Source organism: Pleurodeles waltl, chromosome 2_2 (genome assembly GCF_031143425.1).
Source record: "Pleurodeles waltl isolate 20211129_DDA chromosome 2_2, aPleWal1.hap1.20221129, whole genome shotgun sequence".
NCBI classification, from domain to species: domain Eukaryota; kingdom Metazoa; phylum Chordata; class Amphibia; order Caudata; family Salamandridae; genus Pleurodeles; species Pleurodeles waltl.
Genome location: NC_090439.1, coordinates 697,126,418 through 697,270,596, shown reverse-complemented (window position 1 = coordinate 697,270,596; position 144,179 = coordinate 697,126,418).

Genomic DNA, 144,179 nt, shown 5'->3' with positions numbered 1-144,179 from the left:
GCGGCGCTGCATGCAGCGCCGCCATGGAGGATTCCCTGGGGCAGGGGAAAACCGGCGGGAAACCGCCGGTTCCCCTTTTCTGACCGCGGCTTTACCGCCGCGGTCAGAATTGCCCCGGAAGCACCGCCAGCCTGTTGGCGGTGCTTCCTCTGCCCTCTGCCCTGGCGGTTACAAACCGCCAGGGTCAGAATGAGGGCCTTAGTGTTTTCTTACACTCCCAGCGACTCTCTATACACTACACTAGGCCTGGGGTCCATTCGTGGTTCACATTTCACTTTTGGAGTGTATGGTTTGTGTTGCCCCTAGGCCTATTTTCTCCTATTACATTCTATTGTGTTCTACAGTGTTTGCACTACTTTTTTAAGTGTTTTACTTACCTGATTTTGGTTCGTGTGTATATTTTGTGTATTTTACTTACCTCCTAAGGGAGTATATCCTCTGAGATACTTTTGCCATATTGTCACTAAAATAAAGTACCTTTATTTTTAGTAACTCTGAATATTGTGTTTCTTATGATATAGTGCTATATGATATAAGTGGTATAGTAGGAGCTTTGCATGTCTCCTAGTTCAGCCTAAGCTGCTCTGCTATAGCTACCTCTATCAGCCTAAACTGCTAGAACACTACTAATCTACTAATAAGGGATAACTGGACCTGGCACAAGGTGTAAGTACCATCAGGTACCCACTATAAGCCAGGTGAGCCTCCTACATTGGCAGCAGTGATGGGATAAGTACTTGTAACTGCTTAATCACTTTGCCATTGGTGCTTTTCATAAGAAAAACATATACCAAATACTAAAAATTATACACAGTTAACCTAAACAGTTTAACTTTCTTTCTACAAACTAATCTACTAATAAGGGATAACTGGAAATGGCACAAGTTGTAAGTACCACAAGGTACCCAGTATAAGCCAGGCCAGCCTCCTACATTGGTGGTGCAGCAGTGGGATAAGTACTTGTAACTGCTTTACCACTTTGTCATTGGTGCTTTTCATAAGAAAAATATATACCAAATACTTCAGAATATACACAGTAACCTAAACAGTTTATTTTTCCTTCTCTGAAAACTTTCTAAAAAGTTTCTGAAAGGTTTCTGAAAACTTTTTAAAGTTTTCAAAACGTTTGAAAAAAGTTTTTCTCTGTTCTTTAAAAAGACCCCAAAACATTTTTCTCTCTCTGTCCTAAACCATTTCTATCATGTCTGCAGTAGAGCTTACTCCCATAGTTGTCCAGGCAACATATGGGAATCTAAACTTTAAAAGTTTGAGGGGTCTCTGCATTGAAAGAGGTTGAGCAATTGGTAAGAATCCTACAAAAGATCTTCTCCTTAGCCTTCTCCTGGAAAGTGACCAGAACCAGTCTGGCCCATCCCAGGATCAGGAGGTAAAGGAGGGGAGGTACCCAGCCAGACTCAGAGGAGTCCCCTGAGGATGCTGGGGAGGGTTCTTCCAAGGACCTGCCAACTAACAGGCCATATAGTGACACTGGTAGTGGGAGGGGATCACACACTAGTAGGGCACCTTTCACTCCTAAAGCCCAGGTTACCAGGGTCCGGCCAGTTAGGGACAGGTCCAAGTCTGCCAATTCCCACATTTCTTCTGTGTTTCACAATTCCCAAGCCTCTCACCCTGAGGATAACTTAATGGAAAGGGAAATCAGAATGTTGAGGTTGGAAGAGGCCAGGCTGAAGCTTAAACAGCAGCAGCTGGCCTTAGACAGGGAATCTGTGGATGTGGAAAGGGAAAGGCAGAGGTTGGGGTTAGTTTTTCATGGTGGCAGCAGCAGTGTTTTTGATAGCAATCCTGTTAGAGAGGAAGATTCGAGAAACCTGCATAAGATAGTCTCCCCTTACAAGGAGGGGGATGACATTAACAAGTGGTTTGCTGCACTTGAGAGTGCCTGTATGGTACAGTTGGTCCCTCAGAGGCAGTGGGCTGCTATCTTGTGGCTATCTTTCACTGGTAAGGGTAGCGATAGGCTCCTTACTGTCAGAGAAAGTGATGCTAACAATTACAAAGTTTTGAAGGATGCACTCTTGGATGGATTTGGCTTAACCACTGAACAATACAGGATTAAGTTCAGAGACACCAGAAAAGAGTCCTCTCAAGACTGGAAAGACTTTGTAGACTGTTCAATGAAGTCCTTGGAGGGTTGCTTACATGGCAGTAAGGTGACTAACTATGAAAGCCTGTATAATCTAATCCTCAGAGAACATATGTTGAACAATTGTGTGTCTGAATTGTTGCACCAGTACTTGGTAGACTCAGATCTGACCTCTCCTCAAGAATTGGGAAAAAAGGCAGACAAATGGGTCAGAACAAGAGTGAACAGAAACGTTCATACATGGTGTGACAAGGATGGCAAGAAGAAGGATGGTAAGTCTTCTGACAAGGGTGGGGACAAAGATAAAAAACATTCTGAGTCTTCATCAGGCCCACAAAAATCCTCTGGGGGTGGTGGGTCCAAATCCTCTTCTCACAATCAGAAAAAGCCATGATGTTATTTATGTAAAGTAAAAGGCCATTGGGCAAGTGATGCCACTTGTCCAAAGAAAAACACCAAGGCTCCCACTACCACAACCCCAACTGCAACCTAGTGCCCCTAGTAATAGCAGTGGTGGAGGGAAGTCTCCTACAAACAGCCAATCCAAGGGTGTAGCTAGGCTTACTATTGGCAGTGTAGTTGGGGTTGGTCTTGTTAGGGAGACCACAAAGGTTGTGTTAGTCTATGATGGTGGCATTGATTTTGCCACCTTGGTTGCTTGTCCCCTTAATGTGGGTAAGTACAAGCAACTACCCCTAATTAATGTTGTTGATGTTGAGGCCTACAGCGACACAGGAGCCAGTGTAACTATGGTTATAGAGAAACTGGTTCACCCTGATCAACACCTACTTGGTCAGAAGTACCAAGTGACTGATGCTTACAATAACACACATGGCTGTTGTGAATCTCAACTGGGGGGTGTTACTGGTACAAAGAAACTTGTGGTAGCCACTGAATTACCTGCAGATTGCTAACTAGGCAATGATTTGGAGACATCAGCTTGGGCTGAAGTGGAGTTGGAGGCTCATGCAGCAATGCTTGGCATTCCTGGGCATATTTTTGCTTTAACAAGGGTCAGGCCAAGAAGCAAAAAGGACAGGGAAACTTGGATCCTGAAACAATGGATCAAGTGCCTCCAAAAGCTAGGGGTAGGAAGGGTAAATCCTTGCACACTATCTCTCCCTCACCAGAAGATTTCTCCTTTGAGGAAGAGGAATCCTCTCCCTGTGCAGAACCTACACCAGATGAGCTGGCAGCAGACACTGCTGAGCTTTTGGGTGCAGGGGGGCCTGCTAGGGAAGAGCTGAGTGTGGCACAGCAGACCTGTCCCACATTAGAGGGTTTGAGACATCAAGATGTCAAACAGCAGAATGGGGATGTCAGTGATAGCCATAAGGTGTATTGTGAAGACAACCTCCTGTATACTGAATCGAGGGACCCTAAACCTGGAGCTACCAGGAGATTGGTCATCCCTTTGCAATACAGAGAGTTTCGCCTTACCTTGGCACATGACATTTCTTTGGCTGGGCATTTGGGCCAAAGTGAAACTTGGCACAGATTTGTCCCCCTGTTTCACTGGCCTCATAAATCAGAGGACACTAAAGAGTTTTGTCACTCTTGTGTGACCTGCCAAGCCAGTGGCAAGACTGGTGGAACACCAACGGGCCCCTTAATTCCACTTCCTGTGGTTGGGGTGCCTTTTGAAAGGGTAGGGGTTGACATAGTTGGCCCCCTTGACCCTCCAACTGCTTCAGGCAATAGGTTTTTCCTGGTGGTAGTGGACCATGCCACTAGGTACCCTGAAGCAATCCCCTTAAGGATCACTACAGCTCCTGCAGTGGCAAACGCCATCCTGGGAATCTTTTCCAGAGTTGGCTTCCCTAAGGAAGTGGTGTCAGACAGAGGTGGTAACTTTATGTCTGCCTACCTCAAAGCAATGTGGGAGGAGTGTGGTGTAACCTACAAGTTCACTACTCCTTATCATCCACAAACAAATGGTCTGTTTGAGAGGTTTAATAAAACTCTCAAACGTATGATAATGGGACTCCCTGAAAAACTCAGAAGGAGATGGGATGTCCTGTCACCTTGCCTCCTTTTTATTTACAGGGAGGTACCCTAAAAAGGAGTGGGCTTTAGCCCCTTTGAACTTCTCTTCGGTTACCTTGTGAGAGGTCCCCTCGCACTTGTTAAAGAAGGTTGGGAAAAACCTTTAAAAGCTCCTAAACAGAACATTGCGGACTATGTACTTGGCCTAAGATCGAGAATGGCTGAGTACATGAAAAAGGCCAGTAAAAACCTTCAGGCCAGCCAGGAGCTGCAAAAGCAATGACATGACCAGAAGGCTGTCCTGACCCAGTATCACCCAGGACAGAAGGTGTGGGTATTGGAGTCTGTGGCCCCAAGAGCACTCCAGGACAAATGGAGTGGACCCCATCTAATTGTTGAGAAAAAGGATGAGGTTACCTACTTGGTAGACCTGGGCACTGCCAGGAGTCCCCTTAGGGTGCTCCATGTCAACCGCCCAAAACCCTACTATGACAGGGCTGATCTCACCCTGCTCATGGTAACTGATGAGGGACAGGAAGAAGAGAGTGACCCTCTCCCTTATCTCTTCTCCACCACTGAAGCTGATGGCTTAGTGGAGGGAGTAGTACTTGCAGATTTCCTTACTGCAGAGCAGAAGGACAACTGTGTAAATCTCTTAAGTCAGTGTTCTGAACTCTTCTCACTGATACCAGGTACCACTACTTGGTCTGAGCATACAATCAATACTGGAGACAGTTTACCTGTCAAAAGTAAACTCTATAGGCAGTCTGACCATGTCAGAGACTGCACAAAACAAGACTAAGCACTTTTGATTTAACTGCAGGGTATTGGCAGATTAAATTATCAGAAGATGCTAAACCCAAGACTGCATTTTAAACCATTGGAGGGCACTATCAATTCACTGTAATGCCCTTTGGTCTGAAGAATGCACCTGTCACTTTTCAAAGGTTAGAAAACACAGTCCTACAAGGGTTGGAAGCTTTTAGTGCAGCATATCTGGATGATATAGCTGTCTTTAGCTACACCTGGGATGATCACCTGGTTCACCTGTGGAAAGTTTTCCACAGAAAGTTTTGGAGGCCCTGCGAAAGGCAGGCCTCACTATCAAGGCCTCAAATTGCCAGATAGGGCAGGGGAAAGTGGTTTATCTGGGCCACCTGGTAGGTGGGGAACAGATTGCACCACTGCAGGGGAAGATCCAGACAATTATGGAATGGACTCCCCCTAAAACTCAAACCCAGGTGAGAGCCTTTCTAGGCCTCACAGGGTACTATAGGAGGTTTATTAAGAATGATGGCTCCATTGCAGCTCCACTTAATGACCTCACTAGTAAAAAGATGCCTCTAAAGGTATTGTGGACAGCTAGCTGTCAAAAAGCTTTTGATGAGCTCAAACAGGCCATGTACTCTGCACCTGTCCTAAAAAGCCCTTGCTACTCCAAAAAGTTCATAGTCCAGACTGATGGTTTTGAAATGGGGGTTGGGGCAGTGCTATCATAGCTTACTACTGAGGGCCAGGCTCAACCTGTTGCTTTTATCAGCAGGAGGTTGACCCCTAGAGAAAAGCGTTGGTCTGCCATAGAGAGGGAGGCCTTTGCTGTGGTCTGGGCACTGAAACAGTTGAGACCATACCTGTTGGTACTCACTTTATTGTTCAGACAGACCACAAACCTCCACTTTGCCTAGAACACATGAAAGGTGAAAACCCTAAATTGTTGAGGTGGTCCATATCCCCACAGGGAATGGACTATACAGTGGAACATAGACCTGGGAGTCCCCAATTCAATGCAGATGGACTCTCCAGATATTTCCACTTAACAATGAAGACTCATCTGGGCAAGGTTAGCCTTATTGTCCCTCGTTTGGGGCGGGGGGGCTTGTGTAAGAAAGTACCATCTTGCCTGGCATGTTACCCCCATTTTTTACTTGTGAATATGTTTGTTTTTGCCCGTGTCACTGGGTTCCTGCAATCCAGGACCCCAGTGCTCATACGTTTGTGGCCTATATGTGTTCCCTGTGTGGTGCCTAACTGTATCACTGAGGCTCTGCTAATCAGAACCTCAGTGTTTATGTTCTCTCTGCTTTTAAAATTGTCACTGCAGGATAGTGACTAATTTTACCAATTCTGATTGGCACACTGGAATACCCTTATAATTCCCTAGTATGCGGTACCTAGGTACCCAGGGTATTGGGGTTTCAGGAGATCCCTATGGGCTGCAGCATTTCTTTTGCCACCCATAGGGAGCTCAGACAATTCTTACACAGGACTGCCACTGCAGCCTGAGTGAAATAACGTCTATGTTATTTCACAGCCATTTTGCACTGCACTTAAGTAATTTACCAGGTGTGACAGAAACTGTCTTGGGACTGACTACCCCAGTTTCTATGATGGACCCATAAGTGAACCCAACTACACCCTTATTTTGTCTGTTGCCAGCAGTCCCCCCACTATTACCACTACTGCTAGGGGCACTAGGGTTTGATGTATTAGTGGTGGTAGGCTCCGGGGGCTTACCTGGGCAGGACTTATCCCCTGGCCTATGGCCTTTATTTTTACACACATATCACCAAGGCTTTTTAATGTGTGTGGGTTGTGAAGAAGAGGAAGATTATTTATCCCCACCCCCTGAAGAGTGTTTAGAATTTGAAGAAGGATCTTTAGTTTCACTTTTATCCCCATGCTTATCCTGAGATTTCTCAACATCTTTTTTCTTGCAATCCTTGTCACCTCCTGTATGAACTTTTCTGTTCACTCTTGTTCAGACCCATTTGTCTGCCTTGTTTCCCAATTCTTGGGGAGGGGTCAGATCTGAGTCTACCAAGTACTGGTGCAACAAATCAGACACACAATTGTTCAAAATATGCTCTCTTAGGATTAGATTATACAGGCTTTCATAGTCAGTCACCTTACTGCCATGCAACCAACTATCCAAGGCCTTCACTGAACAGTCTACAAAGTCTGTCCCGTCTTGAGAGGACTCTTTTCTGGTGTCTCTGAACTTAATCCTGTATTGCTCAGTGGTTAAGCCAAATCCATCCAAGAAGGCATCCTTCAAAACTTTTTAGTTATTAGCATCACTTTCTCTGACAGTAAGGAGCCTATCCCTACCCTTACCAGTGAAAGATAGCCACAAGATAGCAGCCCACTGCCTTTGAGGGACCAACTGTACCATACAGGCCAGCTCAAGTGCAGCAAACCACTTGTTAATGTCATCCCCCTCCTTGTAAGGGGAGGACTATCTTATGCAGGTTTCTGGAATCCTGCTCTCTAACAGGATTATTATCTAAAACACTGCTGCTGCCACCATGGGGAACTAACCCCAACCTCTGCCTTTCCCTTTCCACATCCAGAGATTCCCTGTCTAAGGCCAGCTGCTGCTGTTTAAGATTCGGCCTGGCCTCTTCCAACCTCAGCTGTCTGAGTTCCCTTTCCATTAAGTTATCCTCAGGGTGGGAGGCTTGGGAATTGTGAGACACAGAAGTAATGTGGGAAGTGGCAGAGTTGGACTTGTCCCTAACTGACTGGACTCTAGTAAGCTGGCCCTTAGGAATGAAGGGTGCCCACTAATGTGTGACCCCCTCCAACTACCCGTGTCACTAGGTGGCCTGTTAGCTGACAGGTCCTTGGAAGAACCCTCCCCAGTAACCTCGGGGGACTCCTCTGAGTCTGACTGGGTACCCCTCTCCTCTACCTCCTGATCCTGAGATGGGCCAAACTGGTTCTGGTCACTTTCTAGGAGAAGGCTAAGGAGAATATCTTTTGTAGGATTCTTACCAATTGCTCAACCTCTTTCAATGCAGAGACCCCTCAAACTTTTAAAGTTTAGATTTGCATATGTTGCCTGGACAATTGTGGGAGTAAGGTCTACTGCAGACATGATAGAAAAGGTTTAGGACACAGAGAGAAAAAAGTGTTTGGAACTTTTAAAAGAACAGAGAAAAACTTTTTCAAACTTTTTCAAACTTTTCAGAAACTTTTTGGAAAGTTTTAGAGAAGGAAAGTAAAACTGTTAATGTTACTGTGTATATTCTGAATTATTTGGTATATGTTCTTCTTATGAAATGCACCAATGACAAAGTGGTAAAGCAGTTACAAATATTTATCCCATCGCTGCTGCCAATGTAGGAGGCTGGCCTGGCTTATGGTGGGTACCTGATGGTACTTACACCTTGTGCCAGGTCCAGTTATCCCTTATTAGTAGATGAATAGTGTTCTAGCAGCTTAGGCTGATAGAGGTAGCTGTAGCAGAGCAGCTTAGGCTGAACTAGGAGAAATGCAAAGCTCCTACTATACCACTTATATCATATAGCACTATATCATAAGAATCAAAATACTCAGAGTTACTAAAAATAAAGGTACTTTATTTTAGTGACAATGTGCCAAAAATATCTCAGAGGATATACTCCCTTAGGAGGTAAGTAAAATACACAAAATATACACACAAACCAAAATCAGGTAAGTAAACAGTTAGAAAAGTGGTGCAAACACTGTAGAATACAATAGGATGCAATAGGCCTAGTGGCAACAGAAACCATATACTAGGGGTACCAGCAAAAATCAGGGGAGGGCCCTGAGGACTCTGGGGAGGGTTCATCCAAAGCCCTGCCAGCTAACAGGCCACCTAGTGAAACTGGTAGGGGGAGGGGGGTCACACACTAGTAGGGCACCTTTCACTTCAAAAGGCCAGGTAAATAGAGTCCATCCAGTTAGAGACAGGTCCACTTCTGCCAATTCCCACATTTCTTCTGTGTCTCAGAATTCCCAAGCCTCCCACCGTGAGGATAACACCCTAGAGAGAGAACTCAGAAAGCTGAGTTTGGAAGAGGCCAGTTTGAAGCTGTAACAGCAACAGTTGGCCTTAGACAGGGAATCTCTAGATGTAGAGAGGCAAAGACAGAGGTTGGTGTCAGTTCCCTATGGCGGCAGCAGCAGTGTTCTTGATAGTAATCCTGTAAGAGAACAAGATTCTAGGAACCTGCATAAGATAGTCCCCCCTTACAAGGAGGGGGATGACATTAACAAGTTCGCTGCACTTGAGAGGGCTTGTATGGTACAGTTGGTCCCTCAAAGGCAGTGGGCTGCTATCTTGTGGCTATCTTTCACTGGTAAGGGTAGGGATAGGCTCCTTACTGTCAGAGAAAGTGATGCAAATAACTACAAAGTTTTGAAGGATGCACTCTTAGATGGATTTGGCTTAACCACTGAACAATACAGGATAAAGTTCAGAGACACCAAAAAAGAGTCCTCTCAAGACTGGACAGACTTCATAGACTGTTCATTGAAGGCCTTGGAGGGATGGTTATATATAAGGTGACTGACTGTGAAAGCCTGTATAATCTAATCCAGAGAGAGCATATTTTGAATAATTGTGTGTCTGATTTGTTGCACTAGTACTTGGTAGACTCAGACCTGACCTCTCCCCAAGAATTGGGAAAGAAGGCAGACAAATGCGTCAGAACAAGAGTGAGCAGATAAGCTCATACAGGGAGTGACAAGGATGGCAAGAAGAAAGATGGTGAGAAATCTCAGGATAAGCATGTTGATAAAGGTAAAAACAAAGATCCTTCTTTACATCCTAAACACTCTTCAGGGGGTGGGGATAAATCATCTTCTTCCTCTTCTTCACAACCCACACACACTAAAAAGCCTTGGTGCTATGTGTGTAAAAATAAAGGCCATTGGCCAGGGGATATGTCCTGCCCATGTAAAGCCCCTGAGCCTACCACCACTAATACATCAAACTCTAGTGCCCCCTAGTAGTAGTGGTAATAGTGGTGGGACTGCTGGCAGTCAAATTAGGGTGTAATTGGGTTCACCTTTGGGTCCATCATAGAAACTGGGGTAGTCAGTCCCAAGACAGTTTCTGTCACACCTGGTGGCATTGGCCTTGCCACACTGGCTGCTTGTCCCCTTTCAATGGATAAGTACAGGCAGTCAGTTTTAATAAATGGTGTTGAGGCCCAGGCCTACAGGGACACAGGGGCCAGTATCACTTTGGTGACTTAGAACCTAGTGTCTCCTGCACAAAACCTCATTGGACAACAGTACAAGATTATTGATGTTCATAACTCCACTCAATTCCTCCCCTTAGCTATAGTTCAGTTTAGTTGGGGTAGAGTTACTGGCCCTAAGCAGGTAGTAGTATCACCTAGCTTACCTGTAGACTGTCTCTTAGGTAATGACCTAGAGACCTCAGGTTGGGCTGAGGTAGAGTTTAATACCCATGCATCCATGCTGGGCATCCCTGAGGAATTGTTTCCTCTAATTTCAGCTGAAATGAAAAAGCAAAGGAGAGAAAAAGGCCTGAAATCTCAGGATCCTTCTCCTACAACAGGTAAAAAGGGCATCAAAGTATCCCATACCCACCCTGCCATTACGGATAGAATTCCTGTGGTCGGAGAAATCTCTTCCTGGGATGGAACCTGAACCATCAGCTAGCACAGCTGTACTGTAGGAAAGTACCATCTTGCCTGGCATGTTACCCCCATTTTTTACTTGTATGTATGTTTGTTTCTGCCTGTGTCACTGGGATCCTGCTAGCCAGGACCACAGTGCTCATAAAGTGTGCCCTGTATGTGTTCCCTGTGCGGTTCCTAATTGTATCACTGAGGCTCTGCTAACCAAACCTCAGTGTTTATGCTCTCTCTGCTTTTAAAATTATCACTGCAGGCTAGTGACTAAATGTACCAATTCTGATTGGCCCACTGGAACACCCTTATAATTCCTTAGTATATGGTACCTACGTACCCAGGGTATTGGGGTTCCAGGAGATCACTATGGGCTGCAGCATTTCTTTTGTCACCCATAGGAAGGAAGCTCAGACAATTCTTACACAGGCCTGCCACTGCATCCACGTTATTTCACAGCCATTTTACACTGTATTTTAAGTAACTTATAAGTCACCTCTATGTCTAACCTCACTAAGGTGCAAAGTTAATAAGTGTGAGGGCACCCTGGCACTAGCCAAGGTGCCCCCACATTGTTCAGGGCAATTTCCACGGACTTTGTGAGAGTGGGGACACCATTACACGCGTGCACTACATATAGGTCAATACCTATGTGTAGCTTCACAATGGTAACTCCGAACATGGCCATGTAACATGTTTAAGATCATTCTGGTATTGGGGTACCAATCCCATGCATCCCCGGGGCTCCAGCATGGATCCCTGGTACTGCCAAACTAGCTCTTTCGGGTTTTCTCTGCAGCCACCACTGCTGCCAACCCTCAGACAGGTTTGTGCCCTCCTGCGGTCTGGGCAACCCAGTCCCAGGAAGGCAGAACACAGCATTTCCTTAGGGAGCAGGATGTTACACCCTCTCCCTTTGGAAATAGGTGTTACAGGCTGGGGAGCCGTAGCCTCCCCCCACCTCTGGAAATGCTTTGAAGGGCGCAGTTTGTGTCCTCCTTGCATAATCCAATCTACTCTGGTTCAGGGATCCCCAGTCCCTGCTCTGGTGTGAAACTGGACAACGGAAAGGGGAGTGCCCACTACCCTATTCCATCACCACCCTAGGTGTGGTGCCCAGAGCTCCTCCAGTGTGTCCCAGACTTCAGCCATCTTGCTTTGCAAGGTGTGGGGACACTCTGGAGGCCTCTGAGTGACCAGTGCCAGCAGGTGACATCAGAGACCCCTCCTGATAGGTCCATACCTGATAAGGTAGCCGATACCCCTCTGAGGGCTATTTAGGGTCTCTCCTGTGGGTTCTCTTCAGGTTCTACTTGCAAGTTTCCAGCAGGAATCCTCTGGAACTACTACTTCATCCTCTGACCTCGGATCAACCGCAGACTGCTCCAGGAACCGCTGTAACAGCAACAAAGTATCCAGAAGGGCTACTTTTCCTCTGTAACTTCAGCTGCAGCCAGCAACTGCAACAGGTTCCACAGTGTGCATGCTGTGGGGACTCCATGTCTTCACCCTGCACTAGAAGGACCGAAGAAATCTCCGGTCCCTGCTCAAGCATGCACCTTCTAAGTCAACGACTGGTTCTCTTGGACTCCTCTCCTGGTGACAAGGCTGCTCCTTGGAACACAGAGGGTAGATCCCTTCGACACAGACTGTCCTGAGATCCTACTGTCCCAATTTGGCAATTTGGAGCTCATTGTAGGAGTCTGGCCTGGTCTGTAGTGGGTACCTTGGGTACTTACACCTTACCCCAGGTCCAGTTATCCCTTATTAGTGAAATGTAGTAGTGTCAGTCAGTCAGTCAGAATAACTTTATTCGGCGTATTGCCATAAAAGTACACATACATACATATAAATCATCATAAAATACAGTACTTATTGCATTATCCAAAGGCAAGACTCTTCGATCTACAAGTCTATAAAATCTAAGCATACCACTTAAGCCTACTGAATCAATATAGAATAATAAATACTTATAAAATCGTATACAACAGTAAAACAATATCTGAATTCCCTTAATAAATAGTCACATTGCTAATTCATATCAATTCCTAATGGTCATAGCGGATTTGATAAAACTTAAAATAGAGCTGCACATTTGTTTGGATGAAAGGTTTTGAATGCCAAGCAATCCTTCTTTATAAGAAAGGGTGTGCAAATTACGCATTATAGGTAATAAAAAAGTTTCCCTAGGAACTGAGTAGAGTGCACAAAATAAAATAAAGTGACAAGTACTTTGATTTGAAAAATTGTCGTAAGGGCATGGCGGTAATGTTTTTTCCCACACACATTTTGTCAGAAACGCCACTCTAAAATGTATCATGTTAAATCTAAAAAGTACAAGTAAAGAGTATAGAGAAGGGATCGGAAACCAAACAAAATAAGGTTCTATCGAATTTGATGATGAAATTTGTACATATAAATTAAAAGAACCCAATTTCTCTGCCACTTTATATCTAAGATTTGTAATGTACTCTTTATATCGGAATTTAACGATTTCTTTCGCATTGGCGGGCAAGAGCTCTGGTTTGAAATACATAAACTCCAAGTCCAAATTTCGAAAACAGTTGTGAACAAAATTTAACCATGGAATTTTGTTGTGGTTTGCTAACGAAATACAGTCTTTTACACAATCATGTGTTAAAGTAGCCGCCGGATTTGACCATACTTTTATCCATAACAGAAGGGGGGCAATATCTATCAAATCTGTAATGTAGCGGATTCCCAACTCCTCATGGCATATAATATTCGCTATGTTCTTGGGTACCATAAGTAGCCGATGGATACATTTATTCTCTGCCAGTTGTAATATGCTTGAACTGGTATATCCCCAAAGGCCACCCCCATAAATCGCCGCCGAGACACATTTGGATTTATAAAGCGTGATGATCTGGTGAACCGGTCTATGCCCTAATCTACGGGCAAAGCGAAAGATTGCTTCAACATTTCTTTCCATTTGTTGGAGCTTAAAATTCAAATGAAATTTCCATGACAGAGTGGAACTTAGGTACAGACCTAAAAAGCAAAAGTCTTTTACCTTTGTTAAGGTGTTCCCCCCATTATAAAACATTTGGTGTGTGTGTTTTTAGGACCGCAAGTCAGGACATGTGACTTTTTAAAATTGACTTTCAAATCAAGCTCTTGTGTGTGCGTTAAAAAAAGATCCAAAAGGGTCTGTAGACCATTGGCCATGCGGGCAATTAAAACGGCGGCGGCGGCATACAATAAAATCGGCAAATGTCTAAAACTCATCCTTGGGAAATCCTTACCATTTTGAACTAAATAGCTATACAAGCCATTTCTATACAACAGAAATAAAAAAGGTGCCAAAGTACAGCCCTGTCTAACACCCCGACTGGATGCAAGGGGATGGGATCTTTCGCTGTGTTGTCCAAACTGAATTATAATAGTAAGGTCAGAGTATAAACGTTTAATCAGATCCAACAAATCTTGCTCAATCCCCATTGTGTCCATTATTTCCCACAATTTTACTCTATTCACCATATCAAATGCACTGGACAGATCTATAAAGGCTAAGTGGATAGATTCCCTTTTTGCAATAACATACTTGCTAAGGATAAGATGTAAGTTTAGGGCCTGATCCACTGTGCCTAATCCAGGCCTAAACCCATATTGAATTGGCGATAAAATGTAGTAGTGTTCTAGCAGCTTAGGCTGATAGAGGTAGCTGTAGCAGAGCAGCTTAGGCTCAACTAGGAGACATGCAAAGCTCCTACAATAGCACTTATAGTTACACAGCACTTATACACAAGTAAAAACAATACTCAGTGTTACCAAAAATAAAGGTTGTTTGTTTGGGTGACACAAGGCTAAAAATATCTTAGATGCAATACTCCTTCTGGAGGTAAGTATTATACACAATGTATACACTAAACACCAAAACAAGGTAAGTAATTAGACATAGGATAGTGCAAACAATAGGAAATGCTATAGAATGCAATGGGAGAAAATAAGTCTAGGGGCAACACAAACCATATAATAAGAAAGTGGAACGTGAACCAAGAATTCCGCCTACACAAGTGTAGTGTGTAGAGAATCACTGAGAGAGTAAGAATACAGCATAGGTAAGTAAAATACCCCACCCCAGCGCCCAGAAAAGCAGGAGTAAAGTCCTGCAAGTTTCCTTAGCACACACTACAAATCATGATTAGAGTTATTGCAAAAACCAAGCAAGACTGCAAACAACAAATGGTGGATTCCTGGACCTGAAGACCTGCAAAGGAAGGTGACCAAGTCCAGAAGTCTAAAGAAGTTTCAGGAAGGACAGGAGCCCCTGCCAACCCAGGAAAGGGTGCGAAAGAAGAGTCCCTGATTGGACGAAGACTGCAGAAATGCTCCCAAGGAAGATGTCAGCGGGTTCCTGCATGATGCACTGGATGTTCCACGGAGAGAAGTTGGATGCAGGTGAGTTTTAGTGCTGGATTCCTCCAACAAGCCTTGGTTCTGGCAAAGTTGCGTTTTGCATCAAGTTGGCGCTATCTGGACCCAAGAGGGACCTGGGGGCCTCAACTCTGTGTGAGGAGGAAGAGGGGACTCTCAGTACTTTAAGGAGTCCTCAGAACACCGGATAGCACCCACTGGAGTCCCAGGACATGGGGACAAGGGAGGTGCAAAATGCAGTTGGAGTAGCACTACAAAGGAGGGTCCCACGCCACCGGAGATCAACTCAGCGAGTTAAGCATTACAGGATAGAGTTCTGGGGATGTTGGCCAGGCTGTGCATGAATGAATTTTGCAAATAGTGCACAGAGGCCTCAGGAGGTGAAGAAGACATGGTGCACAGGGGTACTGTTGCTCTCTGGGAAGGTAAGGTCTTACCTCCTCCAAATTGGGACAGCAGGACCTCAGGATAGTCTGTGTCGACGGGGTCCACCCTCTTTGTTTCAAGGAGCACGCTCATCATCAGGAGAGGAGTCCAAGAGACCCAGTCATCGACTTAGAAGGTGTGTGCTTGAGCAGGGGAGTGACTCCGTCACTCCACGGGAGATTTCTTCGGTCCTTGTGGTGCAGGGTGAAGACAGGGAGTCCTCAGAGCATGCACACTGTGGAAACTGTTGCGGTTGCTGGCTAGAGCTGAAGTTGCAGAAGAAAAGTAGCCCTTCTGTATACTTTGTTACTGTTACAGCAGTTCATGGAGCAGTCTGCGGTTGATCAGAGGACGAAGTAGTAGTTGCAGAGGATTCCTGCTAGAAACTTGAAAGTAGAATCTGAAGACAACCCACAGGAGAGACCCTAAATAGCCCTCAGAGGGGTATTGGCTACCTTACCAGGTATGGACCTATCAGGATGGGTCTCTGATGTCACCTGCTGGCACTGGTCACTCAGAGGCCTCCAGAGTGTCCCCACACCTTGCAAAGCAAGATGGCTGAAGTCTGGGACACACTGGAGGAGCTCTGGGCACCACACCTAGGGTGGTGATGGACAGGGTAGTGGGCACTACCTTTTCCTTTGTCCAGTTTCGCGCTAGAGCAGGGACAAGGGGTCCCTGAACCGGTGTAGACCGGCCTGGCTTATGCAAGGAGGGCCCCATCTGTGCCCTGCAAAGCATTTCCAGAGGCTAGGGGAGGCTACCCCTCCCCCGCCTGCAACTCCTGTTTCCAAAGGGAGAAGGTGTAAAACCCTGCTCCCAAAGGAAATGCTTTGTTCTGCCTTCCTGGGACTGAGCAGCTCAGACCCCAGGAGGGCAGAATCCTGTCTGTGATGTGGCAGCAGCTGTAGCTGCATTGCAAGCCTCAGAGAGCTGGTTTGGCAGTACTGGGGGTCCCTGGTGGAGCCCTTAGGATGCATGGAATTGGCACCCCAATACCAGATTTGGAATTGGGGGACAATTCCATGATCTTAAACACCTTACATGGCCATATTTGGGTTACCATTGTGAAGCAACATATAGGTAATGACCTATATGTAGTGTACGCATGTAATAGCGTCCTCACACTCACAAAGTTCCGGGAATTGGCCCTGAACTGTGTGGAGGGACCTTTGCTAGTGCAAGGGTGCCCTCACACTTAGTGATTTTGCACCTAGCCTTCATTAAATGAAGGTTAGACATATAAGTGACTTATAAGTTACGTAAGTGCAGTGAAAATGGCTGTGAAATAATGTGTGCACTTTTTCACGCAGGCTGCAGTGGCAGTCCTGTGAAAGGGTTTGTCTAAACTCCTTATGGGTGGCAAAATAAATGCTGCAGCTCATAAGGATCTCCTGGGACCCCAATGCCCTGGGTACCTAGGTACCATATGCTAAGAGCTTATAACGGGGGGGTCCAGTGTGCCAATTGAAATTGGTAAATGAAGTCACTAGCCAATTTAAAAGCAGAGAGAGCATAAGCACTGGGGTTCTGATTAGCAGAGCCTCAGTGACACAGTTAAGCACTACTGACAACAAAATGAGCACTGGGGTCCTGGCTAGCAGGATCCCAGTGAGACAGGCAAAACACCCTGACATATAGGTTTTTAACTATGAGCAATGGGGTCCTGGCTAGCAGGATCTCAGTGACACAGTAAAAACCATGCTAGAAAGATGCTACTTTCTCACAACTCAGTTTTACAAAAATAAAGGTTCTTCATTTTGGTGATACAAATGCCAAAAATACCTTACAGACTATACGGCCTTAGGAGGTAAGCAATATACACATTATATACACAAGAATGCAGAAATAGCTGTAAAAACAGTTCTAAAACAGTGCAAATTGTGAAAATCACAATAGTTAGAAATGTGCCTAGGGGAAACACAAACCATATCCTAAAATAGTGGAATGCGAAAGTCGGTTTCTCACCTAGGCAAGTTTACTGTTTAGAGGGGTGCTTGGAGTATTAGGAAACACCAAAGGTAAGTAATAAAACCGACCCCAGTGCCCAGTAAAACAGGAGAAAATCACAATTACTTTCCTAGAACAAACAAGAACATGTGATCGAAGATTTTGCAAGAACCAGAAGAGACTGCAACACATCAACGATGGACTTCTGGACCTGAAGACCTGTGGAAGAATGGGACCAAGTCCAAGAAGCACTGAAGAGTCCAGGGAGAACAGGAGCCCCTGCTAAGCCGGATTAAGGTGCAAAAAAAGGACCACCTGTGAAGAACAACAGTCAGTACTGCACCCAAGTAGACGGATGTGGGTTCCTGGTTGGTACAGATGATGTCCCTTGCCAGAAGGATGATTTCAGTCTGGTTTGCATCGCTGGATTCTACCAACAAGATCATGGTTAGCAGAAAATGGCGCTGTCTGGTACCAGGAGAGACCTGGTGGCCTCTACCCAGGAGAGAGAGAGACAGTGGGGGCTCTCAGCAACTCAGAGATCCCTCAGAAGACCAGGCAATGCACAGGAGTCCCACAGCACGGGGACAAACAAGATGCAAATGGAGGTCCACTCCACAGTACACAAAGGACTCACACACCGCCAGAGAACCACGCATGAGGCTGTGCGTCGCAGGAAGGAGTGCTGGGGGCCAAAGGTGCACGAAGAACTTTGTGGAAGGATGCCAAAAGCCTTGGCAACTGCAAAACACGTAATGCACAGGGGTAATGTCTTGCGTGGGGAGGCAAGCGCTTACTTCCACCATAGGTGGGCAGTTGGACGTCTGGACCGTCGGGACCACTGCAGGCCACCACCTGTGTTGCTGAATCCACGCACTTCTTCAGGCGAGGGGACCCAAGCAACCAGTCATCGCTGCAGAGGGGGACTCCTTCACTTCAAGGGAGATTTCTTAATTCTTCTGGTGCAGGCTGCAGACAGGAAGTCCTCAGAGGATGCACAACCTGGAAACAGTTGCAGTTGCCAGCAGGAACTGAAGATACAATGTTGCAGAAGTCATTGTTGCTTCTTTGTTGCTGTTTGTAGAGTTTCTGGAGGGTCCAGATGCAGTTCCGCCGGTAAGAAGGTGAAGTAAAGTATGCAGATGATTCCTGCTGGAGGATTGCAATTTGAATCTGAAGAAACACCCAGGAGAGAGACCCTAAATATCCTTGAAAGGGGGATTAGTACGCTACACAGGTAAGCACCTATCAGGGGAGGGCTCTGACGTTACCTGCAGGCACTGGCCACTCAGATGCTCCCAGACTGCCCTACCAACTTGGAATCCAAGATGGCAAAACCCAGGGACACTCTGGAGGGGCTCTGAGAACCATCCCTTGGGTGGTGATGGACAGGGGAGTGGTCACTCCACTTTCCTTTGTCCAGTTTCACGCCAGAGCAGGGACTGGGGGTCTCTGAACCGGTGTAGACTGGATTATGCAAGGAGGGCAGCATCTGTACCCTTCAAAGCATTTCCAGAGTCTCTGAGAGGCTACCCCTCCCATGCCTGTAACACCTATTTCGAAAGGGAGAGGGTGTAACATCCCCCTCCCAAAGGAAATCATTTGTTCTGCCTTCCTGGGCTTGAGCTGCTCAAGCAACAGGAGGGCAGAAACCTGTCTGTGAGGTGGCAGCAGCTGGGGCTGCCTGGAAAACCTCAGAAGATTGTAATGGCAGTACTGGGGGTCCTCTAAGGAGCCACCAGAGTGCATGGAATCATATAACCAATGCTTGCAAAAGGCTTGGGGTATGATTCCAACATGTTTGATACCAAACATGTCTATATTTGGAGTTACCCTCATGAAGCTGCACATAGGTAGTGACCTATATATATTGCATGCGTAAAATGGCATCCCCGCACTCACGGAGTCTGGCAAAATGGTCCAGGACGCAAAGTGTCTGATTACCAGGGTCTCTATAATCTGATTTTGAGAGAGCATATATTGAATAGTTGTGTGTCTGAGTTGTTACACCAGTATCTTGTGGAATCAGATCTGACCTCTCCCCAAGAATCGGGAAAGAAGGCAGACAAATGGGTCAGAACAAGGGTGAGCAGATAAGCTCCTACGGGGGTGACACAGAAAAGAAGAAAGATGGTAAAAAATCTCAGGATAAGCATGGGGGCAAAATTAAAAAAAAAAAGATCCTTCTTCGGGTCCACAAAACTCCTGTGGGGATGGGGATAAATCATCTTCCTCTTCTTCACACTCTCCACACAATAAAAAACCCTGGTGCTATGTGTGCCGAGGTAAAGGCCACAGCCAGGGGATAAGTCCTGCCCAGGTAAATCCCCTGAGCCTACCATCACTAATACATCCACTTCAAACTCTAGTACCCCTAGCAGTAGCAGTAATAGTGGTGGGACTACTGGCAATAATCAAACAAAAGTTGTAGTTGGGTTCAATTTTGGGTCATCATAGAAACTACGGTAGGTAAAGAAACCCCCAAGACTGTTCCTGTCACACCTGGTGGCATTGGCCTTGCCACCTTCACTGCTTGTCCTCTTAATATGGACAAATACAAGCAGAGAGTTTTAATAAATGGTGTTGAGACCCAGGCCTACAGGGATACAGGTGCAGGTATCACTTTGGTGACTGAAAACCCATTGTCACCTGCACAACACCTCCTTGGACAGAAGCACCAGGTTACTGATGTCAACAACTCCACTCAGTCTCTCCCCTTAGCTGTAGTGCTACTTAGTTGGGGTGGTGTTACTGGCCTAAAGCAGGTGGTGATATCACTTACCTTACCTGTAGACTGTCTCTTAGGTAATGACCTAGAGGCCTCAGGTTTGGCTGAAGTAGAGTTTAGGGCCCATGCATCCATGCTGGGTGTCCCTGAGGAATTGCTTCCTCTCATTTCAGGTGAAATGAAAAACCAAAGAAGAGAAAGAGCCCTGAAGCCTCAGGATCCTTCTCACTCAACAGGTAAAAAGGGTATAAAAGTAGTCCTTCCCTACCCTACCACTAAGGATACAATTCCTGTGGTGGGAGACCCTTCTCCTGGGGTGGTACCTGTACCAAGGGTGCCCACAGCTGCCACAGCTGAACTCCCAGAGGTAAATGTCCCTCTCTGCGGAACCACTAAAACAGATAAGCAAAACTGCACTGTTTTAGTAAATTTGGAGCAACCCTCCAGCCCTCCCTGAGAAACTTTAGTGCAGCAGCCCTGCACTACCTCTGAACACATAGGACAGCAGCCCTGTCCTTGTGTGGAGCTTATAGGACAGCAGCCCTGCTCCAACCCAAGAGAAACAGCACCCCTGTTCTCTCCTTCAGCCATATGGACAAATCTTTTGTCCAGCTATGGCCTTGCTGAGACAGCATCCCTGTCTAGCATTCCTATCCTTAGGACAGCAGCCCTGAATTGACATAGGATCAGTGGAACAGGTACACTGCCCTACTTTAAACTTTACAAATACAGAATCTGTGAGTAAGCACTTGCACTGTTTTCTAGGCCAAAATCTCTTAACAGGGTGGTTTACCTCCCCACAGGGAAGAAACCAGACAGTGGAAGATAAAGAGAGTAACCACCTTATTGCAGAGCCACCCTCCACTTATCACCACTTAGACAATATTTTCTCAACCGGCCAAGATTAGCTTTATTGTCCTTCGTTGGGGGGAGGGGGTTGTGTAGGAAGATAGCTTTCTTCTAGCATGGTTACCCTCCTTTTTGGCTGATTCTCAGTGTGTTTTTACTGTCCCACTGGGATCGTGATAGTCATGACCAGTGCTCATTGTTTGTGGCCTATATGTCTGTGTGTTTTACTGTGTTGTCAGTATGCTTGACTGTGTCACTGGAGTTCTGTTAACCAGAACTGCAGTGCTCATGCTCTCTCTGTTTCCAAATTTGTCTCTATAGTCTAGTGACTCCATATTCCAATCCAGATTGGTACACTGGACCCCCCTTAAAAGTCCCTAGTATATGGTACCTAGGTACCCAGAGCATTGGGGTTCCAGGAGATCCATATGGGCTGAAGCATTTCTTTTGCCACCCATAAGGAGCTCATACAAACACTCATTCAGGACCGCCACTGTAGCCTGAGTGAAATAGTGAACACACTATTTCACAGCCATTTTCACTGCACCAGGTAACTTATAAGTCACCTATATGTCTAACCTTCAGTTACTGAAGGATAGATGCAAAGTTACTGTGTGTGAGGGCACCCTTGCACTAGCAAAGGTGCCCCACATTGTCAATACATATATGTAGCTTCACAGTGGTAACCCCGAATATGGCCATGTGAGGTGTCTAAGACTGAGAAATTGTACCCCTAATGCAATTCTGTTGGGGGGGGCAATTCCATGCACCCTGGGTGCTCCACCATAAACCTCCAGTACTGCCAAGCCAGCTTTCTGAGGTTTCCACTGCAGCCCCAGCTGCTGCCACCTCACAGACAGGTTTCTGCCCTCCTGGAGATTGAGCAGCTCAATCCCAGGCAGGCAGAACAATGCACTTCCTTTAGGAGAGGGGTGTTACACCCTCTCCCATTGGAAATAGGTGTTACAGGCATGGGAGAGGTATCCTCCCAGAGCCTCTGGAAATGCTTTGAAGGGCACAAATGGTGCCCTCCTTGCATAATCCAGTCTACACTGGTTTAGGGACCCCCAGTCCCTGCTCTGACATGGAACTGGACAAAGGAAAGGGGAGTGGCCACTCCCCTATCCATCACCACCCCATGGGTGATGCCCAGAGCTCCTCCAGAGTGTCCCTGGCATTAGTCATCTTGGATTCTAAGGTGTGGGGACCATCTGGGAGCATCTGAGTGGCCAGTGCCAGCAGGTGACGTCAGAGACCCCTCCTGAATAGTGCATACCTGGTTAGGTAGCCAATCCCCCTCTCAGGGCAATTTAGGGTCCTTGGTTTTTCCTCAGATTCGGTTTGCACGACTACACCAGGACTCCTCTGCATCCTCTGCTTCAGCTTCTGACCGTCGGATCAATCCCAGACTGCTGCAGGAACACTGTAACTGCAACAAAGTATCCAAGAAGGCTACTGTGACCCTGCAACTTCAGCTCCTGCCATCAACTGCAACAGTTTCCAGGTTGTGCATGCTCTGAGGACTGCCTGTCTTTATTCTGCACCAGAAGGACAGAAGGAATATCCAGTGGAGTGACGGAGTCACTTCCATGCTTCATCAGGCCCTCTCTGCAACAACAACCGGTACTCTGGGACTCCTCTCCTGTCAACGAGCATGATCCCTGGAACACAGGTGGTGGACCGAAGTGATCCTGACTGTCCAAAAGTCCAGCTTTCAAAATTTGGTGGTGGTAAGGGCTTGCCTCCCCGTGCCAGACCTTACCCCTATGCAGCATGTGTTCTGGAGCTCCTTGGGCGTCTGTGCACTTCTTCCAGAAATCCTTTGTGCACAGCTTACCCCAGGTCCCCAGCACTCTTTCCTGCAACGCTCAGCTCCCTGAATTGTTCTCAGGCGGCGTGGGGTCGCTTTGTGTAGTGCTGCGATGACCGTATTTTGCAACTCCTTTGTCCCCATATTCTGGGACTGCTGTGGGTGCTGGCAGGTCTTCTGAGGACTCTCTAAAGTGCTGAGACCCCCTCTGTCTCCTCAGTCTGAGTTGAGACACCCAGGACCCTCCTGGGCCCAGATAGCACATTTTGCTGTAAACCACGACATTTGTGTGAGCCAAGGCTTGTTGGTGGAATCCAATGATGAAAACCAGCCAGCATCCAACAACTCGACGTGGGACATCTCCTGCACCAAGCAGGAGCCCGCAGATGTCTTCTTTGGTGCATTTCTGACTTCTTCTTCCAACTGGAGAATCCACTCTTGCACCTTCATCCAGGTTAGCAGGGGCTCCTGTTCTTCCTAGACTCTTCATCAATTTCTGGACTTGGTCTCCTCTCTCCACAGGTCTTCAGGTTCGTGAATCCATTGTTGGTTTCTTGTTGTCTTGCTTGGTTTTTTAATAATCCTTTACCACGACTTCTAAGTGTTCTGAGGAAACGTACTGTACTTTACTCCTGCTTTCCTGGGCTCTGGGGTGGGGTAATTTACTTACCTTTGGTGTTTTCCTACACTCTCAGTGCCCCTCTCCACATTAGACTTGCCTAGGGGGGAACCAACATTCGCATTCCACTATTTTAGTATATGGTTTGTGTTGCCCCTAGGCCCATTACAAACTGTTATGTTTTTCACTCTTTGCACTTTTTTATGACTGTTTACTTACCTGATTTTGGTTACTAGTGTATATATTGTGTATAATACTTACCTCCAGAAGGAGTATTGCCTCTAAGATATTTTTTGCCTTGTGTCACTAAAATAAAGTGCCTTTATTTTTGGTAACACTGAGTATTGTCTTTCCTGTGTATAAGTACTGTGTGACTATAGTGGTATTGCAAGAGCTTTGCATGCCTCCTAGTTCAGCTTTGGCTGCTCTGCTACAGCTACCCCTAGACAGCCTACACTGCTAGACACTGCCTACATTTCACTAAGGTGGACCAATGGACCTGGCATAAGGTACCCACTACAAACCAGGCCAGCTACTCACAGTTAGGCAATGGAAAAATCATTCAAGTCAACAACATGAGATGATTCAATATGTGTTTCTGCCACTAATGCTATATCTCCCTCTTCACCAGTAGGGGTAGGTGGAACATATCCTGAGCTTTCAGCAGTTCCAGCATTCTCAACACATCAACTGTAGCATCACGTCTAAGCTCAGGTTCACAGCCATCATCATCATTATTTTACATTGCCATTAGTCAATGTATTAGCCAAACGTTTCTTGCTCCAACAGTTTTCATCTTAAGTGACTACATTCCCTTTCTTTACTGTAGTAAGCACTGTCACAGAAAAGGTGCTTAAGGTTTGAAGTTGTGCGATGCCTCTTAGTTTGAAACTAACCATGTCTTTTGAAATGACTCTGGCACCTTGCAGTTGCTGAATGCAGCAACAGAATAGCTGGCACCTTATAGTCTTTTGAATCCTTTAGGTGTACCTTTGAAATATCTCATGCAGGCACACTACACTCTTTTTAACCATTCTAGAGTTCCTTTGAAATATCTCATGCGGCTGTGCAGTGTGTTTGAATAATAATGTTTATAAAAACAGGACGGCGACACACATTTGAGCCTAGCATTTATCCCGAATGGAATCATTTAGTTGTGCATATGAGTTTTGGGAGAGTAGCAGCATACAGCCAATCTAATCAGCTTCTCATCTGTAATGTAACAATGTCATGTCCATCTTTACTTTCAATAAATTCTAGTTAAATAAACCTGAAAAGAAATTCCATATGTGTATTTCACAAAATAAGACCAGTGCCAATATCAATATGTTTGGAACTTAAATCAGTTCTTGACAAGCTGGTGGAAGAAAAGATTATCACACACACAGACTCATCTAAATGGGAAAGTCCCATTGTGGTTGTTCACAAGAAGAATGGAGACATTAGGCTATGCGCAGACATGCATACCATAAATAAAAACATAATGATAGATTGTCATCCTTTACCAAAGATAGGTGAATTATTGTCTAATATTAATGGTGCCAAAGGTTTTTCTTTGTTGGACTGATATTCTGCGTAACACCAGATACAGCTCGCTGAAGATTCGTAAAACGTGACCTCCGTCCTCACTCCCTTTGGAGCGCTCAAATGTCTAAGTTTGCCATTCGGTCTTGGGTCTGCAGCAAGTGCATTTAAAAAATGGCTTCATTCCATTTAAAGCAACATACCAGGTACCAAAGCACACCAAGATGAGTTCTAATGTTTGCCAGTACCATTATAGAACATAATGTAATTCTCATCAATGTTTTAGATGCAGTCAAGGAGATAGGCATTACTCTTAAAGAATTAAAATGTTGCTCCTTGAAACTTGATTATCTTGGGCATCACATTTCAGTCAAGGGCATCACTATAGAGTTGTTTTTAATTCAAGCCATAAAAGATGTTCTACCACCAAAAGATAAGGACACCATGAGATCTTTTCTTGGCATGAGTGAATATTACTCAAGATTTATTCAAGAATATGCCATGGTTGTTCTACCTCTTTGCAAACTACTTCAGAAAGGGATACAGTTTGTGAGGAAAGATGCCGCTAATCAAGTTTTCCAAAAAATCAAGGAGCTGATTACTCAGGCACCAGCATTGTCACTTTTCAAGCCTGGAGGCAAATGTATTATGTTGATGCAATCCAGATTGGCCTGGGAGCTGTTTTATCTTAAATTTACAGTGGTAAAGAGCACATGGCTTCTTTTGCTGCTCGATCACTTAAGCTACCAGAATCTCAATACAGTGCTATTGAAAAAGAAGCACTCACGTGTTTCTGGATGATTGAGAAATGTAAAACGTTCCTGTGAGGTACATACTTTGAACTGTACACAGACTATAAACCTCTGATTCATTTGATGAATGGTAATGGGACTCGGACAGCATCGGCTACACTAGTCAGACTTCTTTCTCAATTGCAGGAGTATAATTTTAAAATACATTATTTTCCTTGCGGAAATAATTTGAGAGCTGTTTTCCTCTCTAGAATTTCTTTACAAGATGTTGAACAACCTCAGGATTTTGATTATGTTGAATCTGTAGTGGCAACATTAGACAATATTTAAAATTAATCAGATGTTGTATCTAGAGAAGAGTTGATGTGGATGAAAACAGACACTGTAGTATGTGCAGTTAGGGAATTTATCAAAAAAGGCTGGCTCAAGGAAAGATCACTACCTAATTATGGGTTTACCATCTAACCCAACACAATACTACTGGTGTTTCACCTTTTTTGTCTACTAACCCCTTACTTGCTAAACATCCCCCCCCCCAGTGCTGAGCCCTTTTTTGGCAATGTGGGACAGTTTGCACTTAGGCCCCCACAACTGTTGGTCCACATAAGCTATCCATGCCAAATTTCTGTCCTTTTTGCCAACATCCTGGGGATTTTAAAAGTACCCAGAGTTTGTGGATTTCCCAGGAGGAGACTGAGAAATTAGCCAAAATACAGCTAAATTTAGTTTTTTTAGGGAAAATGGGAAAAAAGTATCTGTTTTTTTTCCCTTGCAACAAAGGCTTTGTGGTGCTAATATCACCATCTTTCCAGCTTTCAGAAACATTTCTGAAAAGAAGACAACATTCTGAATTGAACAAGAGGTTATTTATGTAGATCCTTCAAGGTTTTCCTACAGAAAGTAACAGTTTAAATAAAAAATATTAAAATTGAGTTGTAAAAGCAGACATTTCGGTCTATGTTTGCTTCTGTAATTTTTTCCAGCTATGGCAGTTTTTGAAAGCAATATACCGTTACGTCTGCTGGACCCTTCTGGTTGTGGGGCTATATAGGCCTCATAGGTTCATCAAAAACCCAAGGTACCCGGTGCCAATAAATGAGCTGCATCTTGCAATGGGGTTTCATTGTACACCTGGTATGCAGCAATTCATTGGGCAAAATATAAAGAGTGAAAAAGAGGTATCAAGGAAACCTATGTGTTTCTGAAATAGGCACATTATATGGAGTTTAGCAGCAGTGGGGATGTTCACATCTCTGAATTTGAGAGTACCCATACTAGCATATGAATTACAGGGCATTTTTTAAAGTGACTTATTTCTTATACATTGTCTTACATTTGGAAGGCAAAAATGTGGAGAAAGACAATTGGAAATAACACTTGTTCTTCTATTCTGTGTTCTGCCAAGTCTCCAGATACAAATGGTACATTACTTGTGTGGGTAGGCCTAGACCCAGTGACAGGAAATGCCCCAAAACTCAACGGGGATGAATTTCATTTTTCCAATGAAAACTGATGCGTTTTTGCAAAGTGCCTACCTATGGATTTTGGGTTCTAGCTCACCCGCCACTTAGGGAAACCTATGAAACCCACACATTTCTTAATACTAGATACCAAGGGAAATCCAGAATGGAGTGAATTGTGGGGCTCTCAGCAAGTTCTGTCACCCAGAAACCTTTGGAAACCTTAAAATGTGGCTAAAAAACATATTTTCCTCAAATTTCAGCAATGCAAAGTTCTGGAACCTAAGGGGAACCACAAACTTTCTTCCACCCAGCATTCACCCAAGTCTCCCAAAAAAATGGTTCCTCACTTTTGTGGGTAGGCCTAGTGCTTGCATCAGGAAACACCCCAAAACACAACGTGGACACATCACATTTTTCCAATGAAAACTGATGCGTTTTTGCAAAGTGCCTAGCTATGGATTTTAGGATCTAGCTCACCCGCCACTTAGGGAATCCTATGAAACCCACACATTTGTGAAAACTAGACACCTAGGGGAATCCAGAATGGGGTGACTTGTGGGGCTTTCACTAGATTCTGACACCCAGAATCCTTCGCAAACCTCAAAATTTGGCACAAAAACCCACGCTTTCCTCAAATTTCTGTGAAGGAAACTTCTGGAATCTGAGGGGATGTTAGACCTGGAATCCTTGGCATTGTCTCCTCTTTCTTTTTTGCCTCTGCTTCCTATGTTCTGACTGTGTGTTGGACTCTGTTTTTGCTGTTGTTGGTCCTCTGGGCACTTTACCACAGCTGACCAGTGCTAAAGTACAAGTGCTCCCTGTGTAAAATGTATGTGTAATTGGCTTTTCCATGATTGGCATATTTGATTTGCTAGTACTTAGTATGTCTCTAGTAAAGTGCACTAGAGGTGCCTTGGGCCTGTAACTCAAATGCTACTAGTGGGCCTGAAGCACTGATTGTGCCGCCCACATGAGTAGCCCTGTATACATGGCTCAGACCTGCCACTACAGTGTCTTTGTGTGCAGTTGAAACCTGACAATTTGGCCTGGCAAGTGGACTCACTTGCCAGGCCCAAACCTTCCCTTTTTAAACATGTAAGGCACCCCTAAGGTAGGTCCTAGGTAGCCCCATGGGCGGGGTGCAGTGTATGTTAAAGGCGGGGCATGGACTGATGTTTTTTACATGTCCTAACAGTGAAATATTGCCAAATTCGGTTTTCATTACTGCAAGGCCTATCCCTCTCATAGGTTAACATGGGGCTGCCTTTAAATATCCTTAAAGTGCAGTTTCCCTTTGAGAGCAGATATAGAAGTGGAGTTTGGAGTCTCTGAACTCACAATTTAAAAATACATCTTTTGGTAAAGTTATTTTTTAAATTATTCATTTGAAAATGCCACTTTTAGAAATCGGGAATTTTCTTGCTTAAACCATTCTGTGACTCTGCCTGCCTGTGTATTCCCTGTCTGGGTCAGACTGACAGTTGAGCTGTTTGTGAATCCCTTCTAGACAATGACACAAAGGGAGCTGGGGTGTAGCCTGCTTATCCTGATAAAGCATCCGGGCTAGAGTGGAGGGTGAAGTGGTCACTTACACCTGAATGGGCTGTGTTTGCCCTTACACATTGCAGTCTCCTACCCACTGGTGTGTGTCTGTGGCCAGGTCTGGGCAAGGCAGGATCTTGTGAACAACAGAGACTTTCCTCTGAAGTTTGCCTATTTCAAAAGCAGAAAAGGATATAAGTAGTGGACCCCACACCCCAGTTTTTCAGATTACTTCAAGATTTGTTTCTGGAACTAAGAGGAACCTCTGTCACAGAGAAGAGCTGAAGAGCTGAGAAGAAGTGCTGCCCTGTCTATGACTGTGCTTTGTTGGGCTATCCTGCAGTTGCTGCTTCTGCCTGAGGAAGGGGACAAAGACTGGACTTAGTGGTATACTCCAAGGGCCTGGACTGAGCTTGGCTCCTGTTTTGAAGTCTCAGGGCCATCAAAGACTTCCTCTGCCAGCATCTGGACTCCCTGTTGAGATACCTGCCCTGCCAAGTGGTGCCCTATCCAGTCCATGGGCCCTTGAAAGGTGAATCTGGTAGAACAGGTGTAGGAGGCTGGCTTGCCTTATAGTAGGGACCAATGGTACTTACAGCTTGTGCCAGGTCCAGTTATCCCTTATTAGTAGATTTGTAGTTTTCTGGCAGCTTAGGCTGATAGAGGTAGCTATAGCAGAGCTGCTTAGACTGAACTAGGAGACATGCAAAGCTCCTACTATACCACTTATATCGTATAGGTACTATATCATAGGAAAGACAATACTCAGAGTTACTAAAAATAAAGGTACTTTATTTTAGTGACAATGTGCCAAAAATATCTCAGAGGATATACTCCCTTAGGAGGTAAGTAAAATGCACAAATTATACACACAAACCAAAACTCTTACAGCTAGCAAGGCTTGTTTGCAGTCTTTCTGCGTGAAAATAAATTTGCATCCTCCAGCACGCCATGGGACATCATCTGACCAAAGGAGAAGTTCCTGGCACCTTCCGTTGTTGCAGAATCTTTGGCTTCTTCCACCCGGAGGCATCCCTTTTGCACCTTCATCTGGGATTTAGTGGGCTCCTGCCCCCACTGGACACTTGCGTGACTCTTGGACTTGGTCCCCTTCCTTTGCAGGTCTTCAGGTCCAGGAATCCGTCTTCATTGCTTTGCAGTCAGTTGTTGTCTTTGCAGAATCCCCTATCTTGACTTTACTGTCTTTCTGGGGAAGTAGGGTAACTTTACTCCTACTTTTCAGGGTCTTGGGGTGGGGTATCTTGGACACCCTTAGGGGGTCATTCCAACCCCGGCGGGCGGCGGGCGGCGCCCGCCAGGCGTAAACCGCCCAAACACCGCCCGCGGTCAAATGACCGCTGGGAGCATTCTAACTTTCCCACTGGGCCAGCGGGAAAGCCCCAGCAAAGATGAAGCCGGCTCCGAATGGAGCCAGCGGATTTGCTGGGGTGCGACGGGTGCAGTTGCACCCGTCGCGATTTTCAGTGTCTGCTTTGCAGACACTGAAAATCTTGATGGGGCCCTGTTAGGGGGCCCCTGCAGTGCCCATGCCAGTGGCATGGGCACTACAGGGGCCCCCAGGGGCCTCACGACACCGGTTGCCGCCAGCCTATTCCTGGCGGTGTAAACCACCAGGAACAGGCTGGCGGAAGGGGGTCGGAATCCCCATGGTGGCGCTGCATGCAGCGCCGCCATGGAGGATTCCCTGGGGCAGGGGAAAACCGGCGGGAAACCACAGGTTCCCCTTTTCTGACCGCGGCTTTACCGCCGCGGTCAGAATTGCCCCGGAAGCACCGCCAGCCTGTTGGCGGTGCTTCCTCTGCCCTCTGCCCTGGCGGTTACAAACCGCCAGGGTCAGAATGAGGGCCTTAGTGTTTTCTTACACTCCCAGCGACTCTCTATGCACTACACTAGGCCTGGGGTCCATTCGTGGTTCACATTTCACTTTTGGAGTATATGGTTTGTGTTGCCCCTAGGCCTATTTTCTCCTATTACATTCTATTGTGTTCTACAGTGTTTGCACTACTTTTTTAAGTGTTTTACTTACCTGATTTTGGTTCGTGTGTATATTTTGTGTATTTTACTTACCTCCTAAGGGAGTATATCCTCTGAGATACTTTTGCCATATTGTCACTAAAATAAAGTACCTTTATTTTTAATAACTCTGAATATTGTGTTTCTTATGATATAGTGCTATATGATATAAGTGGTATAGTAGGAGCTTTGCATGTCTCCTAATTCAGCCTAAGCTGCTCTGCTATAGCTACCTCTGTCAGCCTAAACTGCTAGAACACTACTAATCTACTAATTAGGGATAACTGGACCTGGCACAAGGTGTAAGTGCCATCAGGTACCCACTATAAGCCAGGTGAGCCTCCTACATTGGCAGCAGTGATGGGATAAGTACTTGTAACTGCTTAATCACTTTGCCATTGGTGCTTTTCATAAGAAAAACATATACCAAATACTAAAAATGATACACAGTTAACCTAAACAGTTTAACTTTATTTCTACAAACTAATCTACTAATAAGGGATAACTGGAAATGGCACAAGTTGTAAGTACCACAAGGTGCCCAGTATAAGCCAGGCCAGCCTCCTACATTGATGGTGCAGCAGTGGGATAAGTACTTGTAACTGCTTTACCACTTTGTCATTGGTGCTTTTCATAAGAAAAATATATACCAAATACTTCAGAATATACACAGTAACCTAAACAGTTTATTTTTCCTTCTCTGAAAACTTTCTAAAAAGTTTCTGAAACTTTTTTAAGTTTTCAAAACGTTTGAAAAAAGTTTTTCTCTGTTCTTTAAAAAGACCCCAAAACATTTTTCTCTCTCTGTCCTAAACCATTTCTATCATGTCTGCAGTAGAGCTTACTCCCACAGTTGTCCAGGCAACATATGGGAATCTAAACTTTAAAAGTTTGAGGGGTCTCTGCATTGAAAGAGGTTGAGCAATTGGTAAGAATCCTACAAAAGATCTTCTCCTTAGCCTTCTCCTGGAAAGTGACCAGAACCAGTCTGGCCCATCCCAGGATCAGGAGGTAAAGGAGGGGAGGTACCCAGCCAGACTCAGAGGAGTCCCCTGAGGATGCTGGGGAGGGTTCTTCCAAGGACCTGCCAACTAACAGGCCATATAGTGACACTGGTAGTGGGAGGGCACCTTTCACTCCTAAAGGCCAGGTTACCAGGGTCCAGCCAGTTAGGGACAGGTCCAAGTCTGCCAATTCCCACATTTCTTCTGTGTTTCACAATTCCCAAGCCTCTCACCCTGAGGATAACTTAATGGAAAGGGAAATCAGAATGTTGAGGTTGGAAGAGGCCAGGCTGAAGCTTAAACAGCAGCAGCTGGCCTTAGACAGGGAATCTCTGGATGTGGAAAGGGAAAGGCAGAGGTTGGGGTTAGTTTCTCATGGTGGCAGCAGCAGTGTTTTTGATAGCAATCCTGTTAGAGAGGAAGATTCGAGAAAGCTGCATAAGATAGTCTCCCCTTACAAGGAGGGGGATGACATTAACAAGTGGGTTGCTGCACTTGAGAGTGCCTGTATGGTACAGTTGGTCCCTCAGAGGCAGTGGGCTGCTATCTTGTGGCTATCTTTCACTGGTAAGGGTAGCGATAGGCTCCTTACTGTCAGAGAAAGTGATGCTAACAATTACAAAGTTTTGAAGGATGCACTCTTGGATGGATTTGGCTTAACCATTGAACAATACAGGATTAAGTTCAGAGACACCAGAAAAGAGTCCTCTCAAGACTGGAAAGACTTTGTAGACTGTTCAATGAAGTCCTTGGAGGGTTGCTTACATGGCAGTAAGGTGACTAACTATGAAAGCCTGTATAATCTAATCCTGAGAGAGCATATGTTGAACACTTGTGTGTCTGATTTGTTGCACCAGTACTTGGTAGACTCAGATCTGACCTCTCCTCAAGAATTGGGAAAAAAGGCAGACAAATGGGTCAGAACAAGAGTGAACAGAAACGTTCATACATGGTGTGACAAGGATGGCAAGAAGAAGGATGGTAAGTCTTCTGACAAGGGTGGGGACAAAGATAAAAAACATTCTGAGACTTCATCAGGCCCACAAAAATCCTCTGGGGGTGGTGGGTCCAAATCCTCTTCTCACAATCAGAAAAAGCCATGGTGTTATTTATGTAAAGTAAAAGGCCATTGGGCAAGTGATGCCACTTGTCCAAAGAAAAACACCAAGGCTCCCACTACCACAACCCCAACTGCAACCTAGTGCCCCTAGTAATAGCAGTGGTGGAGGGAAGTCTCCTACAAATAGCCAATCCAAGGGTGTAGCTAGGCTTACTATTGGCAGTGTAGTTGGGGTTGGTCTTGTTAGGGAGACTACAAAGGTTGTTTTAGTCTATGATGGTGGCATTGATTTTGCCACCTTGGTTGCTTGTCCTCTTAATGTGGGTAAGTACAAGCAACTACCCCTAATTAATGTTGTTGATGTTGAGGCCTACAGCGACACAGGAGCCAGTGTAACTATGGTTATAGAGAAACTGGTTCACCCTGATCAACACCTACTTGGTCAGAAGTACCCAGTGACTGATGCTTACAATAACACACATGGCTGTTGTGAATCTCAAGTGGGGGGTGTTACTGGTACAAAGAAACTTGTGGTAGCCACTGAATTACCTGTAGATTGCTAACTATGAAATGATTTGGAGACATCAGCTTGGGCTGAAGTGGAGTTGGAGGCTCATGCAGCAATGCTGGGCATTCCTGGGCATATTTTTGCTTTAACAAGGGTCAGGCCAAGAAGCAAAAAGTACAGGGAAACTTGGATCCTGAAACAATGGATCAAGTGCCTCCAAAAGCTAGGGGTAGGAAGGGTAAATCCTTGCACACTATCTCTCCCTCACCAGAAGATTTCTCCTTTGAGGAAGAGGAATCCTCTCCCTGTGCAGAACCTACACCAGATGAGCTGGCAGCAGACACTGCTGAGCTTTTGGGTGCAGGGGGGCCTGCTAGGGAAGAGCTGAGTGTGGCACAGCAGACCTGTCACACATTAGAGGGTTTGAGACATCAAGATGTCAAACAGCAGAATGGGGATGTCAGTGATAGCCATAAGGTGTATTGTGAAGACAACCTCCTGTATACTGAATCGAGGGACCCTAAACCTGGAGCTACCAGGAGATTGGTCATCCCTTTGCAATACAGAGAGTTTCGCCTTACCTTGGCACATGACATTTCTTTGGCTGGGCATTTGGGGCCAAAGTGAAACTTGGCACAGATTTGTCCCCCTGTTTCACTGGCCTCATAAATCAGAGGACACTGAAGAGTTTTGTCACTCTTGTGTGACCTGCCAAGCCAGTGGCAAGACTGGTGGAACACCAACGGCCCCCTTAATTCCACTTCCTGTGGTTGGGGTGCCTTTTGAAAGGGTAGGGGTTGACATAGTTGGCCCCATTGACCCTCCAACTGCTTCAGGCAATAGGTTTTTCCTGGTGGTAGTGGACCATGCCACTAGGTACCCTGAAGCAATCCCCTTAAGGATCACTACAGCTCCTGCAGTGGCAAACGCCATCCTGGGAATCTTTTCCAGAGTTGGCTTCCCTAAGGAAGTGGTGGCAGACAGAGGTGGTAACTTTATGTCTGCCTACCTCAAAGCAATGTGGGAGGAGTGTGGTGTAACCTACAAGTTCACTACTCCTTATCATCCACAAACAAATGGTCTGTTTGAGAGGTTTAATAAAACTCTCAAACGTATGATAATGGGACTCCCTGAAAAACTCAGAAGGAGATGGGATGTCCTGTCACCTTGCCTCCTTTTTATTTACAGGGAGGTACCCTAAAAAGGAGTGGGCTTTAGCCCCTTTGAACTTCTCTTCGGTTACCTTGTGAGAGGTCCCCTTGCACTTGTTAAAGAAGGTTGGGAAAAACCTTTAAAAGCTCCTAAACAGAACATTGTGGACTATGTACTTGGCCTAAGATCGAGAATGGCTGAGTACATGAAAAAGGCCAGTAAAAACCTTCAGGCCAGCCAGGAGCTGCAAAAGCAATGACATGACCAGAAGGCTGTCCTGACCCAGTATCACCCAGGACAGAAGGTGTGGGTATTGGAGCTTGTGGCCCCAAGAGCACTCCAGGACAAATGGAGTGGACCCCATCTAATTGTTGAGAAAAAGGATGAGGTTACCTACTTGGTAGACCTGGGCACTGCCAGGAGTCCCCTTAGGGTGCTCCATGTCAACCGCCCAAAACCCTACTATGACAGGGCTGATCTCACCCTGCTCATGGTAACTGATGAGGGACAGGAAGAAGAGAGTGACCCTCTCCCTTATCTCTTCTCCACCACTGAAGCTGATGGCTTAGTGGAGGGAGTAGTACTTGCAGATTTCCTTACTGCAGAGCAGAAGGACAACTGTGTAAATCTCTTAAGTCAGTGTTCTGAACTCTTCTCACTGATACCAGGTACCACTACTTGGTCTGAGCATACAATCAATACTGGAGACAGTTTACCTGTCAAAAGTAAAATCTATAGGCAGTCTGACCATGTCAGAGACTGCACAAAACAAGACTAAGCACTTTTGATTTAACTGCAGGGTATTGGCAGATTAAATTATCAGAAGATGCTAAACCCAAGACTGCATTTTAAACCATTGGAGGGCACTATCAATTCACTGTAATGCCCTTTGGTCTGAAGAATGCACCTGTCACTTTTCAAAGGTTAGAAAACACAGTCCTACAAGGGTTGGAAGCTTTTAGTGCAGCATATCTGGATGATATAGCTGTCTTTAGCTACACCTGGGATGATCACCTGGTCCACCTGTGGAAAGTTTTGGAGGCCCTGCGAAAGGCAGGCCTCACTATCAAGGCCTCAAATTGCCAGATAGGGCAGGGGAAAGTGGTTTATCTGGGCCACCTGGTAGGTGGGGAACAGATTGCACCACTGCAGGGGAAGATCCAGACAATTATGGAATGGACTCCCCCTAAAACTCAAACCCAGGTGAGAGCCTTTCTAGGCCTCACAGGGTACTATAGGAGGTTTATTAAGAATGATGGCTCCATTGCAGCTCCACTTAATGACCTCACTAGTAAAAAGATGCCTCTAAAGGTATTGTGGACAGCTAGCTGTCAAAAAGCTTTTGATGAGCTCAAACAGGCCATGTACTCTGCACCTGTCCTAAAAAGCCCTTGCTACTCCAAAAAGTTCATAGTCCAGACTGATGGTTTTGAAATGGGGGTTGGGGCAGTGCTATCATAGCTTAATACTGAGGGCCAGGCTCAACCTGTTGCTTTTATCAGCAGGAGGTTGACCCCTAGAGAAAAGCGTTGGTCTGCCATAGAGAGGGAGGCCTTTGCTGTGGTCTGGGCACTGAAACAGTTGAGACCATACCTGTTTGGTACTCACTTTATTGTTCAGACAGACCACAAACCTCCACTTTGCCTAGAACAAATGAAAGGTGAAAACCCTAAATTGTTGAGGTGGTCCATATCCCTACAGGGAATGGACTATACAGTGGAACATAGACCTGGGAGTCCCCAATTCAATGCAGATGGACTCTCCAGATATTTCCACTTAACAATGAAGACTCATCTGGGCAAGGTTAGCCTTATTGTCCCTCGTTTGGGGCGGGGGGGCTTGTGTAAGAAAGTACCATCTTGCCTGGCATGTTACCCCCATTTTTTACTTGTGTATATGTTTGTTTTTGCCCGTGTCACTGGGTTCCTGCAAGCCAGGACCCCAGTGCTCATACGTTTGTGGCCTATATGTGTTTCCTGTGTGGTGCCTAACTGTATCACTGAGGCTCTGCTAATCAGAACCTCAGTGTTTATGCTCTCTCTGCTTTTAAAATTGTCACTGCAGGATAGTGACTAATTTTACCAATTCTGATTGGCACACTGGAACACCCTTATAATTCCCTAGTATGCGGTACCTAGGTACCCAGGGTATTGGGGTTTCAGGAGATCCCTATGGGCTGCAGCATTTCTTTTGCCACCCATAGGGAGCTCAGACAATTCTTACACAGGACTGCCACTGCAGCCTGAGTGAAATAACGTCTATGTTATTTCACAGCCATTTTGCACTGCACTTAAGTAATTTACCAGGTGTGACAGAAACTGTCTTGGGACTGACTACCCCAGTTTCTATGATGGACCCATAAGTGAACCCAACTACACCCTTATTTCGTCTGTTGCCAGCAGTCCCCCCACTATTACCACTACTGCTAGGGGCACTAGGGTTTGATGTATTAGTGGTGGTAGGCTCAGGGGGCTTACCTGGGCAGGACTTATCCCCTGGCCTATGGCCTTTATTTTTACACACATATCACCAAGGCTTTTTAATGTGTGTGGGTTGTGAAGAAGAGGAAGATGATTTATCCCCACCCCCTGAAGAGTGTTTAGGATTTGAAGAAGGATCTTTAGTTTCACTTTTATCCCCATGCTTATCCTGAGATTTCTCAACATCTTTTTTCTTGCAATCCTTGTCACCTCCTGTATGAACTTTTCTGTTCACTCTTGTTCTGACCCATTTGTCTGCCTTGTTTCCCAATTCTTGGGGAGAGGTCAGATCTGAGTCTACCAAGTACTGGTGCAACAAATCAGACACACAATTGTTCAAAATATGCTCTCTTCGGATTAGATTATACAGGCTTTCATAGTCAGTCACCTTACTGCCATGCAACCAACTATCCAAGGCCTTCACTGAACAGTCTACAAAGTCTGTCCCGTCTTGAGAGGACTCTTTTCTGGTGTCTCTAAACTTAATCCTGTATTGCTCAGTGGTTAAGCCAAATCCTTCCAAGAGGGCATCCTTCAAAACTTTTTAGTTATTAGCATCACTTTCTCTGACAGTAAGGAGCCTATCCCTACCCTTACCAGTGAAAGATAGCCACAAGATAGCAGCCCACTGCCTTTGAGGGACCAACTGTACCATACAGGCCAGCTCAAGTGCAGCAAACCACTTGTTAATGTCATCCCCCTCCTTGTAAGGGAGGACTATCTTATGCAGGTTTCTGGAATCCTGCTCTCTAACAGGATTATTATCTAAAACACTGCTGCTGCCACCATGGGGAACTAACCCCAACCTCTGCCTTTCCCTTTCCACATCCAGAGATTCCCTGTCTAAGGCCAGCTGCTGCTGTTTAAGATTCGGCCTGGCCTCTTCCAACCTCAGCTGTCTGAGTTCCCTTTCCATTAAGTTATCCTCAGGGTGGGAGGCTTGGGAATTGTGAGACACAGAAGTAATGTGGGAAGTGGCAGAGTTGGACTTGTCCCTAACTGACTGGACTCTAGTAAGCTGGCCCTTAGGAATGAAGGGTGCCCACTAATGTGTGACCCCCTCCCACTACCGGTGTCACTAGGTGGCCTGTTAGCTGACAGGTCCTTGGAAGAACCCTCCCCAGTAACCTCGGGGGACTCCTCTGAGTCTGACTGGGTACCCCTATCCTCCACCTCCTGATCCTGGGATGGGCCAAACTGGTTCTGGTCACTTTCTAGGAGAAGGCTAAGGAGAAGATCTTTTGTAGGATTCTCACCAATTGCTCAACCTCTTTCAATGCAGAGACCCCTCAAACTTTTAAAGTTTAGATTTGCATATGTTGCCTGGACAATTGTGGGAGTAAGGTCTACTGCAGACATGATAGAAAAGGTTTAGGACACAGAGAGAAAAAAGTTTTTGGAACTTTTAAAAGAACAGAGAAAAACTTTTTCAAACTTTTTCAAACTTTTCAGAAACTTTTTGGAAAGTTTTAGAGAAGGAAAGTAAAACTGTTAATGTTACTGTGTATATTCTGAATTATTTGGTATATGTTCTTCTTATGAAATGCACCAATGACCAAGTGGTAAAGCAGTTACAAATATTTATCCCATCGCTGCTGCCAATGTAGGAGGCTGGCCTGGCTTATGGTGGGTACCTGATGGTACTTACACCTTGTGCCAGGTCCAGTTATCCCTTATTAGTAGATTAGTAGTGTTCTAGCAGCTTAGGCTGATAGAGGTAGCTGTAGCAGAGCAGCTTAGGCTGAACTAGGAGAAATGCAAAGCTCCTACTATACCACTTATATCATATAGCACTATATCATAAGAATCAAAATACTCAGAGTTACTAAAAATAAAGGTACTTTATTTTAGTGACAATGTGCCAAAAATATCTCAGAGGATATACTCCCTTAGGAGGTAAGTAAAATACACAAAATATACACACAAACCAAAATCAGGTAAGTAAACAGTTAGAAAAGTGGTGCAAACACTGTAGAATACAATAGGATGCAATAGGCCTAGTGCAACAGAAACCATATACTAGGGGTACCAGCAAGAATCAGGGGAGGGCCCTGAGGACTCTGGGGAGGGTTCATCCAAAGCCCTGCCAGCTAACAGGCCACCTAGTGACACTGGTAGTGGGAGGGGGGTCACACACTAGTAGGGCACCTTTCACTTCAAAAGGCCAGGTAAATAGAGTCCATCCAGTTAGAGACAGGTCCACTTCTGCCAATTCCCACATTTCTTCTGTGTCTCAGAATTCCCAAGCCTCCCACCGTGAGGATAACACCCTAGAGAGAAAACTCAGAAAGCTGAGTTTGGAAGAGGCCAGCTTGAAGCTGTAACAGCAACAGTTGGCCTTAGACAGGGAATCTCTAGATGTAGAGAGGCAAAGACAGAGGTTGGTGTCAGTTCCCCATGGCGGCAGCAGCAGTGTTCTTGATAGTAATCCTGTAAGAGAACAAGATTCTAGGAACCTGCATAAGATAGTCCCCCCTTACAAGGAGGGGGATGACATTAACAAGTGGTTCGCTGCACTTGAGAGAGCTTGTATGGTACAGTTGGTCCCTCAAAGGCAGTGGGCTGCTATCTTGTGGCTATCTTTCACTGGTAAGGTTAGGGATAGGCTCCTTACTATCAGAGAAAGTGATGCAAATAACTACAAAGTTTTGAACGATGCACTCTTCGATGGATTTGGCTTAACCACTGCACAATACAGGATAAAGTTCAGAGACACCAAAAAAGAGTCCTCTCAAGACTGGACAGACTTCATAGACTGTTCATTGAAGGCCTTGGAGGGATGGTTATATATAAGGTGACTGACTGTGAAAGCCTGTATAATCTAATCCTGAGAGAGCATATTTTGAATAATTGTGTGTCTGATTTGTTGCACTAGTACTTGGTAGACTCAGACCTGACCTCTCCCCAAGAATTGGGAAAGAAGGCAGACAAATGCGTCAGAACAAGAGTGAGCAGATAAGCTCATACAGGGAGTGACAAGGATGGCAAGAAGAAAGATGGTGAGCAATCTCAGGATAAGCATGTTGATAAAGGTAAAAACAAAGATCCTTCTTTACATCCTAAACACTCTTCAGGGGGTGGGGATAAATCATCTTCTTCCTCTTCTTCACAACCCACACACACTAAAAAGCCTTGGTGCTATGTGTGTAAAAATAAAGGCCATTGGCCAGGGGATATGTCCTGCCCATGTAAAGCCCCTGAGCCTACCACCACTAATACATCAAACTCTAGTGCCCCCTAGTAGTAGTGGTAATAGTGGTGGGACTGCTGGCAGTCAAATTAGGGTGTAGTTGGGTTCACCTTTGGGTCCATCATAGAAACTGGGGTAGTCAGTCCCAAGACAGTTTCTGTCACACCTGGTGGCATTGGCCTTGCCACACTGGCTGCTTGTCCCCTTTCAATGGATAAGTACAGGCAGTCAGTTTTAATAAATGGTGTTGAGGCCCAGGCCTACAGGGACACAGGGGCCAGTATCACTTTGGTGACTTAGAACCTAGTGTCTCCTGCACAAAACCTCATTGGACAACAGTACAAGATTATTGATGTCCATAACTCCACTCAATTCCTCCCCTTAGCTATAGTTCAGTTTAGTTGGGGTAGAGTTACTGGCCCTAAGCAGGTAGTAGTATCACCTAGCTTACCTGTAGACTGTCTCTTAAGTAATGACCTAGAGACCTCAGGTTGGGCTGAGGTAGAGTTTAATACCCATGCATCCATGCTGAGCATCCCTGAGGAATTGTTTCCTCTCATTTCAGCTGAAATGAAAAAGCAAAGGAGAGAAAAAGGCCTGAAATCTCAGGATCCTTCTCCTACAACAGGTAAAAAGGGCATCAAAGTATCCCCTACCCACCCTGCCATTACGGATAGCATTCCTGTGGTCGGAGAAACCTCTCCTGGGATGGAACCTGAACCATCAGCTAGCACAGCTGTACTGTAGGAAAGTACCATCTTGCCTGGCATGTTACCCCCATTTTTTACTTGTATGTATGTTTGTTTCTGCCTGTGTCACTGGGATCCTGCTAGCCAGGACCCCAGTGCTCATAAAGTGTGCCCTGTATGTGTTCCCTGTGCGGTTCCTAATTGTATCACTGAGGCTCTGCTAACCAAACCTCAGTGTTTATGCTCTCTCTGCTTTTAAAATTATCACTGCAGGCTAGTGACTAAATGTACCAATTCTGATTGGCCCACTGGAACACCCTTATAATTCCTTAATATATGGTACCTACGTACCCAGGGTATTGGGGTTCCAGGAGATCACTATGGGCTACAGCATTTCTTTTGTCACCCATAGGAAGCTCAGACAATTCTTACACAGGCCTGCCACTGCATCCACTTTATTTCACAGCCATTTTACACTGCATTTTAAGTAACTTATAAGTCACCTCTATGTCTAACCCTCACTTAGTGAAGGTAAGGTGCAAAGTTAATAAGTGTGAGGGCACCCTGGCACTAGCCAAGGTGCCCCCACATTGTTCAGGGCAATTTCCACGGACTTTGTGAGTGCGGGGACACCATTACACGCGTGCACTACATATAGGTCAATACCTATGTGTAGCTTCACAATGGTAACTCCGAACATGGCCATGTAACATGTCTAAGATCATGGAATTGTCCCCCCAATACCATTCTGGTATTGGGGTGCCAATCCCATGCATCCCCGGGGCTCCATCATGGATCCCTGGTACTGCCAAACTAGCTCTCTCGGGTTTTCTCTGCAGCCACCACTGCTGCCAACCCTCAGACAGGTTTGTGCCCTCCTGCGGTCTGGGCAACCCAGTCCCAGGAAGGCAGAACACAGCATTTCCTTAGGGAGCAGGATGTTACACCCTCTCCCTTTGGAAATAGGTGTTACAGGCTGGGGAGCAGTAGCCTCCCCCCACCTCTGGAAATGCTTTGAAGGGCGCAGTTTGTGTCCTCCTTGCATAATCCAATCTACTCTGGTTCAGGGATCCCCAGTCCCTGCTCTGGTGTGAAACTGGACAAAGGAAAGGGGAGTGCCCACTACCCTATTCCATCACCACCCTAGGTGTGGTGCCCAGAGCTCCTCCAGTGTGTCCCAGACTTCAGCCATCTTGCTTTGCAAGGTGTGGGGACACTCTGGAGGCCTCTGAGTGACCAGTGCCAGCAGGTGACATCAGAGACCCCTCCTGATAGGTCCATACCTGATAAGGTAGCCGATACCCCGCTGAGGGCTATTTAGGGTCTCTCCTGTGGGTTCTCTTCAGGTTCTACTTGCAACTTTCCAGCAGGAATCCTCTGGAACTACTACTTCATCCTCTGACCTCAGATCAACCGCAGACTGCTCCAGGAACCGCTGTAACAGCAACAAAGTATCCAGAAGGGCTACTTTTCCTCTGTAACTTCAGCTGCAGCCAGCAACCTCAACAGGTTCCACAGTGTGCATGCTGTGGGGACTCCATGTCTTCACCCTGCACTAGAAGGACCGAAGAAATCTCCGGTCCCTGCTCAAGCATGCACCTTCTAAGTCAACGACTGGTTCTCTTGGACTCCTCTCCTGGTGATGAGGCTGCTCCTTGGAACACAGAGGGTAGATCCCTTCGACACAGACTGTCCTGAGATCCTACTGTCCCAATTTGGCAATTTGGAGCTCATTGTAGGAGTCTGGCCTGGTCTGTAGTGGGTACCTTGGGTACTTACACCTTACCCCAGGTCCAGTTATCCCTTATTAGTGAAATGTAGTAGTGTCAGTCAGTCAGTCAGAATAACTTTATTCGGCGTATTGCCATAAAAGTACACATACATACATATAAATCATCATAAAATACAGTACTTATTGCATTATCCAAAGGCAAGACTCTTCGATCTACAAGTCTATAAAATCTAAGCATACCACTTAAGCCTACTGAATCAATATAGAATAATAAATACTTATAAAATCGTATACAACAGTAAAACAATATCTGAATTCCCTTAATAAATAGTCACATTGCTAATTCATATCAATTCCTAATGGTCATAGCGGATTTGATAAAACTTAAAATAGAGCTGCAAATTTGTTTGGATGAAAGGCTTTGAATGCCAATCAATCCTTCTTTATAAGAAAGGGTGTGCAAATTACGCATTATAGGTAATAAAAAAGTTTCCCTAGGAACTGAGTAGAGTGCACAAAATAAAATAAAGTGACAAGTACTTTGATTTGAAAAATTGTCGTAAGGGCATGGCGGTAATGTTTTTTCCCACACACATTTTGTCGGAAACGCCACTCTAAAATGTATCATGTTAAATCTAAAAAGTACAAGTAAAGAGTATAGAGAAGGGATCGGAAACCAAACAAAATAAGGTTCTATTGAATTTGATGATGAAATTTGTACATATAAATTAAAAGAACCCAATTTCTCTGCCACTTTATATCTAAGATTTGTAACGTACTCTTTATATCGGAATTTAATGATTTATTTCGCATTGGCGGGCAAGAGCTCTGGTTTGAAATACATAAACTCCAAGTCCAAATTTCGAAAACAGTTGTGAACAAAATTTAACCATGGAATTTTGTTGTGGTTTGCTAACGAAATACAGTCTTTTACACAATCATGTGTTAAAGTAGCCGCCGGATTTGACCATACTTTTATCCATAACAGAAGGGGGGCAATATCTATCAAATCTGTAATGTAGCGGATTCCCAACTCCTCATGGCATATAATATTCGCTATGTTCTTGGGTACCATAAGTAGCCGATGGATACATTTATTCTCTGCCAGTTGTAATATGCTTGAACTGGTATATCCCCAAAGGCCACCCCCATAAATCGCCGCCGAGACACATTTGGATTTATAAAGCGTGATGATCTGGTGAACCGGTCTATGCCCTAATCTATGGGCAAAGCGAAAGATTGCTTCAACATTTCTTTCCATTTGTTGGAGCTTAAAATTCAAATGAAATTTCCATGACAGAGTGGAACTTAGGTACAGACCTAAAAAGCAAAAGTCTTTTACCTTTGTTAAGGTGTTCCCCCCATTATAAAACATTTGGTGTGTGTGTTTTTAGGACCGCAAGTCATGACATGTGACTTTTTAAAATTGACTTTCAAATCAAGCTCTTGTGTGTGCGTTAAAAAAAGATCCAAAAGGGTCTGTAGACCATTGGCCGTGCGGGTAATTAAAACGGCGTCGTCGGCATACAATAAAATCGGCAAATGTCTAAAACTCATCCTTGGGAAATCCTTACCATTTTGAACTAAATAGCTATACAAGCCATTTCTATACAACAGAAATAAAAAAGGTGCCAAAGTACAGCCCTGTCTAACACCCCGACTGGATGCAAGAGGATGGGATCTTTCGCTGTGTTGTCCAAACTGAATTATAATAGTAAGGTCAGAGTATAAACGTTTAATCGGATCCAACAAATCTTGCTCAATCCCCATTGTGTCCATTATTTCCCACAATTTTACTCTATTCACCATATCAAATGCACTGGACAGATCTATAAAGGCTAAGTGGATAGATTCCCTTTTTGCAATAACATACTTGCTAAGGATAAGATGTAAGTTTAGGGCCTGATCCACTGTGCCTAATCCAGGCCTATACCCATATTGAATTGGCGATAAAATGTAGTAGTGTTCTAGCAGCTTAGGCTGATAGAGGTAGCTGTAGCAGAGCAGCTTAGGCTCAACTAGGAGACATGCAAAGCTCCTACAATAGCACTTATAGTTACACAGCACTTATACACAAGTAAAAACAATACTCAGTGTTACCAAAAATAAAGGTTGTTTGTTTGGGTGACACAAGGCTAAAAATATCTTAGATGCAATACTCCTTCTGGAGGTAAGTATTATACACAATGTATACACTAAACACCAAAACAAGGTAAGTAATTAGACATAGGATAGTGCAAACAATAGGAAATGCTATAGAATGCAATGGGAGAAAATAAGTCTAGGGGCAACACAAACCATATAATAAGAAAGTGGAATGTGAACCAAGAATTCCGCCTACACAAGTGTAGTGTGTAGAGAATCACTGAGAGAGTAAGAATACAGCATAGGTAAGTAAAATACCCCACCCCAGCGCCCAGAAAAGCAGGAGTAAAGTACTGCAAGTTTCCTTAGCACACACTACAAATCATGATTAGAGTTATTGCAAAAACCAAGCAAGACTGCAAACAACAAATGGTGGATTCCTGGACCTGAAGACCTGCAAAGGAAGGTGACCAAGTCCAGAAGTCTAAAGAAGTTTCAGGAAGGACAGGAGCCCCTGCCAACCCAGGAAAGGGTGCGAAAGAAGAGTCCCTGATTGGACGAAGACTGCAGAAATGCTCCCAAGGAAGATGTCAGCGGGTTCCTGCATGATGCACTGGATGTTCCACCGAGAGAAGTTGGATGCAGGTGAGTTTTAGTGCTGGATTCCTCCAACAAGCCTTGGTTCTGGCAAAGTTGCGTTTTGCATCAAGTTGGCGCTATCTGGACCCAAGAGGGACCTGGGGGCCTCAACTCTGTGTGAGGAGGAAGAGGGGACTCTCAGTACTTTAAGGAGTCCTCAGAACACCGGATAGCACCCACTGGAGTCCCAGGACATGGGGACAAGGGAGGTGCAAAATGCAGTTGGAGTAGCACTACAAAGGAGGGTCCCACGCCACCGGAGATCAACTCAGCGAGTTAAGCATCACAGGATAGAGTTCTGGGGATGTTGGCCAGGCTGTGCATGAATGAATTTTTGCAAATAGTGCACAGAGGCCTCAGGAGGTGAAGAAGACATGGTGCACAGGGGTACTGTTGTTCTCTGGGAAGGTAAGGTCTTACCTCCTCCAAATTGGGACAGCACGACCTCAGGATAGTCTGTGTCGATGGGGTCCACCCTCTTTGTTTCAAGGAGCACGCTCATCATCAGGAGAGGAGTCCAAGAGACCCAGTCATCGACTTAGAAGGTGTGTGCTTGAGCAGGGGAGTGACTCCGTCACTCCACGGGAGATTTCTTCGGTCCTTGTGGTGCAGGGTGAAGACAGGGAGTCCTCAGAGCATGCACACTGTGGAAACTGTTGCGGTTGCTGGCTAGAGCTGAAGTTGCAGAAGAAAAGTAGCCCTTCTGTATACTTTGTTACTGTTACAGCAGTTCATGGAGCAGTCTGCGGTTGATCAGAGGTCAGAGGACGAAGTAGTAGTTGCAGAGGATTCCTGCTAGAAACTTGAAAGTAGAATCTGAAGACAACCCACAGGAGAGACCCTAAATAGCCCTCAGAGGGGTATCGGCTACCTTACCAGGTATGGACCTATCAGGAGGGGTATCTGATGTCACCTGCTGGCACTGGTCACTCAGAGGCCTCCAGAGTGTCCCCACACCTTGCAAAGCAAGATGGCTGAAGTCTGGGACACACTGGAGGAGCTCTGGGCACCACACCTAGGGTGGTGATGGACAGGGTAGTGGGCACTACCTTTTCCTTTGTTCAGTTTCGCGCTAGAGCAGGGACAAGGGGTCCCTGAACCGGTGTAGACCGGCCTGGCTTATGCAAGGAGGGCCCCATCTGTGCCCTGCAAAGCATTTCCAGAGGCTAGGGGAGGCTACCCCTCCCCCGCCTGCAACTCCTGTTTCCAAAGGGAGAAGGTGTAAAACCCTGCTCCCAAAGGAAATGCTTTGTTCTGCCTTCCTGGGACTGAGCAGCTCAGACCCCAGGAGGGCAGAATCCTGTCTGTGAGGTGGCAGCAGCTGTAGCTGCATTGCAAGCCTCAGAGAGCTGGTTTGGCAGTACTGGCGGTCCCTGGTGGAGCCCTCAGGATGCATGGAATTGGCACCCCAATACCAGATTTGGAATTGGGGGACAATTCCATGATCTTAAACACCTTACATGGCCATATTTGGGTTACCATTGTGAAGCAACATATAGGTAATGACCTATATGTAGTGTACGCGTGTAATAGCGTCCTCACACTCACAAAGTTCCGGGAATTGGCCCTGAACTGTGTGGAGGGTCTTTTGCTAGTGCAAGGGTGCCCTCACACTTAGTGATTTTGCAGCTAGCCTTCATTAAATGAAGGTTAGACATATAAGTGACTTATAAGTTACGTAAGTGCAGTGAAAATGGCTGTGAAATAATGTGTGCACTTTTTCACGCAGGCTGCAGTGGCAGTCCTGTGAAAGGGTTTGTCTAAACTCCTTATGGGTGGCAAAATAAATGCTGCAGCTCATAAGGATCTCCTGGGACCCCAATGCCCTGGGTACCTAGGTACCATATGCTAGGAGCTTATAACGGGGGGGTCCAGTGTGCCAATTGAAATTGGTAAATGAAGTCACTAGCCAATTTAAAAGCAGAGAGAGCATAAGCACTGGGGTTCTGATTAGCAGAGCCTCAGTGACACAGTTAAGCACTACTGACAACAAAATGAGCACTGGGGTCCTGGCTAGCAGGATCCCAGTGAGACAGGCAAAACACCCTGACATATAGGTTTTTAACTATGAGCAATGGGGTCCTGGCTAGCAGGATCTCAGTGACACAGTAAAAACCATGCTAGAAAGATGCTACTTTCTCACAACTCAGTTTTACAAAAATAAAGGTTCTTCATTTTGGTGATACAAATGCCAAAAATACCTTACAGACTATACGCCCTTAGGAGGTAAGCAATATACACATTATATACACAAGAATGCAGAAATAGCTGTAAAAACAGTTCTAAAACAGTGCAAATTGTGAAAATCACAATAGTTAGAAATGTGCCTAGGGGAAACACAAACCATATACTAAAATAGTGGAATGCGAAAGTCGGTTTCTCACCTAGGCAAGTTTACTGTTTAGAGGGGCGCTTGGAGTATTAGGAAACACCAAAGGTAAGTAATAAAACCGACCCCAGTGCCCAGTAAAACAGGAGAAAATCACAATTACTTTCCTAGAACAAACAAGAACATGTGATCGAAGATTTTGCAAGAACCAGAAGAGACTGCAACACATCAACGATGGACTTCTGGACCTGAAGACCTGTGGAAGAATGGGACCAAGTCCAAGAAGCACTGAAGAGTCCAGGGAGAACAGGAGCCCCTGCTAAGCCGGATTAAGGTGCAAAAAAAGGACCACCTGTGAAGAACAACAGTCAGTACTGCACCCAAGTAGACGGATGTGGGTTCCTGGTTGGTACAGATGATGTCCCTTGCCAGAAGGATGATTTCAGTCTGGTTTGCATCGCTGGATTCTACCAACAAGATCATGGTTAGCAGAAAATGGCGCTGTCTGGTACCAGGAGAGACCTGGTGGCCTCTACCCAGGAGAGAGAGAGACAGTGGGGGCTCTCAGCAATTCAGAGATCCCTCAGAAGACCAGGCAATGCACAGGAGTCCCACAGCACGGGGACAAACAAGATGCAAATGGAGGTCCACTCCACAGTACACAAAGGACTCACACACCGCCAGAGAACCACGCATGAGGCTGTGCGTCGCAGGAAGGAGTGCTGGGGGCCAAAGCTGCAAGGTGCACGAAGAACTATGTGGAAGGATGCCAAAAGCCTTGGCAACTGCAAACCACGTAATGCACAGGGGTAATGTCTTGCGTGTGGAGGCAAGCGCTTACTTCCACCATAGGTGGGTAGTTGGACGTCTGGACCGTCGGGACCACTGCAGGCCACCACCTGTGTTGCTGAATCCACGCACTTCTTCAGGCGAGGGGACCCAAGCAACCAGTCATCGCTGCAGAGGGGGACTCCTTCACTTCAAGGGAGATTTCTTAATTCTTCTGGTGCAGGCTGCAGACAGGCAGTCCTCAGAGGATGTACAACCTGGAAACAGTTGCAGTTGCCAGCAGGAACTGAAGATACAATGTTGCAGAAGTCATCGTTGCTTCTTTGTTGCGGTTTGTAGAGTTTCTGGAGGGTCCAGATGCAGTTCCGCCGGTAAGAAGGTGAAGTAAAGTATGCAGATGATTCCTGCTGGAGGATTGCAATTTGAATCTGAAGAAACACCCAGGAGAGAGACCCTAAATATCCTTGAAAGGCGGATTAGTCCGCTACACAGGTAAGCACCTATCAGGGGAGGGCTCTGACGTTACCTGCAGGCACTGGCCACTCAGATGCTCCCAGACTGCCCTACCAACTTGGAATCCAAGATGGCAAAACCCAGGGACACTCTGGAGGGGCTCTGAGAACCATCCCTTGGGTGGTGATGGACAGGGGAGTGGTCACTCCACTTTCCTTTGTCCAGTTTCACGCCAGAGCAGGGACTGGGGGTCTCTGAACCGGTGTAGACTGGATTATGCAAGGAGGGCAGCATCTGTACCCTTCAAAGCATTTCCAGAGTCTCTGAGAGGCTACCCCTCCCATGCCTGTAACACCTATTTCGAAAGGGAGAGGGTGTAACATCCCCCTCCCAAAGGAAATCGTTTGTTCTGCCTTCCTGGGCTTGAGCTGCTCAAGCAACAGGAGGGCAGAAACCTGTCTGTTAGGTGGCAGCAGCTGGGGCTGCCTGGAAAACCTCAGAAGATTGTAATGGCAGTACTGGGGGTCCTCTAAGGAGCCACCAGAGTGCATGGAATCATATAACCAATGCTTGCAAAAGGCTTGGAGTATGATTCCAACATGTTTGATACCAAACATGTCTATATTTGGAGTTACCCTCATGAAGCTGCACATAGGTAGTGACCTATATATACTGCATGCGTAAAATGGCATCCCCGCACTCACGGAGTCTGGCAAAATGGTCCTGGACGACGTGAGGGCACCTCTGCTAGTGCAGGGATGCCCTCACACACGGGTACTCTGTACCTAGCCTTCAGTGTTGGAAGGCCTGGTATATGGGTGACTTATAAATGACCTGGTGCAGTGTAAATGGCTGTGAAAGGGTGCATGCACCATTTCACACAGGCTGCAATGGCAGTCCTGTAGAAGCCTTTGCATGGGCTCCCCATGAGTGACAAAAGTAATGCTGCAACCCATAGTGATCCCCTGGAGCCCCAACGCCCTGGGTACCTAAGTACCATATACTAAGGACTTATAGGGGGTGACCAGTATGTCGATATGGGAGGAAATACTGGGGTACCAGTATGCAGTGACAATATTTAGAGTCGAGAGAGCATAAGCACTGGGGTCCTGGTTAGCAGGACCCCAGTGACACAGCCAAACACATATCAGGCAGAAATTGGGGATAGCATGCCAAAAAGAGGGTACTTTCCTATTTAACCCCCCCCCCCCCAAAGGAGGGTCAATAAGGCTAGCCTTGCCCAGATGAGTCTTCATTGTCTAGGTGAAATATCTGGAGAGCCTATTTGCATTGGAATTGTTACTCCCAGGTCTATGTTCCACTGTAAAGTCCATCCCCTGTAGAGAAATTGATGACCCCAACAACTTAGGGCTTTCACCTTTCATTTGTTTAAACCATAAGAGAGGTTTGTGGTCTGTCTGAACTATGAAGTGAGTACCAAAGAGGTATGGTCTCAATTTCTTCAGGGTCCAGACCACAGCAAAGGCTCTCTACGGCTGACCAACACTTTTCTCTAGGGGTCAACCTTCTACTAATAAAAGCAACAGGTTGATCCTTGCACTCTGAATTAGATTGTGATAGCACAGCTCCAACTCCTACCTCTGAAGCATTTGTCTGGACAATAAACTTATTTGAGTAGTTTGGGCTTTTCAGGACAGGTGCAGTACACATAGCCTGCTTAAGCTCCTCAAAGGCTTTCTGACAGCTAGCTGTCCACAATAACGTTTTAGGCATCTTCTTAGATACGAGGTCATTAAGAGGGGCAACAATGGACCCATAAATCTTAATAAACCTCCTGTAATACCCTGTGAGACCAGTAGTGCAGAAGTGAGACCAAGAAAGGCTTTGACCTGGGTCTGTGTTATAGGTGGAAACCAGACTAAGATAGTCTGCATCTTCCCCTGTAGTAGTTCAATCAGTTTCCCACCAACTAGGTGTCCCAGATGAACCACCTTCCCCTGCCCTATCTGGCACTTTGAAGCCTTGATAGTGAGGATTGCCTTTTGCAGGGCCTCCAAAACTTTCTAGAGGTAGTCATCCAAGATGGGGCTGAATATAGCAATATCATCAAGATATGCTGCACTGAAAGCTCCCAGTCTTGGAGGACTGTGTTCACCAGCCTCTGAAAAATTTCAGGTGCATTCATCAAACCAAAGGGCATAACAGTGAACTGACAATGCCCTCCAAAGGTAGAGAAAGCAGTTGTAGGTTTACCCTCTTCTGATCTGCCAATACCCTGCAGTCAAGTCAAAAGTGCTGAGATTCTTGGCAGATGCCAGTGTATCTATAAGCTCATCTGCTCTGGTTATAGGGTGAGTATCAGTCTTTGTGACTGTATTGAGCCCTCTATAACCTACACAGAACTTCATCTCCTTTTTCCCATTTTGAGAATGAGGCTTGGTTACTAGCGCCACTGGCTGGCCCAGGGGCTATCCGAGTGCTCAATCACTCCTAAGTCCAGCATCTTCTGAACTTCAGATTTAATGCAGTCCCTGACATGGTCAGTCTGTCTATAAATCTTACTTTTGACCATTAAACTGTCTCCAGTATCCAAGATGTTCTCACACTAAGAGGTCTGGCAAGATGTCAGAAAGAAAAGTTCAGCGAATTGGCCTAGGAGGTTCCTGCAATCCTCCTTCTGCTCTTTAACAATCTACAAGAACAGCTCCTTCCACTGAGCCATCAGCTGCAGTTTTTGAGAAGAGATCAGGGAGAGGGTCGCTCTCATCTTCCTGTCCCTCATCAGTGGCCATGAGTAAGATTAAGTCAGCCCTATCATAGTAGGGTTTCAGGCGGTTCACATGAAGTACTCTAAGAGAACTTCTGGGAGTGCCTAGGTCCACTAAATAAGTGACCTCACCCTACTTTACCACTATCAGTAGTGGGCCACTCCATTTGCCATGGAGTGCTCTGGGAGCCACAGGATCCAATACCCACACCTTCTGTCCTGGTTGGTACACCTGCAGGACAGCCTTCTGGTCATGCAATTGTTTTTGCAACTCCTGGCTTGCCTGAAGGTTTTTAGTGGCCTTTTTCATATACTCTGCCATTCTAGATCTTAGGCCAAGTACATAATCCACTATATCTTGTTTAGGGGGCTTCAAGGGTTGCTCCCACTTCTCTTTCACAAGAGCTAATGGACCCCTCAAAGGGTGACCAAATAGGAGTTTAAATGGGCTGTAGCCCACTCCGTTCTGGGGTACCTCCCTGTAGAGGGAGTGACCACTTCCCTGTCCATCACCACCCCAGGGGTGGTGCCCAGTGCTCCTCCAGAGTGTCCCTGGGTTTTGCCATTTTGGATTCCAATGGGTTTTGCTATCTTGGATACTCTGGGAGCATCTGAGTGGCTAGGGCTAGCAGGTGACATCAGAGCCCTCCCTTGATAGGTGCTTACCTGGTTAGATGACCAATCCCCCATTTAGAGCTATTTAGGGTCTCTCCTGCGGGTGTTTCTTCAGATTTGGATTGCAAGACTCCAGCAGGAACCCTCTGCATCCTTTACTTCATCTTCTATCGATGAAACCACTGCTGAATCCTCCAGGAACTCTGCAAACTGCAACAGAAAAGCAAAGATGACCTCTGCAACACTGAAACTTCAGCTCCTGCCAGCAACTGCAACAGTTTCCAGGTTGTGCATCCTTCAAGGACTGCCTGTCTTCAGCCTGCACCAGAATACCCAAAGGAATCTCCCATGGAGTGACCGAGTCACTTTCCTGCTTCAGCAGGCACCTCTCTGCAGTGACAACTGGTGGCGTGTGTTCCCTGTCCAGACGACAAGAGTGGATCCAACAACACTGGTGGTAGACTAAAGTGACCCTAACAGTCCCAACATCCAGCTGTGCAACTTTGGTAGAGATAAGAGCTTGCCTCCCATGCAAGACAGTACCCCGTACACCGCATGACTTGCAGTTGCCAAGGCTTGCAATTGACCTTCCACAAAGTTCACAACTTAGGCCTCCAGCATTCCATCCTGTGATGCACAGCTTCCTGAGTGGTTCTTTGGTGGCATGGGATCCCTTTGTGTCCTGCTGTGTAGGCCTCTATTTGCACCTTCTTTGTCCTGATGCTGTAGGACTCCTGTGTGCGGTGCCTGATCTTTGGAGGGCTCTTTGAGTTGCAGAGAGCCCCCTCTGTCTCTCCCTCTTGCCCTCCTGTGTAGAGGCCACCAGGTCCCTCCTGGTCCCAGGCATTGCCATCTTCCTCCAACCGCAAGCTTTGCATGTGCCAAGGCTTGTTGGTGGAATCCAGTGATGCAAACCAGACAGAAATCATCTATCTGGATTGGGACATCTTCTGCACCAACCAGGAACTTACATCTGTCTTCTTGGGTGCATAACTGACTTTGTCTTCTCACCTGTGGTTCTTCTTTTGCACCTTCATCTGAATTAGCAGGGGCTCCTGTTCTTCCTTGACTCTTCAGTGCTTCTTGGACTTGATCCCCTTTTTCCACAGGTCGTCAGGTCGAGGAAACCATTGTTGGTGTTTTGCAGTCTCTTCTGGTTCTTGCATAATCTTCTATCATGACTTCTTGTATGTTTCAGGAAACTTACTTTGATTTTGTACTGTTTTCCTGGGCTCTGGGGTGGGTTCTATTACGTACCTTTGGTGTTTTCTTATACTCCCAGTGCCACGCTACACACTACACTTGTCTAGGTGGGAAACCGACTTTCACATTCCATTATTTTAGTATATGGTTTGTGTTCCCCTTAGGCTCATTGCAACCTATTGTGATTTACACTGTTTTCTTAGTGTGTACTTACCTGTTTTTGGATACTAGTGTATATATTGTGTGTACCCCTGCTAGTGCATGGGTGCCCTCACACACAGGTACTCTGCACATAGCCTTCAGGGTTGGGAGGCCTGGTATATGGGTGACTTATAAATGACCTGGTGCAGTGTAAATGGCTGTGAAAGGGTGCATGCACCATTTCACAGAGGCTGCAATGGCAGTCCTGTAGAAGCTTTTTTCATGGACTCCCTATGAGTGGCAAAAGTAATGCTGCAGCCCATAAGGATCCCCTGTAACCCCAATGCTCTGGGTACCTAAGTACCATATTCTAGGTACTTATAAGGGGTGACCTGTATGCCAATTTGGGATGAAATTCTGGGTTACCAGTATGCAGTGACAACATTTAGGAGAGAGATCATAAGCACTGGGGTCCTGGTTAGAAGGATCCCAGTGACACAGTCAAACACACTGACTTCAGGCAGAAATTGGGTTTAACATGCCAAAAAGAGGGTACTTTCCTACAACCAGTATCTGTCAAAAAAGCTTGGAGGTGACCAGGACAAAAAGGAGGATTTTCTTACATCACTGAAATGCAGCATGCGCTGCAATAGCAAAATCCATGCAAAACATCCAGTAGGACTGCAAGGTGCACTTCTGCACTAACCCCATTATGAGCGTAAGCCGCAAAAATATCATCAGCTCTGCCAGCAAAGTGGGAGTTCACTGACGTGCCCTAGAAGAGGGCCTAGAGTGCCTCCATGCTCCCTCAGAAAGTGTTCTGCATGCAAATTTGTTTGCTGCACAATTTGCTGAAGGAAGTCAGCATCCAAAAAGAGATGGACGCAGTCGACTGGCAAAAAGTTGCTTGTATCGACTTTACATTCAGCGTCACCAATAAAAGGTGGAATTTAGGCTGAACCAAATTCTATGGCTGCCAAGATAGCACTCTGTCTGTCCTTGCTGCTGCATGCACCTGCTCTCTGGGTTGGGCTAACCCGCTGTTGTCCCTCTGCACAGACTGTGCTTGTGAAGGGACAGCATGACTGTACCTCATCGTTTTCCTCAGAATCACTGGAAGAGGTGACATTGGATGGGACTCGGCCGACTGAAAAATCACTCCCAGATTCTGCTCCATTTTACTCTCCCTCAGGTGCTGTCTCAGTATCTCCTGTCTCAGTCTCTGATCCTGCCTCCGAGCTACCCGCCATAACCCAAGTAATGGCTTCAGCAGCAGTCAACAAATGAGATGCCAGCTCTGCTACTCTTTAAACTGTCCCTCTAAAATACTAGCCTATGCAGAAGACAGATATGTTGTCAGCAAAATTTCTGATGGGTGTGTGTGATGTGTGCAACAATAAATGTCACCTTACCTTCTCTTCTTCCTTCAATCAGCAGGTTCTCTGTATATATAGTGAAAAAACAAACAGCCTTTAGTTCTAGCAGTGCCCAGTGCGACAATAGTTTATGGCGCTCCTGTCTCATGTTCTTTCCTTGTATTCCCTCACTACCACCCAGCAAAAGTGCCATTCATCTCTCCATAGCCCCTCCGCACATACATTTAATTTGTTTTAACGCGCAAGTAATGGCTGGCTTTACAAATCCACTCAGCCTTTCAGAGCTCTGTTCTTAGCAGCAGGCATATAAATCTTCTGCCTTACTTAATGGCGTCAAAACTGCCACTAGACAAAAGTCTGATCCCTTTCTCTAGAAGGAACATAGGGGGTCATTACCGCCAGGGCGGGGGTTGGCGGTAGCACCGCCAACAGGCTGGCGGTGCTCCGACGGGCATTCTGACCGCGGCGGTACAGCCGCGGCCAGAAGCGGAAAGGCGGCGGTGTACCGCCGACTTTCCGCTGCCCATGGGAATCCGCCATGGCGGCGCAGCTTGCTGCGCCGCCATGGGGATTCTGACACCCCATACCGCCATCCTGTTCCTGGCAGGTTGCCCACCAGGAACAGGATGGCAGTATGGGGTGTCGTGGGGCCCCTGGGGGCCCCACAAAGAATTTCAGTGTCTGCTTTGCAGACACTGAAATTCGCGACGGGTGCAACTGCACCCGTCGCACCTTCCCAGTCCGCCGGCTCCATTCAGAGCCGGCTTCCTCGTGGGAAGGGTGTTTCCCACTGGGCTGGCGGGCGGACTTTTAGCGGTCGCCCGCCAGCCCGGTGGGAAACCCAGAATGACCGCCGTGGTCTTTTGACCGCGGAACGGTCTTCTGGCGGTTCCAAGCTTAGAATCAGGCCCATAATCACAAGAATAATCCTGACATTTTTATTGCTGCCTGACAGCTGTCTATGCCTGAAAGATATCTATCTATCTATCTATCTATCTATCTATCTATCTATCTATCTATCTATCTATCTATCTATCTATCTATCTATCTATCGATATATATCTTATAAAAAATCCCCTTGCTATATATACATATATATATAGAAAGAGAATGAGACGCCCTCTCTCTAATCACTTTTTTAAATATATGTATGGCTTTCCTGTGGGCTTACCACTGCCCCCAGGAAAACCACACATTTAAAAAAAAACTAAAAACGAAGTGATATATATATATATATATATATATAAATATATATATATATATATATATACATATATAGAGAGAGACATATGCATATGTATATATGGCCCTTATTACAACCCTGGCGGTTGGTGTAAAAGTGGTGGTAATACCGCCAACAGGCCGGCGGTAATTACCGCCAAATTATGACCATGGCGGTGTTATCTGCGATAGACAGACAATGTACCACATCGACTGCCAGGGCAGAACCAACAGCCATCACGGCGATAGCCGCCTACAGCCAGGTTTCCGCCCACCATATTGTGACGTAGAAAACTGCCACCTTTTCCGGGGCGGTAACAATGACATCAAAAGCTTGACGGAAACAGAGCTCAGAAGGGAAAGGACTGACCATTGGAGACACAGGGAACAACCACGCTGCCACACAGCCCGAGCTTCATGTCTTCCCCATGGTCTTCTATGTGCTGCTCCACCACGAACACCAACGACGGCAAAGACTACGATGGTGAGTACAGCCGCCTAGCACACAAGGGAGGAAAACAAAAGTGACACACACACGCCCAACACCCCCTCTCAACACCATACACCCAATCAGCTGCATTACTAAAACATTTTTACCCCGTATCGCAGATGAATAATGCAAGGACAAAACGTTTTAGAAAAAGTGAATGTAATCAGAGCAACACATCAAGATAAATAAGTGAGGTAAGAGAATAGATATATACATATGCACATAAAAAGGGACACAGCCCAGTCCAAAATGTACGTTGTTTGCATGGCAACAGGCCAAATTCCAAGGCCACACATGGCACCTGCCTCAACACGGAGAGAACACTGCAGGGGCATCAGTTTGGAAATAGGCAGGCACCTCAGAGGGACGGGAGATGGGGGGGCACCTCAGCCGGCAGATAGAACAAGACCACTGGCACTGGTGGGGGCAACATGCCTTGTGTGTGGTCCAGGGTAGTGCAAGGCCACAGTCTCTCAAGTGGGTGACTTCCCCACATGCTTTGGAGGGGGGCAACATGCCCTGTGCTTTGTCCTGGGGAGTGCAAGGCCACAGTCTCTCAAGTGGGTGACTTGCCTACATGCTCTGGAGGGGGCAACATGCCCGGTTCTTGATCCTGGGGAGTGCAAGGCCACAGTCTTTTAAGTGGGTGACTTGCCCACATGCTCTGGAGGGGGCAACATGCCCTGTGCTTAGTCCTGGGGAGTGCAAGGCCACAGTCTCACAAGTGGGTGACTTGCCCACTGGTTCTTGAGGGGGCATCATGCCCTGTGCTCTTGATCATGGGGAGGCTGGGGTAGGTGGGTTTCTTACCCACTGGTTCTGGAGGGGGCATTGTGTCCTGTGTCCTTGATCCTGCGGAGGCTGGGGTAGGTGGGTGTCTTACAAACTGGTTCTGGAAGGGGCATCGTTCCCTGTGCTCTTGATCCTGGGGAGGCTGGGGTAGGTGGATGTCCTACCCACTGGTTCTGAAGGAGGCATTGTGCCTTGTGCTCTTGATCCTGGGGAGTGCAACGTCACAGTCTCTCAGGTGGGTGTCATACCCACTGGACTTGCAAAGGGCAGCACGCACAGCAGCCCATGGAGGCAGGATTACATACCGTCCGCCGGCAGTGACGGCTGCTCAATGGTGGTGGTGGAGCTGCTGCTGGTGTGGGGAGGCTCCTGCCCATCTCCTGCACCCTTGGACAGCTGCTCAATGGTGGTGGTGCTGCTGCTGGTGGGGGGAGGCTCCTGCCCATCCTCTGCAGCCTTGGACGGCTGCTCAATGGTGGTTGGTGGTGGGGACTCCGTCACAGTTCCAGCCCCAGGCCCCTTGCTCTTCCTGCCTTCTGGTACAGGCTCCTTGCTCTTCCTAGCAGCAGCTGGGGCAGGCTCCTTAGTCTTCCTGGCAGCAGCTGGGACAGGCTGCTTAGTCTTCCTGTCACCAACTGGGGCAGGCTCCTTTAGCTTCCTACCAGCAGCAGGGGCAGGCTCCTTAGTCTTCCTGGCAGCAGCTTGGGCAGGCTCATTTCCCTTGAGGCTGCCTGGTGCAGGCTCCTTCACACTCAGGACATGTGTCCTGGATCCTTTCCTATCACGATTGGGTATGTTGACGACTGGGCCCATGGGCTGAGTGGCTGAGGTGCTTGGCTGGGTTTTTGCCACCCTGGCCAGACTTGCAGGACGGGGGGAGGGTTAGGTAAGAGGTCAATGGTGGATAGGAAAAGTTTTTAGGGACACGGGGCGGGAATAGGCAGAAGGTTTGGGAGTGGAGGAAGAGGGAGTGGTTGTAGGAGGTGTCTGTCTGCTGATTTTGGGTGCAGGTGCATGGCCTAGATGCTGTTGTGAGGTAGATGGCTGTTGGGTGTCTAAGTGCTTGCGTTTGTGGACTTTGGGGGGGCAGACACAGTGGGAGAGGACACAGGGGACATGTGCATGGCTGTTGTGGAGGTATCTGCCAGTGAGGTGTGTGTTATGCCAGGTGTGGTGATGATGCTGGTAGTAGATGATGGTGTAGTGCATGCAGGTGTGAGTGTAGACGGACCTGGGAGGGGGATGGAGGAGGAGGAGGGGGACACTTCTGGATGTTGGTATATCTGCATCTGGATGGTGTTTGTGTGAGTGCCTTTGGGATGAAGTGTGGTGCTTGTGTTTGCCTTAACCACTCTTGTGTGCATGCTCGTCTGCCTGTGTGCTTGGAATAGGTTGGGGTTGAGGAGAAGGGGATTGGGAAGAGGAAGTTGGAGGGGGGATGGTGGAAACAGGGACAATGGCTGCCATCAGAGAGGAGGCCTGGGCCTGGATTGATATCTGTTGGGCTGCTAAGCCAGTGTTAATGTTAATGCCCTCCAGGAATGCATTAGTCTGTTGCATCTGGGCTGCCAGCCCCTGGATGGCATTCACAATGGTTGACTGCCCTACAGAGATGGATCTCAGGAGGTCAATAGCCTCCTCACTCAGGGCAGCAGGGCTCACTGTGGCAGGGCCTGAGGTGCCTGGGGCGAAGGAGATGCCTACCCTCCTGGGTGAACTGGGACGGGCAACTCGATGAGGGGCTACTGGGAGGGCGGTGCTGGTACAGGGTTGGCAGCTGGACCTGTAGCTGGGGTGGTCACAGAGGTGTCCGCCACCACCAGGGAGCTTCCAACTGAAGAGGTATCTGTGTCAGAACTGTCCCCTCCAGTCTCTGCCGTAGTGCTCCCCTCTCCCTCCGTCCCACTAGTGCCCTCAGCATAGGCACACACCGGCAAAAACAACACACCTGGACCCATGCTGCCCTGATCAGTAGTGGATGTCTACAAGCTAGGTAGCAGGACTAGCCCTTCAAAACCCCAGCCACCAGGGGGCCTATGCTACAATGTCAGGCCTGGCCTAGGGGCACACACTGACACATATCCCCCACCGGGATACCACCCCACCAGGCGTTAGTAGTAATGATGGGCACTGTACTCACTGCCTTGTGGTTGCTGTGATGCCCTCAAGCACCCATCCAGCTCAGGATAGGCCACCGCCAGCATGCGGGCCATCGGGGGGGTCAGGGTTCGACGGGCACCCCTTCCTCATTGGGATGCCATCCCCAGCTGGACCTCCGCTGTCTTCCGTGCCCAGCATCTCAGGTCCTTCCACTGTTTCCGACAGTGGGTGCTCCGCCTGCCGTAGACCACCAGGGTCCGCACATCCCTGGCGATGGCACGCCATAATCCCTTCTTTTAATGTGCACTGACCTGCAGAGGAAATACACACAGGAAAATAGTATTAGTCAGACAGTCCTGCCTGTTCTACTTATGGCCCACCATACCCCTTCACATCACCATTTGCACACACATGGCCGAGCATACAACTAATATGCCGCCCGGAGGACATCCACCTACCCCCCTTACACGAGGACTTCACACACACCACTCCATGCATTCATGCCACATGCATCGTGCCCACAGTGTACTCACCTGTTGGTCTGGAGGCCCATACAGCAGTCTGTACTGGGTAGGACCCCATCCACAAGTCTCTCCGACTCCGCCGAAGTGAAGGCAGGGGCCCTTTCCCAGCCACATGGGCCATGGTAGGTTCCAGACAAAGGTCACAGCAGCACATGCAGTGTAGGTCCTCTCCTGTTGAAGATCAGGTAGCAAGCGAGGAATCTGATATAAAATGGCAGTCATGACCATGGCGGTGCATACCATCACCGCCGGCGTAGGTCATGATTGGCCACTGTAACCCCTAGGGCCCAATGTTACCCAATGAGGAGTTGCACAGCGGTTCTCGACTGCCTTCTGCAATGGCGCACAACGTCAGCAGAATTACCTCACTTCCACCTGTCCCTCCACACAGGACAGGCGGACGCCATTTCAGGGGGGGGGCAAGCCCTGGATAATTGCTGCATCACTGTTTAAATCTGGACATACTGGACAATTCACACTGGCCCATTGCAAATTAACAGCATGCAGTGTTCTGTTGTAGCCCGATTGTTCAGTTTGTGACCGGCTCCTCACTCTTTTGCCCCATAGATTGCTACAGCTGCGGATGAATAGGAGATGGAGACCCCTGTGTACAGACCCCTGGTGGACTTGGCAACAATGGAGGACAGGCATATAATACTCACCTATAGACTTGACAGGGCCACAATCACAGAGCTGTGTGCTCAATTGGAGCCTGACCTGACGTATGATATCCATCACCCCACTGGGATCCCCCCTCTTGAGCAAGTTCTATCTGTGCTCCATTTCCTGGCAACTGGTTCTTTCCAAGTGACAGTGGGCTTGGCAGCAGGAATGTCACAGCCCATGTTCTCAATAGGGTTGACAAGAGTGTTGTCTGCCCTGATTAAACACATGTGCAGTGTACATTGTATTTTCCCAGGTAGAAGATTTGGCCACAGTGAAGGCCAAGTTCTATACAATGGGACATATCCCCAACATAATAGGGGCGTTTGATGAATACATATTACATTTGTCCCCCTGACAAAATGAACAGGTATACAGCAATCGTAAGAGTTTCCACTATGAATGTACATACGGTGTGCTTGGCGAACCAGTACATCTCCCACGTCAATGCTAAGTATCCTGGGTCGGTGCATGATGCCTTTGTCCTGAGAAATAGCAGCATCCCAAATGTGAAGGTCCAACTACAGAGGCACAGGGTGTGGCTAATAGGCAGTTCAGATGTCTGGCTAGTGGTAGGGCTCCGGTTTGTGAGACTGCCTGGCTCATAATATTGGCCATGTCTGCCAGGACCCCTGCTGTGGAGACCAGGGTGCTTTTGATGGCCTGCAAGTCCTCCCTGATCCCCTGGTACTATCCCTCTTGCAGCCGCCTGTTCTCCTGCACATTGTCCAGGATATGTCCCATCATGTCCTGGGAATGTTGATAGGCTCCCAGGATCTCGGTGAGTGCCTCCTAAAGAGTTGGTTCTCTCGGCCTGTTCGACCCCTGGCACAGAGCACTCTTCCCAGTTTCCCTGTTGTCCTGTGCCTCTGTCCCCTGAACCGTGTCCCCACTGCCACTAGCCCCAGGTCCCTGATTGTCTTGGGTAGGAGGTGTGCCCTGGGGTCCCCGTAGAAGTGGAAACACTGCTGATGGACGTGTCCTGGGGACAGAGGTATGGGTACACTGGGTGGATGCTGTGGTGGTGTTTCCTGATGGGGGAGGCTCTTTGGTGGTGTTTGACTGGGCCTGGGTAACCAGCTGTCCAGAGGTCCCTGATGGGCCAGGTTGGTCATCCAGATCCTGTAGTCCAGAGTTGCTGTCATCACTGTGGGCCTCTTCTGTGGGGGGACTGGATATTGCAGGCACCTCCTCTCTGCTGACATTAGCTGGGGTACCTGTGGGGATGTAAATGCGATGTTATTGTTTCTGTGTCTGACATATTGTGCATCCATTGCTTGCCCTGTTTGGTTGTATTTGCCCTGGCAGCTTTCACTTATGTAATTTGGTATATGGTGGGATAGCTGATTCTCTCTAGTGTGCATGCTTTAGTGATAGGTATCCTTGCAGGGCTGTGAGTGGTGTCCATGCCTTGGTATGGCATACAGGGCTTTCATTGGGATGAGTGAGATGTGATGGTGGGGGGTATGGGTCGTGGTGATGTGATGTGATGGGATTGAGGGTGAGTGTGAGGTTGAGGGTATGTCATGGCATGCAGGTAGGGGGGTGATAATAGTAGAAAGTTGACTTACCAAAGTCCAGTCCTCCTCCTACTCCGGCAAGGCCCTCAGGATGAATGATTGCCCAGACTTGCTCCTCCCATGTTGTTAGTTGTGGGAGTTGGTATCTTGCTGCAATGGAACGTACCTGCCCCCGTAGGTCGTTCCACCTCTTCTTGATGTCATCCCTAGTTCCTGGGTACTGTCCCACGACGTTGACCCTGTCCACGATTCTCCGCCATAGCTCCATCTTCCCAGCTATAGATATCTGCTGCACTTGTGCTCCAAATAGCTGTGGCTCTACCCTGATGATTTCCTCCACCAAGGGTGAGGGTGTGTAGGGTGATATGTTGGGGTGTGTGATGTGGGGTGCCTGGGTGGTGTATAAGTGTAGGTAGTGTGTGGCTCTGGTTTTGTCTGTGGTCGTGGTGTCTGTCTCGTGCCAATGGTTTGTATTCATAAAGGGTTGTGGGTAATCTGTGTGTGTGTTTTATAGTGGTGTGGGTGTGGTGTGTGTATGGGTGTCAGGTGTGTGTTGTTTCAGTTGTCCAATGTGGTGTTGTTTTGTTTGAGTGTGTGTATTTTGAGCACAGTGTTATGTACCGCAAATGGTTTACCGCCATTGAATGTCCACTGTGGCGATTCGTGGGTCATAATGTGATGGGCGTTTTTCTGTTGGCGTAACGGTGTGGGTTTTGATACTGCCACTTTATCACTGACCTTTGGACTGGTGGAAATGTGTCTGTGGCTGAATAGTGACAGATTGGTGTGTGTGTGTGTGTGTGATAATATAGTGGATGGATATCCGCTGCGGTAAGTTGGCGGCAGTCAGTGTGGGGGTAAGTGGTAGTTACCGCCAATGTCATAATGAGGGGCAATATCTCTCTCTATATCTATCTATCTATCTATCTATCTATATCTATATATATCTATATATATCTATATATATCTATATATATATATATATATATATATATATATATATAAATGCATATATATATGTTTACAGAGAGAGAGATCTGTCTCTCTATATATACGTATATGCATATATATATATATATATATATATATATATATATATATATATATATATATATATATATAGAGAGAGAGAGAGAGAGAGAGAGAGTTAATCTCTCTCTATCACTTTTTTTATGCATGTGGTTTCCTTGGGGGCCAATCGCAATCCCAAGTGAAACCATGCAAAGCACTGGAGGATTTTTTAAAGCCCTCCCTGGTGTCGGACAGTGGTCATGGCCCGCACCAGGGAGGGTGGGCATGTGCTGGCCATTGTCCAACACATGCACTAATGTGGTTAAGGAGAGGAAAACTAAGAGGTGAAGTGTGCCCTGATTGTGTTAAAGATGTAATTCCCAATAACAGTGATTGTCCTTGCAAGGTCAACAAAATGGTTAAAGAAAGAGTTACCAACATTCAGTCAAAAAGTAATGACAATTACGATAGTACACATGGTGTCAAAAGTATAGACCTTAAAATAGCAGATTGGGTACCAAGCAAGAAATCTACAAGGTTAAGAAAGGGAATCCTGCTGTCACCTCACGAGTACAGATTTGTAAAGTGTCTAATGGTTCTGTTGTCTTAAAAGAGAAAGGTTAGTGTAGAAAGAGATCACCTGTGAAGTTGACACCTGATCATGCCATGAACATTTTATCACACATAGGGGCTGATTACGAGTTTGGCACTCCTGTGACCGCCATGTTGGTGGTGTCAGTCTGACTACCAACTGTCTGGCGGAGCGGACCGCTGTATTACGAATTCGGTGGTCGTACCCACAGAAGACCGCCAGTGGTCCACTGTCATCGCCAGCCAGCACAGACCGCTGTGGTCACAAGTGAGCACAAACAGGCCAGCGGAGCCTGTGTTTCTGCTGGACCCATTACAAGGTTGCACACCGCCAGTGTGACTGTGTCGGTCCAACCACCATGTACAAGCTGGCAGAGATGGACAGTGTAAAGGGAAGTACCCACCTGAAGGCAGTCTCACATGTCTGAAGCTGCCATGGAGCCCTTCTCAAACATCATGCCACTGCTCCTGCTCATCCAGAGACAACAAAATCAACATCGACGTGGGTGACACCAACCATTAGTACACACACCTACCCATATCATTAACCCTCAAAAACTGCATGTAGTGCCGGCAAATACATCATAAGTGGGGGAATGCCATGGGCGGCAGGTACATATTTTATACAATACACACTCACTAACACACAGCAACACAGACACATACAGATTCACAATGTGCACACTTGGGCCAGCACACGCACATTACAGGGCAACACCACACAAATACACACAGCCACACAGCTTAGGCACAGGGACACTAAAGGCTACACAACATTGTCACACAAAGCAGCAACAGCACTCCTACAGCATGTGTACAAACACAACTCACACACTCACATCCAACACTTGCCAGTGACTATCCCCACATGCAATACACATCTCAACCTCTGTTGCATGGAACACAAACAACACCACCAGCAGACAACCCTGCAATGGGCACACACAACACACATATCTCACCAAAGTGCCATGCAAAAAACACAGAGAAGCAAATACACCAGGAACAACCTCACATCTATACCTACATATTTGGGAAGGGGCCAACTGGGACACCTAGGAAAGGGGAATGCACTTCCAACAGGACCCTTAATCAACATGTCCTCAGGAAATGGCCCTACATGGGTCACAGGGACAAACAATACTAAAATAATATTGCCATGCACATCTAAACAATGGGGAGGGGCAAGTCAACAAAGTGCAACAACTCCTACTGCATAGAACTGACCTCTACAGGAAACAACTGCAAGGACACACACCTAAATGGGCACATGCACAGGAAAATGCAAACACAGCTAGCACAACTGTACACAGAAACCATATCATGGGGACAGGTCCAATACCATACATGCCACATTGTTTAACACAATGAGAAATACATGCTACAACAAACACAACACAATGTCACAATACCAATATTGCAATTATACACACATCCCTACACACAAAAGGCATACCTTCCTCCTGGGGGACACCAACACTGCACACAAACTCACATACTGCAAACAAAACCAAATGCACACAACTGCATGCACACTACTAAAGTCAATCAGTAACGACATACAGCTAGAAAAGGAAATGCAGGAGAAAGGTGTACCCCCAGAAAACAAAAGTTTAGATTTATTAAGTGTTCAAACTCAGAAAGTCAAAGGCCATGGGCCAGTCCATCAATTCTGCCTAAATGGCCTTTTGGGAGTGGCAACGGGAGGACAGGGTTAAGGCCAAGGTCACACAGGAAAAACTTATTGGACACACAGGGGCAGTCAATAAAGGGGGATGGGATTTGGAGGTTGAGGGAGTGGTCGTATGATGTGTAGGTGTGATGTCATGGGTGCATACTTGTGGGAGGAATGCTTGTTTGTGGTGGGTGTCTGTTGGGTGGGTGAGTGAGGGTGTTTGTGTCTTGGGCTTAGGGGGATGGAGGTGCTGGAGGAAGCCGTGGTGGGTAGGTTGCTGTCTGTTGGGGTGGTAACTGCAGGTATGGTGGATGGGCTGGATGTAGGTGTGTCTGTATTTGTGGTGCCTGTGTCTGCTGTGGTTGTGTGTGCGGTAGGATGGGGCAATGGTATCAGTGACTGTTGATGTGGTGCCTGTAGGTATACTTGATGTTGTGTGTGTGATGCTAGGGATGGTGGGAGTGTCAGGGGGAGTTGTGACTGTTGCTGTGTCTATGGGTGGATGTTGTCTGTGTGCATGCCAGTGTGTCTTGTGCTTCTTGTGTTTGTGTGCGCTCATTTTGTCTGTTGAGGTGGATGCTTGAGCGGCTGTTTGTGTGCTTTGGGTGAGTCTGGGAAGGGAGTTTTGGATGAGGAAGAGGGTGGTGGATGGGGGACAGAAGGTGGGGGGGTAACTGGCTGCCATCAGTGTGGAGGCCAGTGCCTGAAAGGATCTCTGTAGGCCAGCCATTGCACTTTGAATGCCCTCAAGGAACACGTTTGTTTGTTGGAGTTGTGTCACTAGTCCCTGGAAGGCATTCACAATGGAAGACTGACCCACAGAGAATGTCCTCAAGAGGTCAATAGCCTCCTTACTGAGGGCAGCAGGGGTAACAGGGGATGGGGCAGAGGTGCCTGCAGCAAAGGAGATGCCCACCCTCTTAGATGAACGGGCCCGGGCAACTGGGTGGGAAGCAACATGGAGGGCAGTGATAGAACGGGGGTGGACAAGGATGGTACAGGGGGGTCCTTGATAGTCTGCCACCACTAGGGAGTGGCCGCTGGAGGAAGAATCTGAAGATGATGACGTAGTCCCGGTCTCCCCCTTGGAACTCCCCTTGCCCTGCAGGCCACTGGGATTCTTTGTGTTGGTTGTATCTTGGCCTGAGGTCCCGTGGCCTGGTGCTGTTCCCACTTCGCTCTGCCCCACCTCCTTCGCCTGTTTGCACTGATGCTGCAAATACAAAGACAAAGAGGGTCATAACATGTACATGACTCCCCTTCAACCACAACTCTGAGTGACAGATAATACCATCTTGTCAACCAGCCCCCAGCAAAACCTTCAACTAAGTGGCACAATCATGTGCCATCAGATAGCCATGCATGCCATCTGGACTTACCAAAGTTACCCACCAGAAAATCTGGATCTCAGACAACTAAAACTGAATGGATGAAGTATAGCAACCAGAAAAACATGCCTACAACTAGGTGACTTCTCAGTCCTCCAAGAGGTGCCACATGGAGCAGACCCCAGTCAACACTTGTATTCCAGTGTAAACTACTCTGCCACATTTCATACGCAGCAAATTCACACACTTAACTTGCACTTATATGACGTACCAACAACTAAAGATGATGCCAATGAAAACCACCTAACTCAGATTCCTATCTGCAATATCCTGGAGTAAGTGACATGGAAATACCTATGTCACAATGGACACATACCAACAATTTACAGCTCAATAACTTACACCTGTCCCAACTAAGTCAAGGAGGTAGTAGCAAGGTCACCCAGATAAGCCTCACGTGTGGCATGAAAAGGACCAACATTGAATTCAGGTCTAATATGTCTGGGAGAGATGTATTAGGAAAACACACAACAATGAATCTACAAGCCACAGGATAGCCACCACTAATGTCCGACACCAATCAAAATTACATCATCTTAGTGTGTCTATTGTAAACATCTGCTCCTTGCATGCTGGAGAGTCCTTCTCATAGACAGCCAATATACCACAACAACCACCAGTGCAGTATGAACACTGAACATGGCAGTAGCCACCTACAGGCAGGCGGAAGACATGGATCCATATTATGACATAGTACACCACCAGGATTTCCCGGGCGCTGGCAATGACACCAAAAGCCTGGCGGAAACACATCATTTGAAAGGAGAGACTCACCTTCAGGGACACAGATGAGTCTGCGGCTGCCATGGAACCAGAACTGCAAGGCTTCCTGATGCTGTACAGTGCCATGGCCATCTTGGAGCACCAAAGCTGACTAGATTGACGATGGTGAGTACAGCCCACTAGCACACAAGGGAGGGAGACAAGGGGGAGAGTGACACACACACACACACAACACACACCATACAAGTCTGCGGGTCTGCTGATGTGGTGACTGTGGGCAAGCTGTGTAGGTGGAAGGTTCAGGGACTGTTGATTCAGTGCATGCAGGTGTGAGTGCAGATGTGACTGTGAGGAAGGAGGAGGAGGGGGAGACAGTGGAGGCAGTGGATGATGTTGTGTGTGCATCTGTCTATTGGCTGGTGAGTGCTTGTGGACTGAAGTGTGCTACCTGTGTTTGTTTGTGCGAGTCTTGTGTGTAGTTTTGTGTGCATGTTTGTCTGAATGTGTGCGTGGGATGGGTGGGGGTGAGGAGACTGTGACTGAGGAGTGGTAGTTGGAGGGGGACAGAAGAAACAGGGACACTAGCTGCTGTCACTGAAGAGGACAGACTCTGAGATGATCTCTGTAGAGCTGCCAAGCCACCGTGAATGCCCTCTAGGAAGGGATTGCATTGCTGCATCTGGGATGCCAGCCCCTGGATGGCGTTCACTATGGTTGACTGCCCTACAGAGATGGATCTCAGGAGGTCAATAGCCTCCTCACTCAGTGCAGCAGGGCTGACTGGGGCAGGGCCTGAGGTGCCTGGGGCGAAGTAGACGCCCACCATCCTCGGTGAGCAGGCATGGGCAACTCAGGGTGGGGGCTACTGGGAGGGCAGTGCTGGTACGGGGGTGGCGGTAGAATCTATAGCTGGGGTGGTATCAGGGAGCTCCCATCAGAAGAGGAAACAGAGACAGTGGTATCACCTCCTGTCCCAGCCGTGGTGCTCCCCTCGCCCTCCGTCCCACTGGTCCTCTCAGCGTTGGTTGCTTCTGCCTCCGGGGTCCCATGGGCTGCAACTCCCTCTCTCGCCGATGCCCCTGCTCCTTTGCCAGATGATGCTAATGCTCACATAGACAGGATGACAAAATGAGAGGGGGAAGAGATGGGGTACAAGGTCAATCACAGCTCCAACAGCACAGATGGCATACACATCACTGTCACACACTGAGACTGAGAATGGGCAGTATGGACCACACTGGCATTCCGTTGGCTAAGTATCACAGCAGGTAGGAGCCAAACACTACCAGCTACACAGCCACTGGGGCCAATTAAGCCCTGTCTGCCATGGAAAGCCAGCTACCTAGCTATCAAAAACATGCATATTACCCTATTTACCTAAGCTGGACCACGCAGCAATGTCTAAACTGGCATATTGGGGCATCCACTGACTCGTGCCCTGCACGCAAATCCAATGCCAGGCAACAGAGATGGTTGTCAAACATACTGGACTCATCCTCTTGTGGCTGCTGTAATGCCCTCAAGGGCCTATCCAAATCAGGATTGGCCACCGCCAGTATGCTCGCCATCAGGGGGCTCAGGTTCTGACAGGCACCCCTTCCTCATTGGGAAGCCATCCCCTGCTAGGCATCCACAGTCTTCCAGGCCCAGCGTCCCAGGTCCTCTACTGTTTCCTGCAGTGGGAGCTCCACCTGCTGTAGACCCCCAGAATCTGCACTTCCTTGCCGATGGCATGCCATAACCCCTTCTTCTGATGGGTGCTAACCTACAGAAGAAACACAAACAGTGGGACACCATGAACAATCCAGCCTGTTACACATATGGCATAGAAACGGCATTAGCCCTTCATCAGGCACACACATGACCTGTTCCCCTGCATTAACACTGCAACCAGCCATACCCCACCCCAATGGGACACTGCTGGCACATTCATATATCTCCATGTCGCGTTCAACGTACCCATAATGTACTCACCTGTTGGTCTGGAGGCCCATTCAACTGCCTATACATAGGTATGAACCGATTCACGAGCCTCTGCAACTCTTCCGATGTGAAGGCTGGGGCACTTTCCCCTGCTGCACGTGCCGTGGCAAGTTCCAGACACAGGTCACAGCAGCACAAGCAGTGGAGATGTCATCCTGTGGAAAGTTAGGAATCAAGTGAAATGATAGAAAGAAAATGGCAGTCACCTCTGCAGCAGTGAACACCATCACCACCAGCGTTAATCATCATTGGTTCCCATACCCCATAGAGGGCCATGTTAGCCAATGAGGAATTGCACGGCGGTGCAGACTGCCTCCCGCCATGCTGCGAATGCCGGCGGAGTGAAGTCACTTCCACCTGTCCCTGCATACAGTACAGGCAGGTGTCATTTTCTAATGTTAGTACATATGTACAGATTTAAAAGTACATAATTGTAGTCAAATGTACTCACCTATACAATTACAGTGTCTATCATACAAGCATGCTCTGTGCACACTTCTGTAGTGAGTTCATGGTTCCTGTTGTCACTCCCTTCTTACTTTTGGGTCCCTTAGGTACCAACCACTGAGGTGGAATAGGATGAGGAGGCAAACACCCATGTAGAGACCCCTAGTGGACTTGGCTACACTGGAGGACAGGCACATCTTACTAACCTATCGTCTGAACAGAGCCTCAATCACAGAGGTGTGTGCACAATTGGAGCCTGATGTGCTACCTGCTATCAGTTGCACCAGAGTAATACCCCCTCTTGTGCAGGTACTCTCAGGGTTCCATTTCCTGGCTACTGGCTCTTTCCAGGAAACAGTGGGCTTGGCTGCAGGAATGTCGCAGCCAATGTTTTCTATTGTACTTGCAAGGATGTTGTCTGCCATGCTCAAACACATGTGAAGCAACATTGCATTCCTCCAAGTAGACAATTTACCCACAGTGAAGGCTGGATTCTGTGTGAAGGGACATATACCACATGTAATTGAGGCCATTAATGAGATCCATGTTGCCTTTAGTCTCCCCAGGGCCAATGAAGAGGTGTAGAGGAATCGGAAGCGTTTCCACTCACTCAATCTCCAGATGGTATGCCTTGCTGACCAGCACATCTCCCATGTCACTGCCATGTATCCTTGTCCGGTTCATGATGCCTTTGTCCTGAGGAACAGTAGTGTCCCACAGCTGATGGCACAACTACAGAGGCACAGAGTGTGGCTTATAGGTGAGCCTAGGTCCACACAAAATGTATCTCAGTGTATGCCTTCTCTAGTCTTTAGTAGGCTGGCCTCGTTTGTAGTGGGTACCTTAGGCACTTACACCTTATACTAGGTCCAGTTATCCCTTATTAGTGAAGTAGTAGTGTTCTAGTAGCTTAGGGTGATAGAGGTAGCTATAGCTGAACTAGGAGACATGCAATACCACTTATAGTTACATAGTCCTTATACACAAGTAAAGACAATACTCAGTGTTACCAAAAATAAAGTTAGTTTATTTGTGTGACACAGTACCAAAAATATCTTAGAGGCAATACTCCTTCTGGAGGTGAGTATTATATACAATATATACACTAGACACCATAATAAGGTAAGTAATTAGACATAGGATAGTGCAAACAATAAGAAATGCTATAGAATGAAATGGGAGAAAATAGGTCTGGGGAAACACAAACCAAATACTAAGAAAGTGGAATGCGAAACACAAATTCCCCCCTAGACAAGTGTAGTGTGTGCAGAATCGTTGTGAGAGTAAGAATACAGTAAAGGTAAGTAAATTACCCCACCCCTGAGCCCAGAAAAGCAGGGGTAAAGTACTGCAACTTTCCTTAAGACACACTACACCTTGTGATTGGGACTATTGCAATAACCAACCAAGTCTGCAAACAATAACGGCTGGATTCCTGGATCTGAAGACCTGCAAAAGAAGGGGACCAAGTCCAGAGGTCGAAAGAAGTCCCAGAAAGGACAGGAGCACCTGTCAACCCAAAAGAGGGTGCAAACGAAGAGCCCCCGGTTGGATGAAGACTGCATAAATGCACCCCAGCCACCGGGTTCCTGCATGATGCAATGGATGTCCCATGACGTGAAGATGGATGCAGATGTGATTTCATGTTGGAAGTCTCCAACAATCCTTGTTTATGACAAAGTTGCGTTTTGCGTCAAAATGGAGCTGACTGGACCCAGGAGGGACCTGTGGGAGTCAACTCTGTGTGAGGAGGAAGAGGGGGCTCTCAGAACTTTAGAGAGCCCTCAGGACACCATACAGCATCCTCAGGAGTCCCAGGACATGGGGACAAAGGAGGTGCAAAACACGGTTAGTGCAGCACTGCAAAGAAGAGTCCCACACTGTCGGAGGTCAACTCAACGAGTTGAGCATCGCAGGATAGTGTGGTGGGGACCTGGGCCAGGCTGTGCATGTAGGAATTTTGCAAATAGTGCACAGAGCCCTCGGGAGGTGAAGAAGACGTGGTGCACAGGGTTACTGTTGCTCTCAGGGAAGTCAATGTCTTACCTCCTCCAATTTGTGTCAGCAGGACCTCAGGACAGTCTGTGTCATTGCAGTCCACCCTCTGTGTTCAAAGGAGCACCGTTGTCGCTGTGAGTGGAGTCCAAGTGTACCGGTCATCGACTTAGAAGGTGTCTGCGTGAGCAGGGGAGTGACTCCGTCACCCCACGTGAGATTTATTCGGTCCTTCTGGTGCAGGATGAAGACAGGGAGTCTTCAGAGCGTGCACACCGTGGAAACTGTTGAAGTTGCTGGCTGTAGCTGAAGTTGCAGAAGAAGAGTATCTCTTGTGGATACTTTGTTGCTGTTACAGCTGTTCATGGAGCAGGCTGCGATTGATCCGAGGTCAGAGGATGAAGTAGTAGTTGCAGAGGATTCCTGCTGGAAACTTGCAAGTAGAATCTGCAGCGAACTCAGAGGGGAGACCCTAAATAGCCATGAGAGGGGTATTGGCTACCTTATCAGGTAAGGACCTATCAGGAGGGGTCTCTGGTGTAACCTGCTGGCACTGGCCACTCAGAGTCCTCCAGATTGCACCCACTCCTTGCAAAGCAAGATGGCTGAAGTCAAGATACAAGATTTGGAATGGGGGAACAATTCCATGATTTTAGATACCTTCCATGGCAATATTCTGAGTTACCATTGTGAAGCTACATATAGGTATTGACCTATATGTAGTGCACAGGTGTAATGGAGTCCCTGCACTCACAAAGTCCCGGGAAATGGCCCTGAACTATGTGGGGGCACCTTTGCTAGTGCAAGGGGGCCCTCACACTTAATAACTTTGCACCTAACCTTCAGCAAGTGACCGTTAGACATATAGGTGACCTATAAGTTACTTAAGTGCAGTGAAAATGGCTGTGAAATAGTGTGTGCACTATTTCACACAGACTGCAGTGGCAGTCCTGTGAAAGGGGTTGTCTGAGCTCCTTATGGGTGGCAAAAGAAATGCTGCAGCCCATAAGGATCTCCTGGAACCCCAATGCCCTGGATACCTAGGTACCATATACTAGGGACTTATAAGGGGGGTCCAGTGTGCCAATTGAAATTGGTAAATAAAGTTACTAGCCTATAGTGACAAATTTAAAAGCAGAGAGAGCATAAGCACTGAGGTTCTGCTTAGCAGAGCCTCAGTGACACAGTCAATCACTATGCAGACACACTCATTAAGCCATAAACTATGAGCACTGGTGTCCTGATCAGCAGGATCCCAGTGAGACAGGCAAAAACATACTGACATGCATGTAAAAATGGGGGTAACATGCCAAGAAAGATGGTACTTTCCTACAGAGTCATTCCCCTTGCCATTGTGCAGGACTAATGTGTGTCCCTCACTCCCTGCAGGTTATTCCGGCTACCCAAACTTGGCCTGGCTCCTGACCCCTGTAAGGAATCCAAGTGTACCTGGAGGATTGTTTAAAGGGCCTTCGGGCTCCTGAAGGCTAGGTTCAGGTGCCTCCATCTGACAGGCAGATACCTATGCTACTCCCCTGAGAAGGTCTGCAGGATTGTTGTTGTGTGCTGCATGTTACACAATTTGGCCCTCAGATGGCATGTGCTCTATCTGCAGGAGGAGGGGGTGACAATGCAGATGTGGTAGTAGTGGACACTGATGACAGTGAGGAGGAGAAGGAGGAGGAGGATATGGACAACAGGACACATATGATCCTGCAGTACTTCCAATGACACTCAGGTAAGACTGTTGTACTAAGCATTTCTCATTTTTTGTGTTGTGCTGTGTGGCTCTAGCATTATGCTAATCATTACCTTTGCATCCCACCTGACTGTCACCTATGCCTTCCCTTATTGCAGATGTTGCTGTGGTTACAACAGTGTAATGTTGTGGTATGTATAGACTGCTGAGACACATATGTAGGATGATCAACATGTAACTGGAAATGTACACAGGTTCATGCAGTCCATAACAATTCTATACATTGTACATTACTTTCAGATAAAGTACTATTACTCAAGGGTTGTTTGGCAGGGGGAACAGTTGCAGTGGTAACATCCACTGAAGGAAAAAATCCTCTAGGGAGCCATCTTCTGGCTCCTCCTCCTCAGCATCCTCCTCTCAATGAGCTTCTGCCCAGGCCCTCAGTGCCATTTGAAATTCCTCCTTTCTGGAGGCACCTTGGGTGGATACTCCCATATCCCTACAGAACCCTTTCAGCTATTTGACAGTGTATGTCTCCAACAGGGCCAGGTCAAAATCTCCTGCTTGAGACCCAGCCTGAGACATGTTGAGTAAGGATTTTGGTAAACAAATTGACAGGAAAAACGAAATTGCAAAAAAGAGATAAAAATCAAGTTGACCTTCAGCTGTGGGTAGGTAGTAAAATACTTAGCTGCTGTATGTCACTGCACAAATACAAGTCCTATCTTCACTGCTTAGCACCAATGTTAGAAATTGGGTCTTTGGTTGGCAGTCAGGTTACCCCCGCTCACCCCCTTGGTACCTTGGCACGAGCAGGAATGCTTTACTTCAGAGTCTAGTTGTAAAGTATTTGTACCAACACACACAGTAACTTAGGGGGTGATTCTAAGCTGGGAACCGCCAGAAGACCGTACCGCGGTCAAAAGACCGCGGCGGTCATTCTGGGATTCCCACTGGGCTGGCGGGCGACCGCCGAAAGTCCGCCCGCCAGCCCAGCGGGAAACACCCTTCCCACGGGGACGCCGGCTCAGAATGGAGCCGGCGGAGTGGGAAGGTGCGACGGGTGGAGTTGCACCCGTCGCGAATTTCAGTGTCTGCAGAGCAGACACTGAAATTCTTTTTGGGGCCCTCTTACGGGGGCCCCTGCAGTGCCCATGCCACTGGGGGGCCCCACGGCACCGCATACCGCCAGGAACAGGATGGCGGTATGCGGTATCAGAATCCCCATGGCGGATTCCCATGGGCAGCGGAAAGTCGGCGGTACACCGCCAGCTTTCCGCTTCTGGCCGCGGCTGTACCGCCACGGTCAGAATGCCCGGCGGTGCACCGCCAGCCTGTTGGCGGTGCTACCGCCAACCTCCGCCCTGGCGGTATTTACCGCCAGGGTCAGAATGACCCCCTTAGTGTAAACACTACAAAATGACACAACAGAGGTTTAGAAAAATAGGAAAAAGTAGGCCTACTTCAAAGGAAAGCCTCTTTTGATTGTGAAATCCTGCCTTGCCTTGGCCAGGCCCCAGACACACACCAGGGGGTTGGAGACTGCATTGTGTGAGGGCAGGCACAACCCTTTCAAGTGTGAGTGACCACTCCTCACCTCCCTCCTAGCACAGCTGGCTCATCAGGATATGCAGGCTACACCCCAGCTCCGGTTGTGTCACTGTCTAGAGAGAGGTGCAATCAGCCCAACTGTCAAACTGACCCAGACAGAGAATCCACAAACAGGCCGAGCTACAGAATGGTTTAAGCAAGAAAATGCTCACTTTCTAAAAGTGTCATTTTCAATCACAATCTTAAAATCAACTTTACTAAAAGATGTATTTTTAAATTGTGAGCTCAGGGACCCCAAACTCCACATGTCTATCCACTCCCAAAGGGAATCTGCACTTGAATCATATATAAAGGCAGCCCCCATGATAACCTATGAGAGGGATAGGCCTTGCAACAGCGAAAAACGAATTTAGCAGTATTTCACTGTTAGGACATATAAAATACATTAGTATATGCCCTACCTTAAACATATAATGTACCCTGCCCATGGGGCTACCCTGGGCCTACCTTAGGGGTGTCTTACATGTAAGAAAATGAAAGGTTTAGGCCTGGCATGTGGGTACACGTGCCAAGTCGAATTGGCAGGTTAACTCTGCACACACAGACACTGACGTGGCAGATCTGAGACATGATTACAGGGCTACTAATGTGGGTGGCACAAGCAGTGCTGTAGGCCCACTAGTAGCATTTGAATTACAGGCTTGGGCACCTCTAGTGCACTTTACTAGGGACTTACTAGTAAATCAAATATGCCAACCATGGATAAACCAATCACCAGTACAATTTACACAGAGAGCATATGCACGTTAGGACTGGTTAGCAGTGGTAAAGTGCTCAGAGTTCAAAAGCCAACCACAACAGGTCAGAAAAAATAGGAGGCAGGAGGCAAAAAGATTGGGGATGACCCTGCATAAGGGGAAAAAGTCCAACAGGGATGATGGTTGGGAAAAGTCCAGTGTAGTGGTACAGTCTGTTTGTGGTACAGGTCCAGTGTCCAAGAGGCCATAGGAAGGGGAGCAATGGCAGTTCAAAGAGGACAAGGTGACACAGTGGAACACAAGGGGGACATTCTGGAAAGGCTCATTTTATGGCGGTGGTCTTGGTCTTGGCAACTGTCTCTGGTGTCTGTCTGGGTCGGTGGGACCATTTGCTGGGTAGTTCACCTTCAACAGAGGGAGGGGTGCTGGTGGACTGTGGGTCCTGTGGCAGGGCCTCCTGTCCATTAGCTGCAGCAGATGTCGAGGGCTGGTGAGTACACTGGCCAGTGGAAGGGGCCAGCTGGTGTGCTGTATAATCCCTCATGATGTTGGCCATATCACCCAACTCCCCTGCAATGGAGACCAAGGTGGTGTTCAGGTCCTGTAATTCTTGCTTGATCTCCTGGTGGTGTTCACTCTGCAGCTGCTGGTTTCCTCCATAATGTTTATCACCTGACCCATCTTGTCCTGGGATTGTTGGTAAGCCCCCAGGATATTAGTAAGTGCCTCCTAGGCAGTCGGTTCCCTCGGCCTGTCCTCCCCCTGGTGCACAGCTCTCCTCAGATTGTCCCTGGCCCCCCATGCATGTTTCCCCTGAATGGTGTGCCCACTGCCACTGACCCCAGGACCCTCATTGTCTTGCCTGTGAGGTGTGGCATACTACTGACTGCCGTGTCCCGGTGACAGAGGTGTGGGGACTTTGTGTGGCTGCTGTGGTATTGGATTCTGAGAGGGGAGGCTCTGTAGTGGACTGGGTATGGGCTAGGGTAGCCGACTGACCAGTGGTCCCTGATGGGCGAGGGTGTTTATCCAGATCTCCCGAGTTGCTGTCATCACTGGGGGCATCTTCTGGTGGGGGACTGGGTAGCCGTGGCACCTCCTCGCCGCTGGGATTGGCTGGGGCACCTGGCTACATGTCTGTAACATATTCTGCATCACTGGCTTCCCCTAAATTATTGCTGTTGCCCTGCTACCTTTGTTTGTGTATGATGATGGATTGTGGGATTGTTAGTTCTCCATGCTGTACATGCACTGGTGGATGGAAGGGATGTGCATGCAGTGGGTATTGCATGCAGGGCTTGGCATTTAGGTTTGTTAATTGTGGTGGTGCACTCTGTGGGATGGGGTGGGGTGAAGGGAGTCAGGGTAAGCGGTTGGGATGGCATGCAGACATAGGGGGTGATAGGTTGTAAATGTTGACTCACTAGTGTCCAGTCCTCCAGCTACTCCAGTGACTCCCGCAGGATGCAGTATTGCCTAGACTTGATCCTCCCATGCTGTCAACTGAGGGGGAGGAGGTGGGGGTCCACCACCTGTCCTCTGGATGGTGAGCTGGTGCCTTGCTGCAATGGAAAGCACCTTCCCCTGTAGGTTGTCCCACCTCTTCCTTATGTCATTCCTTGTGCTTTGATGTAGTCCCACAGCGTTCACCCTGTCCACAATCCTCCGCCATGGTTCCATCTTCCTGGCAATGGAGATCTGCTGTACCTGTGCTCCAAACTGCTGTGTCTCTACCCTGACTATTTCCTCAATCATGACCCGCAACTCCTCATTGGTGAAACGGGGGTGCCTTTGTGGGGACATGGGTGTTGTGTGGTGTGTGTAGGTTGTGCAGAGGGTGATGTGTGATGTGATGCGGTGTGTGGTGTGTGGTACATGTGGGATAAAGAGGTAGTTGTGATGTGTGAGTGCAGTTCTTTTTTGTGTTAGCGTTGCTAAGTGTATCCATCTTGTCGTGTTAGCAAAGGATTGTGGGTGATGTTGATGTGTGTTTTATTGTGCTGTTGTGGGTGTGTGAGGTGTGTGTATTTGTGTCAGGTGTGGGTTTTTTGTTCTGGCCAATGTTGTCTTGTTTTGTATTTGGGTGTCCTTATCAGAGTGAGTCTGCACATGCCTCCATGATGACAGATTAGCATGGCCACACGTCATCTGAAGCTCAGTGGCAATATACACATGGCTCAGTTTAAACACACCTCACACATATAATTCTCAATCCATAATTGTTTTGCCCGCCATTGCCCTCAGTTTGGACCCAGATATATGTTATCAGTCTTAACCCTGATCCTCATGGGAACAGTGTAGTCTGAATTGCCAGGCCCGGTCCTCCCTAAACTAAAACACAAGCCGCCTGTGGATGGTTTTGCCCTAGATAGGGCTCTTCAGCCAGGTATAGCTTTGTTCAAGTGCACAGTGTACCCAGGACCCACATCTGGGCATACAAAGCACACAAATAAAACAAAATACAAAGGATACCACTGAAAGATAAAATTTTAAAATGCTAATATATGCAAAAGTGCAATCACAATCATCCAGTTATGAGGACTAAACTGTAACCCAGAACTCCCAACTACACGTTTTGTCATTGGAAGAACAAGTAATTAGTAGAACATGGGTAATGTGTTCCCAGTGTCAAAGCACAAAAACAATGATTCACATTAAAGTGAATAATAATAAACAAAAGGCTTTTTCTGAGTAATAGACAACTACTGAGAAATTATTGATATGTCTTGTAGGGAGAATTGACACAAATAAAAGCTTGTGTTTTACACTTATCTGTCGACGGCATTATAACCCCTAGAAGGGTGGGCAGTTCACATCATGACTATGAATGCAGGGACATCCTAAATAAAAAGAAAAAAACAATGAGGGGGATGTGGAGGTGGACCATTGTGGGAATTAGCATAATAATAAGACAAGGGGTATCTGAATGGTAATAGATGTGGTATGTAGTAGTGAGCATGCACAGTGAAATCAAATCATAATATCTTTCTTTCTGTAAGGCTGTGAAGAGAATTGAAAAAATCATTATGGTGGGACACACTATGTGAGAAAAGCTGTGTGAGACCTACGGCTAGACACTGACTTGCCAAGAGTAAGACTGTTTCCATCAACGTATGGAGATATGACTGGGAGCCAAATTATCAGAGCATCAGGGGGTCGCTGTATGCTCAGAAGGCATACTGGGGTGATACAAGATGCAGGGGAATGATGCCAGTCCTTCTTCCCTTGTGATATGGCCAGGGGCCAAAGGTAAGTGCCACCGAGGATGAAACCTTCCTGGTGAGGGTAAATCTGTATGTCAGAGGGTTGCTGTATGCTCAAGTGGCATACGGGAAAGTGTGGAACCTTCCTCATGTCACACTCAAGTATAGCGTGTGATAGAAATAACCGTGAAAGAGGATGGGGTGAAGCCTTGGGCACAAGCGAGAATAGAATTGAGGAGAGTTCCATCCATCAAGTAAGTGTTAGACCACCTAAGTGTTAGTCCACCCTGGGGCAGATATAGGCAGGGCTCTAAGGTAAAAACAATGCAACAACCTATGCGATCCCCGCCAAGAGTGCAGGAGCAAGTGACAATGGGAGCAGGGATTACAAAGACATATATAAACAGAAGTAGCATACAGAACGGAAAAGGAATAGCACAAGGAATAACATCAATAAAAGTAGGTTATTATAAAGTATTAGTTTACACATATATGGAAATTTTGGCAAGAGAAAGAAACACAACCAAATATCACCAGGAACATCAGCAAGGGAAGGATGGGTTAATCAAAGGATCTGTTAACCCTAAAGTCAAATTTGAATGCGATAAGTTCCTTGAAACACTTCAGGAGTGATGGATAACCTTGGTGGTTGTGTGAAGCAAAGTTCCTACTCTCTTCCATGGAGTTCAAACCCTCTGTAGGAGAGGCACATTTTAGGGGTCACATTAAAGAATAAAAGTTGCTTTCCTACATGGCAAAGACACGTTCCCTTGCTATGCATTACTGCAATGTCTTTAAATTACAACCCTGCCAGAGCACAGTGGTGCTCATGCCACCCATATATGTTTTATTATATATGTGGTTTGTATAAATACTCACTGTCTCTCAACATATGATATTTAATTTTCATGTGTTTGGTGTTATTCTTTCAAGTTACTGTAGACTTACAGGAAATGTAAAAATGGCAACAGGGTGTGACCAACTTTGCCAGTTCAATTTTAATGCCAGAGCACAAGCACTGTGGAACAGAATTGCAGTGTCACAGTATACATAGTCCTATTAAAACAAAAAACAGGGTGCAACAAAAGGCAAAAAAATCCAGGTAACCGTAGAGAAAATGTGAATTTGCTGCAGTAGGTGTAATTGATGGGATAGGGTAAGGTTTATGGCAATAGATTGCAGGATACATGTGGTATGACAGGTGGTAATAAGAGCAGTAGAAGGCTGTATCCTCTAATAAAGTGTCAGAGACAAAACAATGTAAAGTAAAAACACTTTGGGTTAGGCTTAAAGAGGGGTAAGAAGGTTCATAGCATGTCAATGGGTTGGAGGTTGGCCTATCCCATTGTCAGGCCCGAACCCATCCCTAATCCCCCAATGATCTTTCTGAAATTTGGTTCTTTTGGGTATAGGTTTAACATAGGAGACTGCAGAGAGGGGGGAAATCTCAATTTGCTTCCATTATGGATGCTGAATGGCCACACTGTCTGTTCTGTGAATCAGCAGCCAAACCAAGAACTCTGACAACCAGGGACATTTACGGATCCAGGGAAGTGTGGCTTGCTTGGCTACCACTACACTGTCTAACCCATCATCCTCTCCAAAGGTAAAACTTTGGCTAAAACCATACATTTATATTAAGGAAATTATCAAATGTAGTACTATCCTCAGAATTCCTACAGCTCAACTTTCATAGACATTTCTTTAAACAATTTTTATTGTTTATGCAAAGCTTATATGGTGTATTAGGCCAGTAAGTATGGAAACTGAAAGTATAAGAAGGAAACGCATAAACAAAAGCACATATCTACCAAGGGTAGGTCGCTCCCCCTGCCGCTGCAGCTCCTCCAGGTTCCTGAGTTCCTGAGACCCACCCCACAGTAAGTACTCCCCACCTCCCAGCCCCTCGTTCTGCCCCGCGCTACTCACCCTCTCTCCTGCTTCTTTTCCTCTTTCCTTCTTCTCTGTTCTTCCTCCTCGCTCCTCGTCTGTATTCTTCTTCTGTACTCCTCTTCTCCCCGTCTTCTCTCCTCTTCTCTTCTTCCTCATCTTCTGCTGTGGTATTCTGCACTCTTTTTCTTCGTTTTTTGTATCTCCCTCCGTGTTCTTCTGTGTTCCGCTGTCTTCTTCTGTCTTCCTCTGTGTTTTTCTGTCTTCCTCGGTGTTCTTCTGTCTCCCTCTGTGTTCTTCTGTATTCTTCTCTGTTCTTCTGTCTTCCTCTGTCTTCTTCTGTCTTCCTCTGTGTTCTTCTGTATTCTTCTCTGTTCTTCTGTACTCCTCTCTGTTCTTCTGTGTTCTTCTGTGTGTCTTCTGCTCTTCCGGTCTTCTGCTCTTCCAGTCTTCAGTCCTTCCGGTCTTCTGCTCTTCTGTTCTTCTTTTCTTCTGTTCTTCTTCTTTTCTTCTTGTCTTCTTGTCTTCTGCCTTCGGCTCTTCTGCCTCTTCCGTCCTCTTCTCCCCGCGCCTGCCCTCCTGCTCCTGCCTCATCCCCCTCCCCCACTCGCATCCCCCTCTCTACCTCTCCTATCTAACCCGTTCACTTTCTACCTCCCTCACTCCTCCTATCTACCTATCTCTCCATCTCTCTATCCCACTATCCAACTTCCTCACTCTCCACCTCCTCCTATCTTCCTATCTCTCTATCTTTTTCCCTATCTATCGATTTCTCTATCTACCTTTTCTCTCTACCTATTTCTCTATCTCTCCCCCCTCCCGCCACCCCCTCTATTACCTATCTTCCTATCCCCTCACTCTACCTCTCACCCTCACCCACCTCTACAACCCCCCCTCCCCTATCTTCACAACCCTACACCTATCTTTCTCCCTAATCTCCTAAACCTCCTAACACTCTCCCCCCTCCACCCTTAAACCCCCCTCCCCCAGCTCTTCTCACTCTACCTGTCCCCCCCCTCCCTCGCACTTTCCCGCCGCGACCTCCTGCACGCCCCCGCCCCCCAGCTCCCATTCGCCCCCAGCTGACCCCTCCCCCCCTCCTACCTCATATGGCGGCCGCTGCGCGACAGTGGTAGCGACCCTTGACCCAAGGGTAGGTCACTCCCCCTGCCGCTGCAGCTCCTCCAGGTTCCTGAGTTCCTGAGACCCACCCGACAGTAAGTACCCCCCACCTCCCAGCCCCTCGTTCTGCCCTGCGCTACTCACCCTCTCTCCTGCTCCTGCCTCTTTTCCTCTTTCCTTCTTCTCTGTTCTTCCTCCTCGCTCCTCGTCTGTATTCTTCTTCTGTACTCCTCTTCTCCCCGTCTTCTCTCCTCTTCTCTTCTTCCTCATCTTCTGCTGTGGTATTCTGCACTCTGTTTCTTCGTTTTTTGTATCTCCCTCCGTGTTCTTCTGTGTTCCTCTGTCTTCTTCTGTCTTCCTCTGTCTTCTTCTGTCTTCCTCTGTGTTTTTCTGTCTTCCTCGGTGTTCTTCTGTCTCCCTCTGTGTTCTTCTGTATTCTTCTCTGTTCTTCTGTCTTCCTCTGTCTTCTTCTGTCTTCCTCTGTGTTCTTCTGTATTCTTCTCTGTTCTTCTGTACTCCTCTCTGTTCTTCTGTGTTCTTCTGTGTGTCTTCTGCTCTTCCGGTCTTCTGCTCTTCCGGTCTTCAGTCCTTCCGGTCTTCTGCTCTTCTGTTCTTCTTTTCTTCTTTTCTTCTTTTCTTCTTGTCTTCTTGTCTTCTGCCTTCGGCTCTTCTGCCTCCTCCGTCCTCTTCTCCCCGCGCCTGCCCTCCTGCTCCTGCCTCATCCCCCTCCCCCACTCGCATCCCCCTCTCTACCTCTCCTATCTAACCCGTTCACTTTCTACCTCCCTCACTCCTCCTATCTACCTATCTCTCCATCTCTCTATCCCACTATCCAACTCCCTCACTCTCCACCTCCTCCTATCTTCCTATCTCTCTATCTTTTTCCCTATCTATCGATTTCTCTATCTACCTTTTCTCTCTACCTATTTCTCTATCTCTCCCCCCCTCCCGCCACCCCCTCTATTACCTATCTTCCTATCCCCTCACTCTACCTCTCACCCTCACCCACCTCTACAACCCCCCCTCCCCTATCTTCACAACCCTACACCTATCTTTCTCCCTAATCTCCTAAACCTCCTAACACTCTCCCCCCTCCACCCTTAAACTCCCCTCCCCCAGCTCTTCTCACTCTACCTGTCCCCCCCCTCCCTCGCGCTTTCCCGCCGCGACCTCCTGCACGCCCCCGCCCCCCAGCTCCCATTCGCCCCCAGCTGACCCCTCCCCCCCTCCTACCTCATATGGCGGCTGCTGCGCGTCTGCGCCGCTGGCGCGCCGGAGGCGCGCCAGAGGCAAGCCCGTCTGCGCCCGTCCGCGCCTGGCCCGCGCCCAGCGCCATGACCCCTCGTCCCCAGCGCTCCCAAGCCCCGATGATCCGCTATGACCCCACCACCCTCCATGCCCTCAACCCAGGACGCTCCAACACCTGCTTCCAAGCTCACCCCAAACGCACCCATGGACCCTTCGCCTGCAACTCCTGCAAACGCATCTTCCACCACGCAACAACTACGACCACAAGTCCACGCGCCATCAACCACCTCAAGTGCGTCCTAGTCAACGCTCGCTCCGTTCACAAACACGCCGTTGAACTCTGGGACCTCCTAGACTCCACAGCACCGGACGTCGCCTTCATCACGGAGACCTGGATGAACGCCTCCTCTGCTCCAGACATCGCCACCGCCATCCCCGAAGGCTACAAGATCTCCAGGAAAGACCGCACCAACCAAGTAGGAGGAGGTATCGCCATCGTCTTCAAAGACTCCATCAGCGTCACCACCTCCACTGAAGACTCCCCTCTTGCCGCTGAACACCTGCATTTTCAGATTCGCACCGACCCGAGGACCACCCTCAGAGGATCCCTCGTCTACCGTCCTCCCGGACCTCGCGCCCCTTTCAGCGACACCATCGCCGACTTCATCTCCCCGCACGCCCTCGCCTCACTGGACTACATCCTCCTAGGCGACCTCAACTTCCATCTGGAACAAAACAACGACCCCAACACCACCACCCTGCTCGACAACCTCGCCAACCTCGGCCTCAAACAACTGGTGAACACTGCCACCCACATCGCCGGACACACACTCGACCCTATCTTCTCCGCCAGCAAACACGTCTTCTTCAGCCACGCCTCCGCCCTTCATTGGACCGACCACAGCTGCGTCCACTTCACATTCCGACGCGAGACCCGCCACCTTCGCACTCAACCCATCCCTCGCCGACAGTGGAACAAGATCCCTGAAGAGCAACTCTTCGCCGCACTCGCCGCCAACCAACCCACCCTCACCAGCGACCCCAACGTCGCAGCCCTCAACCTCACAAACTGGATCTCCAACTGCGCAGACAACCTTGCTCCCCTCAAACGCTCGCAGTGACAGAACAACACCAAGAAACCCCTCTGGTTCTCTGACACCCTCAAAGAATCAAAGAAAACTTGTCGCGCACTTGAGAAAGCCTGGCGCAAGGACCGCACCGCTGACAACATGACCGCCCTCAAGAACGCTACCCGCAAACACCACCACCTGATCCGCACTGCCAAAAGGAATTTTTTCACCGACAGACTGGACAAAAACAGCCACAACAGCAGAGAACTCTTCAGCATCGTCAAGGAGTTCTCCAACCCCAGCGCCAACGCCAACGCCGTCACGCCCTCACAGGATCTATGCGAATCCCTCGCCACTTTCTTCCATCGCAAGATCAGCGACCTCCACGACAGCTTCGGACACCAGACCCAACCTAACACAACCGAACCCACATCCCCGACCATCACCCTCAACAACTGGACCCACATCAGCACGGAAGAAACCAAATCCATCATGAACTCTATCCACTCCGGCGCCCCTTCGGACCCCTGCCCGCTCTTCATCTTTAACAAAGCCGACAACATCATCGCCCCGCACCTCCAGACCGTCATCAACTCTTCTTTTTCTTCTGCTACCTTCCCCGAATGCTGGAAACACGCCGAAGTCAACGCCCTACTAAAGAAACCTACGGCTGACCCGAGCGACCTGAAAAACTTCCGCCCCATCTCCCTTCTGCCTTTCCCAGCCAAAGTAATAGAGAAGACCGTCAACAAACAGCTGACCACCTTCCTGGAAGACAACAACCTGCTCGACCCCTCACAGACCGGATTCCGAACCAACCACAGCACTGAAACCGCCCTCATCTCAGTCACAGACGACATCAGAACCCTGATGGACAACGGTGAAACAGTCGCCCTCATTCTTCTCGACCTCTCGGCTGCCTTTGACATCGTCTGTCACCGCACCCTAATCACCCGCCTCCGCTCCACCGGGATCCAAGACCAGGCCCTGGACTGGATCGCCTCCTTCCTCGTAAACCGCTCCCAAAGAGTCTACCTCCCTCCGTTTCGCTCAGAACCCACTGAGATCATCTGCGGCGTACCTCAAGGCTCATCACTCAGCCCGACACTCTTCAATGTCTACATGAGCCCCCTCGCTAACATCGTACGCAAGCACAACATCATCATCACCTCCTACGCCGACGACACCCAACTAAAATACTCTCCCTCACCAAGGACCCCGCCAGCGCCAAGACCAACCTACAAGAGGGTATGAAGGACGTCGCAGATTGGATGAGGCTCAGCCGCCTAAAGCTGAACTCTGAAAAAACTGAAGTCCTCATCCTCGGCAACACCCCGTCCGCCTGGGACGACTCCTGGTGGCCCACGGCCCTCGGCACCGCACCGACCCCCGCAGACCACGCCCGCAACCTCGGCTTCATCTTGGACCCCCTTCTCACCATGACCAAGCAAGTCAACGCCGTGTCCTCCGCCTGCTTCCTCACCCTCCGCATGCTCCGCAAGATCTTCCGCTGGATCCCCGCCGACACCAGAAAAACCGTGACCCACGCCCTCGTCACGAGCCGCCTGGACTACGGCAACACCCTCTACGCTGGGACCACCGCCAAACTCCAAAATCGCCTGCAACGCATTCAAAACGCCTCAGCCCGCCTCATCCTCGACGTACCCCGCAACAGCCACATCTCCGCACACCTGAGACACCTGCATTGGCTCCCAGTCAGCAAAAGGATCACCTTCCGACTTCTCACCCACGCACACAAAGCCCTCCACGACAAGGGACCGGAATACCTCAACAGACGCCTCAACTTCTACGTCCCCACCCGCCCCCTCCGCTCCTCTGGCCTCGCACTCGCCGCCGTCCCTCGCATCCGACGCTCCACGGCGGGTGGGAGATCTTTCTCCTTCCTGGCGGCCAAGACCTGGAACTCCCTCCCCACCAGCCTCAGGACCACCCAGGACCACTCCGCTTTCCGGAGACTCCTAAAGACCTGGCTGTTCGAGCAGCGATAACTACCCCCTTTGTCCCTAGCGCCTTGAGACCCGCACGGGTGAGTAGCGCGCTTTATAAATGCTAATGATTTGATTTGATTTGATTTGATATCTGCACCTTTTACCCCACCCTCACTACCAGCCACATTTTAGCAAAATGAGACAAAGGATATCCAGTCACCAGATACTTTGGTCCTGTCTCCATCAGTCCCATCCTATTCCATAAATGGACAATCTTCATCATGCCACAGTTGTCGTACAGAGCATGCAGGATCCAGCACTATGACCCTGTCCTCCTTTCCTAGTCTTCACCTGATAAAAATGGTGCACAAGTTGTGCAGCTTGCAAAAGAAAACGAGCTAAACCATAAAATGAAGACACCCAAATTTTGCTAGGGATGGTCAGAACTCAGGGAGGTTTACTCCACAAAATTCCACAGAGTAACACTAAGACTCTGCAAGATTTTGTGGAGTTCAACAAGTGGGCAGAAATCAGTACTTCGAGCTGTGTTTTAACACCAGGATCTTGTTCTGTGCTGAGAAATCAGCGTGAACATCATCAGGCAGTGTGCCATAAGGCATTTCTGTTCGAGGTGGATTACTGCCACTGCTATCTTTTACTTGAGCGGCAGCCTTCCTAACAAAAATGATCGTGACCACCTGTGACCGCATGAGATAAGAAATACACACCTGGTGCCCTCCTAGCACCCAAAAATCACAGCAAGGCACACCAACTCCCACATGCTTGCCAGCTTACTGTTGGTAAGAAATGCTCAAGAAAAAAAACTCTACCACACATCCATTGGCACAGTTTGGCCGGAACTCTGCTTCAGAAAGCAGAGCGGCCAAGCCTCTGCAAACTTTGTTGGTGGAGGGGAGTTTATCACCCACCCCTAAATTTTGATTTGTAAATTGTCCCATTCTAGTAGCATTTGGAGCTCTGGTTTGTCGGCCTGAGCCTTTCTGCTACCAAGGAAAACCTACCAAACCAGACATTTTTAAAAACTAGATACACCAAGGAGATCAGGGCGGTCCCCGCAAATATCCCATTTTGGTTAAAATCACACTTTCGTCTCACATTTCTATGATGAAAAGTGCAGTAATCAGTGGGGATTCAGATCATTCCTACCATCCCGTGTTGCTACACTTCAAAATACAGTTTCTCAGTTTTGTGGCTGAGCTTATAACTATTATATTTTACCATGCAAATTGACGCATGATCGTCACACAATAAAATATCATGATAAGCTGCAACTCAGTTACTGGCTCTGAGAAACACGTTTATGGACAACTAACCAATGCTACATGTTCGTGTGACAAGGACAGTGTAATGAACCTAATGCTATGCTAGTTTTTGTAAATCAGCCATTTGGGCAAAGAAATAATAATGAAAACATTGTAACCTATTTGTATTTTTTCCTTCTTTTAACATTATATTTGATTTCAACATTATGGCCCTCATTATGACATTGGCGGTAAGCCCGCTTACAGCCGTGCTGACTGCCGCCAACATACCGCCACCACAGCGGTTTACCGCTACCCATATTATGACCCACACATAGCAATCCGTCACTATACAGCCACACACACAAGTACGCCAGCTCAAATGTCAGAGATAAACTGGCGGTAGCAAAATCCACACCGTTACGCTAACAGAACTATGCCCACAGCATTATGACCCACGAAAGACACTCCAGGTTCTCAGAAGAGGAGCTAAGAGTCATGGTGGAGGAAATCATCCAGGCAGAGCCACAGCTATTCGGATCACAGGTGCAGCAGACATCCATTACTAGGAAGATGGAGCTATGGTGGAGAATCGTGGACAGGGTCAACGCCGTGGGGGAGAACCCAAGAACAAGGGATGACATCAGGACGAGGTGAAACGACCTACGGGGGAAGGTGCGTTTCGTGGTTGCAGGACACCAGATAGCTGTACAGAGGACGGGCGATGGACCCCCACCTCCTCCCCCACAACTAACAACATGCAAGGAGCAAGTCTTGGCAATACTGCATCCTGAGGGCCTGGCAGTAGCAGGAGGACTGGACTCTGGTAAGTCAAATCTCTATTACTATCACCCCCCTACCTGCATGCCATCACATAGCCCCACCCCTACCCTGACCCCATCACCCCACCACCTCACAAACACCCCACCATCACAACCCACCCATCCCAATACCAAGCCCTGCATGCAACACCAATGCATGGACATCACTCACAACCCTGCATGGACACCCATCACTAAAGCAAGCACATTAGAGAGAATCACCTAGCCCACAAAATCACTACTGACACAAGGCAAAGCTGACAGGGCAATCACAACCATACAGGGCAACACACCCATGCACAGATGTCAAATGCAGAAACAATAACACTGCATTTACATCCCCACAGGTCCCCCACACAACGTCACCGGAGAGGAGGTGCCAGCAACATCCAGTCCCCCCACAGAAGAGGCCCACAGTGATGACAGCAGCTCTGGACGCCTGGATCTGGATGACCAAGCTGTCCCGTCAGGGGTCGTCATACAGTCGGTTACCCAGGCACAGTCCCATACCACCACAGAGCCTCCTCCCCCAGGAAACACCACCACAGTACCCACCCAGCGGGCCCATACCTCTGTACCCAGGACACGTCAATCAGCAGTGTGTCCACCACTACAGGGACCGTAGGCAACCCCACAAACACAGGATGATCAGGGACCTGGTGTCAGTGGCACGGTTCAGGGGACAGAGGCACATGACAACAGGGAAGCTGGGAGGACTGCTGTGCTACAGGGGGAGGACAGGCCCAGGGAACTGACTCTCCAGGAGGCACTCACCAACATCTTGGGAGCATACCACCATTCCGAGGAGACAATGGGCCAGATACTGGACAAGTTGCAGGAGACCCAGCGGCTGCAGGAGAGACAGTACCTGGGGATCAGGGAGGATCTGAAGGACATCCACACCACCCTGGTCACCATTGCAAGGGTGCTGGCAGACATGGCCAACACCATGAGGGAGGCAGTTGCACACCACTAAGCCCCTGGCACTAGCCACACTGTTGAACAGCCCTCCACCTCCGCTGCCGCTAGTGGACAGGAGGCCCCGCCACAGGAACAACAGGCCACCAGCACCCCTCTCCTGCAGAAGGAGAACCACCCCGCAAATGGTCCCTGCGATCCAGGCAGAAGGTAGAGAACATTGCCAAGACCCGCATCAGGCAATAAGACTTTCCTGATTGTCACCCTTGTGTCCCACTCTGTCACCCTGTCCACCTTGAACTGCCATTGCTTCACTTCCTTTGCCCCCTTGGATAATACACCTGTGATACCAATAGACTTGACTCTATCCTGAACTTTCCTCCATCATCAAACCAGCCCGTTCCACTACCCCCTCTACTTCTTAACACTTAAATAAACACCATTTAAAAAATACAAGTATGGAGTCTGTCAAATGGTTGAACAAAGTATTTGTTTAACAAGCTTTAAACACTGCAATACAACTGTACAGGAATAAATACATAGGAATGACCTGCAATAGGCGGCAGTCAACACACCAGGTACCAGACTGGGGCACAGATATCTGAAAATAGAGATGCCAAAGGGTGCAGTAAGTGGCCATAGAACTGAGAGAATCTGCCTGCCATGTACAATGTCAAATACAAAACTGTCAGTGCAAAGTGAAGTTACAGTGTCTTACCTGTGTGTCACTGGAAGTACTGTCGTATAATAGCTGTTCTCTTGTCTTCATCCTCATCCTCTGCCTCCTCATCTTCACTGTCCACAGGGTCCACTACTGCCACACGCCCATCTCCAGCCTCATCCTCCTGCAGAAAAGGCACCTGGCATCTCAAGGCAAGGCTATGCAACATGCAGCATGCCACAATGATCTGGCACACCTTCTTGGGTGGGTAGTACAGGGATCCACCAGTTAGATGGAGGCAACGAAACCTGGCCTTCCGGTGGCCGAATGTCCTCTCTATTATTATTCTTGTTCGCCCAGGTGCCTCATTGTAAAGTTCCTCTGCCCTTGTCCTGGGATTCATCACAGGGGTCAGCAGCCATGAGAGGCTGGGGTAACCAGAGTCACCTGCAAATATCGAGGGATACCTGTTAGCCAAACACTAACCCTTATGGCCAACACCATACCCATACACCAACATATACTGGGTGAGAACCATGGGCTCACCTATTAGCCACACCCGGTGCCTCAGGAGTTGAGCCATCACATATGGGATGCTGCTATTCCTCAGGATATAGGCATCATGCACAGACCTAGGATACTTTGCATTGACATGGGAGATGTGCTGGTCCGCCAGGCACACTATCTGCACATTCATCGATTGAAAGCTCTTTCGATTTCTGAACACCTGTTCATTTCTCCGGGGGGGGGGGAACAAATGCAATATGTGCACCATCAATTGCCCCAATAATGTTGGGGATATGTCCCATTGCATAGAAGTCAGCTTTCACTGTGGCCAAATCCTCCACCTGGGGGAAAACAATGTAGCTGCGCATGTGTTTCATCAGGGTAGACAACACTGTGGTCAGCACTATTGTGAACATTGGCTGAGACATTCCTGCTGCCAAGCCTACTGTCACTTGGAATGAGCCACTTGCCAAGAAATGGAGCACTGATAGGACTTGCATCAGGGGGGGATCGCAGTGGGGTGATGGATAGCAGATATCAGGTCAGACTCCAATTGGGCACACAGCTCTGTAATTGTGGCCCTGTCCAGTCTGTAGGTGAGGATAATGTGCCTGTCCTCCATTGTTGCCAAGTCCACCAGGGGTCTGTACATGGGGATGTCTCCATCTTCTAATCATCTGCATTGGTTGTAATCTAGGGGGCGAAACGGTGAGCAGCTGGTCAGTATTCCACATTTCCAAACACTACACTGCATTGCATGTTGTGAATGTAACAGTATTTCGTTGGATACGCCGAAATGGTACCTATGTGTACTGTGACGCAGTTAGGTGCCATGGCCTGCCCCCCCTGAAATGGCGTCCGCCTGTCCTGTGTGGATGGACATGTGGAAATCAGGTAATGCCGCTGACGTTGTGCGCCGTTGAGGGAGGTGGTCGAGTACCGCCGTGCAATTCCTCATTGGTTGTCATTGGGCCCTATGGGTTACAGTGGCCAATGGTGATGTATGCTGGCGGTGACAGTACGCACCGCCGCGGACATGACCGCCTTTTTCTATCTGTTCACTCACTTGCTACCTGACCTTCAACAGGAGAGGACCTACACTACAAGTGCTGCTTTGACCTGTGTCTGGAACCGACCATGGCTCGTGTCATTAGGGAAAGGGCCCCTGCCTTCACCGCTGAGGAGTTAGAGAGACTAGTGGATAGGGTCCTACCCCAGTACCGAATGCTGTATGGGCCACCAGACCAACAGGCGAGTACACTGTGAGTAAGATGCATGGGTCATGAATGCATGGAGTGCTGTGTGTGAGGGCCACATGTGGGGGGTGGTTGGCGGAAGGGTTCTGGGCAGCGTGATGCATGTATGGTGGGCAGTGTCTGTGTGTAAGAGGATGTGAGGACTATGGTGGGCCATGAGCGTAACAGGCCGGACGGTATCTGATACCTTTTTCTATGTTTCTTTTTCTGCAGGTCAGCACCCATCAGAAAAAAGGTATCTGGCATGTCATCGCCAAGGACGTGCGGGCCCTGGGGGTCTATGGCAGGCAGAGCACCCACTGTCGCAAACAGTGGGAGGACCTGAGATGCTGGGCCAGGAAGACAGCGGAGGCCCAGCTGGGGATGGCCTCCCACGAGGAAGGGGTGCCCGTCGAACCCTGACCCCCCTGATGGCCAGCATACTGGTGGTGGCCTATCAAGAGCTAGATTGGTGCTTGAGGGGATCACAGCAGCCACAAGGGGGTGAGTACAGTTTCCCAATATACTACTTGTGCGTGGTGGGGTGGTCACTGGGTGGGGTATGTGGACCTGTGGGTGCACCCAGGCCAGGCCGGACATTGCAGGATAGGGCCCATGTTGGACATGGTTCTGATGTAAAATAGCTCCAACCAAGCTAGTAGGCATCCACTACTGAGCAGGGATCTGTGGGTCTCAGGTATGCTGCTATTGAAGTTAGGTATTCCTGTCCATGGGGTGGCGACTAGCATTGTGACTGTTAATGCATTGCCTAGTGCGTAGGGCTGTTCCCTGTGTGTGTGTGTTATGTATGCCAACGGTGTTGTTCTTGCTGCCATTGACCAAGTGTATCCTTTGTCTCTTCCCCCCCCTTTATGTTTTGTCACCCTGTCGTTATGTGCATTAGCATCATCTGGCGGCGGAGCAGAAGCACCAGCGACAGAGGGAACTGCATCCCACAGGGCACAGGAGGCAGAATCCACTGACGGTGAGTGCACCAGTAGGACGGAGAGCAAGGAGAGCACCACGCTGGAGACAGGTGGGGACAGTTCGGACAGTGATACCTCCTCTGATGGAAGCTCCCTGCTGGTGGCGGACACATCTGTGCCCACCCCAACAACAGGTACAACCGCCACCCCCATACTAGCACTGCCCTCCCAGCAGCCCCTCAGCGAGTTTCCTGTGCCCGCTCACACAGGAGGGTGGGCATCTCCTTCGCCCAAGGCACCCCAGGCCCTAGGCCCAGTTAGCCCTGCTGCCCTGAGTGAGGAGGTTATTGACCTCCTGCGATCCATCTCTGTTGGGCAGTCAACCATAGTGAATGCAATCCAGGGGCCGGCAGGTCATTTGCACCAAGCAACACACAAATGCATTCCTGGAGGGCATTCACTCTGGCATGGCAGCTCAACAGAGATCAATCCAAGTTCTGGCCTCCTCCCTCCAACTTCCTCTACCCAGTCCCATTCCCCTCAACCCCAACCTATCCCAAGCACACATTCAGACCAGCATGCCCCCTGGACAACACACAGAAGTGACTCTGGCAAACACAAGCACCACACATCATCCCACAAGCACTCACACAAACACCCTCCAGACGCAGACATAACAACATCCACTGCCTCCATTGTGTCTCCCTCCTCCTTGTCGTCCACCACCCTCCCAGTGGCATCTTTCCTCACACCTTCATGCACTACCTCATCATCCACTACTGCCATCACCATCACGCCTATCACTATATACCCCTCACTGGCAGTCACCACCCCCACATCCATGCACACGTCCCCTGTGTCCTCTCCCACTTTGTCTGTGCCTCCCTCCCAAAGTACACAAATGCAAGCACTCAGACACCCAACAGCCATCCACCTCACAACAGCATCCAGCCCATGCACCTGCACCCAAACACAGCAGACAGACACCTTCTACAACCACTCCCTCTTCCTACACTCCAAACCTTCACCCTCCTCTCACCCCAGTGTCCCTAAGAAGCGTTTCCTCTCTGCCGTTGACATCTTCCCTACACCTCCCCCCGTCCTCAACATCGGGCCAGGGTGGTCAGAACCCAGGCGAGCACCTCAGCCACCCAGTCCCCAGCCACAGTAGTGTCGGCAGCTACTGCAGGTGGGAGAGGCTCCAGGGAACCAGCCATCAGCACTGACAGTGTGCCTGCACCAGCTGCCAAAGAGAAGGGCAAGGAGGTACCACCAGCTGCCAAGGGGAAGGGAAAGGAGGCACCACCAGATGCCAAGGGGAATAGCAAGGAGGCACCAACAGCTGCCAAGGGGAAGGGCAAGAAGGCACCACCAGCTGCGAAAGCGAAGGGCAAGGGGCCTGCACCTGTAGGCAGGAAGGACAGGAGACCTGGTGCTAGGACTGATTCTGAGGCCCTACAACAACCATGGCGGTTCAGCCGTCCGAGGCTGCAGGGGAAGGGCTGGAGCCTCCCCCCACCACTGGTTTCCCAGACACCAGAACCACCACCAGCACCGCCACCAGCACCGCCACCAGGACCACCACCAGCACCGCCACCAGCACCACTCCCAGCAGTAGCAGCCCCAGTGGGCAGCTGTCGAGGCTGCAGGGGAAGGGCTGGAGCCTCCCCCCACCACCACCAGCACCACTGCCAGCGGCAGCAGCTCCAGTGGGCAGCTGCCCGAGGCTGCAGGGGAAGGGCTGGAGCCTCCCCCCACCAGTGGCATCCCCGACACCAGCATCACTACTGCCACTACTGAGCAGCCGTCACCACCGTCGGGCAGTGTGTAGCCCTGCCTCAATGGGCTGAAGTGCGTCCTGGACCCTGCAAATCCTGTAGGTGTGACACCTGTAGGAAAGTACCATCTTGCCTGGCATGTTACCCCCATTTTTACTTGTGTGTCAGTTGTTTTTGCCTGTGTCACTGGGATCCTGCTAGCGAGGACCCCAGTGCTCATAGTTTGTGGCCTATATGTGTTCTCTGTGTGGTGCCTCACTGTATCACTGAGGCTCTGCTAACCAGAACCTCAGTGTTTATGCTCTCTCTGCTTTTTAAATTGTCACTGCAGGCTAGTGACCATTTTCACCGATTCTGATTGGTACACTGGAACACCCTTATAATTCCCTAGTATATGGTACTTAGGTACCCAGGGTATTGGGGTTACAGGCGATCCCTACAGGCTGCAGCATTTCTTTTGCCACCCATAGGGAGCTCAGGCAATTCTTACACAGGACTGCCACTGCAGCCTGGGTGAAATAACGTCCACGTTATTTCACAGCCATTTTACACTGCACTTAAGTAACTTATAAGTCACCTATATGTCTAACCCTCACTTACTGAAGGTTAGGTGCAAAGTTACTAAGTGTGAGGGTACCCTGGCACTAGCCAAGGTGCCCCCACATTGTTCAGGGTCATTTCCCTGGACTTTGTGGGTGCAGGGACACCATTACACGTGTGCACTACATATAGGTCAATACCTATATGTAGCTTCACAATGGTAACTCCGAACATGGCCATGTAACATGTCTAAGATCATGGAATTGTCCTTCCATGCCATGTCTGGTATTGGGGTGCCAATCCCATGCATCATCTGGGCTCCTGCATGGACCCCGGATACTGCCAAACTATCTCTCTGGGGTTTTCACTGCAGCTACAGCTGCTGCCAACCCTCAGACATGCTTCTGCCCTCCTGGGGTCTGGGCAGCCCAGTCCCAGGAAGGCAGAACAAAGGATTTCCTCTGAGAGAGGGTGTTACACCCTCTCCCTTTGGAAATAGGTGTTAAGGGCCTGAGAGGAGTAGCCTCTCCTGGCCTTTGGGAATGCTTTGAAGGGCACAGATGGTGCCCTCCTTGCATAAGCCAGTCTACACTGGTTCAGGGATCCCCCAGCCCCTGCTCTGGCACAAAACTGGACAAAGGAAAGGGGAGTGACCACTCCCCTGTCCATCACCACCCCATGGTTGGTGCTCAGAGCTCCTCCAGTGTGTCCCAGACCTCTGCCATCTTGAATGCAGAGGTGTGAGGGCACAATGGAGACCTCTGAGTGGCCAGTGCCAGCAGGTGACGTCAGAGACCCCTCCTGATAGGCTCTTACCTGGTTAGGTAGCCAATCCTCCTCTGAGGGCTATTTAGGGTCTCTCCTGTGGGTTCCTCTTCAGATAACAAATGCAAAAGCTCACTCGAGTTCCTCTGCATCTCTCTCTTCAACTTCTGCCAAGGATCGACCGCTGACTACTCCAGGACACCTGCAAAACCGAAACAAAGTAGCAAGAAGACTATCAGCAAAATGTTAGCACCTAATCCTGCCGGCTTTCTTGACTGTTTCCTGGTGGTGCATGCTCTGAGGGCTGTCTGCCTTCACCCTGCACTGGAAGCCAAGAAGAAATCTCCTGTGGGCCGACGGAATCTTCCCCCTGCTAACGCAGGCACCAAACTTCTGCATTACTGGTCCTCTGGGTCCCCTCTCATCTTGATAAGCATGGTCCCTGGAACACAGGAGCTAGATCCAAGTAACCCCAACAGTCCTGTGGTCCTTCTGTCCAAATTTGGTGGAGGTAAGTCCTTCCTCTCCACCCCAGACAGTAATCCTGTGTACTGCATGATCTGCAGCTGCTAGGGCTTCTGTGCACTTTTGCAAGGAATCCTTCATGCACAGCCTAGCCCAGGTCCCCAGCACTTTGTCCTGCATTGCTCTTTTCACTGAGTTGACTACCGGCTTCGTGGGACCCTCTTTTGTTGTGTTGAGATGACCACCATGCTCAGATTTCTTGAATGCCTGTTCAAGTGCTTCTGTGGGTGCTGCCTGCTTCTGCATGGACTCTCTCTGTTGCTGAGCTCCCCCTCTGTCTCCTCTTCTAAGGGGAGACCTTCTGGTCCTTCCTGGGCCCGGTCATCTCCCACTATCTTCAACTGTGACCTTTGCAGCTAGCAAGGCTTGTTTGTGGTCTTTCTGCATGAAAAAAACTCTGCATCCTCCAGCACGTCGTGGGATATCTTCTGACCAAAGGAGAAGTTCCTGGCACCTTCCGTTGTTGCAGAATCTTCAGCTTCTTCCACCCAGAGGCAGCCATTTTGCACCTTCATCCGGGGTTTAGTGGGCTCCTGCCCCCCCTGGACACTTGCGTGACTCTTGGACTTGGTCCCCTTCCTTTGTAGGTCCTCAGGTCCAGGAATCCATCTTCAGTGCTTTGCAGTCAGTTGTAGCCTTTAGAGAATCCCCTACCTCGACTTTACTGTCTTTCTGGGGTAGTAGGGTAACTTTACTCCTACTTTTCAGGGTCTTGGGGTGGGGTATCATGGACACCCTTAGTGTTTTCTTACACTCCCAGCGACCCTCTACACACTACACTAGGCCTGGGGTCCATTTGTGGTCCGCATTCCACTTTTGGAGTATATGGTTTGTGTTGCCCCTAGGCCTATTGTCTCCTATTGCATCGTATTGTGTTCTACAGTGTTTGCACTACTTTTCTAACTGTTTCCTTACCTGATTTTGGCTTGTGTGTATATTTTGTGTATTTTACTTCCCTTACCTTTATTTTTAGTAACTCTGAGTATTGTGTTTCTCGTGATATAGTGCTATATGATATAAGTGGTATAGTAGGAGCTTTGCATGTCTCCTAGTTCAGCCTAAGCTGCTTTGCTTTAGCTACCTCTATCAGCCTAAGTTGCTAGAACACTACTAATCTACTAATAAGGGATAACTGGACCTGGCACAAGGTGTAAGTACCATCAGGTACCCACTGTAAGTCAGGCCAGCCACCTACAACACCCGGGTGAGAGACTGTGACCTTGCACTCCCCAAGGGCTGCAACACTGGGTACAAGGCCCCCTCCAGAACCAGTGGAAGGAGCCATCCACTCACCCCCTCCTTGCCAGGATGAAGCACACTGGCCACAAGGCCCCCTCCAGAACCAGTGGAAGAAGCCATCCACTCACTGCATCCTTGCCAGGATGAAGCACACTGGGCAAAAGGCCCCCTCCAGAACCAGTGGAAGAAGCCATCCACTCACCCCCTCCTCACCAGGATAAAGCATATTGGGCAAAAGGCCCCCTCCAGAACCAGTGGGCAAACCACCCACTTGAGAGACTGTGGCTTTGCACTACCAGGACCAAGCAGTGGGCAAACCACCAACTTCAGAGACTGTGGCTTTGCACTCCCCAGGACCAAGCAGTGGGCAAACCACCCACTTGAAAGACTGTGGCCTTGCACTCCCCAGGACATCGCACAGGGCATGTTGCCCCCTCCAGGACCATCTTGCAGGTGAGGTGCTCCCCTGTTCCCCGTCCCCTGAGGTGCCTGTGTATTTTTGACCTGATGCCCCTGCAGTGTTCTCTCCGTGTTGTTGCAGGAGTCAAGTGGAGCCTTGGCCTATGTGATGTGTCCCTGTGGCCCACGGACATTGAGGCCTGGGCAGTGTCTCTCCATTTGTGTATATGTATATACTGTTTTGATCTTGAAGCACGTATTTCTACTATTTTATCTTATTACACTCACTTTAATCTATTCCTTTTGTCCTTGCATTATTCCTGGGTACGGGGTAGATATGTGATGTTATTGCATCTGTTTGTGTGTATGATGTTGGGGTGGGGGTGTTGCGTGCGTGTGTCACTCTCTTTTTCCTCCCCCCTCCCTTGTGTGCTAGGAAGCAGTACTCACTGTGGTCGTCTTCGCCGGCGTTGCTGTTTGTAATGCTTGAAGAGGTATACAATCATGGGGAAGATGTACCACTCGGGCTCCATGGCATCATGGTTGTTCCCTGAGTATCCAGAGGTGAGTCCTTTGCCTTCTGTGTACTGTTTCCTCCGTACTTTTGATGTCGTTGGTACCACCCCAGAAGAGGTGGCGGATAGGCCTGTTTTAATTCTGTGAGCAGTACATTGTCTTCCACCTGCCTGTTGGCGGTTACCGCGGTGGTGCTTGTTGCTACTGCCATGGCAGTCGGTGTGTTAAAGTGGCTGTCTGTATGGGCGGTTTCTGCCGTGGTCATAATTCCATTTTTTTACTGCCAGCCTGTTGGTGGTATTACCGCCGCTTTATCACCGACCGCCAGGGTTGTAATGAGGGCTTATGTTTTTTTCAGGAATCTATGAGCAATATGCACAAATGACCCTGTCTGAATTCTGAACTTTGTCGACTTTGAAGAAATGTGTAGCATGCAGGTTCATTCATAGGTTTAACACCTGTTTGCACCACAAATTGCAAGTATGTAGAAACCACAAAAAATAAGAAAAATCAAAACCACTTAGAAATACGCACAAACTGTGATGAAAAAGAAAATTTTCTTTACAATTCACTCAGTTCCTGAAAGCTGAGAAGATTAGCACAACAAACATTTTGTTGATTACATTTTTTGGAAGACATTGGCCACTTTCCTGCATAGCACTTTCTTAATTTTTTTTGCTATATTTTGAATATTTTCGTGGTTACTCCATGGGAATCCACTAACCCTCGTACCTTTCATATCCCACAGATGTGAGGAAAAATGCAGATTTGGCCTTGAAATCTTTTGTGGGAATACACATGTTCCAAGTAGATAAAAGGGTTGGGAAAATATCTGCATGTGCCAATGACCTACTCACACAGCACCAGGCCTGGTAAGATTCACAATAAAGAGAACAAAGGAGGGTATCCAGACCTCCAGAGCCAATCAAAGGATGGGCTCTCCTTTGAGATTTTGGAGGGAAGGGACCAGGCAGCTGAGTAATTTAGGAACATGGCTTATGACCCTTAGAGGGATTTTTTGAAAAACTTCTTTGAGTTTCCACCTTGAAATGTCCCAAAATTCTATGAAGGAGGATTTAGACAGGGGTGGGGAAATGATGTTCCATCCTATAATTGGGCAGAGGTGCTTACCTTGTGGAAGTTTTCACCCCTCTTAATAACACCTGAGAGACAGAGCAAGAAAACATAGATTTTACAAGAAACCAAGGAAGATTGCCCCTCTAATGGATGGACCCCTCATGGCTGGAAATCTGGAGCATGGGCAAGTTCTGCCTTCGGCTCTGTGGACCTGACTCTCCAGCACCAATGGTGCTGACGCCATTGCAGCCTCTGGAGAAGGGAACAGATATGAACCTGCTTGAGGTCTATGGAAGAAAAGCATTCACTGGGACCATCTCAGTACTGGGTGTGTAGGTGGATAACCCTCATCAGAGGTAGGCATCCTGGTTCCTGCTGACACATAGGTGCCTTGCATGTAGCCAAAAGAAGCCAGGAAGCCTAAAGAGTGCAGCTGTGGGGGGTATTGTGGATTGAGGGCTATGGGGTGCTACAGGAGGAGACCCAGCTTAAAAAATAGCACCAGGCTCTGGAAAAAAGGACATGTCCTTTGCAAGGAGCTATGGAATCAATTACACACTTTGAACCCTCACTCATAAGAAGGAGAACTGTAAAGAACCACACCTCCCAAGGATTACTAACATTTTATTTGCCAAGAGGCCAGAAACCTATCCATTTGATGGCTGGGACTCACATCCAGGAGTAAACAAATCCAGATTTCATGCAAAATGGCCCGGTTGTTTTGTTTTCACAACTCGATAAAGCCAGTATGCCCATCTTTTAATGAATGCACACCATTATATTGCTTTCAGCATATGTGTGACGGATTGTGTTTTAGGGTTCAGTTTTTAATGGCTGCACACTGTTATAGTGCTTCAACATAGGTATTTCCAAGTGCAATCATGTACATATTGGCTAATAAATATTTAGTATTGACTAGGGTGGGCATGATAAACAACTTTTCCTTTTAATAAGCAAGAGCACTGATTGAAGAATGATTTATTTGTTGCTGTTTGCTGCTTACCTAATTATTGCGGTATCAGCAATGCCACCATCCATGAGTAGGCCTTTGACTACCCTCTTTTGTAGACATAGGGCCCAATTGACAAAGATAAAGTAACACTTATGTGTAAGTTTATGATTTTTTTCGATGCGAAACAGTATTTTACTAATAGTATTTTACACAAAAACAGAAGTTTACCTTTGTGAATCAGACCCTTATTAATTGTGAAGGACTCTCAAATATTAGTCCACTTTCTTACACTTTATATAAATGCATCTAAGATGCAAATGATTAAAGTTGGCCCATCCTCGTGGCAGTAGGGACACAAATTAGAGACATTTGAACATAATAATGATCTACTTTAGCTTTATTGTGAATCCTTTACTTGTGTAGCAAGCGAAACCAGTGGGTGATGTTAAAGAATACTGGTTTTTACTTCCTGAACAGTGTTAGAGGGCAAAACTCTACATATCCTGCAGAGATCAGGATGAGAGATGCAGCATTAGAAACGGAAAATGTCCCCTTTCCAACGCTGTTGTTACCAACTGGATCCTTACTTGAAAATCTATGCCACTAGAAGCCAGAAATGTGTTTGGGATGGGGGAGCAATCCCTAGGGTATGGGCCTTTGCTCCTTTCACCCCAACATTATCAGTCCTTCTGCCTCCACCAGAGGGTAGACGCAGTGCATACCCCCAGTCTGCCCTCCTCCAGAGAGTCAGAAAGCACACTAAACACCAGTCAAGTTATTTGGAATGGTTGGTCCTAGCCCACCCTTCCATAGGGCGATACCCCCACCCCAAATGGGAAATACAGACTGTCTTCACCCTCCCCAGGAGGCAAAATGTGAGGTTTGGCCAAATCTGCCTTCCTCTGGGGGCAGAATGCCCACTAAACACAAGGGAATGTTCTAAAAAAAAGAAAGGGGTAGGAATTGTCCAGCCTGCCATAGGAATATGTCACCACCTCAAAGGGGGCAGTACAGTCTTTCTGCCCCGCTGAGAGGCAGGTTGGGTAGTTAGATCTCAGTCTGGTTCACTGAGGTTAGACATTCCACTGGGCACCAAGGAAATAAAAATAAAGGGGTGGGGTGTCTAACCACTGGGGGTCAGATATGTGTTTTTACCCAATTTGAGGTTTGTACTTAATCTGCCCCTTATTGCTCAGGAAGCTTTCTAAACACCAGAGATGTTACAGTGGGGCAAAAAAAGCAGTGGAAGCATCTGACCATGGGATTTGGCCATAGCACCATGCCAGAACAGGTTGTTTAAGGCTGTACCACAATTCTTCTCTCAGAGGAAGCAAAAAGACCAATAGTTATCAGGGACAGATCAAACCAAGGACAATGGCAATCCTTTGCGAGGACTCCTCCTTTCAAAAACTTTGGAGTTTGGGAGACATCTCTGGGTTATGGCTGAGTCCGGGATCAAATACCACACCTAGGGCCAGATGTACGACTTTTTGTTTTGAAACTCGCAATTTGCGATCCATTTTGGAATTGCAAATTGCAAGTCCCAAAACAAAATTTACAGCAGTGTTAAGTACACTGTTTGCGATTCCCATTGGGAATGGCCGCACTCACAGAGATGGTGACCTGCTGGGGACAGCAAACCACTATGTCTGTGACTATTTTTTTAAATAAGGCAGTTTTTTTTAAATGCAGCTCATTTTCCTAAAAGGAAAACGGGATTCATTTCAAAAGAAAAAAGAAAAGTTTTCTTTTCATTTTTTCAGAGTAGGCTGTGGGACCACTGCCTGCCCTGAAAAAAATATATTTGCTACCATTCACAAAGGGGAAGGGGTCCCTTGGGCACCCTTTCTTGTTTGTGAATGGGTTAGCACCAATTTGAAACTGATGTTAACTGTGATTTATTTTTACCACATTCACAGTCGCATAACAGTCATACATACCATTTGGTATTTGGCAAGGACTCCCTGAACACTTATCCTTCCTAATACCGAATCGCCAAACACCGGATAGTGATTTGATAACAAGATACTGCATCACAATTTGGGCTTTGTACATCCCCAAAAACATTTTTCTATTCATAAATGGGCTGATTCTGAGAATCGGCCCATTTGCAACTAGACAAATGCTTTGTACATGTGGCCCCCAAGTCTCTTTCAGGTCTTTTTTTTGACAGGGAATGTTAATGTTTCTACATTGTGTTTTTGTGGCCTCTTGTGTCGTGGGTACTAGTTTCACCCACACAAGTGGTGTATCTTTTTTATTGGGGCAAGTGAGAGAATGCTAGGTAGTAGAAATATGTAGGTTGTCACAGATTCTAGAAGCTTGTCTTATAGAAAACTGTATTTTTTCTAAAAATTGAAGCTTTAAGGGCCTTATGGGTAAAAAAAGATAGAGGGATTCATGCAATCTGGACCAGCTTGGATTTCCCTTGCTGTCTATATTTTCGAAATGTGTGGGACCGTAGGTTTCAGTGGGTAACTGCTGCTACCAGGCCTGAAATCGGCAGTTAATCAGTTTAAAAAAAATCTGTCTTGAGTCGAAAAATGTCTTTGATGTGAAGTCTGTATAAGCGCAACACTGCGTGTGAGTATATATCAGTAATATGAAAGGGGTACCTCTGTTCATGATGAAGCTCATTTAGTTAATTTTTCTCTAAATGTGCCTGTTATCACTTTTGTTCCTCAATGCTTGTATATTATTTTCCCCAACTGACACAACGAGCCAGCCCAAAAATTGTCTCTACTGCATTATTAGAGCGTCACTTTCCACCTCATCTCATTTTATCAGTTCTTTTGGGCAGGATCGGGAATAACTTACAAGACATGGCTATCTGATATTTAGCAAGGGGTACTGCCGGATCTGCAAACCTCTGTTCTGCCTCTGCTTGCTTTGCCCTTTCATTTTACCCTAAGATGCATGATTCGATCATCTATAAGCGGCTCAAACTACTGATTTCCAGTCTCAGGTCTGAAATATCCTTCCAATATTTTAATATCTCCGAGCAACTCCAAAATGTGTGTCAGATCTGCATTTTTGGGTTAACATCTTGTGCATTAATTTAACATTCCTTAAGTAACCTATGCAATCTACACAGTGTGAGCTATGCTCTGTGTGGTGTGCTAAACTAAATTTACTTAAATGTTGCATTTCTGGAGACCTTTGAGAGGAAAACAACTGTTGGAGCCCATTCGTTGTCAGGTACCTGCCTAGAAATATCGTGCTCCCTTTATTCCGTCACTAAAGATGATTTAGTAATTTTGTCCGGATATGATGTGGCTGATCTTCAAAATTGCTTTTCAAGTCTTACCATATGTAAGTATGGTTTAAAGTGTAGGATGATTCTTATTTGCTTGTATTTGTTTTAGTAAGGCATTATAGAGTGCGAATTGGCCTTTTGACAATGTAATATCATGTCTTAGCTCCTCAAACATGAGTAGTTTGCAATTTTCAAATGATCACCCAGTTTAGTTATACTTTCATCTCTCTCATCCAACTAACTGTGATCCCAGCTTATTAAGGGCCGTACATTTTGTGGTTTAACACCGCCCTGAAATACGATGGTGCAGCTTCATGCCGCAGCAGCTCTCTTCATTCATAACCAAAAGTTCCATTTGAAAGTATGTGAAATGCTGAATGAATCAAAGTGACGGGAGTACACTTCAGATGGCATGCCAAGTTGGTGACCTCCCCATTGCAAAGGCCATGCAAGGACACCTGCTTACAAATCATACAATGAGTAACAGTAGTCTCACATTCACGTTCGCTAAGCAATACCTCTGTTTTGCCGTTCAGACACTTTAAATTGAAAGGCAACTCCCTTACCTCGTGTATGTGACTGTCTCCTAGCCGCTCATATCTACCTGCGGCAAAATATTTTTAACAATTCGTGAAAAGAAAGGTGGAAATTGGTAGATTTATAACCCGATGTATCAACTATACTACTTAGGGAATTTCTGCCACAATAAAAGGCAACTTTTCAAACCTTTCAATGTTAAGCATGGTGTAACTAGCTTCTTTCTTAGCCATTGTCTGGTGCTGCCTAGATAGACTGAAAGTGGCAAACAAGTCACTATTGTTTATGCATTTCCAAGGCACGCAGTCATTTTTCAGGACTTGCAATGTTCAACCCAACTGCATGATGGAGCACAGTTGACTCTGCCCTGTCATTCTGTGTGATGTCAATCACAGATGACACAATATTATTTAGGGTACATATTCTTTTAGACAAAGTGTTCATGCCATTATTGACAACAGCTAAAGCTTTTTCCATATTTTCCCAATCTATCTGCCTCAAAAGTGCAGCAGCTTCCTTTGGGAAAGCTTCTAAATCTCATTATATATAGCATACAGGAAGAGTTTTGAGAGACCCTTTCTAGGTCCTAACAAGAACTTTTGTAAGTCTATTTCTTCAAAAAGGAGAACAAGATGTTGCTTCATAGCTGCTAAGGTGGAGGAGCATAACAACTGTTGGTACAGTTTACCCACTCTGTATGTAGTAACAATACAGGAGTGTTTCCCCGAGACATAGCAAGGGTCTGGCGGGCTTTCTTTGAAACCCCCCGAGGAATTAGCAAAATGTGCCTAGCAACTGTTTCTGTCCTTTGGCCACAATAACCACCCGTCGGCACTTGAAAGTGACGTATTAAAGGTACCATTCTATACCCAAGCTGTTAGTTGATCTTCAGTAACATTTAAAAGCGTTTGGCAATTGTGAAATTTAGCGGGTGCAGGGATGCTGGGTGTGCTCATTTGTTTTATTTTTTCTAAACCCAAGTATAATGTGTGTTGAACTGTTTCATTTAAAATATCATTTGTAAAGGAATAAGGCATGCATGCTCTACACAAAGCTTCCCTACCCTGTATCTGCCAATCGTTTGTTCCCCACACACTTTCCAATCAATATTTCTCTTCCAAAACTCATAGGGGGTCATTTTGACCCTGGCGGTACGAGACCACCAGGGCTAAAATGACGGAAGCACCGCCAACAGGCTAGCGGTGCTTCCTGGCCTATTATGACCGCAACGGAAGCGCTGCGGTCGCACCGCCACATTTACCCCGGCGGTGATAATCCGCCTAGGCAGCGCTGCTAGCAGCGCTGCCCAGGGGATTACGAGTCCCCTTTCCGTCAGCCTTTTCCTGGCGGTTTGAACCGCCAGAAAAAGGCTGGCGGAAAGGGGAGTCGCAGGGCCCCTGGGGACCCCTGCACTGGCCATGCTACCGGCATGGGCAGTGCAGGGGCCCCCTGACAGGGCCCCATGGAGCTTTTCACTGTCTGCATAGCAGACAGTGAAAAGCACGACGGGTGCAACTGCACCCGTTGCACAGCCACAACACCGCCGGCTCCATTTGGAGCCGGCTCCTGTGTTGCGGCCGAGATCCCTGCTGAGCTGGCGGGCGGAAACCAGGTTTCCGCCCGCCGGCCCAGCGGGGATCTCCAAATGGCCGCGGCGGGAGTGCGGCCGCATTGGCGGCCGCCCGGTGGTCCGATCTTGGCGGGCGGCATCTTAATGACCCCCATAGTCTTCAACAGCAAGCCGGAAAACAAAGTAGTCTGAATAAATCAGTTTTGTATCAGTTAGTAATATTTCCTCATTCTAGAAAGTAGCAAGTTGAAACAACGTGACTCATGTTTTCCCATGTCATGCCCAGTAAAATATGCAAACTTTTCTACATATGTTTTGGAACTCCCCACAGGTGGAGTCAGACAATGTTTCCACTGTGTATAACTGAAAACTGATCTGGGTCTATTGGCTCGGGGCAGAAAGTAGTGTACCCAATGATTGTAATAGAACATTTCGCCATTCCGTGTGTTTCTACACATATCTTGACTTTCAAAAACAGTGTAGTAGTCTAACACGGTAAGCATAGAATCAACTGTTTTAATATCCCAGTCATCGGAGACAATACCAGGTATAATAACATCAGTCATTGATATTTTAAACACAAATGGAATTTAAGTCACCTCAGCAGGGCAGTATTTATGTCAAAGGGCACTTTATCCTAAACAATCCCATCAGGAATCCAAACCTCCGACATGTTCACAAGGGACAAGTATGTTTGAACTTTATAAGAAGATAAGTAATGTATTAAAACCTCCTCCACCAGCTCAATGGCAGGGCGTTCAGGAAGGGAATGCCCATTTATCAAGAGAGAGAAAAGAATGACAAAACCAATCCATAGAAGAAAGGCAAGCAATGTCAATATCATTCAGACATAATACCATGGACAAACTAAATAGTTATTTTTAAGCCATATGTACAGCTTACATGTATTTGATACAGTTTCTGTTATAGAATCAGAAGAATCAAAAGAAAAGCCATCAATGCCGACAAAGTAACCAGAAGCAGTCCATGCAAATACAGGAGCCAGTGAAGAGCTGGTGGATGAATCCACTTGCTGTGGAGGTTCACAGTAGACAATGCCGTCTGTCTGTGTGGAATTGGAGTTGTATACTTCCACATTGCTGACTTCCCCGGTCATTGAAGTGGTGACTGGAATCAGCAAAAGCTTATTCGCCACCCTTCCCATGCTCGAGGAGGCAATTGGTTCATTGTTATACCAAATAGTGCTTGCAGAAATGTTGTTTACTGCTTGTAGAGGTATGTCCTGTGGGGTAGTGAGAGGGGAGCAGGTACTACCCAATGGAACTCATGGTCTACTGTGCAGGTCCGGCCACATGATGCAATTTGACATTGTCAATGGAGATGAATCTGTTTCCCTTAGAAATTGGCAGCAGTGGTATTATGACAGTTTTGGTATTGTGTGTTTCCAGGACTGGAACCAGTGCTTTGTAGGATGGGCCAAATTCCTTCTTCACAGCAATCATTATGTAAAGTGTTTGCAGCTGAACTTGAAAAAATGCAGTAATTTGTGTTAGTATATGAAGGAACTGATGCCTCAGACTCAAGATCATGTAGATTACCATTCCTGGGAACCACAGGAGTTGAATTTGATGACCCAATCAAATGTTGACCAACATTAACTAAAAACAAGTGATCATAACCAAAATCACCAATGACATCATTCATGTGTTGTTTGATTCTATCTGCCTGTTCAGAAGACAATTTGACAAGACATATTTTGCTCTACCACCCTTTCACCCTTTTTTATTGAGCAAAACAGAGCCTTTGGCAACTTTAATTATCTGTGTTGGTGATGAAAAAGATGATTCACCTTTTTTGACTTTCTTAGATTTTTTTATCAAAACCCAATCTCCATTATAAAATGATCTGTCTTTTATACCATGTGAATTGCAGAATTTTAAGTTAAATCTGCCCGATGCTCTTGACGTGCTGGAAATGCTTGTTCTACTTTCCCCATCTATTTGTTATTATTTTTACGTCTAATGCGCATATTTTTATGACGCATGTTTTAATGGCCATATCTTTTTGATACTGTAGGTTATTGATTTGATACTGGTAAGGGCTTTATATTAACATATGAGAGACTTCTTGTGATGCTGGGTTAAGGAAAGGGCTTTTTAAAACAACAGGGACAGCGCTTGCTTTTATTTCAGGCGTGTCTTGGAGTTGTTCTTCTGCATGTAGGAGATTCTTTCTCCATGGGCATGTGCAGAGCCTGCCCTTCAGCACAGAAGCAAGTGTCATTTTGGTTGGTGTTCTAGCTTCGTTGCGTCACACCCGGTTGCCTACTTAATGATGGCCAGGGAAAGGACACGCCAATGGCATGCCAAAGGCTAGCTCGTCTGCGCCTTCCATGGCCAGTCGGGGACAAGAGCCTTTAACCCCTGCCCCTTTTACCCAAATGGTTTGTGTTACACCCTGGAAATCCTATAAAGTCTCAATTGAGCACTAGATAAAGCCCACTACCACTCACTATTACACGATAACCTGCACAGTAAATGCCCAGAATGTGGGTTTACGTTATCCCCAGGTTATGTTAACAGAGTAATACCTATTGCTAAAAGCTTCCAATGCACGTTTTCTCTAGCAAAGAAGTAATCCAGGCAATTTTCTAATACCGCTAGGACCTTTCACTTTATTAATTGTAGATTACTGCCTAGACACAGTCTGGAGATATTCGCTCTCCTGAAAGATCTACAACCAACAACCATGTTCATTATGGAAACCTGCCTGAACAAGGAATGTGGGCCTGATATCGCCACAGCACTTCCTCCAGTTTATGCTATAGCAAGACACGATAGGTCAGGAAAAAAGGGTGAGGGGTTGCAATTGTATTTTAAGCAAATTTAGACTTAAGGGCTACCCCCATATTGAATATGGGTTGTGAAAATGTAATGTTTTCAATATAGCTCTCAGACTCCTTTACTTTCTCTGACCTACTTATATATAGAACTCCAGGACCAGCTGGAAACTATTCGGCCCAATCCAGAAATAGTAGCATCCCAAATTCTTAACTTAATTTCACCTTCCTGGGTGATTTAAATATCCATCTGGATGACCCTTCCTGTGCTGATGCACTGAATTTTCTAAATGATCTTAGAACAGTACAACTGGAGCAAGTTGTTACACTTCCCACCCATAACAAGAGACATATCTTGGATCCTGTGTTTACTAATATAACCAATATGAAGGAACATGAGCCTCTGCCTTTCCCCTGATTAAGTTTGATATTTCAAAATCAGAGGCTCTAGATCTAAAGATCTTGCCTACCACATTCATTAGACAATGGTCAAAACCTGACCTAATACAGTGGACAGAAGGCTTTCAGACGACAGCTTGCATCAGTTTGGTGATGTCAATCTAGATTATAAGGCATTTGAGTAGTGGCTTGTAACATCATTAGATTTGTTGGTTCACAGAAAATTGCTGACATCCTCCAGTAATAAACCCACAGGCACCTGGTTCACTCCTGAAGTTAGGGAACTAAAAAGTCAATGTAAAAGAAAAGAAAGGAGATGGAGAGTGCTATATAATGAGGAGAGGAAGATTATTTTAAAAAATGCCCTTAAATCCTGTCTGTATGCAACCAGGAAGGCTAGGGCTGCGGGTTTTGCTGACAGGATCGATCAGGATTTGAATAAAGGAAGTCTTCAAAATTATAAATCTTTTTTTACAACCTAAAGTGGCAGGAAAAGGTACCCCTCTCACTAACGAACGCTATGAAGAATTTGCTAGATTCTTCATTAGTAAGGTCAATCTCCAGTGAAAGATTGGAAAATAATTACAAGAGCAACCCAGAATGTTCACGTAAACTTGCGTACAATTATAACGAAGTACATATTCATGTGAAACTCACTTTTCAAAAACTTTTTGTGTCATGGCAGAAAAATATCTTGCTTTTGACTTAATCATCCCACATATTTTGAATAAAGACAGTAAATCATCTGTCATAAGCATCCTAGGGCCAGATGTAGCAAACGTTTGCGACTCGCAAACGGGCCGATTCGCAATTTGCGACAGTGCAAAATCGGAAATGGGATGCAAAAAGCCCATTTCCGACTCGCAAAAAGCGATGGGACCCGTTTGCGAGTCGCATCCGTTGTGACCCCATTTTGCGACCCGCGAATTGCAAGTCGCAATTTGCGAGTCGCAAACATCATGCAATTGCAGCTCGCAAATTGCGACTAGTCGCAAAAAGCCCAGTTTGCATTTCCCATTTACCACTAACTCAGAGCAGGTGGTAACCATTACCAAAGTATAAAAGGGGACCCAGAAGGCATCTGGGTTACTCAAGATGGCGGAGATATACCTGATAGCAGTGAGGAGGAGAGTCTACGCAGCCCAGCAGAGGAGGAGGAGGGGCCACAGACAGGAGAAGATATATAGAACCAGGCAGACTCTTTTTCAGCAAACTGAAGAGGAGATCTATGACAAATACCGCCTTAGCAGCGCAGCCATTCTAGAATTAATAGATTTACTGAAACCACAGCTAGAACACAAGACTCTGCGTGGCTGCGCCATCCCTACGCATGTGCAAGTGCTATGCGCACTGCACCTCTTGGCTTCAGGGAGCTATCAGGGGGTCATTGCCGTGGCAGGTGGGGTATCCCAAAGTGCAGTGTCAAGGTTCCTCAGGGCATTCCTAGATGCCTTAGTCACGCACATGTCTCACTTCATATACTTACCAAGGAATGAGGCAGAAATTAACAGCACCAAGCTGGAATTTTACCGCATTGCCCACTTTCCTCATGTCATAGGGTGTGTAGATGGGACACACATTCAAATATGCCCCCCTGCTAATCTGGAACACATTTTGTGCAACAGGAAGTGTACCCACTCACTCAACATTCAGGTTGTTTGTGATGCCCATTATGTCATCACGGACATCGTAGCTAAGTTTCCTGGCAGTACCCATGACTCATAAATTTTTAGGCATAGTGGGATACATCAACGCCTTGAACATGGGGAATTTGGAGACGGTTACCTCCTAGGTAGAGCCACAGACACTTGCAGACATACACACAGGTCACTGTGCACGACAATCTGGACTTCCTAACCGTGTACTTTTGTGCCCAACAGGTGACAGTGCATATGCTCTCAGGCCTTGGATCATGACTCCGTTTTTAACACCCAGAACTGAATCAGAGAGGCAATACAACAGTGCGCATAATAGGACCAGGAACCTGATCGAGCGCACCTTCGGACTTCTGAAGGCAAGATTCAGATGCCTCCACCGCAGTGGAGGCGCCCTCCAATACACCCCCATTACCGCTTTCAAAATTGTGGTCGCATGCGCCATCCTCCACAACATAGCCACCCGACGTGGGCTACCTCTCACCCCTGCAGACCCAGATCCTGATGATGAAGAGCAAGAACAACCACATCGCCATCATGGGGATAGGAGTCTAGCTAATCAAGGCAGACTGAGACGGGACCACATTGCAACGCAATATTTTGGACGGTACGTGTCAACTCCCACCATACTCACCTATTAACCATTTGTTAAGTGGAACAAAAATAACTCTTTTATTAATGTCATGAAGAAACTATATACAAGTTGAAATTGTCCATGGGCAGGAAAATGCCAACCAGTCATGTGGCACATTAACGCCATGTGCCACATTAATCTGTCCTGGCTGTTATCTATGATCTCCTGCCCCTCCTGCCAGCCTGGCTGGTCCCTGCTGCGTCCATGGTGCTGTGCCTACCACTCCTCAGCACCCTACTGTGAGTGGCAAAGACACTGCTCACTGTTGAGCCCTCCTCCCAGGTGTATTTGTTAACTTCCTGGCTGTGATGTCATCATCATGTGCCAGGAAGTGTATCCAGGGTGTTCTGGTATGCTTTCTGGAGTGTTCTGCTGCATCTGCAAGCAATTTTGAAGGTATTCGCAATTTGCAACACCCACTCGCTAATTGCGAGTTCGTTTTTTGCACACTCGCAAACAGCGACCTCGCAAACTGCGGACTCGCACACAGCGTTGCGAGTGCGGCTGCGAGTCGCAAAATCGGATCGCTTTTTTTTCTGGCATTCCAATTTGCGACTCGCATTTTACGAGTCGCATCAACTCGCAAAATGCAAGTCGCAATTTTTATTTTTGCTACATCTGGCCCCTAATGTGGTCCAACAAAACCAGTACCCATACATGTGTAACAACACAAACTTTTATTATTGTAAGAAACCCAAACATTACCAAGGCATAGGATATGCCTTGTGTAATCACAATGCAAAGAAGAATAGTGAGAAAAGTGTACCCCAAGTGAAAACGACACCACGTCAAAAAGCAATCAAGCAATTGCTGGTATTTTTCTAGTCTCTGATGTATCTCATTAAGACAGCCTCTTATTGAAATTTAGATGCATTTATCAATACCGTAGTTTTTCTTCTTTCAAAACACAGCAAGAGAGAAAAAAAGAGAGATTGTTATTGCAGTGGTCTCTCCATGTAATGACTTCAAAGCATCGCACTAGCAAGATGTTAGTTTCAAATGTTCTAGTTAGGTGTTAATGCACAGCAGAACAGTCTTCCTTGAGGCCTTCTGGTAATGCTCTTGAACTGTCACTCAGTGGGTAGAAGGTTCAAACCTTTCTATCTCATAGTAGTGAATCCGTACATTTACTAGTGTTTTGAATGTTAAACATTCCTTGGGATATATTTCTAATCAAAAACTTTGGGTTGAATGTCATACTTACTTGAATAACTCTGTTAACAGATGAATTTCTATGGTTTTGTGCATGTAAAATCTGAACCTAACTATGACATCCATGTAACCTTTGTTTTTTTAGTGAATATATATATATGTGTGTGTGTGTGAGTGAGTGTGTGTATATATATAATTGAACCTTGCACGCACAGCTGACTATATGAAACAATATAGAGGGTGTAATTGGAAGAAGCCCTCAGTGATGATGACACTCGTGACTTCTGGACGTGGAGGATGATTCAGGCCCATCTGGACAACCTAGTCAGACCCCTACAGTGAGTTTCACTGTGGCCACATCAACAGCTCCCAGCACAGTTGCCTTGACCTCACAGGCAGCCATTCGTCCCTCAAACTTTGTCCCTAGGACAGTGGCAACCATCTTGTGCCTCCCAGTCTGGGATCCTAAGTCGCAGCAAAAAACCTCAGACAATGATGGTTCTGCAACCAGTATTAGGGGGCACCCTGCAGCAAGGGCACAGGTTCAGGATGGTAGGGTGCGTGGGAGGGATGTTGTGGGCCACTGGGGTGAGGGCACTGGGGATGCTCCTGGCCAGGACACTATCAGTCAAGTATTGGGAGTCCCAAGGCATGATGGGCCTGGTACTTTCGGAACTCTGGGAGATGAAGCAGCTGAAGAGGGACATCCATGGGGATATGCTTCAACAATGGGAAGCCACAAATACCAAGCTGGCCTCCCTAACAGGGGTGTTGAGGGACATTAACAGTATCCTGATCAGGGATCGGCAGCAACACCCTACCCCTTCCCTTGGCACAGCAACACCAGGTCCTTCTTCATTTGCGCCAGCCACTGGAAGGGAGGTGCTGTCAGGGGAAGAAACCACCACAGATACCCCTGCCTCTGTAGCAGCAGCCCCCCCATGCAAACAGGGACATCCAGCTAAAAATTCAGGAGGTGCAGATGGGCAGGCACTGACCACGTCCAGCAAGTGACCTCTTCCTGAAGGAACTCCTTTGTGTGCCACAGGTTCACTCTGTTGACTATCTTTTTTTAACCACCTTCCATTTCCTATGGGAGGAGTACAATGCACTGGACTTTGGGCTAAAAATGATGTTGTATCTAAATCAATGATTTCATCCACCATGACTGAACCTTTCACATTTCTGTTCTGTCATGTCCCTTACTTTGTATTCTATGCCCAAATTCACAATAAATACCACCTATCACAAAGTTTGTATCTGCTTGCTTATGTTTGAAGTGTTGCTATCTAGAGATGTAAGACCATGTGAAGCAAATTATGAAGACACAAGATACTAGTGCACTGAGGGATGTGTTACATGTGCAGTATCCTGCAAAGGATAACAACCAACACACACAAACACATTGGTACAAGTGGCTGTTCACACCAAACATTGTATTTCACTGTGCAGCACATTGACTGTCATAGTGAAGAATGGGTGACTCATATTGTGGAAGCAATTTGACCACAGCACACAGAGATATATAGTCCAATCGCGTAGCGAAGATATGTATCCTTGGTGGTATAGTTGAGGTTGGAGAGAACAAAACGTGAAGATCCGGAATTTGTTATGGAAAGTATCTTTAATTGTAGGCACAGTTTGCCTCAGGATTGCGCATTCTTCAAGATACAGCCAACACGTGTTCTCGCTACGTGATTGGACTATATATCTCTGTGTGCTGTGGTGACATTGCTTCTGTTGTTACTGTGTATTTTGGTACACATTTTTGTGCCTACTGGGTAGTAAGGCACCTGACCATCTGGCACCAGACTCTGACTGTATTTACATTTGTTAACTGTACTGGTTTTACTCCGTAGATGTGCGGCATCTTTCATCCTTACTACCCCTTTTTTCTGTTTGTGACTCATATCGTGACAAGGTAGATTTACAGAGGTATAGTCATATATAGGTATGTATAGCACCCCAGCCCACAGAAGGAAGGGCCTTGTCTGACATTGAACTGTAGAATAGGCAAACAGAGAAATCGTTGATGTCACCAGCTTGAGCCTTATCACAAACCAAACCAAGTTATCAAACATCACAAAAACCAAAATACAGACAGAGGGCTGTAAAACTGTCCCTGATCACAAGTCCATCATAATCCAATGATCATGCATCAGGTGTTATGACATAAACATATGTCAGTGTTGTGGCATACACACTGTGGCCAGCAATGATGAAACACATCTACTGCTACATATATGTCATACAAGAAGAGTATTTAGCCTATGTGAAGGGTGAATGCCTGGCTCACACTTGATGTCAACATATTTTAATGCCCACATAATCACACACATTATGCAATTGGCCCAACAAAGCACAGAAAACAAGTACATTGTGCAATTCAGACCTTTAACCCAAACACTGGCCAAGCTGCCTTGGACAGTTCTCATACACCCTAATTCTGTCACCTACATTACCTGGTACAATCCATGTCCACTTTGCATTTTGTAACAGCATCAGATACATGCCAATGTCACAACTCTGAAATGCCCACATGATGATGTTGTGGTGAAGGTACCTGTACAAAGACAAAATTAGGAATCTAGATTTATTAACAACTATAACACAAATCACATCTGAAAATGAGGATACATTGCAATGAGACTGACACAAACAAAGCAGCTACATCAAGATAGGGATATGTCAAAGGCTAATTCTTCAAGCAGTCTTTGACTGAATGTTGGAGAGCATTAGCTCCCCAGTGTTTGGCCAAATCACTCAACTACACACATTCTGACAACTACAGTTCTTCGTACAGTCACAGTCATTACATCACATGATATACTTACACTCAAGAAAAGTAGCTATTGATGAGATCTTTCTGTAAAGGCAGCTCCTGCCTCTTCATCACTGTCATCTTCGCTTGGCATTTTATGAGGCTCACCTGGTGGCGCTGCAGGCTCCCCCTCCTCTGGGATGTATGGGATATTCCTCCACAGGGCAATGTTGTGGAGCATGCAGCAGGCCACCATGATCTGACACACATTACCGGGTGACTAGGGGAGGGCTCCACCAGTGCAGTACACAGACACCTAAATTGGGCCTTCAAAAGCACGCTCCACTACTCACCTTGTTCTTACACGGGCCTCATTGAAGTGGACTTCCCCTGGCGTAGTTGGATTCCTTATTGGCATCAACAACCAAGGACGGTTTGGATATGCAAAGGCTCCTGTTAAGGAATGGGATATATGTGCAGATATGAGTCCCGCTTATCAGATTTGTCGCACCGGACATTGCACCCACACAAGCAGGACAGATTTGACTTACCAGCTATCTAGGTCCTCTCTGGGTATAATTGTGACATCAGCTTTGGGATAGTGCTGTTCTGCATTATGAAGGCATCATGGACTGAACCCAGATAAGGGGCACAGACCTATCAAATGTATAGGTCCGCCAAACATACAACTTGGACATTGATGGGATGGAAGTTCTTTCTTTTGTGGTATACTTCATCATTGGCATGTGGTGGGACCAAGCCAACATGTATGCCATCAATAGCCCCCCTACATGTAGGATGCATACAAAACCATAAAAGTCAGCCTTCACTTGGGCCAAATCCTCACATTGGGGAAACTTGATGTAGTTGTCAATAAATGTAAACATTGCTGAGAGCATATCCTTCAACATCAGACTGAACATAGGTTGGGACATTCCACCAGCTTGGACCACTGTATTTTGGATGAACCCTGTGGCTAAGAAGTGCAACACCGACATGACTTGTACAATGGGTGGTATGCTGGTGGGATAATTAATAGCTGGCCTCACATCTGGCTCCAAATGACAACATAAGTCCACTACTGTTCACCAATTTAGATGGTAAAGGAGGATGACATGTCTTTCTTACATTGTCTGAAGGTCTGGCAGTAGACAGTAAACAGGTGGTTGTCGCATCCTCCCTCTCCCTGGGTACCTATACATGACAAGAAATGAGTTCTGACATTAGTCACTGTGTCCAAAGCCACACACCTTTCGCATGTCAAGGATAACATATGACATGACAATTTAGGAGGGAAGGACATGGGAAACAATGGACATTACAGCTGCTAAAAACACAAGGGTCACATGTTACCCCCTTGGTTTTCCACACATAAGTACACATCATGCATATGGATCAAAAGCAAAATTGTGCATCAGAAATGCCCCACAGAATGTGACTGAATGTCCCGAGCACAAACATTAACTTTATACAGGGGTGGGCTGTGCCCCACTGTAAATTGCCATATGTCCCCAGCAACATACCACATTGGTGTTTGTGTAGTAGGGCCAAGATGACAAAACAATGGGAGCAGGTTTTTGTGCCCCAACAACATTTTCTGAGGTATGATACAGTTTATAATGCCCAATCCTGCATTTCTGGCATCTAAAATGTCAGCTGCCTGACCTGCTTCACTGGACATTAGAAACCGCCCATGACCACCGGCCGAAGTCATCATAGCAGTAAGCAGTTGCTACAGCAGTGGACACAGCCATGGGCTAACATTGTTGCCAGTGGTGGTCGTAGGCCAATGGCTGTGTCTGCCACCGGTGACGACTGTGTACGTGGCAGACGTGACCGCTATGTTCTGAAAAATCCCTCATTTGACTCCGACACTGCTGCCAGCAAGACCCTCACTATCCAACTGCTGTGTATCACCTCTGGAAGCAATCATGCCATGTCTAGCAGGTGATAGGGCCCCTGCCTTCTCATCAGAAGAGTTGGAGAAGCTGGTGACTGAGGTTCTACCCCTGTATGGACAGCTCTATGGTACACCAGAGAAGCAGGTAACTGCTTCATGTGCACACTTTCCTCTGTACATCATAATCCGTTTCCTTCTCTCAGGCTAGATTGTGCCCATGTGTGCCATACTGAATACTCATGTGCCTGTTGTTGCAGTTTGTGTGGCATCAATGGTTGAGTACATTTGCAGGTATTGGTGGCCAGTGTCATATGTTGAGTTCATTCACATTGTGGTGTGTTTGTTTTTTGTGTTCCCTAATCCACCTTGTGTTGGATGCGCAGAACTAGTTGAGGTGACATTACAGCCATCGACTGACATCTTTTCCTCCTGAGTGTTGTACATGTGAGACAACATGCATGTGCATGGCAGCATGAGCTGAGTATCCATGTTGTGGGTATCAGCTATGAGTAATGTGAGCTATCTGTACGTTGCCACAGAGATTACTTCACACATGTGCCCTTGTTAGACTATTGATTGGAAGGCATGACATCACTCTTTCTGCCCTTCAGGTTGCCTCACACACCACATGCCAATTTTGTATTGGCTACATGATGTACTGCAATGCATGGAAGTGATGAGAATGTAGGTTATGTCTGCTAAGCCTGCAGACACCAGGGCCTGTCACATGTCTCTCCCAGTATGGGTCCTAGTCTAGGCCGGGAGAAGTCACTGTGGCTATGAAACAGTAGCACTGTGCCCACTCCATGTACCCCAGCAGATCCTGTCATGTGGCTAATATGAGGCTCTGTTATAATATGCTCCCCAGAATGCCTCATTCCTTTGATCAGATTGGGAATTGGTACAGGGATGGGTTACTGCTTTGTGACAGATATGCACTTAGCATCATTGTCAATGTGTATTTCTGACTCCTGACAGGTCTCTTACTCCCACAGCCCTTTTGTCACTTTCACTTAAGTCATTTTTGCCCTGTGCAGGCTCATCACATAACTGACATTTCCACAGTGCAGAGAATGTTCTGATTCCTTGGAGACCATGATATGTGACTCATTAGCTTGGTCACATAGCAGAAACTACACAATACATGCCTTGTTATGTTGGATGTCATCTCTGTATCATGGACACATATGTCCAAAAGCGTGTTCTGTGGTACAGACACATACCACAGAACCCCACCCCTTGAAGTGACATGAGTCTGCCTTTGTTCCTGCAAATGTCAACACATAGACAGACTAGACACTTTTTGTACCCACCATGCCAGTCCCTTTATTGTTACCCATGTGTAATGTATAAGTTTTTACTCTGGCATTTGCCTGTAGGAACTATGGGGGTCATTCTGACCCTGGCGGTCCTTGACCGCCAGGGCCGCGAATGACGGAAGCACCGCCAACAGGCTGGCGGTGCTTCCAAGCCCATTCTGACCACGGCGGTAAAGCCGCGGTCAGAAAACCGGGGCCGGCGGTTTCCCGCCGTTTTACCCCCGGCTGGGCGAATCCGCCCCGGCAGCGCTGCAAGCAGCGCTGCCCTGGGGATTCTGACCCCCTTCCCGCCAGTCTGTTTCTGGCGGTTTTCACCGCCAGGAAGAGGCTGGCGGGAACGGGTATCCTGGGGCCCCCTGCACTGCCCATGCCATTGGCATGGGCAGTGCAGGGGCCCCCTAACAGGGCCCCATGAAGCTTTTCACTGTCTGCTTAGCAGACAGTGAAAAGCGCGACAGGTGCAACTGCACCCGTCGCACGCCCGCAACACCGCCGGCTCCATTCGGAGCCGGCTCCTGTGTTTCAGGCCTCCTTCCCGCTGGGCCGGCGGGCGCTAACATGGTTAGCGCCCGCCGGCCCAGCGGGAAGGTTGAAATGCCGGCAGAGCTCTTTTGAGCGCGTAGCGGCCAAATGGCGGCTCCCGCCTGGCGGGTGGCAACCGCCGCCCGCCAGAGTCAGAATGACCGCCTATATGCAGAAAGTCATTCTCACTGAGTGTGAATGTGTTTGTCCATTCATGCCTAAGGAGTCTACCTTTCAGAGGCCACTGAGGTGTGATGTGTCTCATAGTGGCTCACATCTCAGTAAGGTTGCTACAGCACGTCCCACAAGATGTGTATAAGCCTGCCAAGTCATTGTAGTGCCTTTGGGAAATGCATGTCTGTAGACATGGCCCTGTACTCATTGGCTTGGATACGTCACACTTGGGGAGTATAGACAAAATGGGATAGCCCAAGCTGGATTTAACTGACATGTATGAGACTACCATTGGTGACGGAACTTGTGAACATGATCTCTTGATTTGTCTTTTGCATCCATACAGGTCAACACCCATCAAAAGAAAGGGATATAGAGACACATTGACAAGAAGGTGCAGACCCTGAATGTCTGCAGCCAGCATGCCCACTGTCGCAAGAGGCGGAAGGACCTGAGATGATGGGCCTGGAAGACTGCAGAAGCCCAGCTGGGGCTGTTCCCAACGTGGGTAGGGGTAGGTAATGGCCAGCATTCCGACTTTGGCCTATCCAGAGTTTGATGGGCATTTTTGGGCAACACAGCAGCCACAAGGGGGGAGTACACAGCATATTCCTGCCTGTACCATTGTCAAATGCTTGAGTAAGGTTCAAACTACTCCCCCGACCTAAATTAGAGATTGTGTTGACATATCGTGTTTTATACTGATGTGCTTTGCCTGTTGTACCAGGGAGCTAGGACAGCACTGGGTAGAATTCTCAAACTACTAGCTCTGAAAGGACCACACATGGGTGTGTACAGTTATCAATCACGTACTGTTTGTTGTTGTGGTGTGTGTATTTTCCATGCAAAAGAACACTACTCCTCCGTGTTCCAGGCAAAAGGTAAGTAGGTGATGGATCACTGTCCCCCACCATGTGTATGTGTAAAAGTGTATGTTGGCATCTGCCACCCAGAATCTTATTTGCTTCAGTGTCTAATGGGTTCAGGTGCCCGACTGCAGTCTGTAATGTGAAGATGTCTAACATACATGACAGGGCTTACATTGTACTTTGGACGCAGCTATGGATCACTACTTTCCCTTGGTAAGTGGGGACTGCCCATTGACAAGATGTATGTTTCATGATTGTTGCCAACATTCCTTGTGCCTACATGTCAGCATCTGTCCTATTCTCTTTAGTATACATATATAAGCTTCAGTTTCATGCTTGGTCTCCCTATGATGTCTGATTTCTCTCATATATATTTATGCATGGCAAACTGTTTGTGGAACAGTACATTAACAATGGGTATATTTTTTTATGTTGTGTCACTACACGAGTGTGTCACCATTGTCTATTGGCTGACACATTCCTTCATGCATCATAGCATGTAATTTGACATATAGGACTGCAGTAGCAATGAGGGACATGACAGATAGGCCTAGAGTTAAAAGCCAGAATGTGAATATATATGTCCTTGATGCCTCATCAGGTGGATAATGCACTGCACATGAGAAATAGTTAAGGTTTGTGCCCTGACTGTTGGCATGTTTCATGGAGTGACTTGCAGTTATGTCCCAATCACATGTGTTTGGGTACAGGCATTCATCTACAGATGACCATCTGGGTTGGCATGAGCAAGATGAAGCAGTGATGTAGCTTCCCAATGGGCTATATGTTGGGGGCCTTCTACAAGTCTTTCCAACTTCTGTGTCTCTCCTACATGCAAATGACTAATGGCTTCTACTGATGCACTCAGAGTATGTCATTGTAAGGGGTCCTAGACATTAGTGGTGATCACCCTGGGGCTTGCTGATTCATAGTGTTGTGTATTCTGGGGACATCTCTCCCTGACATCGTGCACATGATGTCTACAGTGTTAATTTCAATGCCCCATGTGTGACCTATCAGTGCCACATCAATGATACCTCCTTGACTCTTTTGGGACAGATGTCACTTGGTGAAGATCGCATTGTGGAACTGCTTCCAGTGTGCCATGAGTATTTCCTGTTACCTTATCCAGGCTATTGTACTATTGACATCAACATGGCAGGATTTTGGAGCATCCTTTTTATTGCTGGGTCCTTATGTATGTGACACATAGATGTGCATGTCCTTGTGTGGGTTCTGTGGGAATACAGTAGGCATTGGCCTACTAATGTGTGACAACAGGTAACTGAGGTCTTCTCCATGGGGTAAAGCTTTGTGGGTGATGAGGCCTCCTAGCTGTTGACTGGTTACTGTGATTGCACAATTTCAGCCAAGCAGTTGTAGTTTTGTGAGATCCTGATTTCCCAGTGGGCAACTGTTGACAGTTCATGTGGTATGCATGCATATGGTATGGCACATGTATGGGCCTCGCAGTTGTGGTTTGTTGCTGGGTCCTACTTGGCATCATGATAATGTTAACTAATCAGAGCTGTTGTTCAAGTACGTTCATGGACTTGTGATAACCCTATTTTTCTTTGTATTTGCTGCATCTGCACCGGCAAGTGAAGGAGACGGTACAGAGCCAAGTGGGAAAGCATCTGGCCATGAGATCTTGGGTCAAGAGACAACTAACACAGAGGGACCCAGTGGCCCAGAGGGAAGTGCCACGGGGAGACAGGAACATACTCATCATCACCATCAGATTCCTCCTCCAGAGAACACTCCCTAGTGGTGGCGGACACCCCCTATAACATCCTTGTCCACCACTCCCCTTTCTATCACCACACTCCCTGTTGCTCTCCACCAAGTTGGCCATGCCCGCTCACCTAAGAGGTTGAGCGTCTTCTTTGCAGCAAGCACCGCCGCCCCAGCTCCTGTTACCCCTGCTGCCATCAGTAAGAAGGTTATTGACCTCCTGAAAAGTATCTCTGTGGGTCAGTTAGCTATTGTGATTGCCAACCAGGGATTGGTGACCCTACTACAACAAACAAACACATTCCTGGAAGGCATTCATGATGGCAGCCAGTCATCCCCCACCATCTGTCCCCCTCCACTTGCCTCTTCCCACTCCAAATCTCTCCTTCTCCTACTTACCCAAAACACACTGACCGGTCCACAGGCAACCACATCAACATCCAATAGGAGTGCACATAAACACAAGCACCAAAAAACACAGTGGCACACACATAAACAACAGACACCCACAGACACAGTTACAATTTCCCTTGACACCCCTACAATCTCCAGCATCACACACCACATCCGGCATACCAACAGGGACCACACCAACAGTCACTGACACACCCAGCACACCCATCATACCCACAGACACCAACCCAGCAGACCCCCAGACATGCACAAGCACCACACCCACAGAAACCATAACTACAGACACACACATCCACCATACCTGCAGTCAACATCCCAACAGCCACCCACCCACTCACCACTGCTTCCCAAGCACCTCCACCCCCTTGCCCCAAGAAACACAAACGCCCACATTCACCCACCAAAGACACCGACCACACATGAACATACCTCCCATAAGCATGCACCCACCACATCTACACCTACACAGCATACAATGACTCCCTTAACCTCCAAATCCTGACCCCCGTCTGCTGACCGTCCCTGTGGCCCTAAGAGACTATTTGTTTTGACCTTGACCTTAGCCCTGTTTCCTTCATCCCATCCCAAACCCAAGAGGCCCCCAGCCAGCTCCCAGTCCTTCTCTTCCACCTCCCAGGCCCCCCCTTTCCCCTCCTGCAAGCATCCATACCTTTCCTCCAAGAAGAAGCCCACACATCCCAAGAAGAAGCCAGCCCTCCCAAGTCCAAGCCCAAAGCCACAACCCCACCCAAATTGGACCCCCTCAACCTCGATGGATAATCCCTGAGGTTCCTTCCTGCCCATTGTTACCCATTCCTGTGAAGGTTCCATTGCAGTTGGGAGTCAGGTTTGTCACAACCCGGTACTACTTTGGGGCAAGACTATGGCCCTCATTACAACCCTGGCGGTCAAAGACCGCCAGGGCTGTTTTGGAGTTTGTACCGCCAACAGGCTGGTGGTACAAACTTGGGCATTACGACCGCTCGCACCGCGGTGACCGGTGGTTTCCCGACACTTTTGTCCTGGCGGTTGTAATCCCCCAGGGCAATGCTGCTTGCAGCACTGCCCACGGGATTACGAGTCCCTCTCCCGCCAGCCTTTTCATGGCGGTATGAACCGCCATGAAAAGGCTGGCGGAAAGAGGAGTCGCCGGGCCCCCTGCCATGGCCCCATGGAGCTTTTCACTGTCTGCACAGCAGACAGTGAAAAGCGTGACAGGTGCTCCTGCACCTGTCGCACAGCCGCAACACCACCAGCTCCATTTGGAGCCGGCTCCTGTGTTGCAGCCGAGAGCCCCGCTGGACTGGCGGGCGGAAACCAGGAGCCAGAATGTGTAGGAAACCTTGTTGTTGAATAATTAAATATATAAATAAATAAATTGAGACACTGTCAGTAATTAGAACCATTTGGACATGTAATCAAATAATGCGTTGTGCAAAGCTCTGTGCTAACTCTAAGTAGGCAACCGAGTCAAGAGTATAAAAGTCAAATGGACACAACCTCTAGCATTACCATGCATATATGACTTTTAGGTAACACGTCTATTAAATCCATTGATACTCTATGCCATAGAACTGCAAAAATAGACAGAGGTCTTGATAAAAACATTGGTTTACTATGCAAACTCATAATTTGAGCACAGATTCAGCATGTTTTATATAACTCTCTACATCAGCAGACTTAACCAACAAAAATATTTTTTTACTTCTGCCACGATTTTCCAGCATGTACAGTCAATTTTGAATCAGGAAGCCAATGCAGAACCTGTTTCAACAGAACCAATGGCAAATAAATTGATTTTCCTTGATTCAACAATCCATCTCTTTCATATCTTTCTTCTTGCTCAGTTACACTGCCTCTTTATCTGTGATAACCTTTCTGTACATACTCAGCTTTGAGTCTATATTAAGAGAATGGATTGATCATGTAAAGTTTTTGAGAGGTAAATTATTGGTGACTCCTCTGTCAACTGATGTTCACAATCAATTTGAACTTGTTGAAATAGACTAGGACACGCACTCGTTTTAAGTCCTATAGCTCTTTCACAGGAATTGCCCTCTTTGCACAACTGGCATGTTTGTCCACTTTATTCACACCTGAGGCACCTTGGTATTAAAGAAGAGGCTGTACACACTTGTGCAGCCCCTTCTTTGATACAATAGAGTCAAATATATATAGCGCTGATGCTATCCTAATTAGGCTTTCCCTCATTTTATGGGAGCATGACTCTAACCAATTGAGGGAAACTCTTTGCCACTGTGCTTGCACAATACTATGGATGGGGGTGCTGAGACAAAGAGGCTAATCATGTGGTACACTAACATTGAGCCACAAAGTGGAAAATGAACATAGAGGGGCGTGGATTTACTTTTCTTAGCCCCACATCTACATACTTTAAGGGTACATGCATGTTGAATTATGTATAGAAAAGTTATACATATTTACCTATTGATACTTTTGTCCTCGATTTTTGGCTATGATATTTAGGTATAGTCGCTCCTCGATATTCAGGCACCACCTTTCATTGTTGATAAATATAGTTTGCCACAGCTACAGGTTTTCTGTAGGCAACAGTCCTGATCCTTGAATTTTAAAGATTCTAGGTTTACTACTACAATCTTTTATAACATTAGTTGACCTTCCACTGTACTAGATAAAGCTATCTTCATTTCCTTTTCTATCTAGTTTAACTGTAATTCCTATTCTACTGTCTAACTGTATATGCTCAGATGACTCAATAATTCTACTGACTTCTAACTTAGGCTCAAATCTACTGGGACATATTTCAATTCACTTCCTAACTCTTACTGCAGAGCAAAATGTCCACTAACCTTGCCACCTGGATCTAACAAGATTGATGTCAATCTCCTTGTTTCCCTGACCCTATTGATAATCATGCTAGTAGTCCTATCCTTGACAGCTGTAGATCTGAGAAATAGGATTAGGGTGAGAGAGAAAACATATACACTAAATAGCCTCACTCTGTCTGTTCTTTCAGCTGAGCGCAATCTACTCTGCAGAAGTGCTAATATCTATAATGAAAAAAATACATTTTAGAAACTTCACCTTTTAGGTTCCATTTCACTAACCCTAATATGACATATGATGTACTACGTGACAATTTATGTAGTTCTAACACTCTGTAGATGGTAAAGCACTGGGAATTCCTAGCACTGAAAAGTGTACTATTATGGATGCAAGACAATTCTTGAACTAACACATTGGGCCATATTTGCAAGGCCCTATCACCACCAAAGTGTCACTTTTAGTGAGGATCCGGGGGTGCTATGCACTGCACTGTATTTACAAGTGCTTAAGGCCACCTTGTAAATACGGCCCCTTCCCACACAGCACTTTGCATGGAAGGGGCGTGCAATGGGTGTTGCTGCAGGCGTTACACTGCAACACCCATTGCATTTTGACGCTGCCCCAGATTTATGAGTTTCGGTAAACCTGAGGCGGTGCAAAAATTTAACACCACCCCAGGGGTGCCATTAGCATGGCGCAACGAGGAGGACTGTTTCATTTCTCCTCGTTCCTATGTGTGGGGCGTTCTGCAGCGCACATAGAAAGAGCAAAACACTCTAGAAAATTGTTTTTGTGCAGGAAAGTGTCCCTTCGTTCACAGAAAACAATCTCCCCTGCAGGGCACTCATCCTTGCACCATGGTGCAAGGGTAGCTGCATTGGCATTTGGCAGCAAAATTAATGCCTGCGCAGGTGACAACTCAGGGGTTCACACTGTTCTATTAAATACTAATCATCCCTGCATTTTAAAAATGACGGTGCGGGCACTGCCAAACTTGACGCAGTGGCAGGCTCCGTCATTTTTGCATAAATGTGGGTCATTGTTTCAATGTCAATAACCACTTTCAGTGATTTAATAACTTTATGCTCTGTATGTTTTTTAATGTAACAAGTCATCAGTTGTAACATAAGAAGAACAGAATAATATTGAACCTGCTCTTAAGGCAACAAGCATTAACTGCCGCGAAATAGCAATACCTCAATATTATGACTAACAGAAAAATCAAAAGGTCTGTACAAATGACGATCCTCCTTGCTCCTCTCCCTGAAAAAATACAGCAGGTTAGAATTCATATCATTTGGAGAGATGACTCTAGAAAATAATTTATAAATATCAAAGTGTTAATACTTGAATACAATGCAATCACAGAATACTTCTCTGAATATGAACGTTTTTTAAATCTTCAGGCATAGCATTTATAGTCCAATGCTGGCAACAGGAATCTGGTTGTGTGAACGAAGCATCTTGATTGTCTGGCAAAGAATGGTCTGAATCACCAGGAACTTATACTCCATCAATTCCGTATAGACATCACTATTGCAAGTTTCTTGAGAGTCTATTGGCTCCCTGGCAGTTGTACTTTTTTTTACTCAATCCAAGTTCCTTGTGCATTAGGCACATCCCAGTTGCGAAGACTTAGTCCTTGCAGCTTTCCTGCTGTGTGCGCACTGTTGAACTCAGCTTCCTTGGAAGAATCACACAATCATGAAGTTCATCACAGCACATCTCCTTACCCGTCCTGCTTTCTCAGTTGATCATATTCCATTTGCCATGACAACTTTTCACCTCAGTCCAATAAGACTCAACTGCAAGCGATTAAATGTTGCACTATAACTTAATAGAATTTGATGGACCTGTTTTAAGTTGAGCAACTCATTGCCATTGCTCACAGGCAGGACACCATCAGACTGCAAACTATTGAGTGTAAAAGTAAAAAAAACAGCTGGCATTTCCATCTATGAACCCAGGATCTATAACAACATCCACATATCCATTAGGACTGACCAAACACTGCTCCAGCTTAGGAAATAATTAAAGACTCACCTCTTTGTAGAACACTACATCACCAACCACTCCTCTCCTGATTCCTTTTTAGGGTCGAGCCTGCGTTGAATGCGCTTGCGCATGCGTATCGCAGCGAGACGCTTTAGTGTTTAGAAAAGGGCTCGGAGCCCTGTCGACGTCACGTCAGTGTTTTTCATTGGTTCGTGGGCTTGCCTAATAAAATCTGCTTGCTTTCATTAGTCAAAGGCATGCATATGTCATGCCTTTTCCGGTGGCTAGCCCTTCTCGAGCGCATCGACCAAGTACAGAAAACATGCGAGGCTCGCTGTTTTCTGTCCGGCTCGAGGACTACTTTTTCTATAATTTACTAGCGCAATTTCGCTTGGCAGAAGTCGAGCGCTTCACATAGTTAATTGCACTTTTTTGGGTTACGTACATAAATGCACTTTTTCCGATAGGTGAAAAGTCGGGTTAGGAGTTTACAACGCTATCAGCTCTAACATGACCAAACGTGAGACCCGTTGCATTGCAAATGCTTGTTGTCTTTCTGTTTGCCTTTGCCTTTTGCCTAGGTTTGCACTATAAAAATAGTATATACATGCATTTTCAAAGGAAAGATTGTGTCATTTCCTGTCAATTTGCACATCTGATCACAAAAGCAGAAAGAATATAAAGGAAACTGTCATTAATCTCCACTAATAGAATGCTCCAGTTTGCAGCATTGTGACAAAAAAACTACCTTAATTTGATCATGATGGAAAGTCATGTCTTTACAGAAGTGCAACGAACACTGTTGAAGAAATAATGCAAACTTCTCTGGATTGCCAATACACCTTCCTTAAGGTGATAAGAGTGTGACTGGAAGCACTGGAATGCACATAAAACTTGAAGGTGTATTTATTAAAAGGTTGCATATGAAGTGCAGCAACCAAAGTTGCTGTGCTGCATTGTGCAAAGAAAAAAGCATAGCATAGAGCCACTTCTACAAATATATGGCTTTGTTGATTTCATCCCCAGTGCTGGTGCTGAAACAGGCTGGCCAGTGTCATTCATACGCCTTTGCACTATACTTCCATGGTATATGTCTGATGACTAGCACAGGTTTTTTACTGGAAGGATAGCCTTCCAGTAGAAAATGCTATGCTTAGACAAACATTGAAAGGGTTGCCCACATTGTATGTGCTCTGTACAGTGCAAAACACCTGCTCTGTAGAAAATGTTTGGAGAAATTTAAAGAAATCTCCATCTTAACACCAGCATCAAGGGGGTGTTATGCTTTGGGACAAACCCCTATCTATCACTGTTAGAAAATAGGACTGTGTATCTGTGCTCCACTCATGAGATATCCTCTCAAACCAAAGAAGTGTAACGTAGCGTAACACTCTTTTTGCGTTACTTTAATTCTATTTTCCAGTGCAAATAATGTTTTATTCTTTAAAGTAAATACTATATGTGCATTTGTGCTGGTTCGCGTCAGTTTTTCTGATTTTGTACCAGCACAAAGTTGTGATAAATCTGCCCCTTAGTGTCTCTTAAAGAGGTGCTAATACCAATGAATCACCATTCTCGGAATCTAAGCCCAAGGTAATTGACAAGCATCCATTTTCTCTTACTTTAGCATATTACCTATCCCTTGTTTTGCTGTAGTCAGTCCTGATTATAGTGCCTTATTCTCTGATTTTACTGATCTAACCTCTTGTCATTTCGTTGCAAATAGCTAAAATCTGAAACATGATAGTGCCAAAATCTATGGCTCATGTTGGTTGGATAAGCAGTCTGTCAGAAATCATTAATCTTGTACTTCAGATCCAATGTAATTGAGGTACTTTTCTGTCCCCATTGTCTCCACCAATGACCACACAAACAAGAATGCAGAGGCTAGTGGTAGAAACAAGGAAAGTGGAATGGAATGAGTGAGAAAACAGAGGCATGGGGCTCCACTACTCTGACTTGTCACTTCTGCTAGGCACCAATGTCTGCGGAACATAGCGGGTGTCTAAAGGTAAAGATGCATGTATCTTTAGTAACTTGCCATAAAGTGCATACATCTAAATGTAATACTGAATAGATACCTTAAGGAAATCTCGGTCTTCTAACTTTGTACTTTGAATTGTAACTTGTAATTCCTAAAACTAATCATACAAATGATGAGTATCTGAAATATATGTTTATCAACAGTACTCTCTCATGCTACATTACTACCCACTCTCGTATTGGAAGATGAGTTACAATTTCTACTTGACTCTTGCGTCATGGCAAGGTAGTTTGCAAACACTGAGATTCTGTAATTCATATCTTAAAAACTTTTATAAACATTACTACAACCCTAATACCTCACTCATAGACATTTACACATAGCATAGATCTGCCCTGAGAATCCTTTCTATGCAGACACAGGATAGACATCAAGTGTAATGCAACTCGACTTTCAGAATCCTTCTCTGTATTTCCAACATCCATTAAACAACTCCAAACAAAACAACTATTTTTTGCACAGAAAATCCTGAATAAAAGTGGCAAGGTTGTAGCAACATTGCATCATGACTGCCTAGAAAAAGATGCTGTTGTGACTAAGGGCCGATAAAACAGGTGTACTTCTCTTTAGTGTAATTACTCATATTTACCCCAAATTACTCATAATTAGATGTTGTGTGAAAAGTGTAATCCAGCATTTGGCACTATTTTCTTAGGGATAAATGCACCCTTGTTTCCAAAATGGGTTAGAGCATGCCTTTTGACGCTACGAAAGTAGCACTAAATGCTACAGGACATGACCTGCAAAAGCCAGGAGTTGAAGTTTGTTGTTCCTATGCTCCTGCAGTGAGATTTTCACCCCAAATTACTATTAATTACTCAAGCTGGAGTAATTGTGTAATTTTGGTAACCGCATCACACGAGTAATAAAGAATTAGTCCAGTTACTCTTACATAATTAAAATCTCACTCAGGCCTTGTGGCTATAGGAGATGGTATGCCCAGAAATCCAAGACTATGGCAGTCATTATGAACATGGCGGTTCGGCACGCCATGCCGGCAGTGGCGGCTGAAGCAACCAGCCGGCATGGAGGGCCGAACCGCCACATAATGAAATGGTTGACGGCCGCCAGCGACAGCCGTCACCCACCGCCAGGCAGCCTGGCGGCAGGATGAAACACCATCTGCCAGGGTAGCTGCGCTACCCTGCGGATAATGTTTTATATGCTGCCAGCCTTTTCCGGGGGGTGCTATCGGAGGGGGTGCCCCTGCACTGCCCATGCATTTTGCATGGGCAGTGCAGGGGCCCCACTGCAGGCCCCCATAGCGCATGTCACTGCCCAATTTACGGGCAGTGACATGCGCAATGGGTGCTGCTGCACCCGCCTCACACCAACATTGGTGCCGCCCTCAATGTTGCGGGCGTGTTCCCCACCAGGCCGGCGGGCGGAGACACTGTCTTCGCCCGCCGGCCTGGCGGGGAAAACATTATATGCCCGGTGGATTTTCCAGGAGGCTGGCGGTCGATGAAAAGACCGCCAGCCTGAACAAGGCGGGAAATCCCGCCGTGTTCAAAATGACCGCCTAGATGTCAGTTCATGGCCTGCTGGGAAATGTGGTTCATAGTTGTGACACTGATGAGTAGTGTTTTTCTACAAACACATATAACCTCACTCTAGACAGTAATGACACTCTGCAAGGGCTAGCAATCTTTTATTCTCTGATTGGAGTGCATGGGAAGGATTGGAGTATAGCTCCCCATGCTCATCAAACCTTAAGCAGTAAGCATATATCCAGACATGTTTCCTGACAATTTGCTACATTTCTAAATGAGCAAATTTTTTATGCCTGCATTTATTCACAGGCAGCTTCCTGGGAATGCTCTTGCAGTTATTATTGACTTCCCAGAAAGTTAGAAATGTAAAATCAAAAGGTATGCATAAGCCTACATGAGTACATTTCCAACTTTCATTGTGAAATCGACCCAATGTGAATAGGTTAAACCCACATGAGGGCAATGTCTTCATGAACACTGGGCACATACAAATTCTCTTCCTTTCACATTTAATTTATATTTTTTGTTTCAGAAAACCCTACAACATGTGTCATTTTTTAGCATAACAGCGTGTAATGTATGTATGGCATGGTTGAAGAGAAACACATTTTGAAATTAGTAGCAAAAGTGGCAATGGTCTTATTGCTATCACTGACTAAACTTCAACAAAGTCAAAACATTCTAGATATAGTAAGAAGGCAGACTTCTTTCAGGAATCCTGAGCTTAACCTTGGTACTTTGGCACAAGCCGCAAGAACTTCCTCAAATAAATTATCTTGTGGTACATGAACAACAATACATGGCTTGAAATCTTGCGCATGCTTTCGACGTGATGCATGCATCCTGATGCATACATAGTGTATGTTTTGAGTGGTGCTTCCGATTTTATGGTATTTATTGTTTTTGACAATTCATCTGTATTTATCCATGTTTATTTTTTGCTAATTTTTTCGTATTTATACATTTTTATTTTGTATTTACTATAGAAATGAAGCTGCAATGGGTATTTTCCCGTGTTTATTTAAATGATAAATGTAAACTTGCACTTAAATGTTTAAAAGGTTTCAGCCGTATATAGTACAATAGCATTATCTGAAAACATTTGCATTGTAGAATAGCATACATAACTGCAGATCTGAACTTAATGATGGTTATCTTAGAAATCTATTGTCTTTTTTTCATTTTCCTACCTCTCAACCTGTACCCCTACTGACCTGACACACTGATAGTATAGAAAATCATCTAAAGAAGGCCTATTTTCCTATTTTCAGTGTTTTTCTGTATTTAAAAATAAATAAAGGCAGGAAAATAAATAGTTCTGTCTGTATTTATAAGTAAAAACGGAATCTGGGAGCCCTAGGTATGCTGTCTTACAGCCATTTTAAAATTACTGTTCTAACATGTCAGATGGCCATGGTAGAACCTGAATCCTGTGCTTAACCTTGGTATTTTGGCCCAAGCAGCAAGGCCTTTCTGAAAGAAATTAACTTGTAGTACATACATAACAACACAAAACAGCATCATAGTTATGAAGTAATGAAGCTGAAATGCATGCACCAGTTTGGTAATAAAGAATAAACTTTAGTGATTAGAATGAAACAACAATGAAGTAAATCTGACATAAATATAAGAAACTGGTAACAAATAGAAAGTGCATGTTTTTTGAAAAAGCATTAGCAAAGACCAAAGGTTTCAGCTATAAAACATCAAGCTATTGGCTTTGCCAATGCTTATTACTGGTCACAGATGTATACGTTTATCAAGACACATGCATGACCAGACATTTTTCAAGAACTTTTCTATTAAAGAAAACCCATTTCAAGATGGCCAGTCCACCAGATGCAGGTGCTGTGAAGCATGGTCATTTCTTCGACTTGATGAATGCAACATAATTCATACATGCACATAAGTCATGATGCATGGAAACCATTTTGAAATTACTGTTCTAATGTGGCAGATGACCATGCTAGAACAATACATTAAAATGTAAATATTGTTCAAAAAGTATTCGTAAAGCTCTGAAAAGGATGGGAGCAGCCTAGTAGCACTTTACATATGTTGGTCCTTCACCAAATAAAACAAAAAAACAGTTAGAAAACATAAAACATTCACCATGAGGGATGGGATGTGTAGCCAAGTGGGCAATGTGAGGGAGCAGAGAGGGAGCAATGAGGGAGTGCATGGGGGAATAAGGAGGAAAAAGGAGAAGAGCGCAAGGGAATAAACTGACTCCTGTGGAGTGCTCTGTACTAAATAATAAAGATTCCCCTCAAGTACGCAGTGGAAGGATATAACTCATCCAGTGAGAACATTGTGGGGCCTTAATGCTTCTGGGTAGAACAAGCACAAGAAGAGGGATGAAAGACATTGAAACAAGAACAGAAAACTAAGATAAACAGTAAGGCCACCCAATCATGTGCACAGGACTGACCCAAGCCCACTCTAAGTATAATTCATGAACTGGAAATCATAGGTCCTCCTGCAGAGTCAGTATTTGAGACCTAATAACACTAACTTTATTCAAAGCCCTCATGCTGTTGATTATTAAAGCGAGCAAAAGAGGAGACAGTGTTGAATTAGCATACACCATCCCAACAAGGTATTCACACTCTGCCAGCTTCTCTGTTATATTTTCTTGATATTGTTTACACGTACGACTTTCTGTCTCAATGTCATTGAACCCTTGCAAAGAGCTCTGATGCATACACGTCTGGTTTTTGCAATGGCAAACAATTAAACTGGATAGTCAGATAGACGTATCATGCTATATAATCCCTAACAGACCAACAAATGTTATCATGGTACTCACTGTTAGCTTAGAGTCACCTCAATAGGTAAGGCATGCCTGATTATTTATGAATTGGTTTACGTGTTCAAATAATTATATACTCTGTCCCTGAAGTTGCTAGATGTCACAATACACATTTACAGTATTGTTTTCTGATTTTGCAGCATGTCACTCAGCTTGAGAGCTACCCTGTGGTGACAGAATCACTGCCACATTCGTAAAACTGTAAAAGGCCAGTTATCAGGACAGCATTGCAAGTAAGAACAAACATTTGAATAATTTTAACATTTTGAAACCCCCCACCTTTCTCTTTCGTTCCCCACTTTTGCCTCTGTTCACCCAGCCCCCACCTTCATTCACCTACTATCCACACTCTCCTTCCGTACCCTGCCTCATTCGGGCATCCCCTACACTGTCATCCTTCATCTGCTTCTTCCTCCCCACCCAGAAGAGTAGACAGGCCCGCATCTGACTCTCCACCCTGCTACTGCCACCCAGCAAAAACACTGGGGGCATTTTACTGCCCCACCAGCAAAAACACTGCAACACTACAACTCTTCAAGCAGCATCCCTGAACTACACTTTTTCACCCCTCAACTCTCTCAACAAATCTCATAATCTCAAAATGTACTATGCTTTGCCTATGTCTGAAAGGTGCAAAAGTACTGCCTCTTCCTCCTTGATCCCCTCATGTGTCAATACCTAAATGTCATGGTCCCAGCAAAAAACCTTCATTGCCTGATTGAGTTTCCTTCTAGCCCTGTCAATCACCCCATGTTTCATTGCTCCCCTTCATGTCCTCCGGGGCACAAATTCTGTCCACACTAAACAAGTTCCAGCCTTCCTCTGCTGAAGCAAAGAGAGGTCCTATTGCATGTGTTGCAGTAGAGTGAGCCCAGTTAGGCGTATTAGATCATTTCTCCGAGGTGAAGCACCAAAACATCCGGACAACCCCAATTTGGTTTCATGGATGTCACAAAAGGTAGCAAATTGCCCCGTCTCAACCCGCTCTTCCCCTACCACCTTCCAATCTGCCTGATCAGTGTCCAATCCCACCGAAGCCGAGCAGCCACAGTTACCACCCTGATCCAGAATGAGTGGGTCTCAAAATTACTCACCTGACAGCCAACCCGCCGCAAATCGATCCACAAAACAGCCAACAACTGAAATGTCGTAAGCATCTCACTATTTTTGTGACAGAACATACCCTCATTCACAGACACCATCCTCACCTGAAAGCACACTTCACTATTCCCTCCTTTACTCATCCACACTCATTTCCCCCTACCAAGCTGGTCTGTCTTGAACCTCCTCAGCCAAATGCCTGAACGGGCATTTTCCAATTGCACCACCCCATGTTTCATGCCAACAACCTTGCCCACCTCCAACAATTCAGACACATGGAAATCCCCCCCAAAAATCTATTTCATGCACATCTGAAAAAGCGCAGCCTCATATTGATCTGTACAGCTGAGAGGCAGCACGTGTAACAATTCCAGTAGCAATTCGAAAAGTGATGGCCTCGCTCAATGCCTTACCTTGCCCTGTCCTTTCTTTCCCCACCCTTTTAACATTCTCCCCAGAATGTCATCTTTAGCTGGGTTGAAACCAAAAAACAACTTCCCATAGAAAGACACCCCCGCTTACTTGCCCTGATCTTTGCAGATGACAAACACTTTTGAATAAAAAACAACACAAAACGTATCACTTGTCCCTCAAATGAACTCTGATCCTGACTCCACCACTGCTCCGCAATCCCCTCAAAAGATTGAAACTCCAACCATGCCAGACCTTAACTCTTCCGAATGGACTAGGTTAATGACTTCTCAACAGGCCTAACGACCATCATGCCCCCTACTCCCAAATTTCCACTTGGACCGCCATCTTGTGCTCATCTACGCCAGGTGCCAAGCTGTGAAAATGTTGCCACTGTGCATGAGACAGCGAATCAGCAAAGAATTGTTGACCCCTGAAATGTGTGCTGCCTTAAATATGATATTCAAAGTTATATAACAAAGCCATAGGAGCCTCAGTACTCTGAGATCCCTTGCACTTTGCCTGTTCACCAAGTACATCACTGTCAAGTTGTCCATGTGAAATATTACTGTCCAATTAGCTAACCCCATCTCTCCACACCACCAGTACCGCTAGCAAATGAAAAAAATCCATGAAGGCTATACGCCTGCCTTGAGCCAATCACCGTTAAGGCCAAGCTTTCACGTACCACCTGCCATTCCAGAACAGAACAAAACCAAAGAATATCTGAACCTGCCACACCATGTCCTCCTCCCAAAAATTATGGTGACTCCATTATAGTGTGTAAGGAGCACTTCCCAGACCGAAGGTGCCGAAGAAAGATCACAGTTTCTTCCACTCTGTCTGCTGGCAGTCGTGCTATGAGTGCTAATGTGTCCAATTCATTGCCCAGGAATGTCAGTACAGTACTTGGACCCTCTGTCTTTTCTGGAGCCAAAGGAACCCCCATTTCACATGCCAATTGTTCAAAACACCTCAACATCCTGCCACATGCCTGAAACTCCACCTTGCCCACAAAAAGAAAATCATCTAAGTAGTGAGACACTTCCTGATGTCCACTAACCTTCATGAAAACCCACTGCAAAAAGCTACTAAAAGCTTTGAACAAGGCACATGAGATAGCACAACCCATAGGGAGGGCCCTGTCCACATAGATAGCCCCATCCAACTGCATGCCCAGCAATGAATAAGCAAGAGTTGAAAAGCCGCCTTTATGTCACACTTAGCCAGCTCCGAACCCCTACCACACTCCTGAACAAGGCGAATAAGATTGTATAAATTGAGGAAATCATTCACCTATGCCTCCTCCGGCCATAACAAATGATGAATGAGTCAAAACTCCCCTTTTTCTTCTTTGGCCCCATCACCAGTGGTAAAATCATGAAGTCTTGCATGGGTGACTCATAAAAAGGGCCTACAATACTCCCTTTACTGACCTATTTGCTCAATTTGGTTGACACCACATCTGGCAGCTCCCTGTCTGACCACAAGTTTTCAGCCCACCACTTCACCTGCGGCCCTTGATAGCCCACCCAGAAACCTTCTCTGAAACCCCATTCTAATCTCAGTGCACATCTTGATCAGGATACATGCGCAACCAGGGCAACAACTTGGTAACCCTAATTGGTGTAGGAGCCCTTTGGCCCAGGAGCGCCTGGAGCTCCGCGACCTCTGGATGAGCTCCTTGCTCCGCTGGACTGGCCAGTGAGAAATACTGCATGACAGGGTGCCTCCAACCGCAGTTGGAGCACTCGTGTTTGAATTTACATGGATGCCACGAGCTGAAGCCTTTATTGAAATTTCAGCAGGCTCCTGCAGTAGGAACAGCAGAGCACTGTGTGTTACCCGCCCCACCTCGGCTGGATGGAGTTGAAAAGGCTTACATAACACCCGCATGCCACTTGCCGTGTGGGTCAATGCCACCAAATGGGATGACGCCATCCACTACATCCACAATTTGAAATCTACATCCCCTCACAGTTTCTCTGGGTTAACGCTCACCCTCGCCCCCTATACACCTCATTGTAGCTAAGCCATGCATATCCCCCAAAGTGCATCTGAGCCTCACTGATGATATCTATATACTAAAAAAGCGCAATGGCTCCATCTGGGTACTTGTCACAATAAATGCTTGCATAACTAATGAAAGAGGATGTCCAATTCTCCATTGTAATGGGAACACATGGCCTACGTGCCAACTGCCACTCTGGGAACACATGGCCTACGTGCCAACTGCCACTCTTCTTCCTTAGACCCTTCCTTTGCCTGTATGTCCCTGTGTTGGAGCTTAAATACGTCTACGTATTCGTGCTTCGATATCCTGGCTTTTGTTTTTTCAGCCATGTAAAAACACCAAACTCATATAGCGTAGCCATTTCTTATGTCCTTCCCCATTCTTCTCTTTGCCCTCTGCCTCCCCATCAATCACTTTCTCCCTAGCCGCCTTAGTCGCGGCATCCTACTTAGCAGTTTTTTCACCCTGGGGTTGTACCTGTATGGCCCCAGTACCAGATCCCTTGTGGATTGACTCATCCCCACCCCAATAGACTTGAACTGGGTCATACAAGAGCTGCGCTGGGGGTAACCCACGCAGACCACCATTCACCCTTACCTTTGAGGCCCATCTGTTGTGTCACCTTTTCCCAAACCAGCTTGCGGCTACGTCTGCGATTGTCCTGATGTGCGTCCTCTGTTGCTCCCTTGACCGGATTCTATTCCTGTAAAACATCAAACAAAGAGGGGGTTGCTCCGCTCCTGCACTCCTTGTCTCTCCCTTTTCCCTTGCTCACCTCCACTTTTTGAATTTCCCCATCTTCCCACGCATTGCTGTCATCCTCATAAACGAGCTCCACTTCATCCTCCACATCCATGTCATACCTCATATCCACATACTCAGCATCCGATACACCAAACCGCGCCTCCTCGCCATGTCCCCCGTGGCGCTTGCCATGTGTCTGTCATGATGGCTCCCACTCCATAGGGAAGGTTGCTGCAGGCCCCCTAGTTCTTCTGATCAATGTCCAGGGGCCGTTTTGCACCCCGTTGGCATCGCCGTCTGTCTGCCAGTCTCACCTACTGGCTTTGGCTCTCTGCACACCACCTGGCTGCCTTGGCCACTTGTGCTTCTCATGCTGCTGGACCCCTGTTCTGATCTATTACCGTCATGTGGTAGCCATACCCAACAACCCTTTTCTACTACATGACCCTCTGCATCCTAAGAACCCCCTGTGCCCTCTGCACCCGTCTTCCTCTTGTGTTGCCTTCCCACCCCAGTGCCTCATCCCTATCTCTACACAACTGTGCCCATCTGTCCTCTGTCTCCATAACCAACCTACGCTGCTCCTGGGTCCTGGCTTCAATGACCACTGTGGACCAATCTGTGACCACTACTTGGCGTGCTCTTTCACTTTGTGTCCCTTCGTCACTGGACCTTGCACGCTCCCAGGGCTACCAACCCCCACTTCATAGAATGTCCTACAGCCTCCCCTATCCATGAAGATCTCCATCTTGTCAAGCCTGGGACCAACCCCCTGCCTGTCCTTGTTATACCTTATTTTTTCCCCCTGAGGCCTGGCCTGTCAATGGACCACATCCCCAGTCCCTGTCTGAGGATATGTCCAGGGGTAGCTCCCCTCTGGGTGCTCAATCTGCCCCTGCCCTGGTGGAGGATCCTCTCTGCCTGTATCAGCCTGCTCTGCAGGCTCTACCACCTCCCCTGTGACCCGAGCCCCCCCAAGGTCAGCCCACTCACTAATGGGCCTTCCTGCCTGCTCTGTTGCCTTCCTGGGGCCTTCCGGAGAGCCAGAGGTGGATGCGCTACATCCCTGCCCCTCGCTGACTTCCTTTTAATTTTGCCCCCAGTTGGTGATCGGCAAGCTGCGACCACCACTGCCATGCCTTGATCCGCTGGCGCATAGCCTGCACAATGCCTACCCAGGCTTGGTCTAAAATGCCAGACCTGAGCTGGTCTGCTCTCCCCGCCTCGCCTAATACGATGCCATGACACAATCAATGTACTGCATTTAAACCCTATGCTAACCGATTCCCTACCGCCTACGGCCAAACTTCCAGTAGGACATCAGCTACTGCGCAGAAGAGGCCAACCCCTCCCCTACTCTAACTATATATAGACCCCACTGAAGCCTCCCCCCTCCAATCCCATCCTTGTGACGCTTGTCCCATCACGAAGGATCCCGTGGGGGGACTAGCCTACATCTCTGCTCTCCACGGGACCCTTTGTTGTTGAGCTTTCCTGTTTTGCCACAAGAGAAGTGAAAACATCACCTCTTCAGGGGAGTCATGCAGCCCAGCCCACTGTTCATCCAAGTTGTGTTGATGTGATGGTTTGCTCTCCTGAGCTGCACTGTAGTCGTTTGCGGTGTTAACATGTCAACTCACCTGATTCAGGTAGACACAAGTAATGAAATACTCTCACTCCTCAAGGAAATCTTGCCCAGGTACTGGATTTATTTAATTAAGTTTAAAGTACGTCAGCAGGTTTTCTGGAGATATACAGTACTTCATGATCTTCTTCTTCAACAGCTGATCAGAAAAGCACAGTTTTTGCACTGGTTTGTAATAAGATTTGCTTCTTTAAACATGTTGCAGGCAAGTGAATTATTAGTAAGTGGAGGTATGCACCTTCCATTAGTAGTAATACCACAATCACTAATAAGGTCAAGTAAATTCTCAATAAATGAATCCTTGCTCAAACCTTGTTAGCTAGGCAATAAGCAGTCAGGCTTAACTTAGGAAACTGGTAAGTGTAAAGCATTTCATATCACCAAAACAGTAAGTAAGCAAAAGGCACAACACAATGAAAATCTCACACAATACATAAGAATAGAGAATATTTGTGTCTTTAAAATGACACCAAAATTACAAAAACTCAATATAGGGAACTACAGATGCAAATTTTTAAAGATGAAATAAAAACAATGCGCATTCTAGTGACAAAAAAAATAAAGTGCCACTCGCGACTATCTGTTTACACTGGACCAGTCAAAGTTTTAGGACAAATGCAATGGAGTGCAAGTCAGATAAGTTGAGCTCTAGGTCCTGATCAAAAGTTTACCTTCAGACTGGGAGGCATATATATATAAGTCACTTGCACTGCCTTACAATGCATCGGGGGCATTCCATGGACATTGTATGGGTTTTCCCACGCAACACCCATGGGTGTTGATGCATTCATAGATTTACAAGGCAATGTAAACCTGGAAATGCGTCAGAATCTTACACCTCCCCAGGGCAGGTGCAACAAGGAGAAATATCTTTATTTCTCCATGTTCTTTTCCTCTTTCTATGTGGGCTGCATTCTGCAGCCCACATAGAAAGAGGAAAACGCCTCCATGGATTGTTTTTGTGCAGGAAGGTGACTCATCCTGCACATAAACAGTTCTCCATGCAACACAGGCACCCTTGCACTATGGTACAAGGGTGCCTGTGTTGACGCTAGGCAGCAAATTGTGCGCCAGCGCAGGGGGAAAGGACAGAAATGCATCATATCTCATAAATACAGTGCATTTCTGTCCTTTCAAATTGGCGTAGGAAGCGCAGCAAAAATACTTGTCGAGCTGCCCTATGCCAATTTTCCGTAAATATACCCCTTAGTCCTTTTCTAGATATTTTCCTCTCGAAGTCGAGCCCTCGGGTACCTCAGATCTGGAGTTCGATTCGACAACAGTGGCCTGGTGGAGCAAAATGCCCCGGTGAGCCTCTAGAAGTCTTTGTCTTTGGAGCTTTCAGTGGAACAAACCAGCGCAGTCAGGCCGATACACTGTTCAATGACGGAGGCTTGACTCTTGACACCGAGCCGATCCCGTCCTAGAGTTTTTAAGATAAAACTTGTAGAAAGTTTCATAGCTTTCAGAACTTCTTCTTTGTTGTTTGCTTTGGGGAGAAAAGTGTCCAGCATAACCAGCCAAGGATCCAGAAGCTCTGGTTTGCCTCTTGCGGGTGTTAGGACTCAATCTTCCAATATGTAACTGCACAGTCCAGGAAAATCCACTCTTAGCTGGTCAGCTGGGATAGCCCTCTCTTTGTCTGAGGCAGATACCATCTTTCAGCACTTTTCTACCTCTTGGTGCTTAGGGGGTCCACTCTTTTTTCTTGAGTCAAGCACAGTCCTTTCTTTGTGGAGCCTTGAGAGTACAACAGGTGCAAGCCTTCTGTAGTGCAGTCCAAGGGTCCAGCAGACAGTCCTCCTTCTTCTTTAGTTTCAGGCAGTGTTTTCAGGAGCTCCTGAAGCTCTGACACATTTATCCTTCATCCTGGACTGGCATAAGACTAACCAATAGAGGTAAAGTTATCTACCTCTCCTATGACCACTTCCTGTGAAGTGGGCGGAATTTCTGACCCAGAATGCACTCTTTTGATAAAATGGAGAAATTCTGTCCTTGGAGTATGTGTCTCTGTGACACAACCCAGAGGTGTGGCTGACATCTGACTACACTCCCCCTATAGCTTGGCTATGGCTGTAAAAGGCTGACAAATCAGAAGAGGCATCTTCAGGATACTAAGTTCTAAAACTAATTTCATGTAATAGTTATGATAAATCTCACCTTGACAAGATGTTGGATTTATTGTAACCATTATTGTGATACTTTAAATGATATTTCTAGCTAATGCTATTTAAGTGTTAAACTGCAATAAGTTTAAAAAAGCTTTTCCATGTTAGCCTATGGAGCTAGCAGCACTACAATTGGGTAAATGCCTTTGGATGTTTTTCCCTACCAGGGCATATAAAACATATTGTATATCATCCCTGCCTTTTATAACAAGGTACCCTAACCTTGGGGCACCAGGGACAGACCTTGAAGGTGACATAAGTTACAGAATGGTAGTTTTGGAATTCCGAAGACTTTTAATCGAAAGTTGAATTTGGGCTCAGTTTTATTTTAAAAACAGCCTTGAAAGCAGGCCTGACTTTTTAAAATACACCAGACACAACAGCAGTGTACATTTAAGTGCATTTATTCCCCTGGGATCTCAAAACCTACATGCCCTACCATATACTAAGGACTTACAGGTAGCTTTTCTTAGCCAATTAGAATTGTACCAATTTACCATATACATTTAGAGAACACAACACTGCCCCTAGGCCTGTTGGCAGAGAACAGAGCACTTTCAGAATCAGTAACCACCTGTACCAGTCTAAAAATAGGAGTAACCAGGACAAAAAGGGATGCCTTTGCCACACATGTATTAGGCACACTACAATGTATGTTGCTCACATGTGGAGTGTGTTTTATGGTCTTCAATCAAATAGAAAGATGTTTATTTTGAGCAGCACAACTTGCTAGTTTTCATATTGTACGTGAAAGATATGTGTTTTATTCCCATATTACAAACGTACAAAGCAGTTTCATGACACAAAAATAATTTTAAACTCTACTTCTTAACAATTGTTTCCCTTTGTTACAAATAGCTTTACATAGATAAGCTTTCCAGAGTATAAATGATTTCAAAATTAGATCACTTCAATTTCCTTTGATTATCGCTACATTTAGGACCTCATTACAAACCTGGCGGTAAATGCCGCTGACCGCCGTGCTTATGGCCGCCAACATACCGTGACCATGGAGGTATTCCGCTACTGGTATTATGACCCACACTGAGAAATCCGCCACTATACAGACACCCACACAAGTCTGCCAGCCCAAAGGTCAGTGATAAATTGGAGGTAGCAAAACCCACACCGTTACGCCAACAGGAATAGGCCCACAGTATCAGGACCCACGAATCACCGCGGCGGTCTTTCAACCGTAGTAAACCATTGGCGGTACACACCTCCGAGCTCAAAATACCCACACATCTACAAAACACCACCACATTGGACAATTCAAACTACACACACCTGACACACATACACACACCACACCCACACACTCAGACCACTATGAAACACACATCCACATTACCCACAACCCTTTCAATGAAAAAAAAGATTGCCAACATAGAGAGGCACAAACCAGGAGCACCCACTCAATCTGAGCCACAGAACACCATCACCCATACACCATCCACACACCTCACAGCACACACAACAACACCACACCCCACACATCACACCACACATCCTCACACATATCACTCACACCACATCCATGGCACTCCAAAGACACCCCAGGTTTTCAGAGGAGGAGCTAAGGGTCATGGTGGAGGAAATCATACGGGTAGAGCCAGAGCTCTGTGCATCACAGGTACAGCCGGTGTCTATTGCTAGGAAGATGGAGCTATGGCAGAGAATCGTGGACAGGGTCAACGCCATGGGACAGCACCCCAGAACAAGGGATGACATCAGGAAGAGGTGGAGTGACCTATGGGGGAAGGTGCATTCTGTGGTTGCAAGACCCCAGGTAGCTGTACAGAGGACTGGCGGTGGACCCCCACCTCCTCCCCCACAACTGACAACATGGGAGGAGCAAATCTTGGCAATAATGCATTCTGAGGGCCTCACAGGAATAGCAGGAGGACTGGACTCTGGTAAGTCAAATCTTTACAACTATATCCCCCACCCTACATGCATGCCATCACAAACTCCTACCCCTACCCTCAACCCCTTCACTCCACCACCTCACATATACCCCACTATCACAACCCACCCATCCCAAAAATAAGCCCTGCATGTAACACCAATACATGGACCCTCATCACAGACCTGCATGGACACCCATCACCACAGCATGCCTTTTGGGGAGAATCACCTGGCCCACAAAATCACCACACACACAAGACAAAGCTGACAGGGCAATCACAACCATACCAGGGAAACACACCCATGCACAAGATGGCACACGCAGATACAATAACACTGCATTTTCATCCCAACAGGACCCCTACTCAACGTCACCGGAGAGGAGTTGCCAGCAACACCCAGCCTCCCCCAGAGGAGGCCCACAGTGATGACAGCAGGTCTGCACACCTGGATCACAATGACCAACCTGGCCCATCAGGGACCTCTGGACAGTCGGTTACCCTGCCACAGTCCCAACCCATCACAGAGCCTCCCCCCTGAGGAAACACCAGCACGGCACCCACTCAGCGTGCCCATGCCACTGTCCCCAGGACACGTCAATCAGCAGTGTCCCCCCATTACAGGGACCCCAGGAAACCCCACAAACACAGGACGATCAGGGTCCTCGGGTCAGTGGCAGTGGGCACACGGTTAAGAGGACAGAGGCACAGGACAACAGGGAAACTGGGAGGACTGCTGTGCGACAGGGGAAGGACAGGCCCAGGAAACCGACTCTCCTGGATGCACTCACCAACATCCTGGGAGCATACCACCATTCCCAGGAGACAATGGGCCA